The following is a 103,804-nucleotide window of genomic DNA, read 5'->3' on the forward strand; positions in this document are numbered from 1 at the left end:
GCCAGAATACCATATACTGGTTGATCTTCACACTTTCACTAGGAAGTGGCAGATTGAAATTTCCTACAGAAAGAAACCAGACTTGTGTGCCCCATCTAACAGGTGAGAGGTTTAACCATCAGATTAGCAGTTAAAGGGGGTTCTTCTAGCATCACATCTGGGGTTTAGAGTAGGTTTTCGTCTGGCATTCTCTGAATATATGCAGTGGATGAGATGAATATCCACACTTCAGAAGCCAGTTCAGGGCATTTTGGTGACTTTTTCAGCCCTATGAGTTTATCAGTGCCCCTGATCATGCTCACGTCAGCCGTATGCCCACGTGTGGAATTCTACTGGTAGAAACAGACCCATCTCAACAAAGTGTCAGCTGATGACAAGTTTGGAGTTCCATATTTCATAGTTACCTAAATTTGCAGCCTATAAACCACATTTCATCATGGATTCACTTTCCAAATTCCACAGGAAGACCGTTAGCCTCTGGGGAGAACATTGGGACCTCCCAGCATGATGCTAGACTCTGCTAGAGTAAAGCTTAGGTATCCCATGTAAATAGCTGCTAGGTCTTGGCTGAAGGTCAATATCAGGGTCAAACGAACTATCAGTGAAAACACATACAGGTACATGCTTTTCTGGATCTAGACGCAGGTAATGCAAAGAAAGGGATCTAGTTAAAATAATTGCTACATGAGATGGTTATTACTACAAGCCCATTTCAAATCTGTCATACTGCATACTATTTAATATGACTTAAAATGTTTCTTAATGTAACAGTTTCTGAAGTTGAAGGTTTTCAAGTTACAGTCTACATATTCTGCATAAACTGTTGCCAGTATCTTCAACAGGTAGTGAAGAATACAGCTTATTGACAGTCAGCTTAAATTGACTGTGCAAGACCTACACTCCAAGTGGAGCCAAGAGCGCAGACAAATAGAGGCTGAAAATATCTCACATGGGTGACCACTCTGGATCACAGGCAGGAGGGTATGTTCAATCTGACATTCCAAAATCCACTTATAAGGAGTTCTCACAGCAAATGCTGACACTCAGGGTATTTTTTAAATCCATTGCACAGAGAAGGCTGCCTACTTGAAGCCAGTATTTTTAAGCATGATCACAAAACTTCTAAGCACAAAGAAATTGAGGACACTGAATCAAAGCAGAGGTGTCTTATTAGAACATGTTTACATAACAGAAACTGCAGATTAAGACTAGCTTTAGAAGAAATTTGCTCTTCCAGAAAAGGCCACTAGTAGACAAAAGGCATTTTTGACAGTTAATATAGGTGTCTCCTAGCCCTATCCATTTGGTCAGCAAAAAAAAAAAACTGTGCAGAATGGTCAACAAGGCTTCATGCTGTCCTTACCTAACCTAGAAATTCCATCTAAGGCAGGTTCCATTTTCTTTGCATCTTTATAGTGGCCCTATTCAGTGATCTCAGTTACTGTGTTCACTCTGCCTCAAAGTTGTAAATAAAGAGTATGTCCTCCCCCTCCAATCTGTTCTTCCAGACAAGCCTTCATTTGAGATTTCTGTCTCAACTTTCCTCTTCAGGGTCTTCAGGTTTTAGGCTTTTTCTTTCTCACCAGTACATAAATATGCCACAGATGTTTGACTTAAAGTTGTACTGATCTAACTAAAAACAAGTCCCACTACACAGGTGGACAAAACATTGAAGTAAAATATATTGATCTTTAGAATTCTTTTTTAGCAATGTGACAAAGCTTTCATTATTTTATCATTGCATGTCCTATCTTACATATCAAAATATTTTTTTTTTTTTTTCAGAATTTCATGTTAAGAAGAGTATTAGATTTGTTTTTCTATCATATGACTGGAGGAGGCTATGCAGCCTTGGTGTATTGACCCCGACCTCCTACAGACTTTGTTCACTTTAAAATGTTTACATATTTGAATTGTGATGGTTTCTTTAACTTTCTATAAGTAATTTCTTAAGGCACTTAAGCCGATGACCTACTTCATCTTGGGAGTGGTTCACAAACTGACATAGAGGAGTAGGTCCTTAGAAGAGAAGACACCTCAAGGCCAAAACCTGTATTGTTCACCACTGTAACACCCACTTGCGGAGACTCTCATGTAACTGTGGAGAGTCAGCTACTGACTCCTATTTCGAAACTTCTACCATCCTATCTGTCTGGAATCCAAATGCTACTTTTCAATTTGAGAACATAGGCCAGCTATCTAACATTTCTCCTAAGAGCCAAATCCACAATCCAGGTATGTCTATGTAGGTTCCAGTTCCAGCTACCACCATAAGCTAGACATACCTTTTCTCAGGAAAAAAAAACCACACTATAATTATGAGCAACTGAGCTTCTGCATGACCTTTTCAAGCATATAGTCTCATTTACTCAAAGGACAAAACAAAGATAGTCAGAGATTGCTTTATAAGTAGCAGGTCTAAATACAGGACTTCTAAGCTTATACATCTTGAAAGCCCCAAGGGCCCATCAGTCAGCAAGAAGACAGGAATATTTCCTCTTCCTGCTCTTGCAGACAATTTCTGCCTAAGTAGGCTGTCAAAAAAGAAAAAGCATGCATATTTACTTTAGCTTCTTCTGTTCTAAACCTTCCAGTCTGTCTATCAAGCAAGACCCACCAGATGACCACAAAACCCTGCTGGACAAATCTGTTGACCAAGTGGTCTGTATAATTCTACTTCATTTCATAGAATCTAACACCTTCCTCTGTGGCTATGATGTTTTATTTCACTTAACAACCTATACAGATAATTCCACTGAAATTTGAGTTCACCAAAAAAGTGAAACACCATGGGAAAATAATGTATGACCATATAACCATTAAAGCAAAAAACAGAGTTGCACTCTGCAGCCAACTTGCATATACCTTACAACATCAATCAGTATCAATCAACTAGATATAGCTAAATACACAACTCATCACTGATATATTCTTAACCATTTGTATTTGAAAATCAAATGCAGAAAAAAAAAACAAACATGACTACTAGAGATACTAAGATAAAACTGAGATCCCAAAGAGAATTTCATAAGCCTGAAGACAGAAGCAGCAATATGTATGTGTCCTGGGTTCAGCAGTAGCAGTCATGTTTCTCCTTCGTGGTAGCTGGAGCAGTGCTGTGTTTTGACTTCCAGCCTGGGAACAGTGCTGGTGATACCGATGTTTTCAGTTGTTGCTGAGTGATGTTTACGCTGACCAAGGACTTTGTGAGGCTCATGCTCTGCCAGGGAGGAGGGAAAGCCGGGAGGAAGCAGAGATGAAGCGCCTGACCCAGGCTAGCCAAGGAGGTATTCCATACCACAGCACGTCATGGCCGGGGTGGGGGGTAACTGGGAGTTACCCGGAAGGACACGGGCTTCCGGGTGGGACTCGTTTCTTGGCCAGTGGTATCGTATTCTCTTCCCTTGTTATTTTCTCTTATCATTGTTGTAGTTGGTAGTAGCGGTGGTGATTTGTGTTGTACATTGATTGCTGGACTGTTCTTGTCTCAACCCGTGGAAGTTGCACCCTTTCGATCCTCCTCCCCGTTCCTCCGGGAGAGGGGAAGGGGAGAGCCCTGAAGGGGGGGGGGGGGGGGCCACGATTGCTCGCAGCCCGGCACCACTCACTGGGAGTGAGTGAATAAGCTGTCTGGCTAGGGTTTAAACCACAACAGTATGGTACAATGACAGTTCTCACATAGGAGGACTGCTTATCCAATTTAATTGCTCTATTGTACCTTCTAGAGGGACTGCCAGCCAACCCCTCTTTCTTTAAAAATTGTAGGAAAGATAGAAGGAAACACAGCTTTCTTGCAAGAGTGAAGAACATGCAGATCCAAGCTGCTTGCTCTTTTTCTACTGAACTGATCTTAGTATTACTGTGAAATAGCAGCAATGCAGCAGAATTTGGGGAGTGGTAAGCAACCGAGCACAAAATGTAGCCCACTTTCCTTTGTAATCCCTGTATCTAGATGAATAAGAATACCCAATGTCAGAATAGGCTTAAAAAAGCAGCTTGGCAAGTGTGAAGTTATCCTATTCAAGAATTAAGGATGCAGAACTTGGAATGAGCCATATTATCCTCCAAATGAAAAATACAATGTTTTTGCCTGCCATGCTATCAATAAAAAAAAAGTCCAAGTTTATGAAGTTATTTATGAAGCTATTTTTAGCACATTGTGGTGAGAAATACTTTTCATTGTTACTGAACTATTGTTTCCATGGAAATTTTCTCACTAAACTCCTGTTTTATTTGCCCTTACACAGAAGAACAATTCTTTTAATGTCTAGTTACATAGTTACAATCAATTCAGAAATCTCACTGAATTCCTTAGTGGCTCTATGAACCAGGAAGGGCCGAAGGAAGAAAAAAAAAGAGAGTAAGGGAGAAAGGATGGGAGGGAAGGGAGAAAGGCAGGAGAAGAAGTAGAAGAAACGAAGAGAGAGAGGAAGCGTGAGAGGCCTGCTTCTGAATACAACTGATTATGCTCCAACACCTTACTCCAATCTCTTCAAAAAAAAACAAAATAATAAAAGAACTGCTATAACTAAGCAGTCTTCTCTGCCCTATACATAGAGAAATATATATATAAAACATATATATACATATATGTGTATACATATAATATATATACACACATGTCCTATACATGTCTGCTATACATGGAGAATAACCCAGTTACAATAAAGCTGCAAGCAAGCAGGCAGTGGCTGGAAGAAAATATTGAACCAAGGAAGAAAAGAGATCCTGAGATTCAAGAAAACACAGAAGCAAAGCCTTAAAGATGGTAAGGTCACATAACTAATGTAAAGTATATCAAGTAGATCTTTACATAAAGGTTTGAACCCTTTCCTCCTTAATCTAGTTTTGTTTACTGAGACTATAAAATTTTGCAGATTGGCAACTTCTTAAGACTATAGGTTTCAAGTGCCTGCTATGCCTTGAAGTGCTGTGGAGAGCACTCTGAGCAGCCTCATTCTCCTTTCCAAAAGCTGGGAGAGGAGAGCTCCTTATTATGGCCAGAACTATGTGGTAAGCATCCTAAATACAAGTGTGCACCAGCCTAAAAAAGGGGACAAGTTTGCCTCTTGTTAGCTGTGCAGCCAGGCATGAAAGCTTCATGCCTGTATGGTTGTGGCGGGTTAACCCTGCCTAGACACCAGGTGCCCACCAAAACACTGTATCACTGCCTCCTCAGCCAGACAGGGTGGGGAGAAAATACAATGAGGAAAAAATTGTGGTTCAAGATAACGGCAGTTTAAGAAAGCAAAAGTAAAGGCCATTTGTGGAAGCAAAGGAAGACAGAAGATTTATACTCACCATCAGCAGCTGTCCAGCCACTTTCCAGGATGTAGGGCTTCAGCCTGCATAGTGTTACTCCATAACACAAACATCATAATAACAAATGCCCTCACATCCCCCGCCTCAGCTCTTACTGCTGGGCAGATGTCCTGAGGTATGTAATATCCCTTGGGTCAGTTGGGTCAGCTGTCCTGACTGTGTCCCCTCCCAACATCTTGCCCTTCTCTCCAGCCTGCTGGTGAGGGGGAATGTTGGAGGAACAAGATTGATGCCATGTGAGCACTGCCCAGCAGTAGTATTATCAACACCTTTCTAGCTACCAGTACAAAGCACAGCACTATGAGGGCTGCTAGGGAGAAAATTAACTTCAGCTCAGCCAGACCAGTACAATGGTAAAGTCTGATACTTCATACAAACTGATCAGTCAGACTGTGCCTATGCAACTGAAATGTTGGGCCAAGGGTGGAAACCTTTGCTGGGAACAATTTTAATGCCATACAGCACAGGAATGCTACGCAGACAAAACAACCACATCAGGCCAGGGATACATAAGCTATTACAGGATGCATTTGTACAGGATGCATTTGTACAAGATACATTTCACTAGCTGCAAGTTCTTAATATTTCCTGTTTGAAAATATTTTACTTGCTCATATGTGCTTCCCATATTTCTTTTTTTACCTGAGACCACCCATCACACATGACAATTTAAAAAGTGGTGTAAAAGGGTTTCCAGCAAGCCCTATTAGAACTTGGGCAATTCAGAAAACTGACTGAGAAAGTACGGATTTTTTTTTTTCAAATTAACAAGGAAATTAAACAAGAAATTAAATAAACCAAAGACAATATATCACAAAACAAGTAACTTGAGAAGTGCTATTTAAGCCAGAAGTTATATTCCACAGGTAAATAGTAACTGGGCTAAATGACATGTAATAAAAGTACTAAAGTCTCATGAGTGAGACTTCTTTCTTCTCTATTTTAAATATATGATGAAATGTGACAGGGCCACTGTTTGTGGGAAAATTGTGAAGTGTGCTGATGAGTTAAGCATGTAATAATGAGGTTATGAATTCCCAACATGCTGACAGAAATTTATGTGCCTGAAAAAAACATTGCAGAGATGTGTCTATGAGTTTTCCCTTCATCTTCTTTCATTTCTTTTTTTCCTATGATAACTGAACATATGGAGATTAATTTAAGTGTGGGAGTGACAGTGTGGATGCCTAATTAATTGCCCTAGAAAAAAAAATGTTTCTGCCTTACTCATAGAGGCCATTTGGCTGAAGAGAAGCCTTACATTATCAAAATCTGGACATAATATGCTGTATTTGATGTAAAACTGAACAAAAGGCAGAAGAACTTAGTTATGAGCCTGGCTTAGTCATTAGCCAGGATTTCAAACTGCAATAGGTAATCTGCGATGTCACGTATGTGTGTTGGTTACTGCTTGTCAGCTACTGAAGAACTGCAAGTATGAACAGGTACAAGTAAAACAGTGACAAATTTATACATAAATTAAATGTTATGGTCAAATAGACATACAGGTGAGTTTTCCTTCTCGCCTTTGGCAGAAGATGTTTTCAGAAGAGGTAAGGCTGAAGTAGAATGTGTTTTGTTCTCCTTATATGTCTCAGATGCATAGAAACTGAATTTACATTTCTAAGATTTTGGGCTCTGCCTTATTTTCTCCTTCCCAACAGTTTCCCCATAGTATAAACAATCAGGTGGGTAATTTTTGGTAAAGAATTTCCTGAGAGAACTTGGTGCCATGTCTCCTATACTACAGGGTTTTTTTTCTGAAGAAGAGTTGATAGATGCTGTCATTACACTGTATGTGAGTCCCCTTTTCTAAGGGGAATATACACAAAGGATTTTCAAGTTGTTAGGTGGGAAAGGTGTTTCATAGATAAAGCAGTTCAACAACAACAAACTAGGAGAGAGTGCCTCTGAAAAAACATATCCATAGTATGCAGCAGTTTCTGTCAGATAGATTGCAATGAGGATGTAAAAATTCATTTGTGCCACAGCACCTCATACCATTATACAAGTGCCTGATTACGAATTTGATGAGTAGAAATTGTCCTACAGACAGGACTCTTGAACCACTATTTAACTTACTAGTGATAGACTACATAACTTAGCAGTAAAAGACCACAAAACTTAAGTCGAGTGCGGTTAAAGGAAGATAACCATCCATCAAAAATAGAAGCTTGAATTCTTCTCCTTTAAAGTGTCTCAATGTTATCCTGCAGAGGCATAGCCCTCTTAGGTTTATACTGGCTATGAAAGACAATTTATATCCCATTCAAGTCTTCAGAGGCAACACTATTTTTTCTCAGGTTTTTTTTTTTCTATTTCCAAAGGATACCACCTGACAAATCAAATGTTTTGAACCTTGCAAGCCTGACGTCAAACATCCAGAGTTCAGAAGAACATTTAAGCGTGCATTAAATAAGAGAATGAAAGACTGCAATGAAAAGGCAAATAGTTTCACTTAACAACTGGCAGCAATTCAGTGGACAAAAAGAAAAGGATATATCATGGAAACCTTTTGTATGTCTAAATCAAATTGTTTAATTGCAAGGTAGTACTATCATTAAATAGGGACTATCAATTCTATCAAACTGTATTCATAAAAATATATCCCTGTTATTATCTTGTAAAATGAAATTTAATTACTGAACAATATATGAAAACTAAAGTGTACCAGAGGATAACAAATCTCTCTTTGTAGACTAGATTTTATCTTTAAAAATAAGGATTGTAAACTTTATTAAGGAAACTAGGATTTTAAAATGTACAGAACTAACTGATCTTATACATTGCTGATACATATTTTCTTTCACTATATCATCTGTTTCTTGAAGCAATATTAAACCCATTGTTAAGATAAATATTAACCATGGACAAAAGCAAATATCAGGGAAGACAAGAATAAAATGTGGATACCTTTCCCCCAGCTGTTCTTTAGACTGTTAGAAGCTTGACTCTGCCATGTTCATTCTGGGTGAATAATGTTTTATTTATTTGGCTACTAAACTGGTACTGGCATTTAGTGAACTAGTTTTTTCTAAAAGCTGTTGCATTTATAGTCCATTAGCCCTTTTTAACCCAATAAAAGTTAGCACAAAAACATACACAAACATTTTAGCTCATCTGAATCCTCATAAACCTTTGATAATGTCTTCCACAGTTCACACAAATATCACCTTCTACTCCTTCTTGCATTTGATTTTGATAATGTGAATCTTCTTCATCAGGGAAACTGATTATATTTTAAGCTTTTTTGGTTTTGTAGTCAGATAAATCATAATTAATGCATAGAATACTATGATAGTATAGGAACACTGTAGAAGAATAAAACAAAAGCACCAAATCCTAAAAATTATTTCTTCAAATACATTTAATATATAGCAAAATATAACTATTCTATTAAGGTTATAGTAATTAAATAGATCCTACATTCATCAGCTAAATGTACATAATTTAGAGATAACAATGGAAAAGCAAGCCAAAAATAGAAAACAAATAAGCATTATCAGGAAGGAAGAAGTATTGTATAAGCAGCATAGAGAAACCTCATGAGTCACATTTAAAAACAAAATGAACCAAAAAATAACTGGTGTGACTAAGGCCAAGTGGAAACAGACCATGCCATTGATGTTTATATAGATAATGGTATAAAAATGCAATACCTTAAGCACTGAAAAACGTATCTTTAGAACATAATTTAGGTAGATTTGAATTTATTACACCTCTTATTTCACTGGTGGTTCAAAATATAGATTAAAGGAACTGGAATACAGGTGAATGTATTTTATATGATTAACTATTTGTATTTTTTCTGCTCAGTTCTTAATTCTTGTAGACTGACAGAGTACCTAGAAAGACAGCACAGAAAAATAGGAGATGGCTAAATTGCATCAGTCCATGAATGAACAGCTAAGATACAATGACTCTGAGGCTTGTCCTTGAGATCCATTATCCCTCTAATTTCTCCTTACTCTGAAGAATTAAGAAATGTCTTTCTACTATAATAGGCCAACATATACAAAGTGGTAGATGACTAGGGTTATGGAAAACCAGGGCTTTGTTGATTTATTTTCTTCCTCCCTCCCTCCTACCACCTCTTGAAAGAGTTGAACTCTCAGGAAAGTCATTCATCCTTTCCTCACAGTGGGCCACAGGTAAAAACTTGGAAAAGTTGAACAACAAAATAAATTGGACCTGCCCACTGATTTCTATTTTTAAAATACTTGCTGATACTTGCAACCCTACTGAAAATGACACATGCTAGGAGGCTTCAGATCGGATACTTCTCAATGTATTTCAGGAGTGCAATAAAGTTGAAATACATTAAGAAAAAAAAACATTCCTTTTTCTCATAACACTGGAAAATAAGAGCACGTTTAAACTTTCAGAGGAACAGACCAGAGTTCTAGCAAGTGCTTTTTAATATTGCAAATGGAAAACAATTACTATTCTGAGAGAGATACAGAAGCTCTCTGATACAATGGAAGCAATATATTTTCCTGAGTTCCTTTAGGCAGTTTCTGTCCTAAACCTGCAAAGGCATGCACAAGTCTAACTTGATCTACATTCATGTTTCTGTTTGGAACTTGCAACAGTATAATAAAAGAGACCTCATCTAATCAGGTATGAGCTATACGTTACATTCATTGCTTTCTCTCACATCATTTTATTTACTTTTTGTCAACCATAAAACCAAAAATAAAATATGAATACGTTCCAATGTGCGCAACACATTAAACATGAAAACAAAAGTGTTGTAGTCTGTTATTAAAAAGCTCTACCCCTCAACCTCAACAGCAACCCCAACCCAAAAAATTTTGAGGGAGGAAAAAATTATCTGTGTTCTTGCCTACCTCAGTATTATGTCAACAGTGAGAAACTCCACACACAAAAGTACTGCAGGATGAAGAGCAACGATGTAGCTTCATGTCTGAATTCCCTGGCATTAGGGGTTTAAGAGAGGTACTTTAAAATAGGTTTACTTGTCTGCCAATTTAATGCTTCACGTAGTTTTGCATCTAACTTAGAAAAGAGAACAAGATCAGGTCGAAAGAAGGAAGGAAGGGAAGGAAGGAAAGGAAGGAAAGAAAGGAAAGGAAGGAAAGAAAGAAAGAGAAAAGAGAAGAGAAGAGAAGAGAAGAGAAGAGAAGAGAAGAGAAGAGAAGAGAAGAGAAGAGAAGAGAAGAGAAGAGAAGAGAAGAGAAGAAAGAGAAGAGAGAGAAAAGGAAGAGAAGAAGAGAGGAGAGGAGAGGAGAGGAGAGGAGAGGAGAGGAGAGGAGAGGAGAGGAGAGGAGAGGAGAGGAGAGGAGAGGAGAGGAGAGGAGAGGAGAGGAGAGGAGAGGAGAGGAGAGGAGAGGAGAGGAGAGGAGAGGAAGGGAAAGGAAGAGAAAGGGAAAGGGAAGGGAAGAGAAGAGAAAGGGAAGGGAAGGGAAAGGGAAGGGAAAGGGAAGGGAAGGAAAAAAGAAAAAAGAATCAAGAAAAAAAGAGAAAAGAGAAAAAAGAAAAAAGATAAGATAGAGAAGAAAAGAGAAGAAAAGAAAAAAGAAAAGAAGAAAAGAAAGGAAAGGAAAGGAAAGGAAAGGAAAGGAAAGGAAAGGAAAGGAAAGGAAAGGAAAGGAAAGGAAAGGAAAGGAAAGGAAAGGAAAGGAAAGGAAAGGAAAGGAAAGGAAAGGAAAGGAAAGGAAAGGAAAGGAAAGGAAAGGAAAGGAAAGGAAAGGAAAAGGAAAAGGAAAAGGGAAAGGGAAGGGAAAAGAAGGGAAGGGAAGGGAAGGAAGGGAAGGGAAGGGAAGGGAAGGGGGAAGGGAAGGGAAGGGAAGGGAAGGGAAGGGAAGGGAAGGGAGGGAGGAAGGAAGGGAGGAAGGAAGGAGAAAGAAAAAGAAAGAAAAAGAAAAAGAAAAAGAAAAAGAAAAAAAGAAAAAGAAAAAGATAAGAAAAAGAAAAAGAAAAAGAAAAAGAAAAAAAAAGAAAAAGAAAAAGAAAAAGAAAAAAAAAAAAGAAAAAGAAAAAGAAAAAGAAAAAAAAGAAAAAGAAAAAGAAAAAGCAAAAAAGAAAAAAGAAAAAGAAAAAGAAAAAGAAAAAGAAAAAGAAAAAGAAAAAGAAAAAGAAAAAGAAAAAGAAAAAGAAAAAGAAAAAAAAGAAAGAAAAAGAGAAAGAAAGAAAGAAACACCTCACAAAGTTTTCTGTACTATTATCTGTTATCTGTATCTATTTGCTGGCTTTAGAGGTCTTAATTAATTCTTGCTGGTTTCATTTCTCATGGTTAACACCCATACTTTACCATAAGAGTTCTGGTTCCTTTTTAAAAAAAGAATAAAATTTGCATATGGCTCCCATACAGAACCATCAGAACTAACTTTTTTCTGAAATGGATATTTTTACTTGTCTTCTCAGCAAAATTCAAATGGATGGGGATATGCATGAGGAAAAAATCAGTAACAAGGAAAGGAACAATTTTGTTTTATGTAACAAGCTGGATTTTCTACTACCAACAGAATTTATGGACACTTTACTGCTGGATTATAATTTTTAATTTTTTATTACTTTTGCTAAATGTAATACCAGTTTAGAGTTTTAGCTGGGCATATTTTTAGATGACACTTCCCTCCTAAAGCTCCTAAAGTTCTCTTTATGTATATTTTTATATTTATTTATACACGCCAACACTATTTTTTTGAGGGGGATTCTCAACAATTTTCTGAGTGCTAACTTGTCCCTGCACTTCAGCAGAGGAACATGGACTTCTACAGAACCACATGAAGGTGGGAGGCAGACAAGCATAGTGATTAGACCGATCAAAGTTTAAGTCTCAGTGTCATTTTCAAAATAGGCTGTGATAGTGCTGGCACTTCCACCCTGCATCTCAAAACTTACTTGGCACTTCCACCCTTCATCTCAAGCCTTAAGAACACCCTGCATCTCAACTCTTAAGAAACTCCATGCACTACATCCAGTATGGGATCCACAGTCATTTTCTTCCCATAGCTGGCTAGTCTAGCAACAAAGTATACGCTCTCAGGGGTGTTTAGTCTGAACTGAGTCACTCTATCAGGACCATGATGCACCAGCCATGTCCTTCTAGCCTTCCACATGCCAACTGCCCTTTCACAGAATCCCAAGGGTCGGAAGGGACCTCAAAAGATCATCTAGTCCAACCCCCCTGCAAGAGCAGGGTAACCTAGAGTACATCACACAGGAACTTGTCCAGGCGGGCCTTGAATATCTCCAACGTAGGAGACTCCACAACCCCCTGGGCAACCTGTTCCAGTGCTCTGTCACTCTCACAGTAAAGAAATTTTTCCTGATGTTCACATGGAACCTCCTATGCTCCAGTTTACACCCACTGCCCCTTGTCCTGTCACTGGACATCACTGAAAAAAACCTAGCTCCGTCATCCTGACATTCACCCTTTACATATTTGTAAACACTGGTGAGGTCACCCCTCAGTCTCCTCCTCTCCAAGCTAAAGAGTCCCAGCTCCCACAGCCTCTCCTCATAAGGGAGATGCTCCATTCCCTTAATCATCTTTGTAGCTCTGCGCTGGACTCTCTCCAGCAGGTCCCTGTCCTTCTTGAACTGAGGGGCCCAGAACTGGACACAATATTCCAGATGCGGTCTCACCAGGGCAGAGTAGAGGGGGAGGAGGACCTCTCTTGACCTACTAACCACCCCCCTTCTAATACACCCCAGGATGCCATTGGCCTTCTTGGCCACAAGAGCACATTGCTGGCTCATGGTCATCCTCCTATCCACCAGAACCCCCAGGTCTCTTTCCCCTTCACTACTGTCCAGCAGGTCAGCCCCCAACCTGTACTGGTACATGGGGTTGTTCTTCCCCAGATGCAAGACTCTGCACTTGCCCTTGTTGAATTTCATCAAGCTTCCCCCCGCCCAACTCTCCAGCCTGTCCAGGTCTCGCGGATGGCAGCACAGCCTTCTGGTGTGTCAGCCACTCCTCCCAGTTTAGTGTCATCAGCAAACTTGCTGAGGGTACACTCAGTTCCCTCATCCAGGTCGTTGATGAAAATATTAAACAGCACTGGTCCCAGCACCGACCCCTGAGGGACTCCACTAGTCACAGACCTCCAGCTAGATTCTGCCCCATTAACCACAACTCTCTGCCTTCTTCCTTCCAACCAGTTCTTGATCCACCTCACTACGTGATCATCAAGCCCACACTTCCTTAGCTTATCTATGGGGATGCTGTGGGAGACTGTATCAAATGCCTTACTGAAATCAAGAAAAACCACATCTACCGCTCTACCACCATCCAGCCCCCTAGTTACTTCCTCATAGAAGGCTATAAGGCTGGTCAAACATGACTTCCCCTTGCTAAAACCATGTTGGCTGCTCTTAATGACCCCCTCATCCTTGATATGTCTAGAGATGGTGTCGAGAGATAGCTCTGCTGGACTCAGACATTCTTCATCTGTGTTGTTACTAACGATCATGTCATTTACTTCATAAGGATTACCCAACTCATACCAAGTTTCTGTGTTTTAATTACAAAAAGTTGGTAGCAAAAGTTGCACTAATTTAAAAAGCTGCATTCATTAAAAATACCTAGCAAAATATTGTTTTAAAACCTGGTTCTCCTACTGTATTTTTCTCCTTTTGGCTTCTTGGCATACATTCTACAGATCAGTGGCCGCTTAAAAGTAATGGCTGGTAGATTAAAAGAGTCCAGAAAATAATGCAGTCTGAAAGACAAGTTCATATCACACACCCACGGCTAACCTTCTAAAAGTTTCACATTTGAATTTAAACTACTCACCCTTGTTTACCTCCAGAATTAAAGAAGAAATAGAGACAACTGCAGAACTACCCTAAACATTAAACTTAGAATGACATACACGTACTCCTGGAGGCTGTAGCTTCTCACAGTGCACTGACAATAAAAGAATCCTGGGCTTACTATTACAGGATTGGATGTGCTTCTTTTAGATGTCCATGTGAGGACAAATCAACCCTATTTTACTGGCAAGGGGAGGAATACCACAGACCAACAACGCAAACCACCAAATCATCATCTGATGCATTATTGCCACAGGATGTTGGAGTTTGATTTGGTTTAGTTGGGTTTGGTTTGGTTGGCAGGAAGTGTGGGAAAGGTGTTACTTAGGAAAAAAAAAGCTAAACTGAAGGAAAAGAGAAGCAGAGAGCACATAAAAGAAAAGGAAGCAAAAGCAGTTATGCAAAGGAACCAAGAGGGTGTAAGAGTGTGGCTTAGCACTTCAGCACAGGGCTGGGCAAATCCGAAAGAAAGATGTTTGGAATATCACAAATGCATACATCAGCTGTTTCTGAAACTACACTATGATGGGACTGAATTCTCTGTTGGTTCACCTCTGCATTTTCCCTCTGCAGCAGAGAAGTATGAACATTTGGGTCATCCCCATTGTAAAATGAAAGTCTCCCTTCTACTATTCTTAGTCCAGAGCAGATGATGGAGAGAGGTGATTCTAGCTGAGCTTGATTGAAACATCCCACACTCTGATGCCATTATAAGTCCTTCTGCTGTGACCTGCAGAGCAAGTGTTCCTGTAAAAACTGATTCATTAACTGTAAAAAAAATATATCTTTTAAATGTATATAGCCAAAAAATGCACAAATGCTCTAAGATAGTGCTTCTCAGATGCTTTAGACCAGTGGACTATCACTAGCCCTTGACATTTTTAAAGACCATTACAAATGTTGTCAAGGACATGTCATACATTTACTCCCAACTATAGTCCCGCAGACCAGCTGTGGGTCCTTTCTGATATCCTGGGGGAGTGTTCTCAGTGTGTAGCTTGCAGTTCAATAGCCATTGCTGGGGCTTGAGGGCTTGAATGTGAAAGGCATGGAGAACTGGCTGAACAGTGAAATGGACCTGGCTGGTTTTAACATCAAGCTGAGTGAAACACAAAAGATAAAGAGATTTAAGATTTACTGTAGATCTAAAATGGAATAGATCTAAAAGCCTTTTATTGGAATTAAAAAAAAATCTTTTAGTAATCTGAGGTATTTTTAGTAACATAGGTGTCAGTTTTAGTAATTATTAAGCATGTGCAGCTCTCACTGAATCCAGTCAGAACTGAAGATAACAGAACTGTCAATGTTTGGACTGCTGTCATGTACAAAACAGTTTTCTCTTTTAATCCGCTTCCATCCTAAACCAAATTGCCTTTACGGCTGCATAACATGTTGTAGCCTGAAAATAACCTACAGCAGTACTATTACTAGATGTGCCCATAACATGATATATTTAAACTCTAGTGGTTCAATACATGGCTGCCATGTTATCCAATTTACAAAAGGGAATTTATGCAGAGGAAGATCCTATTGATCTTTTCTACCAGTACATAATAGAGGTATAGTAGATGTCACAACAGCTCAGTTCATTTTCCTTGGTTTTATGAGCTAACAAGCTACATTCTAAATTATTTTAAAAGTTTGCTCCTGCTCATCTTAATATTTATAGTTATATAATAGCCTGTTAATAGAGACAACACTGTAGTCAAGACTCTGTTTTTATGACTGCCCGTAATCTATGCTTAAGAACTCTAATCATACTTGATTTTCCATGCACACAAGTATAAACATTTTACATAATACTTTTACTACAATTTATACTACTGTGAAGAGCTATTTATTTAAGGCTTTGGCACTAGATATTGTATATCCATAGCTTTTCACAAACATCCAAATTTTGATCTTGATAATCTTCAGATCTCTTATTTGTAATCTGGAAACGATTATTCTTGAATAAGGCTTTCAAGGCTGAGCCCAAAGTTTGAAACCATGAATGTGAAATAGGTTGCTATTAATATTTTTAAATCAATATTAGATAGATGGATTTTTTTTTTCTTAGAACCAGCCAAGATGATTTAGAGCTGTATCTGATCAACAAATAAAACAATTTATTCAAGTATGTTCAGCTCATTGTTTATCATTTAAGTGATTAATTCTTGACTAAGGTAGCAGGAATAAGGTAGTGCATTTTTTTTTTCTGATACTCCTCCTTGAAGGAAAGGCAGAATGGGAGCTATTAGCTCTAATGACTCTTAAATGTTTCAAAGCCATCATTCAAAGCCCCATCTGCCAAGGGGCAGAAATGTTAATGTTTGCTGAAAGAACCCACGGCTTAACTGAATTATCTATTTTCTTATCCAAAGGACTTTGAAGTAGCATCACTGAGACAATGTGTTATTCTCTTCAAGACAATTATCCAGCACTGATGAGGGACAGGAGGGGCTACATTTACTCTTCCTAAAACTGATTCTTATGAGTCAGAAGCCATGACTCAGACTGGCCAGTTGGCATCAGAGAGAAGATAGCTTGGTTGCTTCGTATCTTGGGAAGGGGAGGAAAAATAAACAAACCCCTTCCTTGACACTTGATCACAGAGGAGAGGATCACAACATTACAATTCATGAAGCAGATATTCAGTCAGCATGAACTGGAACAGGCCCACAAAAAGAGTGAAAACAATGAATCTTCACAAACTAACATCAGATGACAACAGGCTCTCAAAGATAAAACCACAATTTTGTCAGACAAGTTCAGCAGAGAAGCCTTAAAAAGCAACACATCTAAAAGCTCTCACAGTGCTATAAATCAAATGAACTAACACTTCTCATTTTAATACAGAATTGTACATACCATGTACCCCCAAAGCACTTTTGCACTTTGGGAAGTATAATGGATACTCCCACATTTTGAGTCTTGGGGTGATAGGTCAGCTGCCTGACTGATGCATACCCATACCAAGGACAGACACTGAGAGACGACCACTAACACCAGCTCCAGGGAGACGGCAACAGCAGTGTTATTTATAACAAACCCTTCTAGTGAACTGGACAGATTTGCTTCCAGGACAGGCTTGCTTTAGTCTTTGGCCTTCCTGCAATTCTTTACGAATTCAGCAATGAAGTGGTAAGGCCATGGTGAGAAAGTATCAGCTCCAAACTGGGGAATTGCTACATAGGAAAAGCCACTGCAGTGGAGGTGATTGGGTGCTCACTGTGTGGATTCTTGAGCTCTACCAGTACATTATTTGCAGAGAAATAGTAGACATTCATCTACCAGTCATTTCTCACTTTCTAAGAGGCAGCTATGGTCATATAGTCTCATCACATCCATATTTGTTTTTATTTTTTTTTATATTTTACCATTAAAAGCTTCCCAAATATGTTCCTTCCTGCTTTTTCTAGCAGTGTGAAGTATGGTTCTCCAACTCTGATCTTTTTTTTTTTTTTTTCTCTGCCTGATCTAAGTCCTTTAATTAGCCAGATTCTCCATCAGTTCCAGGATTTTATGCTTTGTTTTTTTTTTCTTTGCATGTAGATGTTGCACCTTTGTTCATGAAACATCTTTCCACTCTTTCATCAGGTCTGGGGCTGTAATGCTGTTGTCCTGTGGTGGCACCTGAAAAGAACATGTAAAGAAGAAACAGTGAATATATGAAGTCCAGTGTATTCTTTCCAATGTATTTCAGACATAATATACATGAAAAAGTGGTTTGTGCATTAACTGCTGCTTCTCACAGCCTTTATTTATGTCATTTTCATCTTTCACCTTCCTTATCCTGTAGTGTCACATTGGAAGAACATAACACTGAAAGAAAAAAAAAACAACAAAACAAACTAAAACTTTTTTGAGGTAAATGCAAGAGAGTTTGAAAATAAAAAAAACCAAATCTTTTAAATTACCATATGTATTCACAACAGGAAACACATTATGCACAAATCTTGAGCTCTTGAACAGTCAAGAGAAAGACTTCTGAGCTGATAAAAATGCAAATGTTTACAGATAGGCCTCTTTCCTAAGGGGTGGGGGGTTTCAGAGTGAATTGCACAATATCGTTTTGTACCACAAGGTCATTGCTAGGCGGCATGGGCGGATGATAGAACAATTTGATCATTGTGACACCTACAAGATGAGTGAGAGGTCAATGGCTTGCTTATCTAGATGGCTGTCTGGTCTTTCAGTCAATAGACTGATCTGTTAGGACACAGGATGCTGGAACCATCAAAAGATACAGCCTCCCTTGCCCAGCAGGAATGGAACAGAGTCCCAGCCAGGAGGAATCTTTTGTGATCTTCTCCAGAGTGGTCTGTGGAGTGGGGTCAAACAATAATACTACTGCGCTGAGAAAGCCGACTGGGAGAAGTGTAGCTGGTACAGAAAACTTTTGGCTCTGCAAGTGCCATGGAAGCTTTGGGCATTCATCTCTGAATGCTCACAAATAAACTTTCTCCCAACTTTTCATGCTTTCTCTGTTCTCTCCAGTTTCATCAAATTTAATTAAGTGACTGAGTTTGAACACGAGCAGCAGTAGCAGGGTAGTCAAGAAACGAGTTTCAAATAAAATAAAGTTTAGATCTATGCACAAACTACAAAAGAGTCTGTTTCCTATTTTCTCGCGTCAAGCCTCTCATCTGATCTTGCCAAAAGGCCCCTCCCTCATTCAATGTGGGATGGGATGTGAGGTGGTCACTTAGACTTTGGTCGCCTCAAAAGCTGTAATAATCCAAATACTCTGATTCATACTCTTCATGTTAAAAGTCTCATAGTAAGTAGACCAGATTCAGGCAACCCACTTAAATTCTCTGTGACACATTTTCTGGGTCTGTTAAGACTATGATACTTGTGTTGTTAGTGCTGGTCACAGAATGAGTTGAGCTATTGTCACTGATTTGTCAAGTCTGGCCTTTCCAAATTGTCTTTGAGCCATGCGGAATTTTCCTGAAATGGTAATGCTTCCTCAAAAGTTAAATGAAAGATCTCCAGAAATATTCTTTTGTGCATCTTGGTTTTGCTTGCTTTATATCACTGGTGACCTACATTACATGGAATGTTTTCTGCTAGTCAGTGACATGCCCTAACCTTTAGAAATAAGAGTGCCTATTTTCTCACAAAAATCATGAAGCTTCATAGCTTGAGGTTTACTTCTAGCTCTTCCTCCAGGAGAAGATTGTGTAGAGTCAGAAGGAATTTCTTCTCACTTTCAGTCCTTGTATTCCATGTTTTTATGCTGTCTTTTGATATCAGTGCAAAAGGAACATTAAAGAACAACTATTTTGTGCCTTGAAAAATGTATGCACTTAGAGAATTCCACCATAACAGTATCACAAAAAAATTAATGTTGATGTGTACCCCTCCCACCTTTGCTTCCTTCCTGCAAAATAAATAGGATATTATTCCCATTTCACAGACAAAGAACTGAAGCACAATCTACCTACCTTCCCTAAGACAAAAGGAAGCAGGTACAGACATGTACTCAAACTGCAATACGTTGAACACATCATCTCCTTCTTAGCTGTACCAAAGCTAATTTTGTCTGCCTGAGAGCTGGGAGATATGACAGAACTGTGCAGAACACATCTGCCAGTCTTACAAAGCTGTATCCAGAAATGCAATTTCCAAGTGCCTGGGGAAGCCTTGCTGAGCTACAGCCATCAGTGCAGAGGAGGGTGCTGAGCTCCAAGCAGAAGGTAAGAGAATTTCTTTCATATGCATTCAGATAGTTTTATATTCTCCTTCTGGGAAGAAATGCAAGAAATCTCCTCAACAGAACAGTCTGCAGGGTTGCTGACCTCAGTATTTTGATTTTTCAATTGACCTCTAGATGTAGAGAGGTAAGGTAGTATTTTTAGCAACATCCAGAATGGGCAGGAGCCATTTACTGCTCACAGTCTCATTTGATTGCCTCTCTTGAACAAGCAGAAAAAATGTAACAGGCATTCAGGTAAGAACGAAAGAGACAATGAAGCTCAGGAAAGGCATGATAATAACGTAGTTAGGATGATTTATTTATTTGCCAGTCCTTGTAGGCTGTTTTATGCTGACTTCATCCTGTTGCTTTAACCCTCTAGGCTCTGCACCATCTCGGGTCTGCAACAGTAGGGATACACCAGCTTCTCCGCTTCGTTTCTTCTGCAGCACCGGCTCTGGCAGCGGCGGGATCTGAGCGGTAACAAAGGAGAGGCAGGGTATTTATGGTAGGCTCAGGGAACCCGACAGCCTGTGGCACAGCTGGCCAGTCATTCCAGTGAGGTGCCCAGCGGAGGGGCGGGTAGGATGTGAAAACAAGGCTGGAAAAAACACACAAAGTGGTTACAGAATTACATATAGCTTATGGATAGGCATTTTTCACTGCGGGGTGCGTGTGATGTACTACACTGGAAGAACTGAAATCAGGGTCTTTAATTTCCAGTTTAATTCCAAGCCCTGTTACTTCCCCAAACACCTCACTTGGGCTCAGGCCTTCATAACCCCATTTATTTTTCTATCTCCAACCGAAGAGCCTTCAGCTGGAGACGGAGAGGTGCTGAACACCTGTGGCCCCTTTACTTTCCCCGTCCTCCTGCGGGAGCTGTCAGGGTCCCCTGACAGGCAGGCAGGCCTGACGGGCGGCTGGACTCGCTGCTCCGCGGTGCCCACCACCAGCAGCGACGGCCACGCTCGCTCCCTCCGCTCCGGACCTTCCCAAGGGGACCCCACCCTGAGCTCCTCGGGCAGCCCGGTTCATTCCCGCAACCGCGGCAGAGCCTCTCCCGGGCTCCGCCGTGTCCCCCGCGGCCGCTGCTCCCACAAGCACCGATCCGGCGCTCAGCACCAGCCGGCTGCCCTCCTCGGCACAGGAAGGCCGCAAGGCGCCGGCGCCGCGGGGACAGCGCAGCACAGCGACCCCGCGCCCCCGTGGGGCAGAGGCGAACCGCGCCCCGGCGGACGGTTCGGGCGGCCCCGCACGGTCACGCCCCCCTCAGGCGGTGTCGCCGCCGCCCCCGGGACGGCCCCGGCTCCCGCCCACAGGGGCAACCGGCGCGTTCCGGCCCGCCCCTTGCGGGACCGCAGCCTCTCCCGCTGCCGCCGCCGGGGGGATCCCCGCCCCGCCGAGGCAGTCCCCGTCCCGTCTGGCGGCGGCCCCGCTACGCGCGGGAGGAGGGGGGGGACACACACAGTCACGCGACCCGCCCCTTTCGCAGCCCGCCCCGCGGGAGTCGCTCGTGGCAAAGTCACCGACCCCCGAAGCCCGCCGGGCTCCATCAAACGCCGCTGCACCGCCCACCGACGTCATGGAAACAATCTCCCATTGAAGACGCCGCACGTCAGGACCCCCCCTTCCCTGGGCTCGCAAGGGGCACCGTCACGTGACCCGCGCTCCACAGGCGGCGAGGGGGGCGGCGGGCACCGGCGGCTGCGGCAGGGGAGAGGAGAGGAGAGGAGAGGGGGGAGCGGACAAGTGAGTGACCGCGGCGGGCGGAGGAGGGAGGCGGGCGGATCGCTGCGTCCCGCCCCGCCCTGCCCGGTGGCGCCCAGCTCCTGTAGCGGTTGTTCTGCGGCGCGGTCGGCGCTGCCCGGTGCGTGCGGGGGAAAGGAGGCGGGCGGGCCCCGGAGAACGGCGGCGGCAGCGCCCGCCAGGAGGGCGAATCGTTGGTTCCTGCCGGTGAGGCGACGGGGGCGGGGCGGTCTGTCCGCATCCCCCCACCCCCCTTCCTCCCCCGGCTGTCCCCGCACCGGTTCCCCCTCCCTCTTGCCTTCTCCCCCTCCCTCCCCAATTCGGTCGCCGCTTCCCCCCCGCCCCCTCTCCCGCCCTCCTCCCGTGGCCGCAGGGCGGGTCGGCGTGGCGGGGCCGGCCGGCCGTGGGCTGGGCGGAGAGCGTGGGGACCTTGTGCGCTCGGCGAGAGAGCGGGCGGGCGGCGGCAGGTTCACGGGCACCTTTTCCCGGCCCGCGGCGGGGTCGGCCCCGCGGCGCCGAGGTAAGGACGGCGGGGCGGCGTGGAGCAGATCTTCTCCCGGCTGGCTGGCCGCGGCGGGCAGCGGCGCGGCGGCAGGTGCAGCGTTGCTCCGTTCACGCCGTGGGGCTGCGGGCCGTGGCACGGCTCGGCCGGGGAGGCGGCGAGCGGCGCGGCTGCTTGCGGCGGGGCGGTGATGGCAGCGGGACCGCCGGTGGGGCTGGGTGCTGCGTCCAGAGCTGTCGCCGGTTTTCCCCCCAGGTAGCCGGAGCGCGCACCTAGACACCGCCGTGCAGCCGGGGCGCGACGTGACCTTGAGGGCAGCGGATGCGGGGCTAAGCCTCCGCGGGAGCGCAGCCGCCGGGAGCGGCGCCGCCACGGACCGCGCGACCGGGCATGGCCGGCCAGCCGCAGCCCCCGGGGCGGGCGCGCACGCACACGCCACGGGTTAAGGTGGTGCTCAGCTCCCGCCGCTAGCCGGGTTAAGTAGCCGGGATTAGCCCGCTGCGGCTTTACGACACCCACATCCTGGGCGCTTCTCTGCCGCCCCGCGGGGGCCGGGAGCCCGGCACCCGCACCCGGCAGCCTCCTCCCTCCCTCGCCCGCCCGCCGCGCCCCCGGGGCGGTGTTTTTGGCCGCGGCAGGGTCGTACGCCGCGCTCTGTCGGAGCGGGCGGGCTGTTTTGATTTATCGATTCCTGGCCGGGCTGCTCATCAATCGGCGCGGGCGCCGAAGGGATGCGGCGGCGCTTCGGTAGCCGGGAGAGTGGAGCCGTCGCGGGCGTCATTCCGGGGGTGATCGCGGGGCAGCTCCGCTGAGGGACGCGCCTCTGACCGAGGCGGCGGTGCCATCCTTGCCCCGGCGGTGCGTGTAACCTTTGAATGCGGCACCACGTGAGTTCGGGAGCGGGCCGGAGCCTCCGCTGGGGTTGGGGGCGGCTGCCCAGTGCGGTAGGAGAGAGCGCTCAGTGCTTACTTATGGTGGAACCGTGTGGCGGGAGGGCGACTGTCCGCGCCGAAGCTTACCCGGGCCTCCCGCCGAGCCCTTCGGGCTGTCGGAAGAGGCTGAGTTCGGAAGGATTTAGGATTTCGGGAGGAAGGTCTTCTGAAAAGCGGTGCGAGCGGTGGTTGCCGGAGGGGTCGGGGTGTCAGCCTGAGCCCCGAGAAGCGTTCGGGGAGCTGCGGGTGAGTCTGCCGCAGGTTTTGCGACCTGAGGGGCAACCTATTTGCACAGCTGTAATAGGAGTCGATGCGCTGCTATGCATGTTTCACACTCCACATAAATCCTTACTAATATTTAAATGGGTATTTTTTTTCCACGTTTTACTTTTTAAACTGTATGAGAAGGGAGAAACTAAAGAAAGATGCAGGGGAATAAAATTTCGGAGGCTCTTTTTCGTATCATTTTAAGATCCTTATTACAGAAATTCATCAATATCTATTATATACAGCATTCTTAAACTTTTAACTTAAGGTGCTGAGGCTTTCTTCCCAAGGCTTGTTCCAAAGGAACTGGTGATAATACCTCGTGCCTTGTCTTAAATCGTCATTCTTAGAAGGTGTTTGCGCTGGTGTCTGGCTCCACGTCTGAGAGGTGACTTATCTAGGTGAATATTAAAATCACATCCCTTAACGTGTCCCTTCTTGGAAGCAGAGTCCCCAGGCAAACGTGCCTGTGAAACATGTCTCGCATCATTACTGGTTGACAGTTTTGGCTTGCTGGGGGAAAAAGTAGAGTGTGCCTTTGGAAAATCTGTCCAGAAGTTGCTGCGTCTTTAAAACACTTTTGGGTCCTAATGAATTTGAGTTGAAATAGTTTTTTTAGGTGCTTGAAAAGATCTTGACTGGGTAACTTGCCAACTCCTTGGTTTGTCATACGGTGTATTCAGAAGATGGTAGCTGTAGCCAGTGCCATTCTCTCTCTCCCCCGCCCCCCCCCCCCCCCCCCCCCCCCCCCCCCCCCCCCCCCCCCCCCCGTTGGAGCTTTTCAAGGATTTGTTCCAAATGCCACAAATCATGAATTCCAGCAGAAGTAAACTTGTGTATCTTTAAACTGTTGGCTCTTCTGGCAGGAATAGCTTCCAATGTACTAGAACTTTAATACTTATGGCATAATGAATGGAAAGTCTCTCGGTGTCAGTGGAAAAAGTGGTCACTGAATTCAGTGAGCTAAAAACCCCTTGTACACTTCAATGAGAAATTTTCGGTCTGGAACAGCATTGTTGGGTGGTTCAGTGTATTGCTGCTCTTCTGTACATTTCGGTAACCCACCCAGGTTGGGTTATCTCAAGAAACAGGGATTCTGCGTTGTGAATGGACACCTGCAGGTTTTCCCAATCAATGTTGCTATCTCTGTGCCAAATTGCAATATTACTGCTTCATTCAAAGAAAAAAACTGCTTATCATGTGGGTAACTAAAATGATACAAGTTGAAACTAATTTTAAAGGGAATTGTGGCTGTAGTCTATGTATGCGCACATACAGTGACTCACTGTTGCATATTAAGCAGATGTGTTTGGGAACTTAAAGCAGAAAACAGACTAGTGCACATTAGCATTGGGTAAAGTGCGTATTGATTTCTTAAAGTTGCATTGCATACAGATTTAGATATAATAAAAGCATCCCCATCCAATTAATATACAACTAGCTAATAATCTGTAAGTCATCCTACCAATTAAAATGCTCTGCAGTCTAATATTAGAATCTTGTTCAGGAAGTGACTCTTTCATGGACCATGATATAGAGAACTTCTGTCAGCTGGTAAAATTGACAACCTCTAAACCATGGTGTGTGAGCTTAACAGGAAGCTGAGAGGTTTGTAAGTGTCCTGCAGCAATTACTTTTATTACTTTTTTTTTTTAACAATTTGAGCTTAGTCAGAAATGGAGTGTTGTAAACCAGAGACAGCCGTAAGGTGAAGATACTAAGAAGGAAGAATCAGAGGTTGGTTCTGATGAAGCCACCTCAAAACCAGATGCTTTGGAAGAATTAACTTTGCTAACATGTAAGATTTTAGAGCTGGGAACTCAGTATTAATTGACAGTTCAAAATGGAGCTGGCAAAGCAATCAATAACATGCCATAGCAAGCAAGTCTCCCTTGACATAAGGGTGGACAAGATAACCTAAAGTGTCTTCTAACTCAAATTTCTTCCATTAAGGTAGACTAAATATTAATGGCAGTGAGCATTCTTTAATGCTGAAATGTGACCTCAGTGATGTTTTTTCAGCGTTTCAGCTGTTTATTTTAATATATGTTCTCTTCTGGTTTGAAAGGGAAAATAGCGCTAGTGCAGCAAGGATCCGCAGTTTGCTCTGAGTTGAAGTTGGATTTCAGTTTGCAAAATTTAATCCAGTGCAGAATAATGAACAGCCATGATTAGCCCAGGGCATTTAAATGTAAATTTCTTCTGAGAAATAAGGAAAACTGCTTGCATCTGTAGCAGATTTTGTTAGAGAAATGCATGCTTACTTGCCTCTAAAAGGATCAATAAAGTAGCAGTAATATTCTTAAATTTGTACTCTTTAGTGTTAACTTGTCTTAAAATGAATAATAATAATAATAGGACTTGTTAAAAGCTGCTGTTCAGGAGATAGTGATCTTTCTCTCTAGAGTATTTTAATTAAAAATGAGATAAAATCTAGGGGTTGCAATTTTGTGTCTAAGATTAGCTTTGCCTACTGGCTTGCTATAGTGTGTGCAACAGTCTCAAGTAGGTTTATTTTGGGTTTGTTTTTTTTTTTTTAATTTTTTATTTTTATTCAAACCTGTTGAAATTTTTCTTAAAGCCATTTTTTTCCTTACCAAGTTAACTGATTGAAGTGCAAGGACGGCAGCAAACACACGATACTGTTGCCTGTTTGAAAAAGAAGAGTGAACCTATGATAATTTTATGTACAGGATGGGTATTTCTCACAAGCATTAAGAATTACTAATCTAACTCAAACTGGCTTGTCTTTAGATTTGGATTTCTTCACTTTTAACAATCACTAGTGTTAGTTTTCCCCTAGCTTTAGCTTCAGTTAGTTCAAGCAACCATGTTCACTAATTGCACAGCAGAATAATAAAAAATACAAAAGGATTTTTTGTTCATGAAGCCTCCTATATGTTTCTAGCCACATGTGAAAACTAAAATGTGTTCAGAGTCTCTGAAATGGGGCAGTTGCATGCAGAAGATGGAAGCAGTGGTCATAAGCAGTACAGAAGATAACCTACAGTGAAACCAGTGGGCAATATATTGGACTAAGCCATTTTGGAACAGTCACACCTTTTCATACTGAATGTAATTTCAACACAAGTACATGGTATTGTCCAGTTAGTATTTTATTTCTAAATTATGAGGCTTTCAGCTGCAGTTTAAAAATGAGTTTCTGGTTTTCATGACAGGTTTCACTTGATATGAGCAGTAAATTTGAGGGATCTGCCTGTTCAGGCTATTCATATTCCAGTAAACATCATGAAAGTGATTTCTGCTGCCACTTATAAATCTTATTCTAACTGACAGATGACAGCAGGAGGTGTTATTAGTTTAAGTTTGGTGAATTGCAAAGTAGGCATGAGACTTTCTCAGCTGGTATTTCAAAGATCTGGTGGGAGAAGAAATGTAAAGAAAATGTGGGAGGCATTTGAAATAAAATAAAAAAAAAAAGCCAGAAATAACTGTGAAAATAAATACAAATTCTTTGTGTCCAGTAAGAAATAAGATGTAGCATGCTGTTACAAGACAGAAAATAACATCTGGGGAATGGGTTGAGGAAGGGGGTGTACCCTCCCCTTGCTGCTGCTTCCAGCTGTACTGTGCAGTTAGGGAGTACGTGGGTGCTTTTTGAGGATGACAGAGTTGATAAGCTTTGGTGCTGGCCACTAAGTCTGGCTGGTTTTGTCTCTTAAAACATGACCAGTCTCAGCACTGGGGGTAGTGTTTGCTTAGTGCTGGCTATTTTCTGATAGTGCTTTGGAGGAGAGCTACCTAAGTTCCTTCATGGCCTCCTACTTATGTTGAACTTCATTGGTCTGCGTGTCTCAGGTTTTTTAATATTGCTTATGAGTTGGATGCTGTCTTAATTCCCAGTGAGCACAGGAAACACCATGTTCTTAAAACACACTTCTGTGGAGCCTATCACTTGTAATCTGCTACCCTTACTTGTGCCCTTATATTCACAGGAAGATAAGGTGGCAGCAGGGAATACAACACTGTTGGGTTCTGACCACTTGGTGTACAGTGTCTGGTCTACAAAGAGGAGGCCTGGGATGTACCGTACTCTGCATAGTCAATAGCAACAAACCCCATCTCATGGCAGAAAAGGTGATTCAGCTGCTATCCAACTTCTTGGGACTCAACCCATGGTTCACAGTGCTGTGCTCTTTTCCTGCTTATGTCTTCATTGAAATCCAAATTTTGGTATTAATTTAAGATGTTGAATCCAAGATGTTTCTTAATCACCTTTACAATGCATGCGCCAGTGGAATTAAAAACAAGAGCTTCTTTGTTTTCCTGGTGTCTTACAATATGCCCTTACATAGAGATCACACAGCGTTTTTTGCACTTGTTATTTGACAAGTGATGGTGGCTTGTCCACGTGGGCCTTTCAAGATTGCTTCTGTGTCTATGCAGATACAAGGATGTGTTGCTTGCAGTGTGTATTTTGGCTTCCTGAACTACCACATTTCTAATGAAATCAAGATGTCTTGGGTCTTATGTGATAACAGATTTCTTAAGAAAATAAAATTAAAAAAATTGCAATATCTATGAATCAGATCAGAATATCTGTCTGGATTTAAAACAAGTCAAAGCCAACCAGTAGCTCCATATATGGGGAAAGGAGGAAGAAGATACGCTAGCTGTGTTTTGATTTTTTTCCACCATAGAAAGAAATAGCCGTAGTGCTATGGTCTATGTTGAAATAAGGAGCCTAGCCACCGCTAGTACAGAAGTCTTGTAGCTACTGCAAACTTTTGTTAAGAATACTTGTAGAATATTTAAGAAAGTTAAGAGGATGGCCACTGACTTCCCAGAAGTTTAGAAAACATTTGTGTGGTAGGTATTTCAAGAGATGGAAGTCTTTTAAGTCCTGATCAGAAGACTTGCTAGGCACTTCTGTTAATAGGAGATGTTTGATTGCTTTTTTAAATATTCCAAAGTTATGTCACACTTTTATAATGTCCTTCTGAAGCTGCTGTGTTGATCAGCATAATTCAAGGGACTGTGAGGACAGCGAGACAGCTTCATTTGTACTTGCCTGCTTGGCTTGTTACTGTGAGTGGAAATTTTCACAGAGTGGCTGAGGCAGCTTTATAGCTACTTTCATTTTCGCCCAGTTATAGACTGCTCAGTAAATGCCCCTATCTTTGCTCCATGTCTGCCTCTTTGCATCTACCTACTTGCTGCACCAGTGGATGATTTGTGTTATACAAGCCTTGTGCACAGACTGGGATCTCGAGGCAAGAGGGGAGGCTCACACCAGGGGAGCAGTACTAGTGGATTGCTGGTGTGGGAATGTTCCTTCTTGCATGGTCATCATGTGAAACCATTCTCTAGAAAGCACTAACCTTTTCATGCAGAATTTGAAGTTCTGACTGTAGATTGGAGAGCAGATTGAGTGCCAGCATTCAGCTATTGGCTTTCCTGAAAATGTTATTTGGATTGATCCATACAGATCTTTGCACAAAGTAAAAACATTAGAAACTGTTACAACGCATCAGGTAATGCCTAGTGGTTTCTGATACCGCAGTGGAGGAAATGACAAGGTGTTTGTTGTAATGTGTTTCCAGACTTGCTTTCTAAAGTTTTTACTTAGATAAGTAGCAAGAAGTGGGTAGGAAAGATGACAGTTACAGTTAGCCCTTAAATGATCTGAGAAAGGGGTGATATTTTTGAACCTTACATGGCTACCTAAATATAGTAGAGACTAAAGCAAGATCTTAATATGCATATTGTGTAAGGGCTTTTTCACTTCCATCTAGGTGCTACTGTTATCGCTGTTGATATTTCACTTTAAATTACGTCTGCCAGTGGGTCTACCCATTTTTCTTCACTTGGGAATGAAGCTGGTGCCAAACTTCATGAAGCCTATGGAATACAGTGCAAATCAGTACTTAAATTAGAGCAGTGTCTAGCAGCCTCACTCCGGTGAGGTTGTATGAAACATGAAATGATTCAAACTGGCTGGCAGGATCTGTGCCAGATGGCTTTCAAATATACATAGTTGAGACTGACAGCTGGGGAGGGTAGGGAAGGTGCTCTACCACTGCTAGCATGACTGCTTTACTTCTGCTTTATTAGCAACTCAGATAATTTCAGCTTGCCTTTACTTGCTTCAGCTCTGAAATCCATGTAGTTAACAGTGACAGTGATTTTCACAATCTGTAATGAGCTTGCTTCGCATAGGGAACTGTCTTGACACCTTTACAAAGTCTTACTTCAGAGGTGTGTTTTGGTACTGTGTGGATCTGGCTGTGCTGACTGCAGGTCTAAGGGTTTGTTTTTAAACTGGAGCTATATTTCTAAAGTGAGTTGAAAGAGTTGGTACTAAAGCACTGAATTATCTAGCATTTGAGAAAAGCATGGTCTCTGCTTGCCTTTGAAATTTTTGTGTGTGTATGTTAGTTGATTTCTCTTAAGTGGAGCTATGCTTCAGATGGAGACAGCCACTCAGGGTGCCTATAAGCTTAATGGAACTTTCTGAAAGAGCTTTAGTGCAAACGTGCACTTCCAAAAATTAAATACCAGCATATAAAGCTGTGGAACATACTAAGGATATTGTCTGCTTGTGAGTGAACAATTCACCTGTGGCTTTCGTTTTTTTGACTTGTTAATCCTGGTGTTGCTGGGGGGACAGGAGCACCTCAGGTTTGAAGTAATACGTTTGTATTACCAAAACCACTCATAAAAGTTTGTCTTGGTTATGCAAAACACCCTAAAGTTGAGGTGTGAGCTTAAGCTACCTCAGAGCACAGGAAATCAGTTTAACAAATGGAAGAATACAAGGAGTGGATGCTTGAGGGAAGTATTTCATATTTTATGGGAAGATATTGTAGTAATGCTTTTGATAAGTGGACTACTCACTTCAAAACTGAAATACTGGGTTTGCATAGGCTCAAAGCTTTATGTTCTCATTCTATTGTCAAATCTAAAGCTAGAAAAATGAATATTCAGAATAAAGCTATAACCATGGGCAAAATGCTTTGAACTGCACAAAGTAAATACATGTTACTTTGAGGCAGTGATCATAAAACAGGCCTGTTTCAAGCTCCTTATAGGAGTTGCCAGAGGTCCTTCTTGAGCATTACTGAACTAACAAAGTGAAAACGCTACTGAAGGGCTTTCTTATTTGCCATGACAGTTGGGAGTAGCTGGAAATGGCAATGTGTGTCTGGTGCTGATTGTGGTGGTAGGGCTGCTGGGTAGCCTAGATCCTTGGGGGCAAGGTGAAGAGCAAAACTGGGGCTACCCTGGTGCCTGGTCCCCTGTGGGGGGGGGTGGAGGAAGATTGGCCTCTAGGAAGGGTTTTGGCCACCCTGCTGGACCAGGTGGCACAGGGCTCCTGTGCTGGTGAGGACTAGCTCCTGCTGGGCTGCATTAGCAAGAGCATGGCCAGTGGCTATTGCCCTCCCTCTCCTCATGAAAGAAGGCTGACAGGGTGTCTCCAAGCCTGTTAGGGGCCATCCTGTGGTGTCTGGGGAGAGGTTGAGTGAGGTGGCTTTGCCTGATCTGGAAGGGAGAAGGCTAAGGATGGCCCCTGGTGATGGTCCTAAGTGGGGCGTGGCAGTGAAGGTGCAGCCAGGCACTTTTATTTCCCCAAGAGGAGCACGGGGGGCGAGGAGATGATCGATTTGAGCTGGTGAGGCCTGTGCTGCACTGGGAAGGGGGCAGTCCCCACCGCTTGTGTGACCTTCAGGAGCAACTGCTGGCATTGCTGCTCTCTTCCTTGCCATCCGTTCCAATCTAGGACTGTCCCCTGACCTTGAGGTCAGGTGAGTGTCAGTGCCGGTGCCTGACTGTGCCCGCTGGCAATAGTATAGGCTCAGATATTCCTAAACTAACTGTGAAGCCACATCCTTCCTCTTGCATATGCCTGCTCTGGCATGGTAGTGCAGCTGCTTAATATATGAGTTCAGCCCAGCCAGCTGCGCTTCACTTCTGCAAAGCAATCCTGCCCACTTACAGAAACATCTTAAACTGAAACTAGGCACTCTGGGCCTCTTCTGCTGTTGAACAGACACAAGTGCATCTAAGATGACACTCATCTGACTATTTCAGATCTTGTCCGAGGTGGCTAAATTTAATTTTCCATTGGAGAAGTTAAAATTTATCCGTTGCCTGTGTGAAAAACAAAAGCCTGATGTGCCTATTTGAGGTGTAGGTGTTACCATTTGGTTAAGTGAATCTCACGTGCGATGATGGGAATGTAAACTTTTAACCTGTGGAATGCGAACAGGCTTCAGAACTTCAGATAGGGCCTTCCTTCAGATAGAGAAAAGGGGATGGAGAAGAGCAAACATCAACATTTGCTTCTAAAAACAGGCATGCTGCCTGTTACTAATTACTGAAGCAGTAAATCTTAAGGAGTGATTAATACTGGAATAAGTAATTGTTCAGCTCTGTACTAAAGGCAAGGTCTTCAGCTGTTTAGGTTAGAAAATGAGATGATAAGCCTCCACAGATCCTTAAAGGCAGATGTAGTAATCTTAAGGTGTAAAAACTCTGTGGAATTTGCTGTGCAGCAAGAGGAAGAGTGCTCCAGACATACTTGTTTCAAGGGGCTTTTCAGTGTTTCTCTCCACTCTACCTATTACATATAAACAGATCACATATTTTAACTAGCTGATTAGAAGCCTAATATCAGTCTCTCAAATGTGAAGGGTATTACAAACATAATCATTTGGGAGCTTAACAAGGCTCAGTTGCAGGAATAATTGGAGTTATAGTATTGTACTCAACCAATAAATAGCTGTGTGAATTTTTGCATTCATCTTGCTTATCCCAGCTGTTTATATGTCATAAATCCAGTCATCTCTTCTGAAAAAAAATGCACCTTTTCTGCAAGTATGGTTTCACACTTGCTGGTTCAGTGTGCCCTGTTTTGAGTTGGCACTGGTATTGTCTTATCTGTGTGGTTAATCTGGTTAGATGAACTGTCTGACTGAAAAACAGCTTTTTTCACTGTCGTCACAAGAGACAGCAATAACTTGTGGAAGGGCAGGATGATCAGAGTGGTTGGGATGCATCCTGATGCTTGAGCATCACCATGTTTGTGGTGGAAGAGGTGGGGTTTTTCTGGCTGTGGTAGCCCTACATAAAGTATACTGAACAGCCTGGCCAGAGTCCTGGGAACCAGCCAGGCCCAGCACGCCAAAAGGGAATGCTGCTGGAGCTCTGAATTTCAACAGCAAAACTGTGAGGTGGTCTTGACCCATGCTAGGGGTAACCTTTACTCAGCTGTACAGTATTCAACCATAAGCTCTGTAAGATGGGAGCCAGTTTTGGCCCACTTTGACTTACACATTTAGTGAATCCAGTACACGAAAATGCAGGTGAGAAGTGAGCACCACTTCCCTGTAGTAAGTGGGGAGCAGCAGCAGCCATCTAACTTGCTGAAGGGTGGTTCTTCTATTTTCAAAACTTGAAACAAGTGAAGGCTAAATTCCATAGCTACGGGCACATTCTTCTTTGGTAGGTAGTAATCAAAATCTAATGATTCAAATGGTCAAAGCTTTTGAAAGTTCATGTGAAGTTTAAGATGATGGAAATTTATCTTATTTTGGGAGGAGAGTGTTTTGCTGCTCTTCTAGAGGAAACTTTGAGTCAAGGAGCTCATCACATTTGTGTGACTTTTTCATATGTGTGCTTCTAAATAGTGACGCTTAGAAATAGCCACCCAATGAAATAATTTGGTAAGTGCTTGAGATTGGCAAGAATTTTGCATTGGCTTTGCCTCTTGACAACAAGTTGGGAAATGCTGACTTAATTTAGAACAAAAAAAAAACAACTGTCAATTTTGCAGTCTAAAAAAGCAAGGAGTGTCTGTTTGTGGAGTTTTGCCAGGAAGGTATGTTGTCTTGTTTTGTGTTGGCCTAGAGCTTAGTGTTCACCTCCATGAAATGGCAAAAAGCTATCAATCTGTCTGCTTAAAGCCTGTTCCTCACTCAGACTGTTCCCACAGCCGCCACTGTGTCAACACTACTCAGTCGTAATTGCCAGCTCCAAAGTAGGCTGATCAATGGAAATGCTAAATAAAGCAGCAGAGCTCTTGCCCCAGAGGATGTGTAAAACCAGATCTGCCGGTAGGTGCGTGCCTCTGTGAACGCCAGCAGAAAGGTTAGCTGTTACCTTCCAGTCTGACACTGCCGTACCCTCCTGGCTCCTTTGCTAGTGGGTTGAATTCTTGAGTTTCTCAACTTTTCTAGGTGAACTGCTTTTTAAGAAATTAACATGTGAAGGTTTTAGTTTTTCTGAAACTGAGAAACAGCAGAATCTATAGAAATAAGAACTGTTGAACTAGCTTGAACTATACCTATATGATTTTAGGTTTTTTTTCCCCCTGACATGTGAAGCATCAGGCTTATGGTTCTTGTTCATACTGTTGATTCTGCCATTTTTGTCAGATAGAAGACTTTGAGATGTGACTGCCAGTTGGGGATTAGAAACAAAACACCGGTTCTGCTGGCCATTGACATACAGGTCTGTGAAAGCCTGAGGAAGTTCTTGGCATGCTTTAAACTAACCGCATTAGGTTTGCAGGCACAGCTCTTTTAGTGCTTTCTTACAAGGTGGATATCTTTTCCATGGCTGATAAGTAAAATGATGTCTGTACTCCCTCTGCTGGCTCTGTAAAAATAGCTTTCGTTAGCCTAAATAGTCGAGTAGCAACTCTTACAAATATGCCTGCGTGAAATTCTGAGTTAAGAACAGTTTAATGAATGGAAGAGGGATTTTCCTGAAAAATGGGTCAACAAATGGTTACCGAAAGCTAATCAGGTGTCTCAGATGCTATCTCCTGCTCTAATGGTAAACACTGGTGTTGTATATACCTTTGTAATTGTAGGCTGCTCTGTTTTTGTGTATCAACGATTGGATGGGACTATCCAAATTAAGATACCAAATACTTCTAGTCATACATATGAGCCCTATTTTTATAGGTATTATGTGCTATATGTACATAGAAAGGTATAATACCTGGAAGCCCTCCACAGGAGAAGAGAACTTGTATCCTTCCATAAACTAACAGTGCTCTGTACATTTATCTGCTTATTATGAGACTCCTGGTTTCTTGCTATGTGTAGGGATATTGGATATAAAAATTCTAAGCCAGGATGGAAGAAGTTCAGGCCTCAAACAAAGTCTTGTTACAGATATTATATCCATAATCAAACAGTTGCTTTTCTACGTTAACAGGCATCTTTACATGCAAATGCAGTTAATTCTGTTGTTGTCTGGTATTATTACTCTGTTATAGTACTTTTCTAATTATTTTTGGAGTTTGAAATTTAGGGATGGTTTTAACAGTTTCAGAGGACTCAGAGAATAATATACCCTGTTCCAGCGGTCAGTGACTGGTCTGAAGCTGGGTAAGTGGAATATGAAGCCAGACTGTCTTCTTGGCCTTTGCTAGTTCAGGATATACCTGAACAAGAATCCCTGAGCCTTGTGATTGAGATCCTGGTTTCTGGTTGCCAAGTCCAGGGATGTTTTCTGGCTTTTCATGCTTGCAAGGTACATTTCCTGGAAAGCGCTGTCTTTTGTCCAGACATTTGTTTGTATAATTCATGACTGTCACATATTCTGGAAAGGGAAGACTGCTGTGCAACCCTGATTTAAGAATTCAGTGCAGCCAAAAGCTTTGTGGCTTCTCCTGTTAGGTTTCTCTTTAGGTAACCTATGTCTGTCTGCAGATGGCTTTTTTAAGCATTACTGTACTGAGAGGGGACTGCTTGTCTGTATAAAAACAAGCGGTTGCCCAGGCATTCACACATAGGTTAGAACAAGTCTTCTTCTCACAGAGAGTGTGTTCCCCCTACCAAATATCCTGTTTTTCCAGTTTTTTCCTTTGGGCATGCTATTGTGGATTAAGGTCTTGAAGGTTAGCCTTGTGACATGGATATCCCCCGCTTCACATCAGAATTTAAAGGTTTACTATCATGCATAATAATTTTAGTATTAATGTCCAAAAATGTGTTTCAATAATGTTTGTTAGTTGACGAGTAAGCCAGAACTTGTGGACCTACTTAATATAGACCATAAAATTTCGCTTAGCAATGCCTGCCTTGAACCCTAATCTTGTCAAGCAAGAGCAGCTGAGGATTCTCAGTCCAGAGGGAAACGCTTCCATTTTCTAGGAAAGCCTAGCATATTTTAGAAACCTCCAAGTTAACGAGTCAGAGATTCCTAATCTTAAAATAGCCTAAAATAATAAAGTAGCTTAAAATAGCTTGGGTTAGGCTTTCTTTGAGCAATTTTGAACTGTGAGTCTGTTGTTTAAATACTTGCTAGGTGAAAACTACTTTTGACAGCTAATGGCTTATTTTAATAATTGCTCAACAACAAAGTAATGTTTTAGTAAGTACCTATTTTTTATTTTTTTTTCAGTTTTAAGGAAGAAGCTGTCTCAAAAGCTGTCTAGTCATAATTATGTGCGTAAAGCATTGTGCCTCAAACTAGATTGTTGTTTTGACAGACAGCTGTGTAACTGTCTAGTATTGTTTTTTCCTTCACACTTAGTTGGATTCTGGATTTTGACTGTATATCGTTTGATTACATTGCTGAGCTCTTCTAGTTAGGTGACTGCTTTAAACTGTGCTCAAATACCAATAAACTAAGAAACTGCTGCCCCTTCAATAAATTCAACTATCACTTTCATGCTGTTTTGGTTAGAGGGAAGGAGTTCTGTAGCAGGAGTATAGCACACCAAGAATCAACTTGCTGTTAATAGTCTAGAGAAAGCTACTGGCTTCTGGTATCAAATTTGCAAGTGCAAAATATAAAACTACACATAATTGTTCAGTGTGAATCCATGTTTGTTCTGGAGGTGAACTGGAAGCACTCTGCATTGCTATACTCATGAATGTTAAACATATGAAGGATACTCAGAATTCTGTTGGTATAAATTTGTGTCTTTCTTAAAGCACTCCTTTATTCCAGGAAAGGAGGGAACAGAAAAAAAATCATGTCAAATGTCGAAACTGGAATCAAATTAAGAATTTAACTGAACATAGGTTAGAGACCATAGTAGAAATTGATTGTCAACCTGCTTGACACAGTGTACAGACTGGAATATGCACATTAATAATAACTTAATTGAGTCAAATTCATAAGATTACTTTGAAGTGAGGTGTATGGTTGTTTTTCAACATGTAGGACTTAGAGGTTTCACTTTTTTAGCAGTTTTTGGTACCTTGCCTAAAGAGAACTTAGAAAATCTGAAAGTGTGAAAAACAGGTCTGCTACTAGTTACTAGCAGACTTCATACTTGCAGCAGTTTTTTTCTAAGTCTTTCCTACCTTGGGTAGGTTTTTGGAAACGCTACTGAAGTAATCCTTAATTATAAAGGTTATCAGATGGCTTCTTCTTGTGCTTCCCTTGACAACTGAAATAGGTCATTCTTAATGGGACTGAAATAATAAGCAGCTCTTTGGAGAACAGTTCTAGCACAGCTGCTAGAAGAGAAAGTATGCTTTCTCTTCTGCATTAGAAATGGAGACAGACTGCTACTAGTCCTTCAAGCTAAAGAGTCTATTGAAGGTGCTGAGAAACCAGGTGATGCTATCCAGGGATACAGGAGACTGCTTAGGAAACTAGAGCACTAGGAGGCAGAGAGGGGAAACTTCCATGCATCTTCCTAAGCTACCTCTAGAAAGTCTGAGTCCATTTGGTAGTTCCTGCCATCTTTTGTTTCACAATGCTGTTGCTCTTATTTCGTGATACTCTGATGTTCTTCACAGCCCTCCAATGGGATAGCAGTAATTTCCCCGAGTCTTGCTAGCCTCAGGCTAGAGGAAGCTTTTGTCTTTACTCCACTTTACCTGTTTGTTGCAGTAATGGACACTTGTGAGCTACAGGTGCTAGATAAAAAATGTAATTAGCTTTTGACTTATCAGGGTTGGTTTGTGAGCGCCTTACTTGGCTCAGCACACCTCATGCTGAACTGAAGTGTGCTACAGTCAGACATGTAATTGCAGTGGCCTTTTGAGAAAGTTCGTTGGAAACCTTAAGCTGGACATAAAAATCTTGTTTGTGCCTTCAGCAGTGACCAGTTGGAGTTAGTCTAACATGCATAAATTCAACAGTTCAGCAGGTTGTTTGAAGTTTATCACCTGAGTGGAGGAGCTGATACTTCCCTTCCCAGTTTCCTTTCTTCAAATACACTGTATGCTATTGCTAAAAACAACCTGATTGCAGAAGTTGCGGAGTGTTACTATGTGCCACTGTAAAATAAACACTTGTGGGAAGTAGCATTATGTAGAAGGAACAAAATAGGTCTGATTTAGCTGAGTCAGAATAATGATCTGTAGACGGAATGGATTGGAGGGCTCTTGGCCCTGAGGGTGAGGTGCAGTTGGACTAATGACAGTAGGCTCCCAATTCGGGGGTAGTCTTTTGGAAGAAGGAATATTACCTGTATTGAACTGGCCACTAGGAAGTACTGCTGAGGATTCAAGCTGCCTTAGCAGGAGTCTGACACTGCACTATGTGCAGTCATGGTAGTTGTGCTCTAGGCATCTGAGTGCCTGGTGGCTTGCCACATTATTTCTGATAGCCTTGTGCTTTGGTGGGGCAGGGGTGTGAGGAAAGCAAATACCTGATCCTTGGCACTGAATAGGTCCGGCTGGTTGCTCTGATGTCTTTCAAAGCAGGGTCTTGCATACACAGAGGAATAAGCTTTGTGCCAGAACTAAATAGACCCCTAGTTCACCTCCATATTTGAAAGCTTACTGCTCAGAGTGGAAGCACAACCGTCCTCAAATTTATGGGAAAGTAGGGGAGGGATTTCCTTTACAGGGTAGGAAAGGATTTTTAAATACTGTCATGGAGCACAGATTCATTTGCAATCTTTGCTGCAGTCACTTTTTTTCTAGGGAATTAATCGTGCAGCTGATGTCCTTGTGCTCTCAGAAACCTAAAGAGTACAGGTGTTGACACCTGAAGACTTTAGAAATGAAGCTGCAGTTGTTAATCATGTATAGCCGGATTGTAAAGCAATTATTAAGTAACCTACCAAAGCTAAGATAATTAAATTTACTAAATCTGCTTGAGCTGCAGTTTCATGGTGTGCTGAATTTGCTGTTCAGTTTAAACAGTGTCTGGCCTTACCAGTAAAATGATGTATCATGTGATTTGTTTAGTGGTATATCACTTCACTTGAAATAATAGAGGGAAGATGAACCTTTCCTTGAATGGAAATTAATGTTATGTTAAATAGTGCCAGCAGCATAGTTCCGTGATGAAGATGCTCCTAGCATTAGCTGGATGTGTGCTCTTTCAGTTGACACATCCACATTGCCTCTATGACTTCAAATAGATCAGCTGTTCTGGCATCTTGTGGGGAAAACTTCTGGGAAATCTGTTGTAGTAATTTGTTCAACCAGTACAAACTCTGATAGGTCTAAATCTTCTAACTTTATCTTGTGGCTTTGGAAGGAGAAATGCTTTTTGGATTATTGCTTTCTGCACCAGGCTGCTGTGAGTAGGCGTGAAATGCAGTCACTACAATTGCAGCTAGTGGGAAGTGGAGACTTGGGAATATGCATGGTGCTTTCTATCTCCTTGGATCTCTTTGGATGGGCAGATTACATTGTTGTCAGAAAAAACCTTATCTGTTCATAAAGATCTTGGAAGTGCTGGGAGAAGGCAAGAGTAGGGGCAAAAGGATTAGTTAAGGAAGGGGTGCTAAAACTGATTGGAGTGCTGTGTGTCCTAGGAGAGATGGACTTAAAGCACACCCCAGAACAAAGTGTTGTCTTTCAGTGGCTGATGTGATGTAAAAGAAGAGTAAAAAGGCACATAAGAGGTTACTGTTCTGAGCCCTGGGTTTTCTGTGTGACTGTTGCTACAGCAGGCTTTTGCATAGTCTACTACTTCATTAGCGCAGTTGCCAATTAATGTAGGTGGCTTTTCCCAGTGTAAAAGGTTATGGGTGACAGGTGTATGCAGTGTTGTTAGTATCAAATAATGAGAGCTGCTTCAGGACCTCTGTGGGTGTGAGTCTTAAGCATAGGCACTATAGCACAGCCATACCTTTGGTGGCCTGAAGATATGACAGACTTGCTGCTTCCTTTGTTAGATTTATGAAGTGCTATGGGGAGAATCTCAGCTTTGTGCATCCTGTCTACTGATAGTGCTTACACACTCCCTAACTATGCTAAAGAAACAAACTGGCACATGAAGAATTTATTACTTCATATTGAATGGTGGACCAGCGATTGTCATGTAACTCATGCTGATGGCACAACATTTAATTCAGCATCATTCTATGGACAGGTACCAATAGCTATATTGCAGGAATGCTTAAATGTATGAAAATCAAAATTATAAAAAAATTATAAAAAAAAAACCTCAAGAAAAAAAAGCAAGCAGCCAACCAATCCTGCATAAATGAGAAAGTTCTTTAAAAGGAGTACCTAAAAGAGCAGGACAGGGAAGGCAGCATGATAATTTAGCCTTTAAGTGGGTGTCAGATTTCAGAAAGATCAAAAAGTATAATCACACAGAAGGGCCAGTTTTAAAACTGGAGATGTGCCTGAAGGATAAAACAGTATGTAGCCTCACTAAATGGTAAAACAGAGAAGACCATGAGGCTTAACTTACTGAAGATCCTTCTTACGCTGTACTAGAAATAGGAGGCCCCTAGAACAGGTTACTGAGATAAGCTCTCAAAATTTATCAAAAAGAGCTAAAGGGATGTTCAGCATAATCATAGTGCAGAAAGTTGTAAGAGATCCCACACCTGTGTTTCTTGAAAAGCCATGAACTGGATTCTCAAATTCAAGTGTTGAGATTAAAAACCAACCAACAAAACCTATTGCCACCACCAGCAAGAGCAGCAAACTGGTGCAGTAGTTCTGAAAGAGCTGCTCCAATGTAGACTAGTTAGGATATTTGCATAAAAAAGAAACACAAACCAACCAACCAAAAAGCTTTGGCTCCTTAGGACCAGAGGATGGCAAATGTAATTGCAGGTTTTGAAAGAGTTTTTTTCAGGAGTCCTTAGCTTTTAGTTTACTTGGTGTAGCCAGCACTAACTCTTCTATGATTCTATGTCTGGTAGACAGGGACAAATACAATGTGCAGGGGAAGCTACCATAGCTTTCAAATTACATATTTTTCAAGAAGTAAGGCTTTTTTAAAGGTTGAGGGTTAAGAATAAACTGTATTCTTGTGTTGCCAGAGGGCTTTTGAATAATCTAAAGATGAAGGCTCTTGAACTGGTGCATTACAACACCAGAGGGAAGCTTCTTAACTTTGGCCACAAAAGGATGAAACAAATAGAGAATTTAGCAGCATGGTATGTACTTACTGAGATAGCTGACTAGAACTGGGGTTTTTGTTTTACTTCTTAACATTCCAAACCATTGCTTGGCAGGGATGGTGATTCTGAGGATCATAGAGGGTTTACCACGTAAATATTGCTATTTATATATTATGCATTTATAGTTCAATGAGCATATAGAATATTTCATAGTGCCATTTCTACATAGCAGTAAGCTAGTGCAAGGTAGCAAAAAAACCTCTTAGAACTTACTCTACTAAGTTAGTTTTACTGCCCTAATAGAAATGAGTCAGTCATTTGCAGAGTGGTTTTATGCAAATACTTAGGCTTAATCTCATTAGGCATAAATATTTCCTAATAGTTTTAAGAATTTTTCTTGAGGTTTTCTGAATACAAAAAGAATTGGATAGGGGTGGACTTCTGCCCTTTGCCTGAAGGCTTATAGCTCTAAAGAGCTTTTGGCACCTCTTTGATATCAGGAAGTATAGTTAACAGTCAAAAGCATACCACAGAATTACAGAATAATTGAGGTTGGAAGGGACCACCAGGGATTATCCAGTCTATGTTCTCAAGCAGGGTCACCTAGAGCCCATTGCTCAGGATTGTGTCCAGATGGCTCCAGAGAAGAAGACTCCACAACCTCTATGGGCAGTCTGTTCCAATGCTCTGTCACCCTCACAATAAAGAAGTTCTTCCTTATGTTCATGTGGAACTCGCTGTGTTTTACTTTATGCCCATTGGTTCTTGCCCTATTGCCTGGCACCACTGAATAGACTCTGACCCCATCTTGACATCCTCCCTAATACGCTGTGATCAGACACGTGTGCACACACGCATACACCCGAGCCTTCTCTAGGCTGAGCAGACCTGGCTCCCTCAGCCTTTCCTCATATCAGAGATGCTCCAGACCCTTAATCATTCTAGTAGCCCTTTGCTGGACTTGCTTCAGGACCTATATGTCCCTCTTGTACTGGGGAGCCCAAAACCAGGCACAGTACTCCAGGTGAGGCCTCACCAGGGTGAGGGAGTAGTAGAAGGATTATGTTCCTCGACCTGCTGGCAGTGCTCTTCCTAATGCAGCCCATGGCTGGCTCAGGGACAGCTTGTTGTCCACCAGTACACCCAGGTCCTTCTCCAGAGAGCTATTTCCCAGCAGGTCAGCCCCCAGCCTGCAGTGGTACATGGGGTTATTCCTTCGCAGGTGCAGGTCACTGCACTTGCCTTTTTTGAGTTTCAAAAGGTTCCTCTGTCCATCTCTCCAGCCTGCCTCGATCCTTCTGAATGACAGCACAGCACGTGGGATGTCAGGCACTCCTCCTAGTTTTATTACTGATCTGCTTACATGGATATTAATATCGAAGAATACTTCCTGAAAGAGAAGGTTGGGGGTCTGTTCAACTCGGGATGATACGGTAAATGCTGGTAACTTGAACATGTTTTAATTTAAATGGGTGCAGCATGTTGTTAAACAAGGTTTCTGGTGTTAAGATCTCCTGAAGTTGACTTGGAGCTTCAGAAGAAAAAGAAATAATCCACTAGTCTACTTAGTGTCTGATGACATAGGAAGGGAAGAAACTCATTGCTCAGACTGCTTAGAGCAATTGCAGTGGTGTGCTTGGTATTGTGGGAATTGGAAGTAAAAATAGAAATAACATGAAACGCGTGTTTAGCTCAAAAGGTCTCGGAAGCAGGGCTAAGGAGAAGCAGCAAAAATTAGAGGCTTTGTGAAAAAAGGTAAAAGACTTCTCAAAACAAGTAACATACCTGTGGGAATAACTGTTATGAGGAAATCAGCTACTGTTTTGCTCTGAGTCAATAATTATCATCAGAACTGACCAGCTGGATGCATTGCTTAGAGGAATGAACTAAGCTTGAAAAGCTACAAGTGAGTGAAATCCAGAAATCCATTTTCCAGCTCTGTTGGATGGAATTTGGTACCATCTCACTTTATTTGAAATTTAGCTTCATATAACAATGTCATTATGCCTCATTTAACACATGCCTTTTCAGGTTTTGTGACTAGAGTGCATCTTGTAATTTGGGAATGCAGGTAAATTCTGTTGTAATCCTATGATGTATAATTTTATTAATAAGTAGGATGCCGTACTACCATCTCTCCTATTAAAAAAAATAATTTCTCTTTTTGTATTATAATTTTGACAAGGTTTTGATGAATGTTGATGAGAAAAGTGTGGTAAGTTGTTCCTGAACTTGTTAATGTGAATATTTGTCAGTGGTTGACTTTACTGCACACACACACAGAAGTATCTACTTTTAAGGTTATATGTTAAGTTATTAATAAGACAGACCTGTTAATATAACTTGCTTTACAGCACAATTATTCCAGATATTTTTAGTTTGAACTGTGCAGGATTAAGAGACTATAAATCCTCAGTCATCTTATTTAGGACTCAATGCACCTGAAGTGAAGGAAAATATTGATGGGTTTTGGGCAAATGATGTTCTGCTGGTGGTGGTTTGTTTTTTGTTTGTGTTTGGTTTGGTTGTTTCCCCCCCCCCCCCCTTGCATTTGATGTCTCAGGTTTGCCTTCAGCCATCAGCTGCCTTAGTCCAAATTTTGGCACCTCTACTCAAGTTACCTGAGGCAGCTGACACACACAGTTGGATGCGTCTTAGGTACTTGAACACACTAGATACAATGCTGAATGGGACAGAGTCATGTCTAGAGGTTAAATCTTTTTTTCTCTGGGATTATAGACTTAACCTGGAATTACCTGGTATTATAAGCAAGCCTGTCAAGTTTGGCTTTTTAGTTTTAGTTTACGATGTCATTGCAGAGCAAAAAGTAGATGAGCCTAGCAAGGGAAGTTGCTAAAAAGGAAGATTCAGGGCCTGCAGGTGGTGAAGGGAAAAGCTGTCTGGGTGTTGATCAGACCTGTGGACTGCATGAAGACCCTTCAAGACATTGCTCTGTTAATGGATACCTGAAATGAGTAACTGCTGCTTCTGGTAAAGTGTTTTTAGTAGTGAAAAACTCAGCTCTTCTGCATGGATTTGTGTCTTGAAGTGTCTGGCTTCTTGTGGACAACTCGGCATTGTAATCTGAAATAGGAGAATGTGAAAGCCTAGTATTTTAAATACAGGGGATGCTTGACTCCTTCTGTAATGATGATTGCACTGTTTTTTTTATTCTCGAGGGCTTTCTAGTATGTCTCAAAGTCTGATGTTCCTTTATACACAGATTTTTCTAAAGCCCTACTTGTTGGATCAGTCTCTAGTATCTAATTCTGTTATATTCAAGTTAAAATACCTTACATTCAGAAAGCTAATGGTTAGTTTAAGCTTTTGATTAAAATAGTTTTTCTACTCAGACTATTCTATACCGCACTTTTTGGATCTTGTTTCTTAATCCAGCTGTCAGTCAGAGTTGACTGGCTTGTGAGTGTGGAAGGGCCATGGCTCGGACAAAGCAGGGCAGTACAAGCCTGTGCGGTTGGTTGATGGTATAAGACAGTGTCTATTTGCTTGCCAGGCTTCTTGCAGAGGCTGTGAGCAAGCTGCTTCGTAAGAGAAGGTCATGCTCTTCCTGCCCTAATAACTCACCTTCAAGAGTGTTAAAATTTTCCTTTGCTGCTGCCAAGATAGGAGGGAAGTGATGCGGGAATCCTTTGCATGAATGTTGCTAATTTAAACCAACCAGTTGACTTCAGCCTATGGCAGTCCTAATTTGTTAGCCATCATTTCAAAAAGAAATAATTTGGAGTCTTGAAGCAAAGAAACTATCATTGGATGAAACTGCTACTACACAAGTGTCAATCACAGTAGGCAGCAACGATCCTTTAGATTAAGTGGGATAAATACCAGTGTTTGCAGGCACTGCAGAGTCTAGGAACAGCAGCCAGTTTTTATTTCAGTTAAGCAAGTACATCTGCCTCCCAGGAGATTAAGCTTCAGAATGAAGTCAGATTTCTCTTTGAAAACTCAGCAACCTGTCACCTTTGATGAATGTACTGTTTATAACACAGGAGCTGTAACAAAGGTAACTTATCATTACAGCGCTGTTGGGCACATTTAAGGCTGAAGGTGATGTATTAAAAACTTTATGTTGTGAAGTGTCTTCCATGATTGTGCCCCCTCCCTCTTAGCTGTTTGATCTACTTGTATTTGTCTTTTCATAAGCCAGTTTTTTGAGATGCTGGCACTAAGACAACAGCATGCCACTGAAATGATTTAGCTCCTGTTCAGTTAGGTGCATTTTAACATAGGGGATAGTGACCTGTAAATGCATATGGTTCTGTATGAACTTTTGGGTTTTTTTTTTAGCATTCATTCATACTTACTGTGAAGCAGCTGGTGAGTTTCTGTAGTATTTCAAATGGGTTTGAGGGTCTGTCTTTTAAAGTCAGAAAACTGACCCTCTGTAGCAGAAGACGTCAGACTTTTTCAGTGTGATTTCCAGGTCACTTTCCTCAGTTACAGGTACTTTCCATAGTAATATTACAGATAACTTCCTTCTCTTCACCACAAGGAAATGTGATTTGATGGCTTGAAGCAGTGGCACATTGAGTGCTGTGGGTTTCAAACTAAAGTATACAAAGGCATATTTTTCAGTGTGTTGAAAGCTGTTTTGAAACAGGTTAAAATAGCATGGCAGCTGAAACATATGGGGACAGTTTCTATCACTGCAGCCTCTTGGTATGCAGATCTGTCTAGTCTTCATTGAACTAATGAGATTAAACGAAGGCTTTCCTGAGATAATCACTTTGCAAGCCTTTTCCTATATTGCAGCAACCAGCTTTAGTGTGTTGTTGAAGGTCAAATGCTAGTACAGCTAATGCTTAATATCTGAATGCATAGTATTCAAGCAGATGTATAAATTAAACTGAATGACACAGGATGTATGATAGCTGGAGCTTTGGCTCTTGATGTCTGAGTTTGGTCAAGTATTTTAAGATTTAATTTTCTTAATATTAAAACACATTTCCCATAGGTTGGTGAAGCAAGTATTAAGTGCAAGTTTAATAACAGGAAAGGCTTGGATAGGGGTCTAAGATATGCTAGGTTTTGTGGATCTGGGCAGTAGTAATTATGCAACACTTGAGCTCTGCTGTTCGCATTTGATTGTCAGTGCATGGCCACTGCAAGCTGTCACTTCAAGGTTGTCTTAGTTTGTAATGAATGTAGAATGCAGATTATCGCTTTCTTTCAAATAGAAGGAATTACTAAATATTAAATTACTAATTAATAAAGAATTTCAGCTGTGAAGGACTATTTCTGGAGTCCTTTTTGATGCATATTTAATGTTCAGGGCTTCTGTTTGGGTGGGGCAGGGGATTAACATGGGTTTATATGTTGAGTGTTGTTTTAAGAACACTTTAAGAAACGTGTTGCGGCTGCTTCTGGCTTGATCAACATAGTATGTTCTGGTCGCATTGATAGAATTGTACTCTGTAGTCTCTTCATACGTTAATAAACATCTCTATATGTAGACTTGTGTTCAGAGCTTGTCCTTTTTCCAGGCCAACTGCAGAGGTTCATGAGGCTGTCAGATTTATGACACTGGCAAAATTACCTAACCTTTATTTCATGGGTTATGGTTTTGAATTATTGTCTTTAGTAACAAAGCATGTTCACTTAGCAGTGAATATTAATATGATTTGAATAAGGAATTTAAGATGCAGTATTCTTCATGGGCAGCCACAATGACATGATGTGTTGGTGAAGTAATTACAGTCATAAAGCAGTGGGGTCTTTTCAGAGAGAATATGCAAGTATCTGAATCCTGTCTATGAGAGTATATGCTGCTACTGTAAGGTGCCTCTGCACTACAGGATTTATAGCCATTTGAGTATGACAGAAAATAGCTTTAAAGTTGTTCCTAGTCTCAATTATATGCAAACAAAGGATTATCCAAAAGTTCATGTGCCTAATGCAAGACAGACTCTTCTTAATTGTTTTGTGTGCAGGTTTTTTTAATCTGGACACTAACATAACTTCAGATGAATTAAACTTTAAACTGGAACTTCAGCAATAGTGTATAAGTGACTTGCAGTTTCATAACTGTTTCTTTAATTCAGAAGGTTGAGATATTAGAAGATTGGAAGTTTGAGGTGAGTCGCTTTTAGCTATAGTGCTTCAGAGCTCATGCTACTTGGATGATGTATCTCAAATGACTGCTGTAAGAATTGAGTTGAGATCTGGAACACTGATCAAAACAAGTAAATATATTCCAATAGTTGAAGAGATAAATATTATTAGACGATCTATGTAGCTTAAAATGTGCTTTCCCTGGAAGTGTTCAAAAACCATGTAGGTAAGGTCCTCAGTGATATGGTTTAGTGGTGGACTCGGTAGTCCTGGGGTAGAGGTTGGACTTCATCTTGCAGATCTTTTCCAGCCTAAACGATTCTATGATTCTTTCATGACACTTTAATTTCACTGTTTATAGTTGCATTATGCATCGCCACTTTGTTACAAAAGCAGGCTGTTGGAACTTGCTGTAACAGGAAATGAATGCATGTTGCAAGATTTGACATGTAACCTGCATTAAGGATATTTCTCAAAGAAAATTGTAGCAAGGTTTCTCTTTAGGAATCAGGAAAGAAATGATGTTAAGTCCATTCTGTACCCATGTGCTGAGAGGCTTTTGTACTGTCTATTGCAATGCCTGGTAAAAAAATGAGCTACTGGAGCAGATTCTTTCTGGTCTGATTTGCTATAATAATTGCTAATGTTTAACCAAGTTTTCATAATATGGAGCAAAACTGCTCTTGCTCATTATTCAGAATTTGAAGTGTCCTCACACTGTTTCTCTGTATTTTCCACAGCTATTTCTCAACTGTGATGAAAGACAAAATAGTCTGTAACACTAGTAGACCTGATCTGCAGAACCATGCTGTTTCTGTAGTGTTAATGTAAACTTACTGAACTTGTGTGTGAGCCCTGAGGGCATGAAGTACCACTGAGGTACTTCAGAACATCTGAGAACCCCTTTCAGGATAAACTGTTAATAATAGCTCATTACTGGAGTATTGTGTCTTAACAAAAATGGATCTAGATGCATAGAGATGATAGAACTCAATATAGAGATTATGGAGCACGAGCACAGCATGAGCTATGATTGAGCAATGTTACTGCTCTTAAAATTACTTGCACATGACAGCAAGGCTTGCCCTGGCTCAATATTCAGTTTCAGAGCTTTTCAGTGCCAGCTAAGCAGTGACTAGAGCTGTAGCTTTTCTTAACCTCACTTCTGTACTTGGTGTATTTGGGCCTCAAGTGCAGGGCTTAAGCAGAGCTTTTCTTAATTAAAAATGGATCAAGTTTGATGTAATTAGTTGTAGGGCTTTCTCCTTGGTCTATTTTACCTAATTAGCAGCTGCAGCATCTTCTCTATAGTTACGCAAACTCATTTGCCTCGTCTGCTTCTTGTTATACTGTCATAGCTATGATCAGATGCCAGCTGAGAAATTCTCCTGGGGTACTAGTTGGCCAAGAGCATTCAGCCTTCAGGCATTAGATGAAGACATGGTTTGGCCTTAAAGAGAACTCATTTGCGTGAATTTCTTCACTTAGAGGACACTAGCAGAACATGTTATAGTCAGATGAAGAATGTGTATTAATCCAAACTGCATCTTGGCATGCAGGTGAATACCATTGTCATGGATTCTTCAACTGTTGAATTATTTTTTTGTCAATAACAATAAACAATGAAGATTTAAGTTTCAAATTAGGTACGTTGATGATGATACAGGGTGTTGAAGTTTTGTGCATGTAAGGATTGACTGCTTTATTATGACTGCTTTTTGTTTCTTTCCAGAAAACAGCTGTAGACAGTTTTTCTCAGATCCTCCTAGTGATAGGAAGAGTGGTTGTAGTTCTGCTGGAGATGGAACTGTCACTTGTGGTTGGGTGACATCACTTCAGGGTCTTTCAGCATCAGTGGTTGTCTTCAGTGCAAATGCAGTACTGTGGCATGGTGCTTGAAATGGTAGATTTGCTATAGCTGAAGCTGGTTGTTTCCAGAGCGGAGAACAGAGACTTTCCTGGAACACATACCTTAAATTTCTAGTAATTAGGTGCTTGTAGCTGGACCTCAATATAGACACAGTGGTCCAGCTGAACCAGTCCCGTAACCTCGCAGGGCGATAGCCAGAGATCTTTGCTATTTGACTCTTTACCTTCATAAAGCAGTGCTGCAGTCAGTGGTGACTGTTTGCCTTATCTAAACATGTAACACCCGAGGGTCTTGTTGACCTGGAAGTGTCCAAATTACTGTTCATCTGAGCCTGGCAGTTATAATGTTTCATGGGGGAATATATTGTTACTTGTGCTCACTGTACCCATTAAGGTTCTAAAGGTGACATACATGATCAAGCTTGTCTTTTGCGCCCAACAGATGTTTATATAGGCATGAAGTGGTTGTGCATTCACTATTCTGTTGTGTAGATACATGGGTATGTGCAAGATGTGTCAGCCAAGTGGGAATTAAATAGAGAGTGCCTGTGTAGGCCAAGAATCCTGTGGGTAGTTGTTAATTTCTCAGCTACAGTGCTCTGATAATCAGACAGAAGAGCTGCTCTTAATCTTCTTATCCCTTCTGTAGGAAGGTGGTGATGTGCAATTTTCCCCTCTGTTCAAAGAATTAAATGCAGATACTGTGGGAGGTTTGACTTGTGATGAAATAGGCTGGAGTGGGGCTAAAACTGTTTGGACGCAAAAATGCAGTAAGACCTAGTTCTGCTCGAAGGGTATACTGCTACTTACACTACAAAAGTACTTAATGCATGGGCTAACTTAGTGTTGAAACTGTTTTCCTTGAGGTTTGTACAAATGAATTTGCGGAAACACAAAAAGGCTTGTTCATCCCAAACTCTTGAGGTGAAAGCTTTGTTGAGAAGTCGTGATTTTTGAGTGTGTTCTTTACCCTATGTGACATCAGTGGTGGATGCTCCAAACTCCATTTCCGTGGAAACATATTTAGTTCCAGGTGTTCTTAAAGGTTTCCTTTTGTTACAGATCTTTGGTTTATCATCAAGCAAAATACAAAACAGAAAGGCAACAGCTGTTCTAATAACTTCATGATTTCAGAAAGTGGGAAACATCCATTTTATGCCTTGTCACTCTTCATAGCTGGATGCTAACTAAAAATGTTATAGGAAATACGAAGAAATTGTCTTAGGCAGCAATTTGTTCCATAACTTCAATGTGAAGAGGAGGGTTGTGTTACGATGTATTTCAGAATAGCTGTTCTGTAACTAAATGTATATTTATTCTTTCCCTAGACTGTACATGCCATTTGGCTTGGGGAACAGAATGCGCCATGGGACAACCTCAAAGATATCTCTCCAGACGGGGTCTCTTACTTGGGTGATGTGTCTGCTCTCCTGACTTGTCTTCATACCCAAAGGATTTATTTTCCTTTTGGAAATATTTTAAGTTGAAATCTTGTTCCTTACTGGCAACTGTCTACGTCTACACTAAAGACTGTACGCATCATGGGTGATATGGCAAACAACTCGGTTGCATATAGTGGCGTAAAAAACGCTGTAAAAGAAGCTAATCATGGAGATTTTGGAGTTACTCTTGCAGAGCTCCGTTCTCTCATGGAACTTCGGGCTGCAGATGCACTGCATAAAATACAGGAATGCTATGGAGATGTACATGGCATCTGTACAAAATTGAAAACTTCACCAAATGAAGGTAAGTCAGTTTTAACACTTGCTGAGGAAACTCCATTTAGGAAAAACCTCAGTGAAGCAAACTACTTAATTCTTTAATATAGCAAAGTTTATGATACTGCTTCTTACTCAAGGCAGAGAGGTATTCAGTGGTAATAAGCAAGCAGGAGTTTTTTCAGTTAGTCTGAACTGCAGGTGAGATGTTTGATTAGCGATGAAGTTCCACTTTAGAATAAAGTTTATTGATGTAGGCATCCGCATATGAAATATAAATGCAACACAGCAATGTTTAACTTGCTGCAAAAGTGTAAGTTTTATGAATAGCTCATATGACCTATAGTTCATAGTTCGCCCCATGCTGTCATAGAACACAGATTTTAATAGTCTAGTTCAGGGCTTATTAATGCTTCTGTGTTGCTACCTAGTTTTTGTATTCCCTAATGCAACAATTTTTAAAACTGATGACATCTCTTTTCTATTTGTACTACACTGGATTCTTGATGACATTTTCTAGTTTTTAAATCTACATTATTCTTTTAGATTTCATTTGATCTGTGCAAAATATTGATGCAACTTTAGGCACTGAGAGGTACTGTCGCTATTACTAGAAAGTTTGCAAAGTGATCACATACTCCTTTTGTCTAGAAATAAGCATCTTTAAGGAAGTCTTTGTCGTGTTAGACTTGATAGCATTCTATGAAGTGTGGCTACCTGATGCTTTTGCTTCTATGCAGTTATTATTCCAAGGTATATGTAGAGAAGGAAATAAACCTATCAAGTCTCCTTCCTGAGAGCTTTACAGAAGTTTGCTTTAAGATGTGTCTCTCTCTCACTACTGTCTTCTAGTGTAAATGAAGGCTATGAGCTTATATTTGTGAAAGATGCAAGTCCTATTGCTTAAAATATCTAAACAGTAGTATCCTGTACAAATGTTTTTAATGTTTCTTAACCTAATAGTAGCTCAGTGTGAAGTCCTGCTGTTGGTAGTGAGTGAGAAGTACCAGAATCAGGATTTGGGTAAATTAGGATATCTCAGCATTTAAGGTCTCACATAGCTTTTAACCAGTGTTGGTGGCAGTAAAGTACCTGCTATTGTAATCCTGGAGAGCTGTTGGTTTCTGTTCTTCAGAAATGCTAGGGAAAGCATTTGGAAGGGTTTGTCTCCTTGGATCAAGAACAACCTACTAATCGGTTATCTCTGGGTGCCTTTGCATTTAGTATGTTTTGGTTTGAACTGCTTTTGAAGCCAGACTCCAGTAATTATTTCAGTATGTGAACTTGGTTCCTCTTACCAAAACAAAAGTTGCCAGCTCTCATGCCCGACTTGCCAGTGAATGGGAGTAGACCAGTTACAGGCTGAAGAAGTCTGTAAAATGTGAGGTGTGCAAATGTCTGTTCCTCAGTATCAACAGACTTGTGAAATTTAGGGTGAGTGTGTGAAAAAAAGCTGCACACAAGCAGTGTAACACTTCTTAGTTTGGGGCAGCAATCTCTCTTTACCCTGTTAACCTGTTGCATAGCTTTGAAAGACAGTTTCCTTTCAGTGAAGAGGGTCCACAGTTTTTATAGTTGGAAACAGAGAGTTGAATCCTATTTTACAGTCATCTGTAATGATGCACTAAGCACCAAATACCTGGCATATGGCAGGATTCACTTTATATGATGTAACAAGCAGGTTAAAACATGGGAAAATGAGCATCTGCTGACATCTACTAAAACTGGAAAGGGTTAGATGCCCTTTCCTGCAGATTGATTCTGCTGTACAGAGGACCGGGTGATCAAGGCCTTTCCCTTTCAAAAGGATTTGACATTTAGTTTTATTGTACTGCAATCAGTTAAACACAATCACTAACTTGATAAAAGGGTGCCATCATTTTTTTGAAGTTTAAGAGCAGCTCGAATGTGCAGCAGGACCTCAACAGTTGAATGTGATAATTAGCTCAGAAAAGGTTAAGTAAGATAAGTTAGATCAGTGTCCTCTATAAAGGTGTCATTTTGGCTGTAAATCACTACATGAAACTTTAAAGAGCCAGCCTTTCTGTAAAGCTATCTGCTATAAATTTCTTGGAGGTAGTACAGGAGAGCTCTTGTGAAAGTAGAACTAGGTCTCTTGTCAAGTTCAAGTTGTAAGGGTAGGGATGGAGACCTTCTAATGAAGAAAAACTAGGAAAGATTCATGCAGAAAACTGTTAAGAGTAGTTGTAGCTCTCTAAAATCTCATGGGTATACCTACCAAAACCCTATGATACTTCCTCCTATTTAGAAGGGGGATTTTTTATTATATGAAAGTTTGACCTTTGTAATTATCAGTGATTCACAGTGAAAGTACAGGTAGTTCTAAAATGGTACAGTGAATGAGTTCAGCTTGCATAATTACTTGAATTAATTGCTTTGAAGTTACTGAACAATGTAAGTCAATGTCTGTTTTCAGGCAAAATGTGGATTAGACCTGCCTGGTTTGAAATGAGGAATGAAATCTGTCCTTTACCTTTTAGTATTACTAAAAACAGACACTGTGAGCAGGCTTAGCTGCTTAGTATTTGATGTTTACTGTGTCCTTATATGTGTGCAAACGTGAATAAATGAATGTCTGACATCTGTAGTAGTAAAAGTCCTTTGGTTCTGGAGAGATGGGCCACAGGTCAACGTAAGTTTGGTTTTCTAGTAACTATTACTTCTAGATTTCTAATAAAATTTGCATATGAATCTTTACTTATTCACTTGACCAATATTTTTCAACTTAATACCAAATAACATAAATTAGCCTAATTCAGATACATAATGAACAATATAATGGCAGTAATGTCAGCCTCAGGAGTATAAATGATGAACTACGAAAGTGCCAGCTGTGTGGCAGATGTATCAGGTTTGGTACTGGTGCATGGTGTATTATGGAGAATACTAAAAATACAAAAGCTTCTTGTCTTTGCTGGGCTTATTTGCTAATCTTCACTAAGTGGTTCTTGACAGTAGCTTGGCTTTTTATGTATACATAATAAATATATATATGTACATACATATACCATTGCTGTACACTTCTGGTATTTTGCATCCTTTCACAGGATGCACCCTGTGAAAGCAAGAAGAAAGTGGTGCTGCTGATGTTATGTAAATAATCTTCCAAACTTTGCCATTCTGAAAGGAAGAGAGAAACGGTATCTATTGCAAAATAGCAATATGGTCCAGCATTTTGGATTGGCCAAGCTGTTCTGAGTTTCTCTAGATCCTCTTGTGTAGCTTGATTTTTGAAAATGGTCTTGCAGCTTTGAATTGAGTGAAAGTAAGCACCTCAAAGCTTGAACTTCAAGAAGTACAGTCTTAGAGATAACAAGTAAAATTACTCCTTTGTGTTAAACCTCCAAAGCAATGAATTCAAGGTAAATCTAAGAGTGTTAGAATAATTTATTATCTACACTAAGTATGCTTAATTTCACTTCTGAAAAGATCTGCATGTAATATTTTGCCTTTCAGTTAAGTGATTCCGTAGCAATTGTTAGCATTTAAAACCGAGCTTTGCAGTTCAGTGTCTTGAAATAACATCTGACAGTTCTAGGAAATGCATGTTAAGAGGTGTTAAATACCCCGCTTATGAAAGGCAGTTGCAGTGGTCACTGTTCTTATTGGTTACCTAGCATGTTTGCAGTGTCTTTATCACTAAGCAGATAGGTTAACTACTAAAAAACTGCTACTATAAAAACTGCTGTCTTCAAGAAGGTGCTTATCGTAACCTTGGAGGCGTTAAGGTTGAAGCATCCAGACCTTCGCTCTGAACATGGCTGGATGTTTGGCCACTTTGCTTTGAAAAATCAGCTATTGGCTTAAATTCTGAGTGGTGGTTTAGGCAGCAGGAAAATGTTGAAGGAATAAAGAGGAGGTATACTTACAGAAGGTCTTGGGTGCATGACCTTGCACTGAATATACTTTGTATTTCTTTTTTTTTAAGGAGTTTGCTAATTCTTGAAGCTTGCTGTGCCTTTTAGTGAAGGCCACTTGCTCGCTCGCTCGCTCACTCTTGCCTGCTAATGTACCTTAAAGATGGTACAAGAGTTGAGACAGAAGAGAGGACTCAAATATGCCACATAAGAAATAAGATGGTTATAAAACTGAGGGGACAGACCCTGCACGGTGCTAAATGTGGGCTGTCTCTGTGTGAGAGGAGATAAAAAGTGAAGCTTCAGAAAAGCAAACAATTCCTGTCCTGGCAGAAGCAACGTCCTTAAGTGGCTGCTTCTCTCCACATGGTGCCTGGAGAGCTTCACCAGCTCATAGTTGGTAGAATTTTCTGTAATAATTAAATAATACTTATTTATCATATTTATGGTATTTTTATTAATTACATTAAATATTTCATTATAATGCTACATTAATTGTAGGATCCTAGGATGTTATCTCTGAATACAGAATCCCTGCAGTGGGAACCAGAGCTGACTTCACAGTTTGTGTTCTTGCTAAAGCTGCATGGTGGTGCTCAGTCTCAGTAGTAGTAACTCTACTAATGATCTTGTCTTGCAAATTTGTTTACTTGCTAGGAAGGTATGTCTGTTAACTATTACCTTGTTGCTATGTCGTAGCAAGTGCAAGTAGGTAGGCTATCAACTTACTTCATATTGGCAAAGTGTGAATTATAAAATATAGCTGGTTTTCTGTAGTGACTCTGATTTAAGGATAATACTGGCATGGCTTTTCAGCATTGTTGCTGAGTTACAGAGTGGGACTTCACCCCATAAATGGGAAACCTCAGTCACTTCTAATGTGAGGGTGAAATGCAAGTAAACGTCACTAACTTTGTCTTGTTATTGAATAGGTTTAAGTGGAAATCCAGCAGATATAGAAAGGAGAGAAGCAGTTTTTGGGAAGAACTTTATACCTCCTAAAAAGCCAAAAACATTTCTTCAGTTAGTATGGGAAGCACTACAGGACGTGACACTAATTATATTAGAAATTGCAGCTGTAGTATCCTTGGGCCTTTCTTTTTACCAGCCTCCAGGAGGAAATGAATCATGTAAGTAAACCTTTTAAAAAGTAGATGTGTACCTGTATTATACTACTCACTTTTCTCATCCAGCATGCCTATACTATAAATCTGGTGGGAGACCGTAAGTCAGGGAAAAAGCAACCTATTGTTCCTTATTGAGAGACTGCTACTAAAAGTCTAGCTTACTGTAGAAAGGCAACATGAGATTTCTCTGGTCATGATCTGGTATCATTCTGACCAAAATAATGCCAAGGTGAAGTTCAAGCAGTACAAACAAGGACTTGTCTTAAATCCAGCCATGTTTCTGTGCAAGTGTTTTTTTAGCTTTGCCTCAAATATTTAAGCAATTTGTAATTTGTGGTCATGTGCTTTCTTTGAGGAGTCAGCAAGTCTTAAATTTTCCTTGATTTGCAATATGACACTGGTAACTTTCTAATTTAGGAATTGAAGCTATATTTATACTTCTAAATGGAAAATGTAGGGATCTGGCCTTCATTGAACTGAATTTTTGCAGTGATATCTGGCTTGCTAAGATAAAGGTGAAGGGGGAAATGCGAAAGCAGAGGGTTGTTAACTAATTGACTAGCACAACATTCTCATGCCATCATTTAACAAGATAATAAAGACAAGTAACTTTCTGTATCAACTTCTCTTATATTCAGAGAAGCAGGGATGTAAATTCTAAGCAGTTTAACTTCCTTGAACTGCTCTAGCTTTCAGGTTATTTAGCTTCTTTGTGTGTTATAAAGGTAAAATTGTGAAGAAGGCTAGCATAGAAAATGTTTAGCAACAAATAGTAGTTTCTTCTTCTTGACAAAACTTTATTGTTGTTGAAATAATTATCTGTGTGAACTTTCTTAAATCTAAAACCTGTTTTCTACAGTATGTGGATCAGTAAATGTTGGTGAAGAAGAGGACGAATCTGAAACAGGTTGGATTGAAGGAGCAGCAATCCTCCTATCTGTAGTTTGTGTGGTATTAGTAACAGCTTTCAATGACTGGAGTAAAGAGAAACAATTTCGGGGATTGCAGAGCCGTATTGAACAAGAACAGAAATTCACAGTCATCAGAGGTGGCCAAGTCATCCAAATACCAGTAGCTGACATAATTGTTGGAGATATTGCACAAGTGAAATATGGTAAACATATTTTAAAAGTTGAACTTTCTTTTATTTTCAAAAAAGGAACTGCATTCAACATACCCAGTGATCTCTTGTAGGTGATCTCTTACCGGCTGATGGTGTACTCATTCAAGGAAACGACCTTAAAATTGATGAAAGCTCACTGACTGGAGAATCTGATCATGTTAAGAAATCCCTGGACAGAGATCCTATGCTGCTTTCAGGTGTGTGGCATTTGGCTGTTCTTCAAGAAAGTGATTTGTTTGTGGGGGTAAACTGGTTATTTAAAATGTTGAGGTATACAAAAATAGTGTTTTGTCAGAGTGAGTAGATTCTTAAGCAGCTACACAAAATGTTTGTCAGTTTTATTGTTTCCTCTTACAGATAGTTTTGGCAATTAAAGCTCCAGGAGAGCATGGTGTTATATGCACACATCTTACATTTGTCAGCGCGAAGTTTGGGAGCTCATTTCCATTGTGCTTTGCTTCTCCCTGTGGAGAAGGACTTCGGGGTGTTGGTCAATGAGAAAATGAACATGAGCCGGCAGTGTGTGCCCGCAGCCCAGAAAGCCAACCGTATCCTGGGCTGCATCAAAAAGAGCGTGACCAGCAGGTCGAAGGAGGTGATCCTGCCCCTCTACTCTGCTCTCATGAGACCTCACCTGGAGTATTGTGTGCAGTTCTGGTGTCCTCAACGTAAAAAGGACATGGAACTGTTGGAACAAGTCCAGAGGAGGGCCACGAGGCCGATCGGGGGCTGGAGCACCTCCCGTATGGAGATAAGCTGAGAAAGTTGGGGCTGTTCAGCCTGGAGAAGAGAAGGCTGTGTGGAGACCTCATAGCAGCCTTCCAGTATCTGAAGGGGGGATATAGGGATGCTGGGGAGGGACTCTTCATTAGGGTCTCTAGTGATAGGACAAGGGGTAACAGGTTAAAACTTAAACAAGGGAAGTTTAGATTGGATATAAGGAAAAAACTCTTTACTGTGAGGATGGTGAGGCACTGGAATGGATTGCCCAGGGAGGTTGTGAATGCTCCATCCCTGGCGGTGTTCAAGGCCAGACTGGACAGAGCCTTGGGTGAGATGGTTTAGTGTGAGGTGTCCCTGCCCATGGCAGGGGGGCTGGAACTAGATGATCTTAAGGTTCTTTCCAACCTTAACTATTCTATGATTCTGTAACTGCTTAAGTCTCAATGGAAAATGTGATTCAATCTTTCAGGCACACACGTGATGGAAGGCTCTGGAAGAATGGTAGTAACTGCTGTAGGTGTGAACTCTCAGACTGGAATCATCTTTACCTTACTTGGGGCTGGAGGAGATGAAGAAGAGAAGGAGAAGGAAAAAGAGAAGAAGGACAAGAAAAGTAGGCATAATCATCTTGGATTCCTGGGGAGGGAGGGATGAACTCCTGAATGCTACTGAACGAAAGCATATTCTGGTCATCTGGAGACAGAAATCTTTTTCTAAGCCTTCTGAAAGAAAACTCGGGTCCCGTGACCTGAGAGTACGCTACTACTAATAGCTTTTGTCGTGGATTTTTAATCAAACTCCAGATCTCATTGAGCAATTAAAGGTTAGAACTCTTGACCAGCCATACCATCTATAAATTGTTAAACTGCCATCTTCCGTAATTTAATGGTATACAATGTGAAGTGCATTCATGTCTAATAATAGCAAATACCTGTTTGTGGCAAACAGGTTATTACCAATAATACCACTGAAGTATCTCATTTTGCTTTTGGCAGATAGAAAATGTCCTTTATAGTGAGCTCTTCTATGATAATCATAGAATCACAAAGTGGTGAAGGGGAAAGTTTGTATCATTGTTATTGATGAGTTTATGGATATCTTAAGTATATATGACTGATTTTGATAAAGATGAGCTGCCTCTGCTGCTCCTTTTCTTCGAGTGCTGAAACTCTGAATGCAGCTCAGAGCTCAGGCAAATCTCTAGTTGCACTTTTCTGTAAACTTAATTTTTGGTGGGATGAGGGCCTTCTGTAAAGTGTGAAATGGGCTATCTTCCTTCTTCTGAAGGACGTACTTAGTAGCTGGAATTGTAAGGTCACTTATCTAAACTATAGCCTTTATCCGGAAAATCAAAGGTCTAGAAATGTCAGTCATGTTTTAATACTAGCTTTCATAAGGCATGTTTAGGACTAAGCTGCACCACAACAGAAATTTTCTTAGCTGTTGTGAAATCTACTGGATGGGACTGAACCTGAGGATTTTGGCAAAAAAAATAGACTTTTTCATCAGAAGAATATGAAACAGTAATAAAAAGCAGTACGGAAATGTGCTTAGGAATGTTGATAGCCTTCAAACTAAAAAGGCAATTGTTGAAATGTGTGCTCTGCGCAGAAATTGGGATTGAACTGTGCTTTTTGTTTTGTCCTAATCCACAAACAGTTTACAGTTCTGACCCTTCTTGAAAACTAAGGTAGTAAGCTTCATCAGAAGTAAGTTACAAGAGTTGTTACAAGAACTGGAAGTTCAAAGTTAGTTTGAAGCTCAGGCATGGTAGTGAAGATAAACACTTCCAGGGATTAGTGGGGAACTGTTTCCATCCTTTGCTCTTTCCCTTACAGAGGAAGAAGGAAGCAAGCAACACTACCAGCTGCTACAGGGGATATGCAGAAGATTATAGGTTTTATTATTATTCTGGCAGCATTTCTTATTTAGGAGCAGTATTTTTGACAAGTAGTGTTTTGGTGTAACTTAGGGCCTGAACGTTTAAGGGGCTCTTTTTTGCCTCCCAAGACACACAACTTCCTCCTTCCTTTAAGTTAGGTGCCTAATAAGATTCTCCTTGGTAGAACTCAGGTTAAACTCAATTAGCTTCTCTGCCAATGTTAAGGAGATTAAAGTGGCTATTTTCAGATGGCTGTGTATGTCTTGGTTCAGAATGAAAGCACAAGGAGTTAGAAGTAACTCAAGTGTAGAATTTTGCTCTTATAAGAGGGAGAGGGGAAATAGGAAAGAATAAATACTAAATTAGGATACAATGATGAGTTCTTGAGTCTGAAGTGGCTTCTTTTCTACTTTCTATAGAAAGTGAACGCGCTTTTTTTCCCCTCCTCAGCTGTTCTGTGTATAGCAATCAGACTATGTCTAAAGCAATAATACAGTGGAGGTATTAAATGCCATTCCAGACAGGCTGCTTGATATTTTGATTTTCTTCTACCTGAGTGCTCTTACACATTTCAGTCTATGTAACTTAAGGCTGAAGACTTAATGAATTGCCAGTGTTACCAAAAAATTCTGGTTTTTTTTCCCCAAGTTCCTCAATTCTGTGCTTTCATTTCAGGTTATTACAGATAGTTACTATAGCCCTTGCTTTCTCTATTTAAGAGGAATGTTTGTTGTCACTTGCCAAGGTAGTACCTAAACCTTTTTCCTTCAAAACCCAAATAAAAAAAGGTAGTGTCTGTTCTGTCTTTCCCCTTCTTTCCCCCATAAGCTACACACAATGTGTCAGTCTTCTAGTTACTTTTAATGTTTCGTCCATTATTTTCTTCTATTATTTCACTGTCCTTCTTTCTGGTCTCTTGAACAACATGTCTGAAGAGAGTTAGGAGGGATATTATGAATGCCAACTGTTCTCTTAGTGGTGTAATGTTGGTATGTTGCCTATAGATTATGTTCATGCTTGCGTAAATAGGGTTATCACAGATCCAGTAATCCGGTGCTGTGCCTCCATTAAGCTTTGGTGTGGATTTATAAATATTTTATACTACAGTAGCTTCTACAGTGTTGAACAAAGCACTGCTTCTGGAAATGAGATTCTGCAGTTTGTTTACAGCAGTAGTCAGATGAAGTTGCCAAATGTTGGAGGAACAGAGAGCAAGACTGAGGCCACCAGAATCACCTTAGTGTCACCATTTTTTACCTGGGAAAAATGCTTAGGCAAGCCTTTTAAAAGCTTTTCTCACAAGTAATAAATGTCTGTTACAGTAATGTGTGCAAGCTTAACTATGGTAGCATAACTCTGCAGCAGTCTTTTATGGAAAAAGTAAAAAAAAAAGTCCTGATGCAAACTGTTTCTGTGAGTTGACATCTGCTTTTAAAGCTTCAGTTATATGATCCCTCTGTCTCACATAACTGCTTGTTTCAGCATATGGTAATGTATGCATTATATATAAATATAAATACTGAAATGAGCTCTGCAGAGCCAGTTTAAGCCGCAGCTTGTTTCCCTCTCCAACAGGTAAAAAGCAAGATGGAGCTGTTGAAAACCGTAACAAAGGTAAATGCAGATTCTCTGATCCTTTCTTGCAAGTCCCTATTTTCTGAGTGTTTGTAATAATGAATACATACTTTCCTAAGCAAATGAATATTTAAATCCAAAGTGCTTATGCTAAAGATGGCACAAGTTAATCTGTCCAAAGCATATGCTTAAATGAACATGGTGGTCTCAACATAGCTAGATACTACAAAAGTGAACTTTGCCATTGATTTTCAAGCTATCTTGTTGAGGTGAGTTACCCTTGGCTGGCTACCAGATACCCACCCAGCTGCTCTCTCACTCCTGCCTGCCTCAGCAGGACAAGGCAGAAAATAGGATGAAAATCCTGTGCGTTGATATGAGGACAGAGAGATACTTATTAATTATCTTCACAGGCAAAACATATTCAACTTGGGAGAGATTAATTTACTGCCAATTAAAAATAGAATAGGATGGTGGGAAACAAAAACATCTAAAACAGCTGCCCCTCTCTGCCTCCCCTTCCTTTCAGGCTCAACTTCACTCCCGATTACCCCTGAGGAGTGCAGGGGGATGGGGAATGGGGTTTTTTGGTCAGTTCATAGTGCTTGTCTCTGCCCCTTTGTCCTCACACTCTTCCCCTTCTTGATCACAGGGTCCTTCAAAAAGGACTGTATCCTACTGGAACTTTTCCAGTTTGGGTTTTCACAGGCCACAGTTCCTGCCAGGAGCCTGCTCCATCATGGGCCTTTCACAGGCTGCAGCTTCTTTCAAGGCACATCCCCCTGCTCTGGCTTGGGGTCTTCTGTGGGCTGCAAGTGGAGATCTGCTCCACTGTGGTACTTGGTGGGCAGCAGGGGGACAGCCTGCTTCAACATGGTTTTATCCATGGGCCGCAGCTCCCCTGCTGCCAGCACCTGGGCACCTACAACCAATATACTTGTTTAAACATTCGTGTGTAGTATGGTGTCTCTGGGTACAAGCTGCTACACAGTACTGGGGTTGGTAAGCTTTTTAAGTATCACTGATTTTGGGGGCTCCCCAAGTGGATAAACTTAACTTGATCTTCTAGCTAAAGCTCAGGATGGTGCAGCCATGGAAATGCAGCCACTGAAGAGTGAAGATGGTGGGGATGGAGACGAGAAAGACAAGAAGAGAGCAAATTTGCCAAAGAAAGAGAAGTCGGTTCTTCAAGGCAAACTTACAAAGCTTGCAGTTCAGATTGGCAAAGCAGGTATGATGTGTCATTAAGCTCCTTATGTTGATACCATGTGTTTGAATAAAATTGGAATGTGTGCAGTTTGTGAGGGGTTAACTGAAGTAGCTAGCCTTGACTGGTTTGATTATTTAAGTGCAAAATTCCAATACGTGCAAGTATGCCACTGAGCGAGGTGGTGGCTTCTCAGATTGTCATATGGATGGCTTTTATTTTTCCTTGATTTAAGTAGATTCAGGCCTTAGAGTGCCTGCTTCTGGAAGAGAAAATTCAAACTTCATAACATCGGACAACTGTAACCAAAGATCATTTTTAGATAAGGCATTTCTTGATGTACCTAGAGAACTATAAATTGAGCGAAGTCTGGAAAATGTAGTAGGGTCAACCAGGTTATCTCTAGTACTTCCAGAGGCTTAAATATTTCCACTTAACATGCCTTACAGTATGTAACACTTTTGGACTTTCTACTATCCTTTAGTTTATGTTACTCCTCAATCAGCTAGTATTCAGCTGTCTTCATAAACAGTTGCTTCTTGAAAGTAGGCTAAAGCAACAGTGAAGTTCAGTGTAAATTTTAGGCTATGTTATCTAGCATATAGAGGTTTAATTAAAATATTTCAGGGTTTACTTTGACCCATGTAGAATTGTTGGAAGATTTAGGTTAGGGGCTTTAAGAAGTCTTGCAGCCCAGCCCACAGTTCAAAAAGGGCTGACTTCAGCATCTGTGTCAAAGTGTGAAAACACAGCAATTAAGCTTTTAGCTTTAGCACTCTAGTTATGTATAGGAATGTTAATTTTTCAGGAAGACTTGTACTGACAAATGTGGGATAAAGCTTCCATGGTATGTTTAATGTGAAGTGTTGTTCTTATGACACTTCCCCCCCCCCCCCCCCCCCCACTTTTCATAGGGCTTCTGTTTTCCTTTTTTGCTTTTTGACCCATTGTAACTCTCCACATACCCATAATGCTCATCTGCTTCATGCATGCCTTTTTCTGTCCTGCACACACTGAAGCACCTTTTTACAAAGAATCGACACTCTTCATACAGTGAATTCTGTTCCTTTATTCCAGCTAGATCCATTTTCCTTCACTGTTTTTATGTGGTGTCCTAAATGTGCTAGTAGCCGTTCTGGTTTGTCTTCCTAGTTATTCCCAGTTCACTGAACACTGCTTAGCTGCCATATTTAATCCCAGCTTCAGCAGGAAGCAGGGTGCAGACTGTCAGCAGCTTTCTCTACTGACTAATTCAGCAGTGCAGTCATTCAAGGTCTGCTGAATTATTTCAGTTCCTGTTCTGCTTAGGCAATTGACATTACATATTTGTCTGTCCTGATCATAATTAGATCTTTCACTTTTCAATTAAATGGATGGGGGGGGGAAGATACTGGAAGTTTCTAAGTGCGATGCATGAAGAAGTACTTGCATTGGAAGTTGGAACACCTTTGAGAACTACCTCAGTGTTTCCTGACTTGCCTGTTCAAAAATTACATAAAGTAATTACTTATTTAGCTCATATAAAGGCAGAAGTATTTGCACTTGACTTATCCACAGTCTGTATTGCCAGATATTTGAGATACTTTCTGACAACTGTTTATTCTCTTTTTAACAAGGTTTGTTGATGTCTGCAATTACAGTCATTATCCTTGTGTTATATTTTATAATTGATACCTTCTGGGTTCAGAAGAGACCTTGGCTTGCTGAATGTACACCAATTTATATTCAGTATTTTGTGAAGTTCTTCATTATTGGAGTTACAGTCTTGGTGGTGGCAGTACCAGAAGGTCTTCCACTTGCAGTGACTATATCTCTGGCTTACTCTGTTAAGGTAAGTGCATAGATGTGGAACAGATTTTAAGGGTAGGTGGGTGTATTCATCCGCTGTAAATCTCAGTTTAGGTGTGGTGCACCACATACGTAACAGACTGGGAGAAGCTTTTCATGTTTCCCTGAACTGCATAAGTATTTTACTTAATGTCTGAATACACACTAACATGAACAGTGAGAAGTGGCAGGCTGCTGTCACCATCTAAAGATGAATGGGTTTAACTCACAATGCTGTAGCATTTGCTTATAATATATAATGTGTTAGAATTTGTAAATAACAAACTCTTCTGTAAACTGAACTTCTACCTAACTGATGTGTTAAGCGACTGCTACAAAAGTTTTCGGATTGATTTTCCTTGAGGATTGAATATTGTAGAATATGCAGCTTTCTGTTTATTTTGCAACATATTTTTTAATTCATGCTCTTTGTTCTCATTCTTATTGCTTCCTCATGCTGGGACCAGTTATTAATCTGAAAATCTAATTGTAAAGACATGGCTGTTTAGCCTATGTTCTAAAATTTAACTTGCAATACTAACTAGTAGTGGCCTTAGCATTTTATCATTTGAATACTGCCTCTTCAAGGTTAAAATACTATCCAAATCTGTTAAGTAAAGAATTTAAAGAGAGATTTTTGCCTGTGAAACTTACGTAGTTCTCACTATCTTAGCTGAAACATTGGGCTCCCAGTTTGTATTTGATTTCAAGTCTGACTTTAGCTTTTTGAAATATGTCACTTGATGTTCAGATAAGTCTGTGGCACAGCTTACTTGATCTTTCTCATAAGCAGAAAAATTATTTATTCATTTTGTTGTGTCTGGTAAAGCTCAGTCTGTACCTCTCCTCTATTTATAAATATCATCATAAGCTATTTGCTCATAACACAGTCTGAAAGGTATCAGTAGTCAGTGAGACATGCAGGTGTAAGGGATTAAGACTATTTATGAACCTTGTTCAAAATGAAGTTTATTGTGACGTAATAGAGTTAAAGGAATCCTGACTGACTGTGGCAGCTACAAATTCTTCTTCTGTAACATGCTAGGTGACTTAAAGGCTCAGTGTCTTTTGAAACTGCTGTGTAAGACTGGACACCCTAAATGAGAATATCTGAAATGTGAAGTAATGGTTATACCTGTTGACTGCTTTTATTTCCTTAGAAAATGATGAAAGATAATAACTTGGTGAGACATCTGGATGCATGTGAAACAATGGGCAATGCAACAGCTATTTGCTCAGATAAAACAGGAACATTGACCATGAACAGAATGACAGTGGTCCAAGCCTACATCAATGAAAAACATTATAAAAAAATTCCAGAACCAGAAGCTATTCCAGAGAAAACCATGGCTTACCTTGTGACAGGAATTTCAGTTAATTGTGCTTATACTTCCAAAATACTGGTAAGTGGATGTCCATTCTAATCAAGGTAAAAAAACTTCCTCAAAATTTCCACATTGTCTGGTGGCCCACATGGTGGTAGTCAGTTAAGTGTGTGTGACAAAATGCAGCATATAGGGTATTTTATACATGCTGTAGATTGCTCAGGCATTCGAGTGTAAACTGCAAAAATAGCTTATTTCAGTTAGAACTGATAGTTCAAACATACAATCTCAGGAAGACAACTGCAAGATCACAGTTGTATCTAAATTTGTTTTTATAAGTGGGGCTGTTAATTTACTTGAAGAACATCTTGGCTGGGTTTGAGTGCTACTCCAAAGTAAGCGTGTAAGAGGAGCATAACATCAGCTAGAATCAGGGAAAATGCAGGTACAGATAAGGATAATAATGGATTTTTATTCCAAGTGCTGTTGTATGTGTTTGTAGGCTTTAGAATTGTAACATCTTTGCTCATACCTTGTTTGAGACTTGCAAAATATTTTGGAATGAAAAGAATAATGGACCATTACACATTTTAAATACTGGACTAGTTAGCACTTAATTGCATCATTTTCTGAAGCTACATAGCTTCCTTGCTGTAGTTATTCCAATGTGTTGCATAACTTGTATTCTTTTAGGCAGGAAAAATAACTAGTAATTAGCTTTAAGGAATAAATTAGCACTTCAAGGTTTAGTAGAAGTCTACACTCTTAGTGCTTTGTGTAAGAATAGCGGTAAAACCCTAGTCCAAAAGCCACTTTTCAGCCAGTCTGGACCTCTGCAAGAATTTCAGTAGCAGTACTTAAGGTGGCACATCAAGATTGCCAGCACTGATTCCTGTGAAAAAAGACTGTAATACTGCTAATGGTTTATAGCATGTGAGGAGTTTCGCAGTCTTAATTTTCTAAAGATTTTTATATAGAAATTAAAAAAATAAATAGCTGCATGTAAACTGACCAGGCCCCTTAATTTTAATCAAATGACACCCAAGGCAGTCATAGTTAGTCTGTTTCACAGAATCACAAACAGCTAAAAGAAATCTCTTGAGATCCTCTGGTCCAACCCCCCTGCTCAAAGCAGGGTCAGCCAGAACACATTGCTGAGGGCTGTGTTCAGTCAGGTTTCAAGAATCTCAAAGGATGGAGACTCTGAAACCTCCGGGCAGCCTGGTCATGTGTTTGACCACCCTTAGAGTAAAAAGGTGTTTCCTTATTTTCAAATGGAATTTCAAGAGTTTCACTTTGCAGCTGCTGCCTGTTGTCCTTTCACTGTGCATCAGTAAGAAACCTGGCTTTGGTAGTCTTTACCATTGCTCCACCTGCCTGCCCCATTCAGGCATTTAATATGTCCTGATAAGTTTCTCCCCCAGAGCCTTCTCCAGGCTGAACAGTCCCAGCTGTCTGCCACTCCTCACATGTCAAGTGCTCCAGTCCTTATACGTCTTTGTGGCCCATGGCTGACTTGCTTCTGGATGTCCATGTCTCTTTTACTGGCAAGCTTAGAACTGGACATCTTAAACTGCACATTAAAGTGAACATTTTGAAAGTGTGAGCATTCAGTACAGCCAAATCCAAGATGTTGCAGCTCTGAAAAATAAAAATGGATCACTCACGATTAACACGGTTCAGCTCTAGCTGCTTGAGGCATGTGAGGCTGACTAAGTGTTTCTGCAGGTTTTTGCTACAAACTGCACTGCAATGTTACACCTATATAGGTTCAGAAATAACTTGAGAGAAATTTTTGCGCATTACTTACAGCAGTAGTATGTGCATATTTCACACTGCTGAGGTAAGAAACTTGTTCTGGCAGTAAAGGGCTGGAAACTTGTTTCTGAACTCTTTCCACTTAAATAGGCCATAGCCTGGAGAACAGAACTTGTAGTGAGACTTAAGAAGCTTAAAGACTTAGGTTTTTCGGTGGAAGGCTAACAGGTGAGGTGACTGCAGTCTTAAGTCATTGAGGAAGCGTTATTACGGGACAGGACACTTAATTTAGCAGAAATAATGCTAATTTAAGTAAAGTTATATACATTTTTTTAAAATGTGAAGTAGTTATTTAGGGACTACACTCGATCAGAATTGGATCATTTCAAGTAATAGAAAATACCTTTTAGAAATACCATGTTACAATTTGATACAAACTGAATGAGTGATTTTTAAGCCTTGAGAAAGGGACTGAAAGATCCTAAACAGGTACAGAAGTTACCTATAAAAGCCAGCAGTGTGACTTTGACTCGTGACTCATGAATTTATAGAGTAAGCACTGTGAAAGTGAAACTTCCCCATCCCAGAGTTAAGCTTGGCCTTGACTTCTTTTTTTCTAAATGCTGTACTTCAGTGGTTCATAAGTTAACCTCCTAATCAGTGAAGGTTCTTGTTGTTCTTGCAGCCTCCTGAAAAAGAAGGTGGCCTACCACGTCATGTTGGAAATAAAACTGAATGTGCCTTGCTGGGATTGCTCTTGGATTTAAAGCGTGATTATCAGGATGTAAGAAATGAGATACCAGAAGAGGATTTGTACAAAGTGTACACCTTCAACTCTGTTAGAAAGTCTATGAGTACTGTCTTAAAAAACTCTGATGGCAGTTTCCGGATATTCAGTAAAGGTGCCTCTGAGATAGTTCTTAAAAAGTAAGAACAACTATTGTAATTCAGCACATAAATTTGGCTAAATGTTCTGATAAGTGAGGAGACTGAAGTGCTAAACAACATTGTGCTATAGCCTGTGAAATACTTCTGTTGCCCTACTTGCAAACAAGTGCAGCAGTCCTGTACCTTTCTGACTGCAGCTGGCTTCTCGGCTTGTCTCCTTGTTTGACTTTCTACAGCAAGAAAGGCAATTAGCGTTTAAGTTACTTTAATTTTAACACCCCAGCCCTGCTCCCCCCAAAATGAGCTGGTTGTGGTTAATTTGTGAACTCTCTTAGAAGAAAGTATCTATGAAGTGATCAGTTCTGCAGGTAAACTATTCAAGTTTTAGGTGTGGTTGGTCAAAATGCTCACTCATCTTCCAGTAAAGTCCCAGCAGCTACTATGCCTAGATTCCAGGAAGCGCTTGTGCCTTTGATTGCTTTTAGCTTCAAAAGACTGTGCAGGTTGATGTCCAAGTTGGTCATTTTAAAAGGTGGCTTAACTTGGCCAATGGAAAAACTTGAGTTTTTTTTTAATGTGACAAAGCAAATTGCTTCTTTATCCATCTGCCCATCTATAGAGGATTTATTAGTATGAGATAAGACTGTTACTGAGAGATTAGTCACCACTGGGACAAACCTTTAGGTGTAAAGAATGCTGTGTTAAGTCCTAATTAGACAAGAAGGGAAGTCAAGCGTGTATGCATCATGTTCTCTAGGAACAGCAGTGGTAGCCAGTCTGGTTTTGGTTCTGAAATCACATTGTTTCTAGTCCAAGTAGCACATACATAGTATCTGTTCAGTTTACCTTTTTGCTTGCTACTAGACCCCCAAATAATTATCTAGGAAAGTACTAATACGCTAAAGGAAAAATCCAAAATCTTCCTTCTCCTCAATTTAGTATTGTCGGTCTGTAAAGGACTCTTGTTCCTTTTGATACAGAACTTAGAAGTAATTTTTTTCATAGCAAGGTTTAAGTCTCATCAGTGAATAAGTAAGTATGCCTATATTTGCATCTATCTTCAGAAGTATTTTGTACCTTACTATGTTACTGAGCAATTGAAATATAGAAGTTGGTAGAACTCATTCAGCCTCATGTGGTCTGCTTGGCTTCATACCCGAGATAAGAAAATAAGGGCATTTGGCAAAGAACAAGAAAACTGATTTGGATACTGTTGGAATAGTTGTAATTCCAAAACTATTTCAGAGTATGTACTGACTGGGAGAACTCTTAGCAGCCTAAACCACTTTCTTTACCCGCCACCTATGCAGTGCCAGAAATTAATCTCAAGAGTTTGTAATCTCATTTCTCAATTGTACTGCTTATTCGTTATTATAACATGTATGACTGTTCTTGAGCACTGAAAACTTAAACATGAATATTTATAAGATGCAAATGACTCGCAAGTGTAGAAAAAAATGCAGCTAACTTTTTCAAGCAGAGCAGCTCCATTAATTATGTTTTTTTCCTTAGTGCTCAAGTCAAATATTTGAAATACATTTCAATGTAATCTTTACATAGACTTTATTGGCTTCCATTTAGTAATCTTGGAATGCTTTGAATTTATCATAAGCCCTGTGACTGCAGGTAACACAAGATATCCTTAGTTGGCTGCTGACATTTGAGCAGATAACCAAAATCAGGAAATTTAGGTAAGACTTCAAATTTCAGTTATGATGAATATTATGAAGCTTTAAGGAACTGCTTCATTTCCATTTCCATATCCTGGACAAGGTGGAAACTTCTTTATATGTATTGCACCTGGGAATTCCCTAACCCCTCGGGACTAAACACTTAAACATAACAGTAGTCCTCTTGAGTGATATGCCAGGTCTGAACTTGATATTTAAAAAAAAAAGTAATAAATTCTTACATTTTTTTCAGTGCCACATTAGTACTAATTTGTAAAACAAGTGCTTATGGCATTGCTTTATGACAAAACTTGGCTAAGGATGCAGATGAAAAAGACTAAATTTATTGTTCAAAATAGTTGGTAGAGTTATATTTGTATTAGTGAAGTGTATATATAAGCTGTCTGAAAACAGTGGTTTCTTTGGCATGAAGAAACTAAAGAAACAATTAAAAGCATGTGTTGAAATGCTAGAGTACATAGTGTTGAATCTAATCTCTTGTATAAACATTTAAATCAGATTTAAGTATTTGCTTTTAATTTGATATTTCACATTAAGAACTCTATGCCAGATGCTCTCTGAATTCTATTCACTTAGCTGGGGGGTCAAACCTTACTACACCAAGATATGAGTGCCAGAGTTTGCTTTTAGTGCTGTAAGTTTAGTGCTTACAGCTGTTTAAGCACCACATGCATGTTCTAGAAGCATACTGCTCTTCTGAGGCTTGTATAACTGTTAACAAGGTGGGATTATTTTGTTGATCTTGAAACTGGATTGACTTGGCTCAACCAGTGCAGACACTAGTCTGTTTACATACAGTGGAGAAATGGATACTTCTGGGAGGTAACTAAAGTTTGTGTCCTAAATTTGTTTGGCATTATTTTCATTCTAGGGTGATTGTTAACTTTCTACAGCTAGGATGTTTTGCAACTAGGACAAGATTAAGCACATATGGAGAAAATTATTTCTGAGATGTTGCTACTGGCCTTTTTTGTATGTGTTCAAGTCTAGTGAAAACAAAGCTTGTGGAAACTTACTGGAGTTGACTAATAAGCCATTGAATGGGCTGAACTTCTGGTTAAGATGTGCTAACTTTTCAAACGTTCCTTTTCAGGTGCTTCAAAATACTGAGTGCTAATGGAGAACCAAAGGTATTTAGACCTAGGGACCGCGATGATATCGTGAAAACTGTAATTGAGCCAATGGCTTCTGAAGGGCTCAGAACCATCTGCTTGGCATTCCGAGACTTCCCAGCAGGGGAACCTGAGCCAGAATGGGACAATGAAAATGATATTGTTACTGGCCTGACATGCATTGCTGTTGTCGGGATTGAAGATCCTGTGAGACCTGAGGTAGGGTCATTGACTAAACTGCAGTGATTGTATTATGGATCTTGATTCATGTGGTTTGTTATGCAGAGAGTGCATGAAACTGAATTGCTATTGTATGCCTTAAGCATGATTAATAAATAAAAATCCAACTTCTTGGGGGGAAAAGTTAATGGAGCTATAAAAGCAGATTGAAACTTCTTAATGTCATTTATGCTGTGTTACTGAAGCTCTGTACAACCTAAGGTGCTTAATGTGGAGGGGTCTCAGTAGTAGATGGAAAAGCTTGTCATTTTTTTTTACCACTTGGAATATTAGGAGCATTGTTTAGGATAATATTAATCATTGTACTTGTTGCCAGCGTCTCATGGGGAATAGAGAGAAGAGTTTGTCACCTGAGAGCTGAGGTATGGAGTCTGGCTTGTGGCTGACATCTAAGGAAGGCAGTGTTTTTAAATAGTGAAAGCTTTTATGACACATGTAAGTGGAACTCCAGTCTGATCTGTATAACCATCACTTTACACGAAAAGTCATGGGTAAAACAGTGGAGAGTTGAGATGTAATTGATTTCACACAATCATAAATGAAAAGCCAGTACTTCGTACCTACAGCCTAATGAGGATTTTTATGTTATTTTTAAATATTGCAGTATTTGAAAACTAAGGGGGGGGGGGGGAGGGGGATGAGGGGAAAATGACAGCAACAAAGCCTCTTTGCCAGAATTGCCATTTCTGTGTTTTTCAGGAAAATAATTGTGGTAAGATACTTAATTTTTTAAATTTTCCATAACAACAGTCTTGATTTAAAAAAAAAGAGCTATCCTGGATTGAGCCAAAAACATTCTTTTCACTCGCATGTCTAGATTTATTCAGATAATGTACAGTCTCTACTCCTGTGTGTTTTCTTACAGGTACCTGATGCAATAAAGAAGTGTCAACGTGCAGGCATAACTGTACGCATGGTCACTGGCGATAACATTAACACTGCTCGTGCTATTGCATTAAAATGTGGTATTCTGAATCCTGGTGAAGATTTCCTGTGTTTAGAGGGCAAAGACTTTAACAGGAGAATACGCAATGAAAAAGGAGAGGTAAGCATACTGACTGTGAAGTAGATCAGCAGATACTCTAAATCGCCTAACTGTATAATATAACCAGTGTTCTTTTGCAGATAGAGCAAGAGCGAATAGATAAAATTTGGCCAAAGCTCCGTGTTCTTGCAAGATCTTCTCCCACTGACAAACACACTCTCGTAAAAGGTAATTAAAAACTATCTGTGCTTCTAAGTAAAGCTCCTAGAAAAACATCTAGGACTGAGCAGCAGGAAATGCCTATGAGGTTGTCTTCATTTGCTGAATGATGCGTTTTTTCCTTTATCCTCTTTGAGAAGTGGAGCCAGTTAGGTCTAGCTGTTCTTGTTCTGGCTTTTTTCTTTTTATTTTTTTTATTTTTTTTTTAAATTATAACTGAGGAAGACAAAACTGGGTTTCTCTTTCAGGTTTAATCTGTGCTGTGTTGTCAATTTCAAACTCTTAACACCAAGATGTTATTTCATTTTAGGTATAATTGATAGCACTGTCTTTGAACAGAGGCAAGTTGTAGCTGTAACTGGTGATGGTACCAATGATGGTCCAGCTCTGAAGAAGGCAGATGTTGGATTTGCTATGGTATGATATTTTATTTTTAATCTTCAGTATTTTGGAGACCTGTTTTGATACAGTAACTTACCAGACCACTTAAGATTAAACAACCTTGCTTGTATCATTGGTCTATTATACAACTAAGTTAATGTAGACAACATTTCTCAGACTTAATACTAAATACTTTTTCCTCCTTCATTCTAACTTATCCATGTTCCGTGTAGTAACAGAGTTAATGATACTGAAGACTTCTAAAACAAGATCTGTTCAACATAAGGCAAAATGACTTTAGGTGGTAGATAGCATACTGTGTTGACTTTGAGTAAAGCTTATACGCAATATGGAATGAGCTTATTCATCTGTTTTCCATGAAACAATGAACAGGAACAGGGAGACTATGATGTATGAGACTGCTAGTTGATATTTAAAGTGGTTTTGGAGTCTATACTAAGAGACATCTCTAGTACAGCTGAAGTATCAGAGTTTTATGACAGCTCAGGATTTGCATTTGTCTGGATGGTTTCTTAGATTACTTGGCTTTCTCAACCTAAATTCAAAACTGCCCTTTGAAATGGCAGCTAAACCAAGTCTTGGCTTTAAGTGCTAATACTGGGTAGACTCATGCGTTAAGTATGAAAGCTTCAGTTTTCTTTTCTCTTTCAAAACAGTGTAAGGTTCCTAAAGCTTCTTTTGCCTCAAGATTTCTCCTCAGTCTTAAGCTAGAAAGACAGTTTGGTGCCAGTAGGTCACTTAAGTCTTTAAAACCTCATTATAGAATCATAGAATAGTTAGGGTTGGAAAGGACCTTAAGATCATCTACTTCCAACCCCCCGGCCATGGGCAGGAACACCTCACACTAAATCATGTCACCCAAGGCTATGTTCAACCTGGACTTGAATACCGCCAGGGATGGAGCATTCACAGCTTCGCTGGGCAACCCATTCCAGTGCCTCACCACCCTCACAGTAAAGAACTCTTCCTTGTATCCAACCTAAACTTCCCCTGTTTAAGTTTAACCTGTTACCCCTTGTCCTGTCACTAGAGACCCTAATGAAGAGTCCTTCCCCAGCATCCCTATAGCCCCCCTTCAGATACTGGAAGGCTGCTATGAGGTCTCCACGCAGCCTTCTCTTCTCCAGGCTGAACAGCCCCAACTTTCTCAGCCTATCTTCATGCAGGAGGTGCTCCAGTCCCCTGATCATCCTCGTGGCTCTCCTCTGCACATGCTCCAACAGTTCCGTGTCCTTTTTATGTTGAGGACACCAGAACTGCACACAGTACTCCAAGTGAGAGTAGAGTAGAGGGACAGGATCCCCTCCTTCGACCTGCTGGTCACGCTCCTTTTGATTATTAAGCATTTGAAGGCGGGGGAGACAACCACATGCGGTTGCATTGATTTAGATGCTAATCTTGAAGGAAAAAATGGGAAGAGGAAGAGCTTTTGCTCATTCTTGAGTATTTTTCAAAAGCATAACTTAAAAATTTGACAGCTATGTATGAAATGTTCTAGACTGTAGCAGTCTTGGTTTCTTTTAATGAGTATCTGTTTTCTGCTGTTGTATAGCTGCTGTAGTTGGCACTTTCAAGGGCAGATTTATTTTAATCTTCCAGAACTTAAATGTTTCCTGCAGTTGCTGTCTATGTTCATCTGTGTAAGAAACTAGTTCCTCTAACTGCTTGTCTAAACAGCACTTAAAAGATACCATCCTCCATATGATATTTAAAGACACTTCTTAAGGTGTGCATATAGCTGTGCAGGTGGTTCATTTCCTTGGCAAAACAATATATCCAGACTAAGGATCATTAAATTTGCTGTTGAGTTAGTGTTTTTGAAATGATGAAAGAAAAATAAATGCCCTTCAGGTAGTATTACACAGAACTTAGCTTAGCTGTTTACATACTGTAGGAGAGTACAGGTGCTTAAAACTTAAGAATGTCATATGGAATGTCATTGCATATGCTGTTTAATGCCAGTGCTCTTCTGCAACAGGTTTTTGGTAATGTGTATCATTCTGCTATGTTACCAACACATGGGTTGCCCTACTTCTGAAGTCTGTATAGCAAACTAGTTAGGACGTGGACTAAACTGTAGTACTGCACCATCTGGTGGCCTTTAACTTGTACAGGGTTCAGTAACATTTCTTTGGGACAACTTAGACAGTGTCTTTATCATCAACATGAGGATTTTATGTCAAGATCTTTAAAGACAACATTAAGGTTTCTGTTTTATTTACGTTTCCCCATGCTTGAGTGGAACTTGCAAGCAGAACTTGATTCAGTAGAATATTAGATGCTTACATTAAAATAGTCCTTCAGGCTTGGTGCATTCAAAGTGAATTCTGACCAAGGATATAATAGCTTCTATTACGTAAGTTGGTGCATCCTGTTATATTTCATCATGTTTTTCTTTTTCTACTAGGGTATTGCAGGAACAGATGTAGCTAAAGAAGCTTCTGATATTATCCTTACAGACGACAACTTCACAAGTATTGTTAAAGCAGTTATGTGGGGACGAAATGTGTATGACAGCATCTCCAAATTTCTTCAGTTCCAGCTTACTGTCAATGTAGTAGCAGTAATTGTTGCTTTTACAGGAGCATGCATAACACAAGTACGTACTGGTGGTGGATTGTTTAGCTAAAAATGGTTGAAAATGTCATGACTGATTAATTCTTCAATTCAAGCTTTCAGTTAAACATTAGTCCAAAGATCATAGTATTCCTCAGAACATGCCCCTGTTGTATAATAAATGCCTTTAATAGCTGCAATTTGTTCACTTTTAGTGGAGGGTTTATGTATCTATCTTTATAGGATTCTCCGCTTAAAGCTGTGCAGATGCTGTGGGTAAATCTCATAATGGACACATTAGCTTCTCTTGCCCTGGCAACAGAACCACCTACTGAAGCTCTGCTGTTGCGCAAGCCTTATGGTAGAAACAAACCTTTGATTTCTCGTACAATGATGAAGAACATCTTGGGTCATGCATTCTACCAACTCGTAGTGGTCTTCACACTCCTCTTTGCTGGTAAGAATACTGAGGCTACACAAAGTTATCCTAAAAGTTATGCAGAGATGTGATCATTAAAATAAATTTTTTGTTGTAGTATGTATGTGTAAAAACACCAATGAAGCTGCTGATAAATGCTTTTTAAACACAGGTGAGAGAATTTTTGATATCGACAGTGGAAGAAATGCACCTCTACACGCTCCTCCTTCAGAGCATTATACTATTGTATTTAACACATTTGTGATGATGCAGCTTTTTAATGAAATTAATGCCCGGAAAATCCATGGTGAAAGAAATGTGTTTGAAGGAATCTTCAACAACGCTATCTTCTGTTCTATTGTTCTGGGGACATTCGTTGTGCAGGTAAGTAAATTCCTGGGGAGTGGGGGGACCAAATTTGTAGCAGTTTAAGCAATACAAGTGTATGCACCTCTGTTTCACATTGTTAGTTCACTTACTCTCCCATGTTTAGGCTTTTCTTAGATGACACTTCGTCAGAAGCTACTCTTATTTTCAGGGTTGCACTCTGCAAGACATGATAGTGATGGTTGGGCAACAAACCTAAATATGTAGAAATGACTCCTGACTGCAGCTGTGTTCCCTTTATAAACTTGGTGGGCTGAGTGTCTTCCCAAATAAGTAACTCCTGAGTTGTTGTCTCCTCAGTATTTTATTCTGTGTTAATAAACGAAGATACTCTTGGGATTTTCAGCTGTCAGGTTGTCCTCCTTAATGATCAATACTGTCTCCTTTTTATGCCTGTCATGCTACTTGAATTGTTGATTCTCCAGGGCACACTTTCATGCATATAATTCCTATGCGGAGGGATACCTTGCTCATTAGGGCCCATACAGCTTTTTCTAATAGTAGGTAAGTCAGTAGGAGGTCTTTATTTTAACTTCTGAGATCTCTCCCCCTTCTCCTAAGATTTACTGCATAGATGTCACACTGATTATTTAAAGTCTGACATTTACTACTGATGGGATACATAGTAATATTCTGTTGAATTATTTCTGAAGTGGTTTATGCCTTATGGATCTACAACTTGTGTTAATAGAAACCGATTAATAAACTGGGTTCTTAAATGGGTGATGGTCATATGATAAATAACCACTGTAAATTTGTAGCATCAAATACATGCTGTAATTGTGAAACAGAACTGCAAACAAAATGAAGTAGTCAACAGGTTTTTATGATCGTGACACTTGAAGAAAAATAGGTAGCTGTTGAAACACTGAAAAGCTGAAGACGATAGGTTTGGAAAGTTGCTCAGACTGCTGAGACAGTGGGTGCATAGGCTTAATAAAATGGGAAATCCTGTGCTGTAATGCAGAGTTGTCTCTAGTGATTTTGAAACATTAGGGAATTTTCTGGTAACAGGTCACTGATACGTTTTGTTCAATGGTGTTGCTCTTCACAGATAATTATTGTGCAGTTTGGTGGGAAGCCTTTCAGTTGCTCGGAACTCTCGATTGAACAGTGGCTGTGGTCCATTTTCCTGGGCATGGGAACACTACTTTGGGGCCAGGTAAACTAGCTTTTTCAAAATGCCAAATACCTACTGCATTAAAATACTTTACATGGAAGATGAAAAATACAGTGTCCTTAATATTCAGATCATTCAAGTGGACTGTATGAATATATGGTGATGAACAGTAAATACTGATTAAAATTGACTAGTTCAATAGCCAGAAAGTCTTTAAGTGAATATTCCTTACTCTGAGTTGGTCAATTAGTTATACTTCATAACTAGATGCTGTGGCTGGTTTATGCTTAATAACTTTTAACTAGAAGAAGCTGTAGTTACTTTTAAAATATGAAATTATATTTTTAGTCAGATAAGTACTAGAAGTTCTGTAAGAATACAGATGCAGTGAACATGTTAATGTTGAAATATATTTAACTTTGCAATGAATGATTTTCTTGGAAAATCAGATCTGTTAAACTTGACAGTATTTTGTTGATTTAAAAACTTCTGGAGTAGCAAGAAATGCAGCAAAACTGAAAACCAACTTTCTCTGAAGCTTCATTTGCATAATTATGAAATAATTGGAAAGTTCTCTCCCCTATTAAGCTACTGCATTTTGATTTTTACTTCCTTGCTCGCTTAGGGTTTCATTACTATTGCATGCACAACAGTGCTGGTAAGCAGCAAGCTGATTTACATGAAACTTTAGAGGAACAGAGTTTTCCATTATTTAATGACATACTTGTCTAAACTTTTCATACCACATGAAGAGTTTTCCATTACAGTATCTTTCCTTCCATTATGAAAAGGACATTTCAGGTTTCGGTATAAAATTGGTAGGGTGCATTTTAGTTGTAAATACGTACATACGTGTATATATATATATATATATATATATATATGCATATTCTGCAAGTGGGTATAAGCTTTTTAATAAGGCTTTCTGGAAAATTAATAATTAAAAAAATAAAATCAAATAGAGTCACTCTGAGGTTCAAAAGTTCCTAGAAAAAAATCAAGATGGTTCAAAATACCTTTGACCCAAAGCATCTTGGAAGGGCAAAGCTTCCCTGCTGCAGTTCATGCTGCTCTAGCATCTCATTAAAGCCAAAGAACTTTTGATTTTCTGGGAATAATAGAAATTGAAGTGTGATCTGGGAGCATTCATAATAGCAATTTCAGCATAAAGGGCTGTTTATCTTGCTTTTGGAGCAGTCTTTTTCCTCTGCAGCTGCTGAAATGGTCGTCTAGGTTTGTGATGGTCAAGGAAAGCAGTCTTGGAACTGGTCTGGATCTGCTAGATGGGACGTATCAAAAGATGACTCCCCTTAACTACATAGTTCACCAGAATATCCCTGAAGGTGGGGATGAAAAGGAAAGCTGGAATGGCCATATGTAGCTTTTGTTTAGTTTAAGATAGTGTATACCAAGTTTCAAAGTAACAGTATGGGACAGGGTTTTGGAAACATCACTTACCTTGCAAATGGATTGCTACCTTCCAGTTCACAAAAGAATGCATGTCTGTTCTATATTTCTGAACTAACTGTGGCTACTTTCATTAAATGATCATAGAATCATAGAATAGTTATGGTCGGAAAGGACCTTAGGATCATCTAGTTCCAAGCCCCCTGCCATGGGCAGGGACACCTCACACTAAACTGTGTCACCCAAGGTTCTGTCCAGCCTGGCCTTCAACAACCACCAGGTTGCTGGGCAACCCATTCCAGTGCCTCACCACCCTAACAGGAAAGAATTTCCTCATTATATCCAATCTAAAGTTCCCCTGTTCAAGCTTTAACCCATTACCCCTTGTCCTGTCACTGTAGTCCCTAATGAAGAGTCCCTCTCCAGCATCCCTATAGGCCCCCCTCAGATACTGGAAGGCTGCTATGAGGTCTCCACGCAGCCTTCTCTTCTCCAGGCTGAACAGCCCCAACTTTCTCAGCCCGTCTTCATACGGGAGGTGCTCCAGTCCCCTGATCATCCTTGTGGCCCTCCTCTGGACTTGTTCCAATGATGTATCTCATTTGAGGTAACACATTATGCTCATCAAATGGATGGAGCTCTGAAAGCTGTAGATACAAGCACAGTCTGCAGAATTAATAGCTTTTTGTAGCTCCAGTACTGCTTCTTCTTCCTGGCATAGTCAAGTAATGTGAAAGTGGAATTCTGTGTCCCTAGCAAGTATGATTTGTAGTCCAGGTTTACATTTCACATATCAGTTGAAGTGGTAAGGATATTCATAGCTTTGCAGCTATTCAGGGATCCCTCTACATTGATGCATTTATCCCATTTACAGAATTTGTGTTTTTTCAACTTCGCTAATTGTATGTAGGATATTATGTTAAGCCTCAAGTCTGGTATTTCTTTTTCTTTTTTTTTTTTTTTTTTAAAGAATAATCCTGATTCATATTTTTCATTCACCGATAGTTGATTTCAACAATTCCAACCAGCCGCCTGAAATTCCTTAAAGAAGCTGGTCATGGAACACAAAAGGAAGAGATTCCTGAAGAAGAACTAGCAGAAGATGTAGAGGAGATTGATCACGCTGAGAGAGAATTACGTCGTGGTCAGATCTTGTGGTTTAGGGGCCTAAACAGGATACAAACTCAGGTATGGCCTTGAAAAAGGTAGGACAACAGGGGGTGTTATGAGGGAAATCTCTCCATCTCCGGTCCTTTGACTAAGGTGACAGTTCTAACTCGTGTGACTGAGACTGTCAAAAGGGGGGATGGATGGATGTGTAATCCCTCAGTCCTCTGTTTTCTTCAGCTCTAAATGCAACTCTTGCCTGTGTATCTCTCTATTAAAAAAGTGCCTTTTCTCTTTACTTTTTGTGTGTTATAGATGGGATGGTCCTTTCTCTTGTTCTCTCTCTCTCTTGCTGAGCAAGCTGTCACAATCTCTGATTCCTTGCAGATGGATGTAGTGAATGCTTTCCAGAGTGGAAGTACCATTCAGGGGGCTCTAAGGCGGCAACCCTCCATCGCCAGCCAGCACCATGATGTAACAAATATTTCTACCCCTACACATGTAGTGTTTTCCTCTACTACTGCTTCTACTACTGTGGGGTGTGAGTGTGTGTTCCTAAAGTGCATGAAATTAACATTTCCTAATTCACGTACCTAACGTTTCTCATTTTCTCCTTAGTACTTAAAATCATCGTTCAGGCTTTTATAGAGCTCTTCCACAAAGTGGAGTCCTCAAGACTTTTTTTTCTTAGAGGGCTGAGAACAGGTGGAACAGTTTCAACAAAAGACTTTAATGTGAAAGCTGTGAGCCTGCACATTCTGTGCCTTCATCCATTTGTGTACAGGGGGATATGTAAGATAAAATGGGAAAACTGTTGTAAATGTTCGAGTATATGCCTCTTAGTGTGACTTACATTAAGTGAATTAACTTGGACCCAGGTCAACAAAAATAGATGTCTTGCACTGCAGCACAAGTGATGCTTAAGGTAAACAAGCTGATGGGAAAGCAAATGGTATGTTAAAAATATGAATGTAGTTAGAATATGAAACACTAAATACATTTTCTTTGTAGCCTGTCAGGAGCTTCTGAATCCCTGCTTTTGTTGGACCTTTTTAACTGAATAACACAACTTTCTCGACATCAGGATTCAGGTGGTGAAACAAGGCTTCTAAAATGCATGCAAGTCAGAAGAACTTTCCAGTAGCTCATATAAAAGGAAAATAAGGTTTAAGCATTGAATGTTTAAATTGCCATTCAAATCTGAAGGGGTTTTTCTCTCTAGGTTCTTCTGGCAGCAGTTCATAAGCCATCAGTGAAAGTAAAGATTGCCTTAATTCTGCCCTTTTTATATTGTGCTCTAAGTGGCATTTTGGTTACAGGCTTCCTGTCTGTAGAGGCTAGAGATTTAATTACTCGTGTATATGAGTTTAAACTCTGGAGTCTGAAGACACATAACAGTTGTAGTTGAATACTGATAGCTAATATCTATTGCTGAAAGAGTTTTCCATCCTAATTATATATTCCATGTTAACTTCCTTCTTAAATTTCCTAGAGACTGGTTAAAAAATTGTTTCTTAAAACTGAGAGGGTTTTTCTTTCCCCCCCCCCCTGCTTTTTAAACTTTCAGATTACCAGATGGATGAAGACCCTTAATTTCAGGAGCTGTCTTAAAAGAAATATTCTCTCTTGGTTTTGTTTGTTTGGGTGGGCTGGGATTTTTTTTTTGGCTTTGGCCAGAATTCCTGTGTGAGCTTCACCAAGTGTTTACTTCTGTACTTGTTCTCCATTGCTGAGACAGGTATTTCCCTACCTTGCAGTAGTGTTAAGAAGCTCAGCTCACAAATTCAAATGCCTCAAGAACATGAAATGTGAAAAGTAGATTTAACAGTAAGGATGCACAGGATTGCATCTCCTAGTTAAAATGCTAATTAGTAACCTGTATCCCTAACTACACTCAAGAACATTAATTAGACATTCAGAACTCTCTAGAGAGCAACTTCATGCCATGCTGCCATTTGATCAGAATCTAAAGGGCAGTGCAGCATCTCATTGCATCAAATGACCAATGCAGATACGGAGCCACAATAGCAGAAAACTAGTTTTTGATCCTTACTAAGTAGTACAGCCTTCTGCTACACCCTCCAGGAGAGCAGCTTTTGATAACTAATAAGTATTAATGGGAAGCAGATGTGTTATTTCATTATGTCTCTTTTTCAGAGCTGTTTGTTGGAAAATTGTTCAGCTGTTCCTATGAAGTGAGGTTGCAACTCCTGAGCAGCCATCTGGCTAGAAGGATTTGGAGTGTTTACTGCATTCCTTTGCCATTCTGATACTAATATGAGGAAGGTCTGATGACAGTATAAATTACACATAACAGATTGTCTTGTTTGCTCCTCATTCATGCAATTTATTTATAGTTATCCCTCTCATCTAATTATCTTTAGTAGTTGAAAATAAAGCCTTCGAAACACTAGATTTAAGCATAACTTAAAACACTGATAATCTGATTTCTGCCTTCATGGCTGGATTCTTTGAGGATCTTGAGTTCATAGGAGTGTCTAGACCGCTTATTTAGTCTGCATTCTGCATGGGAATCAAAGACTATCATGGGTATACTTATATTCCTATGATAATTACATCTGTCCTGTTAAACCAAAAATTGTTTTCCATTCCTGCTTACGTTCTAACTTACCATCTGTAAGCAATGAAAAAGCAGTCCCACGAGGCAGTCATATTTCATTCTGCCACATAAATCAGTGGTGCAGTGGGATGCAACATGCCAAATAAAGGCATTGCAAACTTTTGGTCTGGCATTGTCACTGCTGATTTTTCTTGGTAAGTGCCAAGACAGTTTATGCAGCTTGCTTGACTTGTTTAAAGCCCATGTAACACGCCAACTCCTTAACAGCGTGCTCTATTTTTTCATGTGATGAACAGTAAAGTATTAGCTATTGCTGTAATCTTTTACTTCTCAAGGACATACATCCTGTTCCCTGCCCTCCCTGTATTCATAGTTATGTCCCCTCCTTGTGTGTGTGCCCCCCTGCTCCTGCCCCAGTTTTCATTGGTAATGGAGCTCAGCTCTGTACCTGTAGGATAAAATGGGGCCATGATGCTTTTGAGTAAAATTCTTTGTGTAAGCACTCTGAGAGGCTAGGGGTGGGGAACAGCGCTGTTTCTGGATATCAAAGAACATGGTCAGAACCTAAGACTCTCATAATATGCAGTGATTCTGTGGTAACAAATCTGATAATGCGTTGCTTTTAGGGAGCACTTCTCTGTTTCCAGTGAGGGTGGCTGGTGTATTTTAGATGCTTTTTGAAGTCTGCTTGACTGTCCACCTTCATTCCTTCACCTGGAAGTCACTTTATTTTTACTACCAAGGAACTCTATGGAAGCAGTAGTCACGACACATTTCTCAGCTTGAAACAAGTCATCTTGGAAGTACTTAAAAATATCTTTAAATTGGACTTACTGTTTGTCACAGTAAGTTCTTGTTTACTCAGGGTTGCTCTGCTGCTTACTATGCAACAGAGGAGCTTTGGGATTGAAACTGCTTTGCTGGGTACACCCAGAGTAGAGATGTTGAGAACTGAACAGGGAGCTAACAGATGAGGGAAACTGTATCTTGATAAAAGGGTTGGACAGAGGGGTTACTGACTGCTGCCTAACCTTTGTTTTATCAGTGCAAGAATGAATTCTGAATTCCTGTAGTTGGTGAGGGAAATGTGTGGGGTGTGGGAGGGAAAAGGGTGGGCGGGCAGGAGGTTTCATCATTCACATCACAATTTGGAAAGCTTAAATTCAAGTCAATCCTGGACATGCACAGTTTGCAAAATAAAGGTGTACTTTATTCTACCTAATTTGAGTCTAAAATGTTATGCATTCTGTAAACCTAGCTTTTTGATTTGAGAAACATTAGTTAAGAAACGAAAGGACTTGAAATAATATTCTCCCTGGGAATTTTGTCCACAAATTCAGTGTAAATTGAAGACTCGAGCAAAGGCTGGTCACCTGGTTTTCTCATACTTGAATAGTCTCTTCAGAGTTACAACCTGTCGTGGCTACATAGTTGTACAATACACTATTCAATTTCCTAGTTTTGGTCTTAAGTTTCCAAAGCACTTTTCAGTAAGGAGCTTTCTCTAGTGTCGTAAATGGGTATATACTCGAATATTTACAGCTGTTACAGTGGTATTCTTTTTTGCATGACTCTTTGTAAGTGTCCGGTCATTGTGACATTGGCTTACACTTGCTTGGCTTTTTCATAGTCAGTTGACATCCTAATTCCTAGCATGAGAATTAGTAACCCTTTTATCCTCTAACTTATTTCCAGCCTCTTCCCTCTTCCCCCACTCCCACCTCCCCCAAGTATTCAATAAAACACTCACTGAGATTTAATTTGTGAATAAGTAAATAATTGTGAGCCTCACTTCTGAAAAACACTTAGCCCGTATTAAATAATTGAACCATTCTAGTGCCATGAATGAATCTTAGGCCCTTCAGCTTTTTGCAGTACTTGTACAATTTTTATTCCTACTGTGTAGATTGGCAGCGCTTACTGAAACGCTCTTCATTTTTTACAGTTTATTGCAAGTTCCACCGCATCATACACAAATTCGATTCACTCATGTCTAGCTGTTTGTGGATTCAAACTCATAAGAACCATGCCATTGCCAGTAGCCTGCAGCATTCTAACAACCTTTTTTCTTTGTTCACAGATCCGAGTGGTGAATGCATTTCGTAGCTCCTTGTATGAGGGGCTAGAGAAACCTGAGACACGAAGTTCAATTCACAATTTTATGACGCATCCTGAGTTTAGAATAGAAGACTCCGAGCCTCATATTCCCCTTATTGATGATACTGATGCTGAAGATGATGCTCCAACAAAACGCAACTCTACTCCCCCACCCTCTCCCAATAAAAATAACAATGCGGTTGACAGTGGAATTCACCTTACAACAGACATGAACAAGTCTGCTACCTCTTCATCCCCAGGGAGCCCGCTACATAGTTTGGAAACATCACTCTGATTGTAAGCTGAATGTTAACACACTAGCTGCATTGTAAAGAAATTGAAACTGGGTCTCTTCACACATTATGATGGACAAGATGATATTCTTGTCTCGGACTTCAACAGAAGACACACTTGTACGAATGTAGATTTATTTTTTTAAAAAACAAAAGCTTTCTGCCAGACTGGAGGGTGCTTTTCTGGGGTGGGAGTAATAATGAACTCTGACAGATAAACAGTAACTCAGCATAAGTGACCTGTGGATCATCTGTTGTACTTAAGAATGGTCCTGAACAGTGTGTTAGCAGAGCTTTAGTTTATCATGATCCTTTTCTGAGGGAAAGGCTGGGAAGGGCAAGGAGGCCCTGGATCGTTGAATCGATACTTTAATTTCTGCTGTTGGCTGTTAATAATTTGGATTATTTATGTTTATAAATGATACAGATCTGTTTACAAGGTTTGTAGATACTTTTTTGTTCCTGTTCATAGATGGGAAGCTTCCTTATAAATGATGCGGAGAAAAAGTAAAAAAAAAAAAAAAAACCCAAAAAAAATCCAAAACAAAAAACTAGTCCTTCAAATACTGCTGTATTTTCAGGAAAAGGGTGTTTCTATTGAAACTGTACTAAATTTTGCCTGCAATTTACCTTGTTAAATATTGTAGATAAATTGCTACTACTAATAGCCAAATAGGTAACACTAATGCTTTGTAAAAACATGAGCAGTGGTGTTCTAATGAAGTTATGGCCTCTGTCCTAATTAGTTTCTTAAATACATTTACTACTTAATGGTTTTGAAACAATTGTTTAATTTTTAAAAATTTTGAGAAACATACTGAATAACTTTTGTTCAGAACTTAGTAGGATTGTTTAATGCAGGACATCAATCTGATGGAACTTGCTTGAAATATTTCTGTTATCTCGGGCAAAATGGATTAAATCAAAATACATCAGAATCTTAGTCCTTTGTTTTTGTCTAAACATGTTAGTTTAGTGCTGTCTTGGTGAACTGTGAGTGGAACTGTGATTTTTATTTTATTTTTTTTTCTAATCTATAGAATCCTTCATGCAGCATGAGGGCTGTTGGCATTTTGAAAGGTTGTTAGTGGGTAGCATACATGTTCTCCTTTTTGTTTTTGGAACTTGTTTGTAAACATGAATAAATCTGCCCTTTTGTTAAAATAAAATTGCAGCAATGGTTTCTTACAGATTATTTTTTCTTCTCAGCTCCTTCACTGGAAACACTGAAAAAGTACTCTTTTATATTGCTGGTTAACTTTACACTGCAATTTCAAGATGGTAACAGCCCCACTAACAATAGTATTTTGGGTAAATGGAGTCATGGTGGCTGCCTCCAGAATGAATGTAAGCCAAAGTACTCAAAAAGTCTTCACTGAGCCAAAAGGATACTCCTTGGGAATGAATAGGTCTGCCTGAAATTCTGAGACTTTCTGTGAGTACTGCGTGACAAATATATCCCTGACCACGTAAGTGAGGGGAAACTGAGAACTGACATACAGCACGGGTGAAAATACATTTTTCAGTTGATTAACATCTTGTGCACCAAAACTGACCTGCCTAGCGATTGACTGAAGTTACAATCTGCCTCAAGGATGATGGAACAGTACTTGATCTAGTACCTCCTCATGTTTTCTAGGTCTGATACAGCTTAGAAGAGCAACCGAAGAGATGAATTATGAACTCTGTTTCTTCCTTTCTTCTTCTAGTTCTGTGTTCTTTAAAATAGTGAGTGGTTTGGGTTTTTTTTGCCAAATAATCCAGAATTTTGGAGAGTTTTAAAGGGGTCTCTTTAAAGGAGTGCAGGAACTAAGTTGATAAGGGAGAAGATAATACTAGAGCAAAGGGCAGAAATGAGCAGGTTAGGAAGCTCAAGAGTGTCTTTTCCTTGTGGTGGGATATATGCATGCTTGGGTTTGTCCTTTAGCGGATGATGCTCAACCTGTAGCACTGTGTCCCACTGTCAACCACTCCTGAATTCAGTCTTTTCTATTGTACTTAAGTAAATACACTGAATTCTAGGCAAGGGGGGTTTGCACTTGACACTTTGTATAGTGATTTCTCCCACATATTTCTAGCACATCATATTTCTTACCTAGAGTGCTTGGTAGGGAGATCAGTTTTTATTGAAGCTGTTTTCTCCCTACTAGAAGAGTCAGATAAGCATTGGCTTAAAATAACGAGAGTTTCTTTACCCATGAAGTACACTGCCATGTGTGAAAGTATCTTCATTTAAGTTCATTAACACATCATAATTTAACGTCATATGATGACAGACTAATTTTTCTCTCTCTTCTAGCTGTGAACATGACTGCATGTTAACTTTTTTGGAATAAAGTCTACACTTAAGCCTTTTGAGTGGGGGATGAGAGGGTGAATGTAGGCTTTGTGAATTGGTGTCCTTGATTCTGTTAACAGGAAACTTCTTTAGAGAAACAAGGAAAAGTTGTTGAAGAGTGGAGTATGCTTTCTTTGTGATCTCAAGAAATCATAACATGTTGCCTAGATTATGAAATGATTTTCACTGAGCTCATGAGGCCTTCATTGCCTTTCTGGTTGTAAGGTTTACTTGTCTTTCTTCCTGTAACTGAAATAAATAAAAGTGCTGTTCATCTCAGTCTGTATGGGGACTGAAATTCTTGAATGTCAGTACAGTACTGATTTCAACCTGAAATGCATGGCAACTCTGTAAAATAGTTCTTGCTACGACTTTAAGCTCATTCCCTTTTGAGAGGTCATGGTGTACGTGGCATCAAGCAATAGTAACTTAAAAATGCAGTTCTAGACCGAAGGCTGTTTGAAGTGGCTTAAAATGCAGTATTCTGGGTAGGATGTCTACTATACATGTGTACAAGACATGTTAGGACATATAATCTTGGCTTTGAGGGAGGGGATGAAAATTGTAGTGTAAGGGACTCATTTTTTCTGTATTGGTCTTTACAGGAAGATGAAAATGCTGCATCACCAAGTAGTCTGGAGAGAGCAATGAAAAAAAAGCCTTAATGGCATACCAATGGGTAAACGCAGCAAGTGTAAGCAGCCAAAAAAATATGTAATTCTCAGACTTTCTTAGAATAAAAGGAAGCTTTCCGATGTGTTTCAAAGTCAGAAAGCAAATGTAATTTTCATGGAAAGATTAACTCGTGTATGGCTGGCTGTATTGGGAAGTTATTCCAAAGGCCTTGATAAGTTCAGTTTCTCCTGGCAGTGGTGCCAGCCTCTGCAGACCTCAGGAGGAATCCAGATCAAATTAAGCCTTGCATAAATTAAAGTAGAATGCCTGAATGTACTAATGCAAATATTTGGTTCTAAAGAGCTCCTGCTTTTTTTCCACCTTTACCCTCTTCCCCAAGCAGTGCATATCCTCTGATCCTACAGATTTCAAGCCCTCACTGAAATACCTTAGCTTTGTTGGATGAGCCTGGCCAGCATGGAGAGTCCAGCTCCACCCTCTCTCGAGGCTGAACTGATCTGCTTATTCAGGGCCATGTCACAGGAAGTTCTGGGCCAGAATCAAGAGCCTCAGAGCTATTCCTGCTAAACTTCTCCCTTGGACTGTACACTTAACCACCTTCTTCAAGAGACTGCAGTATCCATCAAGGAGGTGCAGCTTACACAGTGTCTAAACCAAAAGCCTCCTAGAGGTACTACTTGTTCAAAGTAAAGTCTTCTTCACTTTAACCGGCTGTCACGCCAGAACAGGTTGCCCAAATAAGTGGTAAATGCTCCATCCCTGGCACTGTTCAAGGCCAGGTTGGACAGGGCTTTGAGCAACCTGGTGTAGTGGAAGGCGTCCCTGCCCATGGCAGGGGGTTGGAACTGCATGGTCTTGAGCACCTTTCCAACCTAAGCCATTCTATGATTCTAGGATGAGGATTTGCTTAAAAAGCAGGATGGGCTTAAGCACCTAAAAGACAGCATTAAAAAGCTCACTAGACAGAACATTAGCAATGAAACCGTTCTAGTTGCAAAGCCTAAAGGTAGAGTTGGTGCTTACACTGCAAATCGCACAAAGAGAGTATTCCTCCATAGGGGAAACAAACTGGATGTGGCTCTTATGCCTTCATAATAACTCAGAAACATTAATAGGAGATTATGTATAAATGGAGGAGAGATTGACATAGCTTATGTCCAAAACATGAGCAACTACAAGGAAGCAAGCAAGTTTCTCCTGTCCTGTATGGAGCAGGCAGAGGACTTTGTTCCATGTTCACATACAACTTTATGACCACTTCAGATCTTGTCAGTGTTCTGAGTATATTCCTTTAAAAGACAGATAAGGACACCTGGCATTGCAGAAAATGGGCAGTAACTTGCTTCAGTCATATTTGGTCGTTAAGATTTAATGAATTCCTCTGTAACTCTTTACTACTGCTATGTGAAATCTCATTTTCTAAAAATGTATAAAATTGTGAAGTTGAAAAGCATCCCTTGGCTTACTCTTACTGGAAGATGGTGGGAAAAATGGGGATTTCTGGGAATTAATGGCTTTTGGTTGATGGAAGTGAACGTTCTGGAATATTGGAACATCACCTGGCATCAAATTCTGGTGTAGTGACATGTATGAACCCAACTCTGAAGCAGCAGTTGCTTGCTGAAACAGAAGTATGCAGTCTGTGTAGCTCTGATTCATTGCAAAGCTAGCGGTATCTAATAGTACTCTAAACATCTTAATCTGCTTTCCTAGTCTGTCTCTCTTACAGGGAATGAAGCTGAAGTATGCTGGAAGACTGTAAGTACAATCATACAGAGAGCTATCTGTGGCTTCCTCCTTAGCAACGACACAGTCTTGGCATTGCTCCATGACAATTGCTGAGGAACAAAGTGAACGCTAGCTCTTCCTGTTTAAAAGCTTTCAGTCTCCTGTAGAGAATCTGTACGGTTCAGATGCTTCTACACTTGGAGTGAATAGCCACCCAGAACTTCTGATTTAAGGTACTACAATAGAAACCCCAAACCACTCTACACATAAACCCTAGATGACGCATCTGTTGTCTTTGACAATTTGAGTTTTACAAATATGAGATTTAACTTGACACTTTCCCTCTTGTACAAGTTGGTTGCTCTGATGGCTGTAGGTACAAAGCATCTTCGGTGATGATGACCTAAGCTAGTCTCAAGATCTCCTGAAGGTAAGCCTCTATCTGGCTGGTGTTTGTGGGGGCACACAGAGCTCATTTTGAATACTGTGCTGGCAGCTACTGCGTAGTGGTTTGTGCTCTGTATTTTAGGAGAGAGCAAAATTACCAATTTAGAACATTCAGATTGTTGCCAGAGGACCTGTCAAAAGATACATGGGTCAGACATTACGTGAAATAGGGAGCTCTTGGAACTGCTGTTTTGGTAGGAAGCAATAGGATTTTCTTTCTGACAACACTACTTTTAAAGATTGGAAGGTATGTCTTTACTTGCCATTTATTGGTCATTAATATTCTGATCAGTGTATCAGCCTAATTCATTAAGGACCATCATCAAAAACAACTGTATTAGTGGTCTTAAATTAAAAAAAAAAAAAAAAGAAGAAAAAAACACTCTGTAAAAGGTACTTTGTTGTATTTTCATTTCCCAAAAGATGAGTAATTCGTAGCTTTTTTCCTTGCACAAAATCAATCATGCTCTGTTCTAATAAATCTGGTATTAATATGGACCTAACCAAAAACTTGGTATCTTCTCCCCTTCTCCTCCCTTCCAGCCTGCCAAGGACTATTGTTGGGGAATCAGTGAAGGATAGACAGAGTAAGAGGTGCAACTGTGGATTTGTCTCCTTTATCATCATTCACCTTACAATATTCTGCCTTCTACTTCAAATGTCACTCGCTATCAGTAAACACTGGAAAACTGCTGTGCAGTGTGGCTGTTGGTGTTCCAGTGAAGGGTGTTTAATGTGCTCCTTCCACTTTTTAATTGGTGTGAAGGCTTGAAGAATTAGGTTTTAGGCTAAGAATGAAAGTAAGAATGAGCAGTAGGGAATGAACATTTAAGAGCAAACATTTCTTCCATGTAGTTCATTAAAAAAAACCCTTGATGTTTGTTTGTACCTCTGTGCCTGCTAATATGAAAGCACCTCAGATTATAGACAAGGTTCCAGCTCTACGCATAGAGGGACTTGGGACATGTTTGCAGATATGCAGGTGCTGAGAATTAGGATAACATTTTTAAATTTAAGCCTTGGGCAGGAAACTTCAAAAGCATTATGTCTTATAGCAGACATTTGTCAGGTATATTTTCAAGACCTGCTTCAGCAAAAAGTCCTAAGGGCAGGACTTTGAAAATGAGAATAAAAGGCCTATAAGGACTTAATAGGGAAAATACATGCAAAGGCAAGTAGATATATAAATAAACCATCTACTTACTTGAATGAGTGTAGTGATCCTCACCTGCAGACCCCTGTACATGGAGGAGTGATTGATCCACAACACAATTAACATGAGCAGATGCAGGCTGTGCTGTGCTGCACAGATCCCTTTGCTCCAGGTAACAAACACCTGCTTAACAGCCCCTCTTCCTCCCCACCACACAACCCCCCAACAACCATCAACCTCTTCAGCTGCACAGGGGTCTGATTTGCCACAGTTGTGCATGTGTGATTGGTAGAATCACAGGAGGGAGCCAGACTTTTCTCAGTGGTGCCCACTGACAGGACAGAAGGCAACGGGCACAAGCTACCTGTGAAATTCTGCCTGGACACAAGAAAATGCCTTTTGTACTGTGCTGATGGTCATATGCTCGACCAGATTGCACAAAGAGGTTACCAAGTTTCCATTCTTGTGGACACTCAAAACCCAACTAGGCACAGCCCTGAGCGCTGTGCTATAGCTAACCCTGCTTTGAGCAGGGGGTTTACTAGGTGATCTCCAGAGGTCCCTGCCAGCCTCAGCCATTCTGTGATCCTGAAATTCCTGAGCAGGAGGTATAGTTCTATAGGGGTTTCTCCATTAGCCTCATTATTTCACCACATAGATGGAATTCAGCAAAGAAATCAGTCACTGGAGTGATCAAACCTGAGCCAAAGCAAGAAAGGAACTTTTCGCCTTGCTGATATTTGCTGAGGGCTTACTGAGATAGCAGACCTTGGGTTACTTCTGCTATAGTAAACCTTTTTGAATGATGACTGACTGGAAAGTCAAAATTTAATGTCTTAAGGAGGCATCAATGATAACTATGTTTTGTAAAGACATGATGGGCCTTCTGGAATCCTGATGTGCCAAGTAACCAGCTAAGCAATTCTGGTGATAGCTCTTTTGGCCTTCAATACTTCGAAATGAAACTCATACTGTTGTTTCTCTAATGCGGAAGAAAATTTGTCCCTCTGCCTTAAAAATGTATATTTTTCAAAGCTAGTTCTTGCCATACATCTTGTCAAAAGAGCTCCCCTATGAGTTGCTCTAGACAACAGCACTGAGAGATGCTGCCACTTAAAAAGTACCCCCAAAATTATATGAGTAAGCACAAGTAATTCTTCCTTGCCTCTTTTTTTTTTTTTTTAATTAAAACACTACAGCTTTCAGGCTTTAAGTTACTGCATGCAAGATGATATCTATGCTTGCTGGCTTCTTAAGTATCCTAGAGCACTTCCTTCAACAGAGGGACTCCAGTTGTCTAAAATGTCACCAGTGGCTTCAATCTCTTTTGGAAAGACAGGGTCATCAGCTGCATAAAATAGGGGATAGCATATGTGCACTGAAGAAAACATGCAGTTCCCATTCCTCTGTAGGAGCATCTTCCAGTCAATATAAGCATGCATTTTTCTCTTCTAGCAGCTATTCCTCGTTTGTCCTATGTAAGCAACATGACGTTTGGTGCAAATAATGTTACTTGTTACAGTTGTTCGAGGTGTTCTCTAGTGGGCCGAACTTACACTAACATCGAATCTTGAAGTCTTCAGTGGTGATACTTTTAGATTGCAGGGGTGGCCAGGAATTAAGTTGCTGGTCATGAATTAAAAGCTCCTTGTAGGAAGCTTCAGGTACCTTGTTCTTTTTATTCATTTATTTTTAACTCCTAGTGAATCTTCGTAAAGGTTATTGAAGCTTAAACTGGATTTGAGCTTTTCTCATCTCCTGTTCAGAGAGAAACCTGCAGGAGAGCTTAGTTGTTACTGTTCAGAGCTGAGCTGCAGAGATTTTGTGTGGCTTCTAATCCTTGCCTCCTCTCCTCCTTCCTGAGCTTATCCCAGCACCATGCAATGCAGCTCTACAGACAGCTGTTTGGGAAGATATTCTGAGCTCTGAAGAGGGATACTGGGTTAAATCAGTATCCCAGTGTTCAAAATAACACCTTGTTCAGTTATTCTTTTGTGGAGATGGGAGACTATTTAGCAGCAAATAACTCTTCTGTGAGGAAAATTCACAGCCTTTTTATCTTTGCAGGCATTAAAGGAATGATGCTCCACACAGTTCTGTTTTGAGCACAAGTTTGCATTAGATGACTTCCCAAGGCCCCTTCCAACCTGTGCTACCTTGTGATCCTGTTTTTGAACTTTCTTCAGTGGATATCTGTTGAACTTTGCTGATGCCTTCCAATATCTGTGTTTTACACTACAAGCCAGGCATGCTTAGCCACTTCAGGGCTGTCATTCACAGGAAAGCCCACACGTTTTAACATGATCTCCAGAAAGCTGCACTGCAGAGCTGTGGAAAGCAGCTGCCCCTCAAGGAAGAAGAGGATTTCTCACTCTGCTTTCTCTTTCAAATCTTTCAGGTGTATGGAGAATAAAAATCATAGCTATTTCTAAGGAAAACTAAAAGCTGACTTGCTTACAGATTCGTGTGGTTTCACTCCCCTTCTTTCTACTTAGGGCTCCTTGCAAGAGCCTGCTCCTTTTTCTCAAAGCTACTGTAGGTTTTTTTCCCTGGATTTATATGTTTAAGATCAGTTATAAAGAAAGAAAGTTCTCTTTCAGGCATATAAAGTTAACAGAATCTATATTATTCTTCTAACTGGTCAAGAATAAAGAGCACCAAAAAATATATTTTCAGTCACAGAAGCCTGTAATTTAAATGGAATTGAGCTGTTTTTTCTCTTTACCTTGGTTCATAGAGTGCTGGTGTTACAGGCTTTTATCTACTAGAGCAAAGTATTAGTGAAATCAAATTATATTCAATATCAGTTCTGCTGTTACATACAAATCAAATGCTCCCTCTTTTGCCCTGAGTTACAGAAGTACTTTGTTAGACTTGGAGAACTTACTCTTATATCAGATTTGGAGTCTCTTTTTACTGGTTCTCAGATAACTGTATCTAAAACTTCAAATGCTAATGTAGGAAGCCTGACATTACAAAACTGTCATTCTGTCCTTAAAAAGGATGTAATAGGAAAAAGCCACTGTCAAATAGTCCACATAGGAGCTGTGTAATAAAACTAGCTGGCTGGCTGGCCAAATGTTAAAGTAATATGAGATGATTCAAATAGAAATTTGATATTCTAACTCTTGAAAAAAATAGCTGGGTTTCTGCAAAAGAGTTGTCATGGCCTTCTTTTTGTTATAAATACCACATTGCTTTTGAAACGAAACCAGATTTAAGCAAGTATGTATAGAAGATGTGGGCGAGTTCCCTATACCACTAAATCTTAATATGCTGCATTCTGGATCTCTATCCTAAAGGTGCAGAAATAGCTTGACTTTTCTTCTGTAGGGCCAGTATATTGCAATATGTTTCATTTGAAGTGTATTAATGTTTCATCAGAAGATGAACATTACAGCAGGAGGTTAAATTTATTCTGAACTGTCGTTTTGAAGGAGCTTTGGATAGCAGGGGTCCCCAGCCATTCTGCAGGTATGTCAATGCTTCAATACAATTATTACAGCTTCAAATCTCACTGACTTTATTCTTTTTCAAAAGGGCCACAAAGAGTCCAAGTCTGAACATCAACTAAATGATCATGTGTCAGCTTGATACCAATCAATATGATCAGCACTTTAAATGAAGAAGTGCTATGGGCTTTTTGATCACTGGATGATGAGTGTGAGCTGATAAAATACCACTCAAGAATATTACTTTACATCAGCTTTCTTCATTACTGTCCCCAAAGGCAATCAGCACAACCAATAGACCCCTCAGTGTTTGTTTTCTGAAGTCATGCTTGATCTCTGATAATCACTGTCAAAAGACTTGAGATGCTGAAGCACAGTCCTGCATGAACCTAGTTTGAAACATTGCATTTGGATTGATTCTCAGTTCAACAGTTAAGCTGTAGATAGTTATTTCAAAACTGACTAATTCTGGGATATTGCCAAATACAAGACAGGTGCTCCTGCGGCTTTCTTGCCTTGCTTCAGTCTTGCAAGGCTTGGTGGTTGGTTGTACTGTAACTTAGAAATTAGGCCTTTCAGGAAACTTCATGGAGAAATACCTTTAACCGCTAATCACCCTAATAAAATTACACAGATCAAGAGGTTTGCTTTTCTGGGGTGAAGAGTAATGTTATGAAACAAAAGGGCCTAGCCATTTCAAAGAAGGACATTTGAGAGAGGAGTGTTATTTCTCTGTGAATGCTCATTGCTGCTGATACTTCACCATTTCCAAGCTTTGAACGAGTTTTGACACTTGTCACGGAGGATCTCCTGGGCCCGGGCATCTCTTGCTATCCCAGTGGATATCACAGCCAAGTTGAAACCTGTTAAATATCTGTATAGTCAGCCTTGTCTGTTGTCCAGCAAAACTACCTGTTCTGAGCAAACTGCTCTGCCTGTTCATAGGGGTGTGCAATCATATTCAACTGAGCCTTACACACAGCAGGGCTGTAGTCCATGATGCTGTTCAGCTTACCTGCTCTGCTCCTGCAGTGTCCCATCAGTTGTGCCATCTTCTGCAACAGTGTGGTGGGTGAACCACACCAGAACAACTTCTGGGTGAACTGCTGCTGCTGCAAGCCGATGCTTGTTGGATGCTGTCAGCTGCAAGGGCTGCTCTCTGGACAGTGTAACTCAAACAGAAAGGTGCTCCCTCCATAGCTCCACCGTAACTAGAGGTAGAGACAGCAACAGCTAAAATAACTGGGTGAAGGAAGTTAAGAAGGGGCTGAAAGGGGAGAGTGGAAAGAAAAACATGAGCAATGAGGAGATGGCTGAAAGCTTCAAAGCAAGCAAAGCAGGATAACAGGACAGGAGTGAGAGGAGCAAAACCAAGGAATATACAAGTTGAAAACTGTGTATTTAAAAGCAGGCTCCTCCACCTCGAGGCACTAATGCCAGGAGTGCTATGAACTATGTATCTGTCAGCTCATACTTTTGCTGAGCATCATCTTCTTGTTTTGGTTTGGAGGAGAATCTGCTATGATCTGTGCTGTGAATCTGAATACCAAAATTTGACAACCACTATGGATCACTGTATGATTTACCATTAGTGATGATTGGTTGGAGGGAGTGCAACAAGCTGGAATACCAGATATTCAAAGTAAACTGATGTAAGAAACTTAATCTAGTGCTTTCTAGTTAAAATAACAAAATTTAATACGGCTAATACAATTAATTGGCATATCACAGTAAAACGTGCCTGTGCGTGCACTGTTCACGTGCTTTTGGTGAAGACGTCAGTTTCACAATCATATTCAATACTATGGCAGGAAAACTTCCTTACAGCAGGACTGATCCTGAGGGACAGCTCTTGTAGCAAGCACATAAGACTCTTCTCTGACAACTGGGAAATTCAAAGCACACCCTGCCTGTTCATGGGTGTTAGATACTAACAGCAGGCTGTGTTGTTCCAAACAAAAGTCTATTTAAGGATGAATCCTCCTAAACTAGAGTGACAGTTGCCAGCAAACAATTTCTAAGAATTAGTGCAAAATAAAAGTAAGCAGTGCACAGAATACGTTGGGTGCTGTCATCTCTGAACAGGCTGCCTTGTGATCATTTTAGCATGAATTTAATATTTCATCTCCATTACAGAGAGACTGTGTGGTGTGAAAATACTGGTTAGCCTGCAGCCTCACAGCATACTGAAGGCAGACTGCCTGTGTTAGTTCTGAATGGGCAGAAGCCATCAGAGCACGCTTCTGTGTGATTCCTGCTACCCCATCTGCAAAAGCTGAAGTGCCCAGATATCCCTTCTCACTTTGAAAGGGAAGGCGCTTTGACTTCTGCTTTCCTTTCTGTAGTACATCAGTACAGTGATACTGATGTGCTGCATAGCTTGTCTGCTACAAGGCCCTGCTGAACACCCCCCCACAGCTGGGACCATAGTACTGACTGCCACTGTAAAATGTCCTGTGGAATCCCAACTGGACTGTGATGGAGATTCTGGGTATAGTGTGTCCATATGCAGCAGCCTTGTGTGCAAAATGATAAAAGCAAGTAATGTTTTGTTATACAGAAAATGCTAAGGGAAACTTGAGCAGTGTTCTCACAAACTTGTTTTAACAAGAAAAACAGGGCATTCTTCCCTGATCATTCTGTGATATTAAGCAGTTGCTGCATTCTGCTTTTCTTCACTGTACAGTACATGGGTTGTTCAGCCATTCAGAAGTCATCCCTCTCTGAAACATTATGCTGAAGTCAGCATAACATTTCATAATATTACAGCCCCTGTGAGAAATCATAAAGCAAGCTGTCACACATCCAGCTAGGCATTCATACAGCTGCCTTGCAGGAGAGGAAGTTTAAAAACAGAAGGTGTGGGGAAGATACTTGCAGTTTTGACTTCCCACCCCCCAAAATGACCCACTATACTTGCATGCCTTACCAGTGGAATAGGGCCCATTGGTTAGATTTTTATCATTTCATACGCAGCATCTGACAAGGTGTAACTACACCAGTTACTCTTCGAATGAGACCAGCGTCCGGCTGTCTCATTTATGGTGTCAGCTTTTATACTTGATGCAGGCAGGCAAACAACAAAGAATTTAATGATAAAACTTCTGCGAGTCTGAAACTACTAGCACCCACTTCATGTTTCTGTGTGCATCAGCCACACAAGTAATAGTCAAGAGGAAATCTAAATGGTAGCAGCAGGAAGCATCTGTGGTACCCTGTCATGTTGTGGGTTTTGCCAACTGTCATGCTGGAAAGCTCTTCCTGCCCAAGCAGCCAGTGCTCCAGCAGAAAATAAAAGAAAGAAATGCATAGATGCAGGCTTTCCTTCTCCAGACAAAGAAGTCCCTACCCAGCTCTGCTACAGCCATGATGAACACAGATCAACAAGCATTTAGGGTTGCCTATGAAGTGGCAAAGATGTAATCTGCAAGGTTTTATCTCATGCAACCCAGTCTCCTCTGCAACAATCCTGAATCTGAAGCAGCTGCCACTGCTGGTCAGAAACACCTTGATGTATTCCTGTGCCTCTGGAAACTAACCTAAAGGAAGGCTGGAAGCAAGTGTTCGTAGAGATGAGATATGGAGTCAAAGATCCTTTTTAGAGGACACATGGATGCTATGGAGCAGGAAGACTAGTATTTGACATTGTTAAACAAATGCATATAGCACAGCCCTGTGCTAAGCACGTGAATTCCCTGATGCGTCATACCCTGGCCTTCAGCAGAACTTCAGAAACTAATGTCACAGATAAAATGTGGTGTGTGCACCAGGATGTGCCGTTGAAGATGATCATCCATTTTCCACTGAGTGCACTCTTCTGCCTCTTTCTCCATCCCTCTGGACACCATGTTCCCCCTCCTGCAAGTAGTGCACAGAGTATGTTAGGTGCTATCATCTCTTAACAGGCTACCTTGGGATCATTTTATAATGAATTTAATATTTTGCCTCCATCAGAGAGAAAAATCAGAATTGGGAGTCAGGCAATAATTCTGTTTCTGAATTTGCTATAATCCTCCATAAAATTAGTTGCTTTGGAGTGCACATTTTCAAGAACACTCTTCCAACAGCCTTCACTGCTGTATATTCGTCTACGGAAATGTAAAAGCAAGCAACTTCTTCCCTGTAGAACAACTAATAGAATTAGAAAAATACTTCATAGTCTCTGAATAAAAAGCATCATATCAATGTATCTGATTTTTTTTTTTGCTGTAATACACACATCTTGTAATTTTTCATTCAATCTGACTAGCTCCCCAAAGCCTCATAGTAACATCTGCATCTCTTTCTGCTTTGTACAGAAGTACAGAAAAAAACCCACATTCTTGTCTTTGGTCTTCAGTGGTGTTTCTGTCTCAAGCCCTGTTTATCTATGTACTAAGGAAAATCCGTATAATTATTCGAGTGTTTCTAACTGCTTTTTGAGTTCTTGAAATATATGGATCAATTGTAAGTAGAGGTGGCAAAACCAGATGCTTCTCTACATTTTCTGATTAAAGGTACAGTAGTTTTCCCTTTGAAAAGCTGAGTCAAGCGTGATGTATTAACGTTTTATCATGCCTTATATTCTCTACACCTTCAGTTTAATGGCTGAAAACCTCACCCATAGAGTTTTAATGTAGTCTGTCTTAAAACAAACCACATTAACTTATAAAATACCAACCAATATTAATTCTGCTACGTGCAAATACCAAGTTCCTTGTTAACAATCAGCAAATAGATTTACTGCCACCTTTTATTCATAAATATGACAGCTAAGCCAGAATTTGGTTTCAGGGAGTTTGGACTTCAATAAAAGCTACATTTCCCCCTAAAATTAAGTGAGTTCCAATATCAAGAGCTCATTTTTTCTAGTTAAATTTCTTATTTTAGTTTCTCTTCATCCTGTTCATTCCATTCCCTTCTTCATGAAAGATATTATATAAACATGATTCTATACAGCATCTGCTGAAGCATTAATAAATTTGTTCTAACCTTTGTCACATTGTATTAAATTCTTCCAAACTTGTTCTAACCCTCATGAACCTGGTAAGACAAATGAATAGTCCTTGATTTTAAACACACATTACCAAACAAGAAATACCCGAAATAACTTGATTCCAACACACTGCATTTGGTAACATGACAGTTTCTCAGGTATTGTATACAATGGTAAAGAGCCCACATACCACGTATCTATTGAGAAACAATTGCTCTACTTATTTTTAGAAAAGCTAGATGCCAGTGCACTGAAATAAAAATGTATTTACCAACACACCCATGTTACTGGCAACACAGCAAACATTACTGGTAGTGATCATATGTTAAACCATTAAAAGAAGAAAGACAAATATGTTCTTTAAATTTGGAATTGCATGTGGGTATCCAGCCAGGTAATAATGGCACTGCTGTAAAACACCAAAGTAAAAAAATCCATAGTCAAACCAGGCCCACTATCAGAAAACAGTAAGTGGCTGCAAACACTGTCAGATTCAAATAATGCACACAGATTATAGAGAGTAGATTTATAGTCTGACATTGAAGGTAACTCTCAGAGAGGTTTACATTCAGCGCAGCATGTGCTACAGCTGCAAATCACTATGTCAGTATTTTTACTGTGCTGTTTGGGTATTTAGTGAGAAACATTAAGGAATTTAATCCCTGTAGTCATTAGAAAGATAGGTATCTTTTACACAAAAGTATCTAATTAAAAGGAAAAAAAAAGTTTGGATAACACACCCACTTTTATACACATTCTAATGACTTTAAGACAAGTTTTTTGGCAGAGTAATTGTCACTCTTGGCTTCTAATCCAGATGGTTATTTGTTTTAAAGCGCTGGTTTTAAATTTTGCTGGTTTTACACAGGTTTCCCTTCAGGCAGTTTGAAGTTCTTTTATTTAGCCTTCAGTACAAATACAATCTGTTGAGCAAGGAAAAATCTCAAATATCTATCAGCTACAACTGATAGGTAAATCTTATCTGATCATCTTCGTGGCCCTCCTCTCCCCCTGTTCTAACAGGTCTCTTGCATAGGGACCCCAGAGCTGGATGCAGTACTCCAGGTGGGATAGCACCAGAGCACAGGGGCAGGATCACCTCCCTTGACCTGCTGGCCACATTATGTTTTACACAGCCCACTATACAGTTGGATTTCTGGGCTGCAAGCACACACTGGCGGCTTATGTCCAGCTTCCATTCACCAGTACCCCCAAGTGCTTCTCCACAGGGCTGCTCTCAGTTCATTCATCCCTTTGTCTATATTGGTACTGAGGACTGTCCCAACCCAGGTGCAGGACCTTGCACCTGGCTTTGCTGAACTTCATGAGGTTTGCATGGACCCATTCCTCAATCCTGTCAAGGTCCCCTGGGTGACACCCCTTCCCTCTATCATATCAATTGCATCACTCAGCTTGGTGTCATCCACAAATTTGCTGAAAGTGCACTCAATCCCACTATGTCATTAATGAAGTTATTAAGTAGTACTGATCCCAAAACAGACCCTTGAGGCATACCACTCATTAGTGATTTACATTTGGACACAAAGACTGCAACTCTCTGGGTGCGACCATCCATCCGATTCCTTATCCATTTAATAGTCCATTCATCAAATCCATATCACTTCAATACAGAGGCAAGGCTGGTTTGGGCAACCTTACTAAAGGCTTTACAGAAATTCAGGTAGATGACATCAGTTACTCTTCCCTTGTCCACTGGTCCAGTCACTCCACCATATAAGGCCACTAGATCACTCATGATTTACCCTTGGTAAAGCGTGTTGGCTGTCTCTAATCACCTCCTCATCTTCCATATGCTTCAACACAACTTCCAGGTGGGTCTGCCCCATGATCTTACTGGGCACAGAGGTGAGCCTGACTGGTCAGCAATTCCCAGGGTCTGGATGTGCTATTCCCTTTTCTCCAGTCACTGTGGACTTCACCTGACTATCATAACTTTTCAAATATGATGGAGAAAGGCTTAGCAACCACACACATCAGGACCCCAGGATGTTTCTTAGACTACAAGTTTCTTAGGCTGTAAGTAACATCATATACCAAATCATCCTAACATTTCAAATCTATATGTACCTACTTGACATCCTTTTCTGTTTTCTTGCTGCAGTGGGCAAACAGGTTTTAATGGGCTGTTGGTAAGAAAATACCAACAAAACCAAAAAACCCGACAGTACTGCACAAGTTACTTTACAGTCTCAGTATTTACTTTCATAACCATTTTGATGTAGGAGAAAAAAGGTAGGATCAGAGGTTGGAAAGGTGCCAGGGGCATAAGGTATTATGGGTCTACAACTGCAAGACAGCCTGTAATTAAACCCTTGTGCCCTGAGACTACATTCTTCCCCTGCATGTAGGTGGATGTGGATGAATAATCGACATCACGCTAGCAAACCGTATCTCACACTCCCCTCTAGTGCCCACGGCGCACCACCGCCTGTTCAGGTTCCCCAGGCCGAGGGCAAAAGGCCTCTCCCGGGGTCTGAACAGCCCTGCTGCTAACACAGCTGCTCCCAATATGATCCCAGCAATTAAAGCTGGGGCTGTCGGTTTTATTTTTAAGCAGGTTTAACACGGAGTAAAAAGTCCTCATTTTAGATATGACAGAATTTTAGCTGGGTTAGTATATTACCTTTGCCACTTGTGCATATACACTGTATGACCTCAGTTATCACCAAATCACATGTGATCAGTGTAATTTACTTACATGCACAAAGGGTACCAGGTTTTTCTAAGTGTCCTTGAATTCTACATGTACTTCTACTAGGTCCTTTCCCACAGTGACCATGCAGCCTGCATGAACCTTGAGTTAGAAACTTAAAGTGTTTCTCCGTATACATGGTTACTGTTTGGTCACCCATTACCTTAACTCAGTGTCCGAGAAAAAACTCCACAGCTGCTGAAACAACAGCTTACTGAGACATGATGCCTGGAAGATGTTTTCTGAGGCACCATTTATCATTGTCATCACAGTGCATAACAACTTAATGCAGTAGATTGCTCTTCCCTATTGTGGATCACTTATTCTCAACCTCAAAAACACAATGCCAACTCATAATTGCATTAAATTACTAGGACTTACAATAATCTTCATTCTAAAAATAAAATCTATTCATGTTAATGAGAAAAAATAATCAGCATAAAAACTATACCTGCCAGCTTTATAACTGCAGTCATTACAGCTAATTACACGTCTGCGCCAAGGGAATACTTTGCTTTCTACAAGCATTTGGGAGTCTTCAAAACACTGGCAGGTAACGAGAAGCAGCATGGAACAGACTAACTTTGTGAGCCCTGCAATTTGAGAAACACTATTCCAGCAACTTATAGAAAGAAGGATGCCACCCTTCTTTTTCTCGGTAATCACAGTCCATTCTTTGCTTTATACCTATCACCTGGCACTTTATAATTCAGGAGTTCTGTGGGCTGGTACAGATTTCACTTTATTGCTAGCAGCCCAAAATGAATAAGGGATGCTGAGCTGCTGGTACTGTAGCAGCTGTGAAGAAGGAAAAAGGAAAAAGGTTCAGCATGACTGGGAACTGTCATATAGCTCAGCTTGCAAATAAAGTAACACGTGCTTCTGTCCTCTTGGTGTTAAGGAGCTTTATGAACACATCTGAACCTGAGAACATAAGGTGGCAGAAATACTGAGATACCATAATACACAATTAAAGCTGCACAGAGGGGAGTTTTGGGAAGGATAGAATAACTTAAGATCACTCAAAATCTGGTAGTAAACCTGCTTCCCAGAGGGACAGGCTGTCTCCCTGCTGAGAGGCATCATTTACAGCTGATAAACTCTAGGAGAAAGATAGCTCAAAAAACAGCTGAGAAACGTCTGGAAGACTTCAGTCGTGGTGAAGAGGACAAGTGAATTTAACTAGTTAACATACTGCTCCTGCAATAGGGTAGTATGGGGGTACACTTAAGTCTTCAGTGCCAACTTTTTCAAATGCTACCTTTTAGGTAGTGATAACCAATATCAGGAGCTAACATAAAGGGAGTGAGTTGTGTAGGAAAAAGGGAAAAAAAAACCACCAAAACCAACAAACCAAACCAAGAACAAATAATCACAGAATGGTTTGGGTTGGAAGGGTTCATCTGGTTCCAACCTTCCCTGCCATGGGCAGGGACACTTTCCAGTAGACCAGGTTCCTCAAAGCCCCATCCAACCTGGCCTTGAACACTGCCAGGAATGGGGCAGGCACAACTTCTCTGGGCAACTTGCTCCAGTGCCTCATCACCCTCACAGTAAAGAACTTCTTCCTAATGCCTAATCTAACTCTACTCTCTTCCAGTTTAAAGCCATTCCCCATGTCCTGTCACTACATGCCCTTGTAAAAAGTCCCTCTCCAAGATTTCTTGTAGGCCCCCTATAGGTACCGGAAGGCTGTTACAAGGTCTCCCCGGGGCCTTCTCTTCTCCAGGCTGAACAAGCCCAGCTCTCTCAGCCTGTCTCCACAGGAGAGTTGCCCTCAGATAATCTTAGTGGCCCACCTCTGGACTCTCTTGAGAAGTCCACATCCTTCTTGCATTGGTGGCCCCAGAGCTGGAAGCAGTAATAATGACATAAAGCTTTCATTAGGTCCAAGTTAAAGTCAATGTGTCTTGTCCCACCACCTATTTAAAAAAAACCCTTCCTTTTATATTATGAAGTGGTAAAGGCAAATACTCAGCCTGCATAAAACCAATGTGGCTAGCAGATTTTCATTGAAACCTTCATATGCTCTTGTTGAGATAATCCTGGTTTTTTCAGCACTTTTAAAATTATCATTGAAAAAGTGCATTTCATGGTTAAATAGTTGATTTGAAACTGTCCTGTAATTGACGAATCTTATATGTTGGCCTAATTACTGACCTGATTCTGTAGATGTAAGAGTTTAATGTCAGATGAAACTGTAAAATGCAGACTGGATTTAAAAAAAAATTAAAGGCTAATTGCAGTATAAATTACTTCTTCATGAGCAGTTGCATATTGAA

At 40.4% G+C, this 103,804-nt stretch overlaps 1 protein-coding gene and 3 long non-coding RNA genes across 18 annotated transcripts; 3 read left to right on the top strand and 1 right to left on the bottom strand.

Annotated features, from left to right (window-relative positions):
- Positions 1-5,462: 5,462 nt before the first annotated feature.
- LOC130607027 (uncharacterized) lies at positions 5,463-17,764 on the top strand. Of its 2 annotated transcripts, none has more exons than XR_008974137.1 (5): positions 5,463-5,558; positions 6,095-6,188; positions 7,650-7,870; positions 8,154-8,293; positions 17,644-17,764. It is a non-coding gene; the product is annotated as an uncharacterized LOC130607027 (long non-coding RNA). The 2 variants fall into 2 exon arrangements; XR_008974138.1 differs by having other exon boundaries at positions 8,247-8,293.
- On the bottom strand, positions 17,572-20,918 carry LOC130607018 (uncharacterized). 2 transcript variants are annotated; one of them, XR_008974131.1, is made up of 3 exons: positions 20,784-20,918; positions 19,542-20,265; positions 17,572-17,724 (listed from the first exon to the last, which is right to left on the bottom strand). It is a non-coding gene; the product is annotated as an uncharacterized LOC130607018 (long non-coding RNA). The 2 variants fall into 2 exon arrangements; XR_008974134.1 differs by having other exon boundaries at positions 19,538-20,265.
- On the top strand, positions 19,662-85,270 carry ATP2B1 (ATPase plasma membrane Ca2+ transporting 1). Of its 13 annotated transcripts, none has more exons than XM_057423676.1 (23): positions 19,662-19,793; positions 20,175-20,291; positions 49,763-50,180; positions 54,963-55,160; positions 56,017-56,271; positions 56,352-56,477; positions 57,473-57,616; positions 60,461-60,499; positions 61,530-61,691; positions 63,284-63,498; positions 64,655-64,897; positions 67,263-67,504; positions 70,250-70,487; positions 71,374-71,553; positions 71,634-71,721; positions 72,023-72,129; positions 74,522-74,713; positions 74,914-75,127; positions 75,261-75,472; positions 76,530-76,637; positions 79,008-79,190; positions 79,425-79,583; positions 83,771-85,270. In XM_057423676.1, the coding sequence occupies exons 3-23, from the start codon at positions 49,976-49,978 to the stop codon at positions 84,080-84,082; spliced, it is 3,822 nt and encodes a 1,273-aa protein (XP_057279659.1). In that variant the 5' UTR covers positions 19,662-19,793; positions 20,175-20,291; positions 49,763-49,975; the 3' UTR covers positions 84,083-85,270. The 13 variants fall into 13 exon arrangements, with proteins under 13 accessions (XP_057279659.1, XP_057279686.1, XP_057279640.1 ...); XM_057423703.1 differs by having other exon boundaries at positions 20,175-20,272; XM_057423657.1 differs by lacking the exon at positions 19,662-19,793 and adding an exon at positions 19,910-20,047.
- Positions 85,271-88,107: 2,837 nt separating this feature from the next.
- LOC130606947 (uncharacterized) lies at positions 88,108-92,662 on the top strand. Its single transcript, XR_008974112.1, has 3 exons — positions 88,108-89,015; positions 89,137-89,212; positions 92,450-92,662. It is a non-coding gene; the product is annotated as an uncharacterized LOC130606947 (long non-coding RNA).
- The last annotated feature ends 11,142 nt before the right edge of the window (positions 92,663-103,804 follow it).

This window comes from Pezoporus wallicus, unplaced genomic scaffold, assembly GCF_028554395.1.
Source record: "Pezoporus wallicus isolate ANWC-B61680 ecotype Strahan unplaced genomic scaffold, APGP_CSIRO_Pwel_v1 contig_7722, whole genome shotgun sequence".
Lineage (NCBI taxonomy): Eukaryota > Metazoa > Chordata > Aves > Psittaciformes > Psittacidae > Pezoporus > Pezoporus wallicus.

Excerpts from the sequence above, each read along its gene's own strand:
- ATP2B1 (XM_057423676.1), top strand. The coding sequence starts at position 49,976 with ATGGGTGATATGGCAAACAACTCGGTTGCATATAGTGGCGTAAAAAAC. Across the intron at positions 50,181-54,962 it reads GAAAACTTCACCAAATGAAG|GTTTAAGTGGAAATCCAGCA; the intron begins GTAAGTCAGTTT and ends GTTATTGAATAG. Across the intron at positions 79,584-83,770 it reads TCGCCAGCCAGCACCATGAT|ATCCGAGTGGTGAATGCATT; the intron begins GTAACAAATATT and ends CTTTGTTCACAG.